Source organism: Trichoplusia ni, chromosome 3 (assembly GCF_003590095.1).
Source record: "Trichoplusia ni isolate ovarian cell line Hi5 chromosome 3, tn1, whole genome shotgun sequence".
Classification (NCBI taxonomy): Eukaryota; Metazoa; Arthropoda; class Insecta; order Lepidoptera; family Noctuidae; genus Trichoplusia; species Trichoplusia ni.
The window spans coordinates 6,858,590-6,991,687 of NC_039480.1; the positions used below are offsets into that span (position 1 = coordinate 6,858,590).

General features: G+C 34.2%; 2 protein-coding genes across 9 annotated transcripts; both read left to right on the forward strand.

The window, feature by feature from the left end:
* The first annotated feature begins 9,847 nt into the window (after positions 1 to 9,847).
* Positions 9,848 to 26,536, forward strand: LOC113491674. 2 transcript variants are annotated; one of them, XM_026868758.1, is made up of 5 exons: positions 9,848 to 11,083; positions 11,177 to 11,261; positions 14,898 to 14,930; positions 18,027 to 18,209; positions 25,196 to 26,535. In XM_026868758.1, exons 1-5 carry the CDS (start codon positions 11,073 to 11,075, stop codon positions 25,592 to 25,594), a joined length of 711 nt encoding a protein of 236 aa, XP_026724559.1. In that variant the 5' UTR covers positions 9,848 to 11,072; the 3' UTR covers positions 25,595 to 26,535. The 2 variants fall into 2 exon arrangements, with proteins under 2 accessions (XP_026724559.1, XP_026724560.1); XM_026868759.1 differs by lacking the exon at positions 14,898 to 14,930 and having other exon boundaries at positions 25,196 to 26,536.
* A 17,982-nt stretch (positions 26,537 to 44,518) lies between these two features.
* On the forward strand, positions 44,519 to 98,623 carry LOC113491675 (ras-related protein Rap-2b). Of its 7 annotated transcripts, none has more exons than XM_026868764.1 (8): positions 52,851 to 52,986; positions 54,090 to 54,216; positions 55,107 to 55,177; positions 55,343 to 55,791; positions 55,897 to 56,020; positions 56,391 to 56,533; positions 56,960 to 57,015; positions 87,847 to 88,004. In XM_026868764.1, exons 1-8 carry the CDS (start codon positions 52,901 to 52,903, stop codon positions 87,910 to 87,912), a joined length of 1,122 nt encoding a protein of 373 aa, XP_026724565.1. In that variant the 5' UTR covers positions 52,851 to 52,900; the 3' UTR covers positions 87,913 to 88,004. The 7 variants fall into 7 exon arrangements, with proteins under 7 accessions (XP_026724566.1, XP_026724565.1, XP_026724564.1 ...); XM_026868763.1 differs by having other exon boundaries at positions 55,343 to 55,560; positions 55,633 to 56,020; XM_026868765.1 differs by lacking the exon at positions 52,851 to 52,986 and adding an exon at positions 44,519 to 44,665 and having other exon boundaries at positions 55,343 to 56,020.
* The last annotated feature ends 34,475 nt before the right edge of the window (positions 98,624 to 133,098 follow it).

Below are 133,098 nucleotides of genomic sequence, written 5' to 3' on the forward strand. Positions count from 1 at the left end.
TAAATTGATCCAGTATCTAACAGTGAGTGGAACTTGTTCGTGACATCACAATTGTGTATTTTTACGAAATCATTATGTCATAAGCTCTCCTTATCTTTGTCAATTTTTGTTGCTCATAAAAAGGAAAAAATACGTGTCTATTATTTTTATAGTAACTATCGTGAGGCTGATTCTTTATTAATGATGCAACGGTTTACTCACGCCTATTTATCGGAACAGCCTGACTAGTTTAGTTAGTAGACTACTTAGTTTCGGACCCAACCGGAGTCCCGAATCATGAGCTGACCGGCAGGGTCGCGAGCCGAACTGACGGACGGCAGATGATAAACCGTTGCATTATTTAATAGTGTCTAATATATTTTAGTTTTCTATCTAACAGAATAAGTAGATTTGTTCTTTTTATGCCCAGTTATCATTTCTATTCAACCTATATAAAATTTGAACCTACATTCAGACGGTATTATTGTCTTCCAATTTAAACTTACGAACAGAATTCGGAGTGACTTTGATAGCTCTTTACTAAGATTCATAACAGGCTTTAAATAATTTAAGTAAATAAATTGTTTTCGCCGGTATAATAGTCTCGTGGGCAAAACCCTTTTCCTAAACGCTTTGAACTTTGGGTCGGCACGGGCGTTTTGTTTGAGATAATAGGTAAGTCTTGGAGACGCTGAACGATTTATTGCGATTCCAGTTAAGATATTTAATTGGTGTTAAAGGCTTTTAGAAGTAAACATGACTTGTTAAATTAATTGTTGTTGTGAAATATTTTTGTCATTGTGAAGTTTTAAATGTTGCAATATGTGAGATACTTCATCAGCATAACATTCTATTTTTACAATAATTTACGATAACGATAATTAGATAGTTCACACATATTATGGTCACTATGTTAATGGTTCCTTTTGTCGGATAAGATATTCATAGCTACCAATATTACCCATGACTATTTATAGAGGCTGTGTCTTGTATGAATCTATAACTATACTAATATATAAAGTTTGTTTGTTTGAACGCGCTTATCTCAGGAACTACTGGTCAAAATTGAATAATTCTTTTTGTGTTGAATAGACCATTCATCTAGGAAGGCTTTAGGCTAAACCATCACGCTGCGACTAATAGGAGCGAAGATACAATGGAAAATGTGAAAAAAAAACAGGGCAGGTATAAATCATAACTTATAATATATCTTCTACCCACGGGGACGAAGACGCGGGCAACAGCTAGTTATATATATAAAACTTCATTCGCCGTCGTTTAAAATTAAAAAAAAAAACAGAAAAGTGGATAAACTCGACAAACCATGTCTGCTATATGAAGCGTGGGACCGCCTCCGATGCCTGATTTAAAAAAAAATATATAGCGGCAACGGAAATGCATCATACATAGGTACAGGTAAAGCATGTTCGTTGCCTCCTTTTTGACATAAAAAAAACTGAACAACATTTTACAAAATTCAATGTATTTTCGACTTAATTACCAATCTTACGTTTGTTACGAATATTGAAGGTCCTTACACAACCTGTATTCAGGTCACGAACGCATTAAAAACTTTTGTGAACAACTCATAAAGTTCCCTAAACAATATAAGCTATTTTATTGGCCATTAAAAGTACACTGTATGAAACATTGCATTCAAATGATTATTTCTGAAACAGTTATGATCATCCATGAACTTGTAACGAGTAACGTATAATTTATGTTAATTTAATATTTATTTAAGTGTTGGTACACTACTGCTCAGTACGTAATTCTGTATACTGCATTTGTTTAGGTACTTAATAATATTGTTATTGCAACAAAAACATACAACAGACTTCAAATAAAAACTACTAAGTTATGAATTAAAAACATTAAAAAACACAGACAAATTGATAACCTCGTCCTTTTCGAAGTCGGTTAAAAAGATAAACTATATTTTTGTAAATGTTTATATCCCTACTAATATTATAAAAGCGAAAGTAACTCTGTCTGTCTGTCTGTTACGCTTTCACGTCTATACCACTGAACTGATTTTAATGAAATTCGGTACAGATATAGAGTTGACCTTGAGAAAGAACATGGATAGTTTTTATCCCGGACTTTTGAAGAGTTGTCTTGGAAACGCGTTATAACCGACCTCGACGCGGGCGAAGCCGCGGGCGGAAAGCTAGTTTTAAATATATATTGGTCTGCTACTCCGTTACTAAATCACACGCGATTAAAATTCAATGTGAAACAACATTAAGGCTACCTAATAAAACATAATACAACTGTAATATTTCAGTCGTTTATTTATTTTACATGGTGTTTATTTGTATAAATGTTGTATACCTTTTTTAAACAAACATTTCCCAGAATAAAATAACGATCCATCTCAAAGTTACAACACGACTCATAAATCCTAGTGGGAAGTTTAAAGTTAATCAATTTCCGATGGATTCCTTCACAGGAGTTGTTCTAGTTGTATGTGCGGTGCCATTGAACCGTGGCACTTTGCCCGCGCGTAGTGCAGTGCTTGCCAACACCGTGGCACCATAACTGCGAAGCGCGTGCCAACTGCACACGACTGCACCCCGGGATGGTGGCAGTATAAAAAGAAAAATCTATTAGTCCGTTAGTGAAAGAGTAAAGATGTTAGGACATGTATTTTTTGTTGCTGCGACGCAAATATCTACAGTACATAATTAGTCGGTTTTTTTAAACAGACATAATTAAGGATGTTCTCTACCCAGTTGTAAAAACGGAGACCAATACCCAATTGTTCCTATTACAAAGGCACCGCTGTCGTTCCATCGGTCCGTCCGTCTGCCACCAGGCTGAGTCTCAAAATTAATAAACCATGATAGCTAGTAAATGCATGTGGGAAAAAGAAATACAAGATTAAGTTAAACAGCGATTGTTACAGTCTTATTACTGGTCAAGATTAATCAAAACAAGGCGCGACTAGGAGGTATCTGGGCGACAATGCAACGGAAGCCCATTACGGCAATATGGCGCGGCGTCACGTTTCGGTACCGTCCATTTGTACCATTTTCTTTTTACACGCACCCTTTTTTAGTACTCTTTGCTCAGTATCGAGCAAAAGAAAACTATAAAAGAAAAAGCGCCATTTTTAATCGCCTTCGTCTCTATATTAAAAAATAATATCTATTTCAAATCTCGCACTACAATGATGCCAACCCTGTTTTAGCCAGAAATTTAATTTCGAGCTTGCAGTTAGAAATACAAAATGTAAAACAGAATGTGCAATATCACAAAACCTTTCTTTATTGTGGCTTCAGTGACTTTCGTTTGGTTCATTTAAGCGATAGTGGCTTTGTTTTATTCTGCTCTGGACTTATTTTAGCGTATCAAAGATTTAATTAAATCTAGATGGTACTTATGCAGTTACGTAAACTGAAACTAAAAGTATCGCTGTGTTAGTAAAATGAAATATGAGTTGGATGTATTAGATGTATTTATCAGAAAATATTTATTTTGTGGATATTTTTAGGCGTATAGCTAACTGTTCAGCTATCAGTTGCGGCTACTACAGATGGTAGCTTATTGAGCGAGCAAGTCATCAAACCTGATGATGTTCTAAATTAAAATTCGAATTAGTTTTTCCCCTATCTAAGGAAGCTGTTGTTAATAATGCCAGATTAGCTGAGGAGCGCTTTGGAGCGTGTCGTTGATTATAACAATAATGGGAATAAAATGCAATATATTAGAAGTGAATTACCCAGTGAAGCCGAGGATAACTGTGGCAGACCGAAAAAAACGCTTTCTTCATTGAAAGTGCGAGGTGCTATTATTCACATCTAACTCAAACTACAATGAGTAAGTCAAAAAAATTAAGCAGTCAGCTTTGATAATATACCTTACATTTTCTTTTAACTTCTTACACTCAAAGAGTAAACTGTGATATATTAATTAAAGTTTCTAAAAGGCACATATAACACGATATACTTCCTTTGCATCGAGATTGCAGAGCCCCGATTGAGGACACTGAACTTAATTAACGTTTGCATGATAATATGCTTCTGTAATTAGTGCTTCAATAGAGATAATTTACTACAGAGAGCCTACTACCATCTCAGTAATATTACTGTACTAGGTATGACCCGCGGGTTCGCCGACTACAAGTCAAATACAAAAATGATACAAACTATCCTATGTGGTAATCCTGGTTATAAATTGCCTGTGTAGGTACAAAGTATCGTCTAAATTCGTTCAGTGATTTTTGCGTGAAAGAGGAACAAACATCCACTTATAATATTAGCAAGATATATATAATGCTGTAGTAGAGAGATGCCGTTCTACACCATGTAATAAGTTGTCACGCTTTCATTTACAATTATACAATTACAATTATATTATTTTAAAAGATGGTGGTAGCCCTCCAAATATTCTATCACCACTAGTAGTGTCAAGCTACGGACAGGATACATATTGCCAACATTTAGGCTAAAGTAAATTAATTTGTGTGTATAATTGAATGGTTAATTGATGGAAGATAGTGTCTATAACGGATATAGCATCTAGATTTTATATCCTTATGAGATATATAATATCTACATACCCACAAAGAATCGTTAAACAAACCAAAATTCAAACATTATAATAGACGCTTACGACTGGAACAAATGTTGCTAAACCACTATTTTTTTTGTAGTAGATGCAATGCGTAATTTGTGAAAAATAACAAATTTCTAGCTTTTCCATTTCATGAGATATAGCCTGATCAGAGATTGACAGATAGACCAACTACAGAGCATTGGTTTTTTACACTTTGGGTAGGGAAAACTAAAAAAAAACATTATTTTGAAACAAAAAACTTGATTATCCCATTAATCCGCTGACCAGAATTTCCATTACATCAACTAGAGACTGGTAACTACCAAAGTGGCACGAACATTTTATAACATAAGTCCGACTAAACTTATAACCATTTATAAGCTAGGTATTACATTCATATACCCTTTGTTTACGCTCATATAACTTAGAAAGGCTTTGCGTCAGCTTGCAGTCATTGAAACACGATTCACGCGAATTAGAGTTTTACAATTACAATCTCTGTATTCCTAGTTTTGAAAGTCATAGGTTTAGTATATGTGGGTAACTGGGTGTTTTAGATATTCTATGTTACGAGTATTTTACATAAAGAAAACAGAAACCCTGTCTAGGTAAGAAGAATAATTAGGTAACTTATCTTTACTTATATTTATAAATATAAAGCTGAAGAGTTTGTTTGAACGCGCTAATCTCAGGAACTACTGGTCCAATTTGAAAAATTCTTTTTGTGTTGTATAGACCATTAATCGAGGAAGGCTTTAGTTAGGGTATAAACCATCACGCTGCGACTAATAGGAGCGAAGATACAAAGGAAAATGTGAAAAAAATAGGGCAGGTATAAATCATAACTTATACCCACGGGGACGAACTCGCGGGCAACAGCTATTAAATGATACAACGGTTTACTCACTTACGCATTTGAAATCTATCTTTAATTATATTTGCCAAAAATATCCTTTTAATACTTTCCAACGGGTTCCAACAATGGATAAAGCTTAATATTTCGTAAACACTTCAAACACAAGCAGCGGCGTGTTATTGCATTAGCTTTCAGACGTTTTGCCCTTTGGCTATATCCAAACCGCAAAACCTTAGCACACAATGCAATACGGCTTAAATAACGTTAGATTCTACTTTGACGTGTGTTAAACAAATCCTGTGTGTGTGCTTTTGTAACTAAAAGCATTATAAAGGAGAATTTTATTTTGTTTATATTTTATTTGCATTTTTTTTGTTTTCGTATTTTCGCTGATTCACTCAATCTAGACGAACTTATTACCTATCCATGGAGTTGTATGAAAGACTTGAGACGTTAAGACGTACGTAGACATTATATTTAAAAACTAGTCATAAACTTAACTTTTTCAGTCGAATTCATCTGTGTTTATTAGTCAATTAATGTAGCTGTAGCTCAAACAGATTAAGGATTTCAGTATCGTTCAAAATACGCGTGAGTAAACCGTTAGTTTTCATGATTAGTGAAAATTACTCCAAGTTTTCCCTTATTCTGTTTGCAACAAAGGTTCGCATGTATTATAAATAAATCAATAATAGTTGTTCCGTACAACGTTATGTACTCACAGCTTATGATGTAAATTGATACAGCATAATAATTCAATGACATGACGCATCTCGCACGCAGCCGTGCTGACATAGATTCGTTGTATGCCAACGCGTTATAATTACTATCACTGTTGTATAAATACATATCTAATTTCACAACAAACGCATCGTAGAAGTGATTACAGGATAGCGCTTTAGCTAAATAGAAGACTTCATGTGGTTACATCAGTACATCACTTTATGCACGAAGTGGAAATCCATGGAACCTGACGGCTTTTGACTACTTAAAAACGTCATAAGCCCTTGTCCTAGAGGCGATAGGTGTGGTACTTTAATTTTCTTAAGGTTGACGACAGTCATACATGATGTACCTTATGAAAAAGTTTTAACTCTTAAAAAACTCTCATGTTTCCCATTCGTCACCGTTTTAAGCATTTACATGGTTATGGACGTCGTCATTTCTAATACGCACGTGAATGCGAAAATCCATTTCTGCGTGCCTAGACCTTTGCCCTGATTGGGCCGACGGTCAGCATAATTTATACGTAACTGCTTTAAAGTTGACGGTAATGGGAATTTCTATTGTCCTTAGGTACTTAGTATTCCTTCCGGGCAGTTTGGTTATGGAAACGTGGGAACACTTTTCGTGTCCAATAGCAGATAAAAAAAAACCGACAAATAAATCTTACTGTAAAGGCTTTAGGGTGCAAAGGGTAGAAAAAGCTTAACCAAAAATTTTTATTTATATAGACTTAAAAAATATATATTTAGATTTTTAATTAACTTCTTTCTCAGCTTTTAAAGTAAAAATAAAAGTTTAAATCTCACCAGAGCATTTTCTCGCTTGGACATAACAAAATTTTACGATGTATGGCATACGGTGCTTAAAAACCAGAGAGCATACCTATGCTTTTAGTCTCCATTTTCAGAAGCAAAAAATATCCTGATATTATGCGATATCTGTTCCGAATTTCAGCCATGTTTGAAAATAGTTGAAAAAGTTTGACATGAAATGTGCATTTTGGCGTGCTTCGGGCATAGTTCCAAATTATTGTTTTTGTTTATTGACTAAGACTTGTTTGAGAATGATAAGTATAATATTCGGGTAATTTTTTGATCGTCTTCTATTTTTTTTGTTTCTGGACTTTTGTTCTAAATCCAAACAATGAAATCTACTGGAGAGGTTACCTATGTTTTATCAAACCAAGTGCTGTATTTCTTCAATACATTGACTTAAAGGTAGAATTAACTTGATTATGTTTTCCTTCACTAAATTGCTACCAAGATTCAAATTACTCCTTGCTATTACTTACAAAAGAACGTTTATAAATAATAGCTAACAATTAGTTTTCAATGACGGTGTTTCAGACATTAATGACTGAATATTCCAACGGTTATATTTTACTCCACCATTGTGGCTCATGTTGTCTCTTTCACTTTGCAGTAAAAGAGAAAGATAGGAATTTATTGACATCTTAAAATTAAATATAGGGCAGTTGACTTTAAGATACTCGTATTACTAATAACGAGTCCGTCTGTGGGGGGCAAAGAGAAATAGCTGCAAAATTCACCCTTTTACGGACGAAATAACAATAATAAAATAGTTTAGAGGACCAACCAGCACCTCCATTAGAGTTTTGGAGAAGAGAGGTCGCTGTCAATAAACTACTTCAATAATATAATTTCAAGAAGTGGCAGTAGGCTCCATAGTTTTCTTTTTAGATATAAAACAAAAAAGTTTCTGATATTCTAAATATGGATATTCAAATATTCGTTCCGAGTCAGGGTCCGACTGTGAATTAATAACGTATGCCATTGCACCGAGCTATCAAATTTCATGAATATGTTATATACGTATGAATTGCGAGAGACGTGTAAGTGACTTTGACAGGTGCTTCCAATATTTGTGCGTCTTATATTCAGAATCAATAGATATACTCGTACATAGAACTGGCTCGTGTCAAAAACAGCGAGGAATTTCCAAACTTATAGAAAACTGTCGTCGAAACGAAGTGATTATAGGTACTCCTTGCTATCCGCCATCTTTAAACGGTATTAAGTTTGAAAATCGAATTCATTGAACCATTATACGAAACATTTCGGCGCGACGTCAAGTCCTTTACATTTACGTAAATTCCAAATTCAAATTCATCTTTTTTAATTTCTCTGGGATTATTTGAAACCTAAATCATTTCTTTTTGCGAAGTTTTATTTTGATTTCCAAAGGAGGTTTAATATATCTTAGCATAGAAATAAACGTGGCATTAATTGAGGCCTTTAAAAGAACAATAGTAACGTTTACGACTTTAATGGTTGGAAGCTGATGCTACGATGAAACGTCTGGATTCTGTTTAATATAAAACCCAGTAACCTATATTTTCGTATAGTTTGTTCATTGAAATTGTTACAACATTATGTATTACAAAGAAATACCTACAGCCTTTGACTCGTTTCTACGTAACGTAAGTAGGTTATTATGTGCTCTTGTTTTGTATCGAAAGGGGTAATATGTTTGTATAACTTCACAAGAAGGAGAATTTAACAAGAATGAATATTGTATCCGCTGAACAATGGGTTCGTATTTTCTGCTAGAACTGTATGCTTGTGGTAGAACTGTAAATAAACGTCATTGTAAAAATAAAATAAAATAAATTAATTAACTACATCATTTTTCGTTGTTAAAACATAAGATTACCACCACGCACCATCTTCTGGTATAACCTGGACCTCGATTCTGTTATTTACAATGTCCAATGAATAAATGGCAATTGGATTAAATCGGCACTATTCGCATTATTCTAACCATTTTTCCAACACAATAATTGGTCAATACAGTGAATTTACAATTATTGTATTGGTGAAATGCTATAGAGAAAAGGAGTAATTTCAAATTAAATTAAATTGTTATTCATTCATCGACATTACAATGGCCGATCAATGATTGAAAATTGGCTTTAAACGACACTTTTTGTATTCTCATAATCATTTCTCCAAAATTGAACCGTTTAACAAATTGTTATTAAACGGAAACTAAGACGAAATACCGTGGTACAGTCAGGTATAGTTTAATAAAGCTAGAAAACAAGTGCCATACCTACGGAATACAGCCATGACATTTGCATCGACACTTTTGTACTCAAGCATACCTAGCTATATAAGATTATAATGGAAACTTTTTCAACGCTTGACTCTTGCTCAACGGCTTGTTTCTGTTTCAAGTCATTGACTTTAATAGCATTGTGAGAATTTCATTACAGAATTACGTACATGTAATACTTATGTAGAGTTTGTTGTTGAGCTTTTAATTGGTATCACTACTTACATATCAACATGTCTCGTTAATATCGTTGCGATAGGGTAACTACATAGGGATTTGGGTATCCACAAAAACATACGTCTAGTCCGTCAGACCCATTTCCAAAAAAATGTTAATGCATATTTTCTATTTTATTTCGTAAACAAAAACTTTAGTCTTGTGTGACGTCACTTACAAGTACGCTATTTACTAGTAAGTAATGTTTATAGCCCCTCTTCAATACGTAAGTGCTGTTTATCTTCCTTAATTACGAGATGTAGAGCTTTCTCTCTCTTCCACAACTGCAATCATATTCTTTGGTACGATAGGATCACAACCTTTCTCCATTTTAATATTACATTTAATGTAGTTAGTTGTTTGTTGGCAACGTTTCAGCTCTCGCTGTTTCAGTTAACTATGATAATAGTTTAATGGACAAGCTGAAAGTGTCTTTTTGTCTGTCATAACTTTGGAGTATTTATGTGTAGTCTTGTTTATATAAATTGAACAACTTTATACTTACGGTATAGAAAGATACGTGAAGATTCAGAAGTAGTGGGAATGGATACCTACTCTAAACATGAAGATAGATTAAAGATATGCAATGAAATAATAAGATTGACAGTACGGGTAGCCAAGTGGTATAGGTTACTAGGTTAAATCCATGGAACGCGATTAAGACGTGTCGCGGGTTCGATCCCCGTAAGACTTTGTGTGATTCACGAATTTTTGTTTTGAGTCTAGGTATTTTTGTGTTAAATGTTTGGGAGGCCGACGACACAATTATTAAACTGCTTAGTCTTTTTATTTAAATAAATAAGCTAAGATCGCTATAACGGGGATAAAAAAAAATCTAGCATTTGAAAACAGTGTTGGGTGTGTGAATCAGAGATTTCACTTCTACGTGTAACCAGTTGCACTTCAAAACCTACTCCCTAGTGGTCTACATTTTGAACAAAACAACGTTTAATTTTATTAATCTTAAATTGTAACCTCATTATTTCGATGAAGGCATCCATTTTCTACTATATCTATCACTTTAACACCTGTAATGCGATAAAGCGCCATTAATATCTGTTAACAGTCATTCGAAATTAATAGAGCCCAATAGTTCAAACGTTCTCAACGCATAATTATTATTAATCAACTAAGTGCGTGGCTTCCATAATGGAAATGGTTGATACTAATACTATATTAACCTTTCATGTCTGAAGTAATAACTTAAGCTCAACTACAAGTGCCGTAAACCGCGTTTTCAGTACTCCCGTCTATTATTTTTTGAAGGTATCTAAGATATTTTTAACAGAGAACAAACTCGCAAATACCTCGTTTTTAGCAAAATTCTTTTATAGTCAGCGTGTGGTTTGTACAACCATAAAATTGAGATCTGGAATGTATCAGCTGTTGATATACGGGCGCCAAATGATTAATCGCATCATTGTTACTGCGGCACGTCGATATACGTACCTATAGTTAGGTGTCTGATGGACTGCTTAGAGGGATAAACTCGTTTTTTACGGGCGAAGCAAACAAAGCGTATGATTATGCAGCGGCTTTAATCTCGTCTGCAGTGTAGTCGCGCCAACGTGCCGGATAAAACGCGCACACGCACTCCGCGCTTTCTTCCCGATCTGTCTTAGTGCACAGCGGCATTACTACCGCAAATTTCTCAGTGTTTATGAGTGACAGGTGTGTGGTTGCTATGGTAACGCGTAAACAATCTTTGATAAAAAAAAACACTCAAAGAGAAGAAAATAATTTTTATATATTTCTGTGTTTTAGTACCGAAGACACGATGAACCTTAAGCTGAATAACGATGTCAAAGGTTCGATAAAAGCTGAGAAATCGTCGGAATCACTCGTGAAGGTAAAGTAATTAGTTCGGTAATAAAATGTTTACGATACGAGCGGTTCAAGAATTGGCTGAAATGCTTTAATTGGCCCTTAATCATAAAAATACCCGTAACGATATTCAGGTCAAGAGCATGCGTATTGGAGATCTTATTATTGGCAAACCGCGATATGATTGTACTCTGATGTTTTATATTGACATTTGTATCACGTGTTTTAACAAGTTCCACTTCACGATATTTCCCTTATATATTCCCTATATATTTCGAGAATAGTATCCATCCATAAATATTATGTTTACTTGAGTACAAAACGACATTCTGGGAAGTGAGATATTTTGTTCCGAATTTTGACCATAGACACTAATTTTGATTGTTATTTTTATACCAGTTCTGAATTTGAATTAAACCAGGAGGTCACTTGGTTTACTGAACTTGGTTTTGTAACCTACGTAACATAACCTACGTTTCCTATTTAGTATTCCTTAAACTCTAATTACGAGCTGATAAGTCTTTCTATTCATTAACAAATTTGTATATTACTCATTGTAGGTGATTTTCCACGATACTATAAAAAAAATCTTCCGACGGTAAAAACTAAAATGGCTTCGACCGATTTTTATCAAATATGTCTAGGAACACTCAAACATAAATCGTCTTTAATACAAAACAAACTAAATTGAAACTGGTCAACCCGTTCAGCAGCTATGATGCTATTTACCTACAGAGACACAAACACGTCAAACTTATAACCCTTATATTTTACTTATACGTATTTTATAACTAAACAATATACTACGTTACCTAAATAACTTTATTATTAGTGTTAGGAATACCAGGAATACAATAAGGCACTATTACGGTGCGAGAATTAAACGCTTCCCAATAGATTAATGGTTAAACCTATTGTCCTACGATATCACTTTAAAATAACGTCGTGGCCCAGAAATATTTCAATTCCTAATTACAATATAATTGTTTTAAACAGGAGTGATCACTTTTAATTAAAGGCTAAATTTCACTTTAATTTAGCGACAACGTTTGTTTCTATTGCCCACTGTTACAGGCGAAAATATTTTTAACCGACTTCCAGAAAGAGAAGCTTCTCAAATCATATTTTTGTCTTTTTCGTTTAATGTGTAGTAGTTGTGCTGTAAACTTTATAATTCTTTTGAGATCAAATGATTCAAAAGTTTTATAAAGTGTGTCACATATCAACAAACAGTAATTTATAATCCGGCCGCTCAAGCAATCGTCTGCGTCACAGAGTATGAATTCATTAAGTAAAAATAAAAGTAAGTTCAAGAAATAAGAACATTTGTTTAAAAAAAAAAACTCAAAGGTTTTTTGCAATAATTGCAACGATTTTTGCCACCATGTAGGTCGTAGGTAGTTAACCTTCTATAACTATATCTACATTAGTATGTATACCTTCCTTGCATTCAATACGAACGTTTCAGAATGTAAACTGTGACGTAGGTATATAATATATTGGAAACGTTACAACCTATCCGTCTCGACCGCAATCTTCACAAAATATGATATCCGTTCAAAATATCAAAGAAAAGCGAAATATTTACACTAGCTGGTTTGTATTACGTTCGCGCCTCTGCACATAAAATCTCTAAAATTGTTTCGATAAAGATACTTTTTCGCTGTCCAGATTATTGTTCCCAATATTCGTTGAAATAATTTCTTACTTAATATGAAAATGAGTTTATGCGTATCCCGATCATATTTTAAATACACTGAAGAGAAAAAAAAGTGGATTAACTGAAAAAAATGTATTTTCCGTGTAAACATTGAAACCATTTTCGGCACTACAACACTACGCTCGTCCACTTTTGGGAAAAAAACATTAGATCCTCCCAAGAACAGAATGACATCCCTTAGAACTGAGAATGATATTATTCACATATCATTTCAACTCCCAATAAGTTATGAAATGTTAAAACGTTCTCAAATTCCTTGCTGTATATAATTGTGTATTTCCAAACCTAAAAGATTATACCCGTAGCATAGTTGCTAAATATGAAAAACATTTTAAAGCTCGAAGAATTTAATTTGGTTCATCTTTTTTCATAGTTAAAGGGTTTTGATTTTCATATACCCGAAAAACAACGAAAAGTGTCAATCAGTTTATGTCAGGTTTTTAAGATAATCTATAGGTAAAAACTAGTCGGGCGATGTCGATACGGCTCATTCGAGAAATGACCACTTCTCAAAATTACTACAGGTGGCAAAATGTCCCTTTCGCACAATGTCCCTTTCCTCAAACGTCAAGAGCCCGTAGTAATAACATGCGCGTGAGTAAACAGGTCTTAGAAAATTACAAACCCACCTTACAAAAGTTATTAAAATAATGTGTTAACGCACTATAATACATAATTAACCCGTAATAAAAACTACAACAGTTTATAATCTTAAAATTATTTTGATATACAATACATTAGGTCGAAGTAAAAAAAGCGAAACATTAGTTGCCAACTACAAGCTACACTCAAACAACGGTTTTATGAATTAGATTTAAAATTTTAATGGCTTTCGCGTCAAGTCGTTCGTTAATCTTTACTGCATTTCATACAAAAGACAGTTACTTTTCATGAGTTCCTAGTAAATGCGGAGAACCGTCTCAGTAAACGTCGTCTTATAAGAAGAATGTTTGTTTTCCTAGGAGAGTTACGTCAAAGGTTCGTTTTGTGGGTATCAAACTACGTGGGTGAAATTAATACGTGAGATACTACTGGATCCAAATATGAGGAAACACCCACTGGTATCGGTTTTCCACTTTGAATCCATGTTAGAAGCTACTAATCACAAAAGCCAAGAAGTGTGTAGTTCGTGTCTATTCGTTACTATTCCTTCGTGTTAGTAAATACAGTATCTACAGCCTAGTCTATATCTATATCTAAATATACTTCTATACTAATATATAAAGCTGAAGAGTTTGTTTGTTTGTTTGAACGCGCTAATCTCAGGAACTACTGGTCCAAATTGAAAAAATATATCTTCTACCCACGGGGACGAAGTCGCGGGCAACAGCTAGTAGTGAAATAAACGCTGACAGGGATAACGTACGGACCCTTCGGTTACGAAACCCCGGTTCAAGAAAATGGGTGCTAAACACGAAATAAAGGATAATAAAGTAAATTAAGATGTCATTAACTTCGTTCTCCGAAACTGGAATACCAATTGTTTTTCTTGAAGCTGTAATAAATCTTCCTCAACTGATTTTTATTCTCCCTTACGGACGGGACTTGGGAGTATAAAATCTTATGTTTGAAGTAACCAACAATTACAAATATAAACCACCGAATTCTTGCCGTTTCTTTACATTTGACATTCGTTCGTGTCGTGAAAGTATTTACTGAAATAGAGTAGTCGCGTACATGTACGGTTTCGCGAAATTTTGTAGTCAATTCTGAAGACGGAGACAAAGATAAATCATTGGACTTTAAAGTTAGTGGCTGTTCCTAGGGGATTTCTTGTTTGTCTTTCACAGTGATATCTGGCGGACACGAAGACTAAAGTCAGGTTGAGAGCCGGACAGCCTTCAACCTCCTTTGTAGCCAGTCCGTTTCATAACCTACAAACGAAACGTCAAAATAAACCGAGGAAGCATCTAAATGTATCGTTTCGCTCTTGTTTTTCAGGATGAGCAGAGCATCAAGCGGTCCCAACGAGAGGTACGTTCGTACCACCGAATAACGATGCTTATATAATTATTAATGCTATTGTAGTGTTCAATGTTAACAACATAATAAAACTTACAATAGCTTAATAAATTCACAAATGTTTCGTAAACACGTTTTTTGTCTTATAATCGAGTGGTTTTCCTGACTCTAACTGATTCGTGTCTCACTCAATTTATCAAGCTTTCCTAAGGGCTGTTCTAAATTCTAATTCACTTACGGTGTATTAATCATTTTTGCACAACGATCAAATTCAGCCCCCACTTCCATTTATACCGCACTTCTCGGAAAAAAAGCTTTTCCAAGGAAAGCTTTGTCAAACGCACGTGCACGCGATTTATCTGACTCTGAAGCAATTTGTTCAAGGTTTTAATCATTTGTAATACTAACAGATAACCTTTTTGATTAGGTATCTTTAATTTAAAAGTTTGATTTTGTACTTAAACCCAATTGTGTTTTGTGATATTTTTTGCATTACCCAATATTTCCCTATGGAATATTAAGATTAAAGACCAAGGTACACACGCTAAGAAACTGTACCCCGATTGTCTCAACAAAAAACAGAACCTTCTTACACTAGCAAGACCCTCATAAACGAAAAAACGGTAGTCAATTGCTATCCATTCGATATCATATTACTACGGTCTACAGATAACACAGAAATGCTTTGTCTCATAGCGCTGATTGAATCAAGGCTGTTGATTGATAGCTGACGCGGTCTGCCCGGGTTCCACAGGTGCCCGGGGACAGATAATCTAATGACAGCCCTAATACTCTTACGGCCCATATCCGCCTTGTTCCTTATGACACAGATTACAATTATCGACGCCTAAAAATAGATGCTATATTGTTGTGCGTTAGTATTATTTTTGGCGGAAACAGGGGTGATGTTTTTGAGGTTTATGTTGGTTGTCATTCAGTCTATATGTTAGCGTTTTTTAATATCTTAATAGGTTTTGATATATCGGGTTTTTTTAGCATCCTTACGAGTGACAAAGTGGTACCGGCTATAAGAAGTAAAAAGAATATGTCTGCCAAGCAAAACATTTTTACTATACCCCTACTACTATTTTAGAAGTTACTTATTAAGTACTTCCTATAGTTTTACTTACTTGATGTCATCTTAAATCTTTTTTAAAGCATTTCAAAAAACACTTGTCGATATAGTTTATGACTGTAGCGATCAAATTGTATTTTTTCTCTAGATAAAAATCTTAGCTTTTATATTAACTATCGTAAGACTGATTCTTTATTAAATGATGTAACGGTTTACTCACGCGTATTTATCGGGGGAGCCCGACTAGTTATTCGAGTTCGACTCGCGATCCCGCCGCGTCAGCTCATGATTAAGAACTCCGGTTTTGTCCGAAACTAGTCGGGGGAACCCCTGATAAATACGCGTGAGTAACCCGTTACATCATTAAAAAAATATCTTAGCATTTACCAGAATACATATTTTGAAATACCTTGAAAGCTATAAGATAAAGGTTTTATAAACAGAGAATAGTAGAATACTATAACTAAAGATTGATTTACTCTGACATTAATTTTAGAGAGTTGCTTTACATTATTTGAACTGCCTTAGAGCAATATTTAGTTAACTGATTAATTACATTTATGTTAGACGTGTCAGCTGTAAGGTTACTGTGAATAAATATAATTTAATAATTGATTATTAAAGCATTTTATTTGATTTAAATTCTCTTGTTCGCTGTTAAAACGTGTGGCTTATTTATGTAAAGGAATCTCGTTTACAAGAATTACCAGGGCTGTTAGGCATATGATATACAATTATCGAATAAAAAAAAAGAATAGCTATGTAAAAGCGAAAGTTTGTGGTTATGTTGGATGTATTTGTTATTATTTTACGAAAATTACTGAATGGATTTTCTTGAAATTTAATATAGAGATTAATTAGCCTGGAATTACACTTAGGGTCCTGTTTATTCGACTTTAAAACTGGATTATCCTTTACAGCCATAGCGAAATCCTGACGGCTGGAGTCTTATACAACTGCTAGTTTGCTAGACTTGATAAATTCAAACTCATATCGGACATTCAAAATGTTTACACGTCTTTGTGTACTTTTTCAGTTTTTCAGTATCTATAACCAGCGCTGAGTCATCGTAAATCCATCAAAAAATCACTTTTGTTGATATTTCACATCATTTTACCGGATGATAAAGCGAAACAATATTTGCTACTATTTTAAAATCAATTTGTATTGGTAAAGTGACGTCAAAGGGACGTGGAAAACATCCGCATTTATCATCAAAAGCTACCATTTATAAAGCATATCTCATAGCAATCAATTTTACCGTTTTTATTGTTCGTGGAATATTGATGGATTTTTTTGTGCACTTGGAGCGATATGTTTTGTCCTGCTGATACCTACTTGTATGTCGAAAACATATTCCTTGTTTGTTATTTTAAATAGCAACTGTGTGAATTGCTTATTTAATTTTTAAATAGTAAATTATTAAGTTAGTTTTATTTTTAATTTTTTTTTGTGACAAATGCCGCTCACAGTTCCCGAAAACAATTTAGCGATAAGATTATTTTTCCATTGACAGGCGACGAAATAAAAATATGCTACTTAACAAAATGTCACACATATACGAACATAAAAATAATGTTACTTTCATAATCGTATTTAAAATAAGTAACATAACCGTTCTGTGTCAATCAGCGGTGTGAAAATTCTCATACAGACAGATTGACCTCATCGTGTTTTCTTGGAAATCAATTTTTAGTACATTACATGCATAAGCATTCCATAAGTATTGTATTGTCCTGCTTTCTGTCTCTCCCGATTTCCAAGCACTCAAACTGTTGAATCAAGTTCCAGTTTATAAGTGGTTAATTTCATTGTATTGTTAACTTTTCACAAGTATTTAGAACACAATGTTTTTTTGTTATCGAATAAAGCATTATTATAGGTCCGGCTGGTTCCATGGGGACCGAACTCAGGAGTTGCCTTCTTCCAAGCAGTGGGGCTAGATAAACAATAACGTATCAATTTTAATCCTCAAAAAGCCTTGCAAGCAACATTATAAACCATTTCACATACATAAACTCCTTGTTTCACAGGAGGAGCGACGTCGGACAGGCCGCTACATGGCCATACTGGTCGGCATTTGTCTGTTCATCCTCGCGATATACCACGCGTGGGTTCGCCGCATCCCCATCGTGGCGAGCCTGGTGGTGCCAGCCCTGATCATGTTTGTCTACGTCGGCTGGATACTGTACACGGCCTCTAGAGAGAAGCACAGGGTAATTATTAATGTTTTTACTAAGAATAGATGCATAGTGTGAGATGCTCTAGGGCTTTTCAAGGTGATCGTTGCAAGGTTGCTGTAATTGCATACGTAACTTGATGTAAGAGTTTTTATTTATTTCAGGTATTTTTTTTAAGTTTTTTATTGATTTTGATGCCCGGTTTTAACTTAAAGTCAGTTAGTCATTGAAAGTCCCGTGAAAATAAGCTACGGAAAAATAAAACCGTACCAATATTTGCTTACCTCCATTTTAAGTTGTTATAGCATCAACAGAAATACATGATCAGTTAAAATTTTAACTATCTAGCTATAATACTTCCTGAGATGCAGCCTGGTAGCAGACAAACACAGCCTTTGTAACAGGGTTCTGATTTTACCCTTCAAATATAGAACCCTAAAACGGCCTTTTAGTTTAATAAATACCAAGCTAGAATTCACTTCTACAGTGTTATAAGGTAACCTAATATCATAGTCCAATAAATACGCTACAGCGAGATTGTTTCTCAAAATTCATCCAATTTACTCAGCTGCCTCAGCTTCAGTAACTTACTAGTCTATGTAAACCTATCTGTACCTTGTTATATCGAAGGCCAATATCTTACAATTCTGTAGCGACTGCCATTTAACCGCAACCCAATTAGTATTGAGAACAGGTTGCCCATAAAGGGTCCCGGATAACTGACGTTGTCGTAACTAGCTTTTGTAGGCAGGCAACCATTTGTTCTGATGCGTGAAGAATGGTCAACCGCTAGTTCGTTAACTGAGGTATTCCAAACGTTAATTAGTTAAAGGGATGCTGTTAGCAATTGCTCTTATTATTCGGGTGTGAAATGTGTCTGCAGTGTTATAAGTAAAATCAACAGCGAATTTATAGTTGTGAATAATTTCGAATCGACATAGTTTTGATGCGAAGTCCATTCATATGTATTCGATTTCTGATTTAGATTACCTATCTATATTCGCGGTTATACCTGGTAAATTTTATGAAATTAGTGAAAAAAGAAAGTTGATAGATAACAACTTAAAATATTTTGTGAATATGGAAGATAGCAGAATGATTCAGAACACAGTATTGTACCTTTATACCTATTTATAATTCTGACATCTTTTATTCACAATTCCGACAATGTTTGTAGAAGAAATAAATCTAGCTTTCAAGCCCTTGCTCGACTAGCTAAGCGGGTAAGTTAACAAACCCTCGGGATAAGAAGTTGTCAAAATTCCGACATGATTTATATAACGATTCATCATGTTAAGAGTTACGTATGTTACAACTGTCTGTTATCTTTTGAATGAAGTATAACGTAAACTTCTGACAAGTGCCGGATGCGATGTTTTACGATGCAGTATTTTTGCGTGAAGATCATAAATTATGCCGAACCGCATCATCGAGGTATGCGCATTGTTGCGCATGATGCTGGGGACTCTGGTTGTTTATAATATCGTGTTATAGGGATTAAAATATACTGTATATTTTGATAGAGAATTGGTTTAACTAAGCCGCAACTGTCAAGATCGGGTTCAATTCGTTGAATTGCAAATTCATATCAAAATCATTCGAATAATTACATAGATTATTTTAAACATCAACATTGTTTAATTAATTTAAAAAAGATGTACTAAAACATTCGTGTCTTTAACTTCCTGATTTTAAGTACCACCGACAAAAAAAAATCTAATGATACCTAAGTTCATTTCGAGAGAATGACGTCACTAGCATTTCGGTATAAAGAAAACAACATCAAAGTAGTACTAGTAAGGCGGGAGTTAGCCGGCAGTTAACATTGTCTGAATCACCGGCCGATCATTTACATGAGCGCAAACATCTGCGATGGCTGGCTCCCGATTGATGCTGCTTTGACAGCGTGTTTACAAAATTACGTGCGAACGATTATAATGTGAACTAACCAAAGTCAAGAACGCAGTTCATGGTGTTGATGTGTATCATACACACTTCATAAATAAAGTGATTATCGATCAGTAGACGTATTACTCGCGCTACCGGCATTCAGTGTATGTTTTCTCCCATTTTCTCGTTCAATTTTAGACTTGTAAGATTTTTTATAAAATTTTTATGACGCGCCTGTGATTGCTTTTGGTAATTTCTATAAAGGTCTGCTCTCAGGTTTTCCTGTTAGCTTTCGTTTAATAAGGTATTCGCAATCTAGTTTTCTGAGTGGTCTGCCTCCTTTGATCTTTCAATTTCACATTTTCCTAAATTACTTGCGCTAGATATCAACGTTTCATGTTAGAATTTATACATTCATTATTTTTTAAATTAACATAAAATGCTCGTTGCCTAAAATCGGCAAATAAGTAAAGGTTGTGTCGTTCATTTACATTTTGGAAGAAGGACGTTTAATAAAATTCATTGAACCCTTACAAAGTTGTGAAATTTCGGCACCTGTTTACAATTTCCGTATTAAAATCCCGGGATTATATTTTCCGGTATTGGAAATGACAAAATTTCAGGAAGGCTTTAAAATAAGGAACTTTATTTTTGAGTTTATTTTGTTCACCTTGGTGGTACGTTGATATTTCCTGTTTAAAAAAGAAATATTATTTCGTAAAGCTCATTTCACATCACAACTTAAATTTTCAGCTTGTTTACGTTCCATTGTTTTGTAATTAACAAAAAACACATTACAAATACATCACAGTTTCTTCAAGAGAAACGTAGCCCCATTTCTCTCTTACAATACAATCCAACACAATTTTGTGTTTGGGTGCAGCCTTAGGCGATCCAACTAGAATTATTAACCGGGTTTAATAACTTAACGCAACCAACCGTCTTAGACAGTGGCACATTAATTATGGTTGCCGCCTCTCGTCTACCGATTACTCCACCTAAATAATATAACCATGTAGTTTGAACGTGGTTGCGGCAAAGCAAAGAGGAAAATGATAGATGAAAATGTCCAGGTTGATGTATCAGGATACTAGGAAACGGACGTCACTAAATATTAATGAAAATCATTGCCTCTTTGATAATGGACAAAATTTTATTTAGATTTTTGAGACAAGGTACGCTGTGATCAGCTTTTAAATTCATAGCCTGTTAGTTGCCAAAAGTAGTTTTAGTTTATACTAGCTGTTGCCCGCGACTTCGTCTCCGTGGTTAGAAGATATAAGTTAAGATTTATACCTACCCTGTTTTTTCACATTTTTCATTATATCTTCGCTCCTATTAGTCGCAGCGTGATGGTTGATAGCCTAAAGCCTTCCTCGATGAATGGACTATTCAACACAAATAAAGATTTTTCAATTTGGACCAGTAGTTTCTGAGATTAGCGCGTTCAAACAAACAAACAAACAAACTCTTCAGCTTTATATATTAGTATAGATAGATGAGGGACTTCCTAAAAAAATGTCGTCCCCGCCCGGTCATATAATCGAAGCAACAAATAGTTTTAATACACAGTTACTATAATGAGTTTCTACCAATTTTCATAATATGACAATATTTAAAATCTTTTAACCAATTATGCGTCATGTGCGTTATATTCGATATTTATTCTAAGCGAAGCTACAAATAATAATTAAGAGCATCAAATTTAGTTTAAACAACCTATAACCGCGGGTATCCTGTTCACTTTAATTTTGTTGAACAATTAATGTAGAAACGATCTAAAATGTCCACGATGAAAGTAAACATCACGCTTGAAATAATTTGAAGGCTTCCGAAGTTCAGTGTGTTTAGTCTGCAACCAAAAATAACAATGCGGTCAGATTTGTGATGTAAAACGTGTTCCGATTCATTCATTCATGGTGTGTTTCCTATGCGTTGATTCAGTTAGACGTTGATGAGATTCAGCTGAACAGCCGAGATTCTCGTTGACAAGAAAATGAAATATAATATTCTTATGATATGTTGATCCCTTGAAAATAAAACCTTTTTGCATGCATGTTCTTGATATAGTTGAAGTGAAACCCTTTATAATGACAATGATTAATAAGTTACGGCAACTGGTCTGATAAAACCGTTTGCAGTTTATTTTTGTCTCTGTGAGTATGTCGGTATAACTAATTGAAAATAAATAGAGCCAGCAGAACCACAAAGAATCATAACTTTAATTTATCAACAAATATTCTTTATTCAGCCATGCATCAGACTCCAGACCAGCATATAACTCAAACAAAATGGCGTTTAAATTAAAAAGAGATATTGAAAGTAGATAAACATCTGTTCTTTAAAAGACGTGCAAATATTAATGGTTTACGTTAAAATTGTTTCACGGTTCGCTGTTATTATTACTTCGTCATGACCACTCAATATGCTGACGTTTTGACAGCGATAGCCAAAGTTTGTTTACCTTCTCTCCGTACATATATACACTTTGTAAACTTATATACATGTTGTCGAAACTTAAATTATAATAACTCGTCAAGGTTATGACGGCAAAGCCAAGTCTTACGGAAAATTGGACGTTTTGTTGAATTAATTTGTTATATATTTTGATTTGACGTTTAACATTTCAGACGTGTGAAATTAACGGGTCCACAGGGATTAATGAAAGACGTAATAATCAAGAACGTTTGTATTAATCATTGGAAATATATTCTTAATTGAATAAAGACGAATTGAATTAAGTAAATAAATGATACAATTGGTTAAGCTTATTATAAAACATTGCCCGTCGACTGAACCGTTCCACGATCAAAATACCTTATTAGGAAATTTCAAATTCCTTAAAACGATTTTCTGTAATACAAAGAGTATTGTTATAAATTAACCAGAGAGAACGAAATTGGTTGGTCGAATTACTGAGAAATAAATAAGAAAACATTATTTTGGGCAAGGTAAGGAATTGGTACGGCGAACGTTAAACGGCCATATTATTTTACTCTCGTAGATGGAACCGGTAGAGTCGAATTTGCGACAGTGAGGGTTCCGTAATAAATGGTTAAAGAAAAACAAAAAGAAATCTCTATGAATATTGAAATATTACGAACTTTGGTAAAATCGATTTTTATTTTGTTTTTACTAGTTGTGGAGGAACATAAAATTGAGAAACAACTATCCTATGTGTCCCGGTTATAAACAATCTGTGTATCAAGTTTCGTCTAAGTCCGTTCAGTGGTTTTTTCGTGAAAGAGGAACTAACATCCATTCATACAAACTCTCACGTTTAATATAGTAGTAGATTTGTATTTTGAAAAATTTTAAACACAAATTCATAATTAATCAAAATGTCAACTGTCTAACTATCGCAGTTCATGAACCTTTTGTCAAACGTACAAACAACGAAGCTATAGTAATGGGATGTCGTTCTACTCTTTGGGTACTGAATCCCAAAAAGGGGTGGGTTTATAAGGTAACGAATTCGCTTATAAATCATTGGAGCAAAGAAAGCCCTCGGGTTTATTATAAACGTGAGGGGGGCCTCAAGTGGGCCTCGTATGTCACTGATAATATTGGCTTGCGTCCAGCTAGTGCTGCTAATCGTTTCCGGGATCGTTTGTGACTGAAATGCCAGTTCATGAATCTTGTATTGCATTCTGATACGTTTAAGATAAGTCTTGTAGGCTGATTGAGATGTCTGCGTTCTAGATAGGTTGAGGATATGTAAATTGTAGCTGCGTGTAGTGTTTTATGTGTAATCTACTCTCTAAGATAAACTTATAGGTATGCTAAAGTCGTGGTGACTTTAACCACTCGGCTGTCCGTGCAGCGAATTCTCTTTCGCTCGTTTTGCTAACAATTGCTTAAAACTATTTTTTCATGTAATTTATAACTTCAACCCCTATTTATTTTAAAAACTTTTCTAAGATTTTACTTTTTTAATAAAATCCATACGTCTCAAAGGTAATGTTGCGTATGAAAGCATTATACATAGGTAGCTACTAACTGTATTATTTTTTCCACAAAAAGTATTTCTTATTCCTTTATTTCAAATACGTAAAAGTTTTCGCTTCATTAGTGGCCGTGTATTTCGGTAGTTCGCGTTAATCGCGCCGATACACCGGCACTCATGGGATTCGCTCGCAAAACGGTTTTACGGCGTCTTTGTGGCTTCCAACACTCACATGCGTACACATATACTAATATACATACATATGTAGGTACACTCGACACTGTTGTTACGATAAAAGTGAGGTTTAGATGAAATTTAAAGATTAGTGGTTTGATTAGCCAGTTGGTCTAGTGTTTAATGACCCTGACTGCTATTCTGCAGGTCGTGGGTTCGATTCCCAACCAGGACAAATGTTTTTGTCATGAGCACGATTATTTGTTCTGTGTCTGGGTGTAGTTTATCTATATTGTGTATGTATTTAGAAATATATAATTAAGTTCATTAGTTATCTCGTACAAAATAGAAGCTTTGCTTAGTTTGAAACTAGAGGGCGTTGTGTGAAAGTTGTGGAATACTACATTACTATTTTCGTTCGAAAAAACCTCGAGATATTTTTGAAAACATTACTATCCGTCATCATTGGACTGTACTTGTATATTTACGTCTTCAAAGTTCTCCGTACATTAGAACACATTACGACAAAAGATTTGTTCCATAGAAATTACAAAACAGTGTTACTCTTGTACTCTAAATATAAGCTGTAATGAATTCTCATTACAATTTGTGCAGCGTTTTGTTTCCCATTTACCATTTTATAGTAAATATTTGTTTGCTTTACCAAATGTATGTAAAGTGGTTTAAAACTGCGTCGTAAATTGAATGGACGTTTTTGTTGGGTTCGATTTTCGGGTTAGAAAATATCGGATTCTGATTTATTCGTCATAAAATCGGGTCTGAATAATATAGAGTAATCTAAAATAATTCTACAAGATTTTATTTGAAATAAGATAGTCTTATATATTCTTGACCTCAATTTTTTGAAAATTATTTTGTCATCGCTGTAACAAATGATTAATTTATTTATTTTGAGAAACATAGGAATGCTGTATTTAATTTTCAAGGTCATTATTCAAAAGCAATATTAAGCAACGACGTTTAACTAACTCGAAATATTTTCCCCTTCCAGTTCCGACTATTCGACCTGGAGATGGGTCAGCGCGGGGCCGAGGGTGACGTCACAGAGAACGAAGTCTCCATAACCGAACTCACGCAAAACAACGTCGAGATTGCCGTAGTGTCCAACAAGGATACAACCAACACAAACTCCCCGGACGAACCAAACTGGAATGAAATAACCACGGTATTAATGAAAGGGGAGAAAAACGTAGCACATATCGAACACAACCGCCTACCCATAATACTAGTCAATGATAAACCGCCTGAAGACCTAGACCAGAAATGGCTGAACGTCATTTCATCCAACAATGATAAATTGAAGATATTCCATACGAGACGGAAGTATAAGAGGAAATATTGTAGAAGCAAGCGACACGCGGCTTTTAAGAGATCGTATTCAATCGGTTGATTTGTGCGGAGACAAGTTTTTTTATCTCGTAGTTATTCACTGTGATTTTGTATAAGTAATTAATTTTAATGTTTGACGCCTTATCTGAAACCAGAACAAGATTGAATGCACGTCGACCAATAGTATAAGGGTATTTTTTTACGAAGGAGCAGTGCCCGGTAGGTTAAAAACTACGACTAATTTTGAATTTGAATAACATTCGTAAAAAGATCACAGTCATTTGTAGACAAAGGAAGGCTTCTTTCGTGTTCTATCATTTTTTTTCTGGTCTGTGTGTGTTACATGATGATTCGAAAAGATGTGTATTTTGTTTATTTAAAGGTATTTTGCAGTTTTAGGGGAGTGTGTCTTGGTTTAATTTTAGAATTACCTTTCTGCCCCTCTAACTAAGTGACGATCGTTAACATCAATAAAACATCTGACCGAGTTGACTTCGACAAGTCGCTCTATACGAGCGTTTTCTATTGGCGTTAATTTTGAAGATCTTTCACTTGGCTAGAGGAGCTGCTTGTTTTAAATACTATGATTGAACTCTATTTACCCCATATACATCTGTTTATCCCAAAGCTTTGAGACTTTCGTTATACTGTATTGTCATGAAATGTGTGAGAATATGAAAGTTCAACTCCCTATTATAAGTTTTACCTAGTGATATGTTACAATACATAAGTAAGATATCAAGTATACAATGTCTTGAATATTATTTAAGTGTACTTTATGTAAGTTATAAGATTGTAGAAATAACAATATATTATCTTCATGCGTTAATTTGTTTTACTTAGCACCGTCGCGTAATCTGTCTCCAAAACTGAACTTCCAATGCAAAAGGAGTTCTAAGATTTCAAAATATACAAAAATAAAGCAAAATTGCAACAAATAGAAAACATCAAAAAACCACTGGGCCCCAATTCTGCTATTTTATAAAGGCCGATGAATTTACAATTATTCCTATTCTCTCAAATATTATGCCAACACAATAATTGAAAATTCATTGTCCTTGAGTGTACCGTCCTATACTAAATTTCCAATTAAAGTGTAGGAAAAATGCCCAATAGAATACGAAAAGTGTCGTCTTGAGCCAATTTTCATTCATTCATCGGCCATTGTGAATAGTAGAATTGGAGCCCTGGACGCTGGTGGAAGGACGTCGTGATCGAGTAAGTCCCTTGAGAAGGTGGACTTAGGTGGTGTGACGTTCTTGACAGATATGCTTCGCCTACGTGTCCAGGAATTGCAAACTACCGCACACTATGACTTGGAAGGAGAATCGGGAGATCTTTGTCCAGATATGGGATCTTCGATCTTAAAAGCAGGTCATTAAAACGCAGAAACCAGTCTGCAAGTTGTCCAATAATGTAATATGTACTATAGAATTATAGTATAAAGGTGAGAAAATGAATTATTCTGTGACAAATTACATTGAAATAAGTTTAATAGCAAAACAATAACAATTAATTTTAATGTTTGCCAAGCAAGAGGTAAATTTACATACCAGCGTGATAGACAAATTTTACTTAGTGAATTAATAGCGTGGCTGCGTAGGTGCTAGTCGAGGCTTTACATATCTTGTAGTTAATTCTCATATATATAATATTCTCTGTGTTTAAATGATCCATAAAATCTTAAATTATTGAAGCTACAAAATGATCCTACGTTATCTTAAATGAGTATGATTTATATTTTCTATATAAGTATAGAAATTTGTCTTCGGTAGCCTTTTGAATAAATTACATAAATGTCTTGTTAACAATTATTCGATGTTCAACTCTTTAAATTGAAGTGGAGACAATTCGATTAATGCTTACTCTGCTAATTTATCTTAGAGGCAATATTATTAGAATCTATTTCTTGTATTCAAATAAAAAGTGCCTTTAAGCCAAAACGTAAGTTAGTTCAAAAAATAATCTTAAAAACGTATTCCAAAAAAATGAATGATCTATAAGTAAGAAAGTTAAATTTATTCTAACATTACAGATTTATTGCTGAAGTTATTTTAAGGTAGATTTATATTGAGCCCGTATTAAAACGCTACGTTTACTTCAAGTATTTGAATAAGGACGCCATTAGAAAGAATTTTCTTAAAACTTTATAAGAAACGTAAGATTTAATTTATGTTCTAAAATTATCTACGTGGCTATTACGTAAATTAGCTGGTAAGTGATACTATGTTCACAACTGTTTTAGATTGTTTATCAAAAAACTTTGATCGATTGTTCAATAAAGAATTAAAAATTGAAAAAGCCTTTTGAAATATGTAGCGTAGGATCCCAAGAAATCACTCATTCATTTCATCATCTTGTTAACAGACGATTCAATGTTAGATTGAGTAATTTCATCGACTTTTAGGTAACAATCAATTGTCCGCAGCTCCTGCATCGTGGACCACAGAGAATAGTCGGATGGTCGTTAGATCGCCAATTAAACCCTGTAAGGTATACATCGTCCGCCCCGAGAGACACGCTTTGAACTTGCTAACCCACGCAGTTAATAAAGCATTGTATTTGTAGACTAATGACTGGTACCTGGAATAGGTCTCTATCTAAGGTATTTTAAAGGGATATGGGAACGTACCTGATGTCTTAGATATATTTTTTAATTGTAATAAAGGTATATACATACATACAAGAACGCGGGACTCCTTTGTCAAAGGTATTGAGTTTAATCCCAAGGCACACAACGACTTTTAGAATGTTGTGTGCATTTTGGAAATATATAGCACAGATCCGTGTTTCGGAAAACACTTAAAAATTTGGGTTTTGCTTGATCTGTCCGTTTGTGAAGCACGCAAATTTTGGTGCTAACTTAAAGAATGCAGTAGGAAAAGAAAAAGCCATTGTGTCTTGATGCCTTGAAGCTAATGAAGTTTGGCTAATAACTGGGTATTAAAATTAAATATATTGAATCCTTCAGTTCCACAAATTACAAAGGTACCAACATTTTACCTGACCTCTTTCTGAACAACAAAAATGTACCAAGGAAAATTTAGAAGACGCCTGTGATGTAACTATTGCGTAAAATTTTATACACAACCGTGACATCGTCTTGAAGACAAAAGAAAAAAAAACCTACACATTATTATGCTTTAAACTAGAGACCAATACTGTAAATGTCATGATCCCTATTCATGGAAAATTCAGACTATGTCTGTATTTTAGTAATTCGCAGTGACAAAAATAGAAAATAAATAATAAGTTCCAGTGATAAGCTGAATCCTATTTTCTAGGAATATTCATTTGTACAGTTAACTAAACTTCGTTGGTATAAACGCAATATGAAACTGGACTTTACGATGTTGATATAAGGATACTGTTTTGGTTGAATTATTGCTATTGAAATGTCACCGATGTTATTATGACATTGAACTTTAGCGATTCCTGCAATAGTTTATAAATAGCTGCGCATAAAATTACGCTTTAATTTTCGAATTCCATGAAATGTTAGTTATGAAATATTTGTTGAATTACTATTAATAGAAATAATTACGGGTCATCTTCTAAAATATAAAATTCCCGTGTCACGATGTTAGTTACCATACTCCTCCGAAACGGCTTAACCGATTTTTACCTAATTTTATATGCGTAGTCAGTAGGTCTGAGAATCGACTAACATCTATTTTTCATACCCCTAAGTGATAAGGGTTGCTCACACAAAAAAAAAATATTTTATTTTTGGGACGAAATTTTTTGTTTTTATTTTTTTATAATGTGGTATTTAAAATGCATTAAATTCAACTAGAAATAATTTATTACACAAAACAACGCTTGCTGGGTCAGCTAGTTTTTCTATATTTTAATTAAGCTTACTAAATACTTTGTCAAATTAAGAGAAATTAAAGAAAATATTAATACTGAAAAAAAGTTCGTAAAAGTACATCGAAATAAATCTCTGCGCTTTAATTACGAAGCAAAGTTTGCAAATTGTTGGTCGTTGTTTAAAGTGTACGTAGCCATGTAAAACAGTTGTTTGTAAAGTATTTTGAACCCTGGACGTCTCCCAAAGGAATCTGCGAGCAAAGGCGCGCCGTACCCACGACTCTCCCGCTAGTTTTAAAGTTAAATTATAAAACAAAGCTAGTTGCTACTGAGAATTTACGCGGATTAAGTCTTTATCGTTTTAGTATGGAACTACATTTAATTAACAATTGCATTTTTTTTGTAAGTACCTCATAAGTGCAAATTATGTACCTATTCAAATATAAATCTAATAAAAAAAAATATTCCTAAAAAAGGTTGAATTCTTGTTTAAAATAAGTCTCCGGTATTTTTTGGAAATCTAGGCAAGCATGCAATTGTGGCGTTGTGGTGTACTCATTTTAAATTACTTTATTTTTTTGGTTAGACGAGGGAATTCTCATGGAAATTAATTTCAAGTTCTCCTATTTTTAATATCTTCAACAATATTGACTTGCTTTCGGAGACTACCTTCACAATTTCAAAGCCGTGTCTCAGAATAATTAACATCATACTATACTTCGAAAAAAAAAACGAAACGAACATTTGCATGGCAATACAGGGAGACTAACAGTCGGTAACAAACACGAGGACTAACAAACGAACGATCATGATTTGGCCAATCAGCGCGCGTGGATGATCCGGAGAGCTGTTTGATGCGTGGATGCCGATGTGTGTCAAAGGTCTTCGTTACTGCTTGTTGGAGAATGAACTATACAGGTTGATGCTTGGAGGGTTTATAAATAAGGAGGTTTTTTGACGATTTTTAAGTAAGGTAAGATTTCCGGTGGTTGAAATTGGAATATATTTAAAGCTTAATAGTAAAGAATACATTTATACTTTAAGATCGAGAATTCTGATCTTTTGAAGAATAGTATTTTACGTATTTTACCAAGGCAAAACTCTCTTTTAAGTTAAAAGCATTTTTTATTTAATTACGATACAATTTTAGTTCAATAATTATTTCCTAAATACAGGTAGGTACTAAGATAAAATACGTGTCTCTATATGAAATACGAAAGAAATTCACTTTATAGGCAAAATGAACGTACGTTACAAATCTATTCGAGTTAAATATAAATCGATTCGTTCCCTATTGAGGTTACTGTTAACGTGTATTGCCTCATTCACGAGGCTAAATTGGAAAATTTCCGTTTTGAGCTTTCATTTAGCTGGTTCGATTCAAATTTATTTGACTGTGATTTGTACCTGCGTATTTACCGCCACACCTGTTTAAGATAAAGGTACTTTATATTCGAAATTAGATTTCGTTAATTGATTTTGCGTTCGATTTATAAAGCCATAATATTTTGGTCCACAGGATGAATGATTGTGAGTACCCCACTTCTGGGCAGAAGCCTCCGTCCATACACAGACTTGCTTACTTGTGTGTTGGGTAATGTGCATTATCTTCTTCAATCAGTTGCCTATCGAGGCCCCTAGTAGGCCTCTCTTACCATCTTATATTTATATGTTAAATTAATGATAAATTGACGATTTTTACACTCACAATTTGGACGTGTTTTGCTTTTATAATACCAGTATTTAGAGGAGCTCGTGGCTAAGCTATAACCGCATAAGTGATTCGATAACAGGTTAAGCTATGCTTGACGCGGTTGGTCCTCCGTGTTTCGGAAGGCACGCTAAATTGTGGGTCCCGGCTGTTATTCCTACATCTTTGACAGTCGTTACAGGTAGTCAAAAGCTTGAAAAGTCTGACAACCAGTCTAACCAAGGGGTATCGTGTTGCCCAGGTAACTGGGTTGAGCTAAGTCACTTAGCTGAAACCGGTTGGACTGGTAGCCGACCCCAAAATAGTTGGGAAAAGGCTAGGCCGATGAATACCAATGTTTAGATTATTTAAATTAATACTAAAACATGTTGTTACCTACCTGAAAATAGCAATACCATTGACAGTATCTATTAATATAACTCTGAAAAGTGAAAGGTCACATTCTGTTCATAATATTAATTTAGGTTTGCTTGACAACAATTAGGCGTCGTTATATTGATTAGTGTGTCAATTGCTATTCATAGATATAATTATACAAAACCCCTCCTTGATTATGCATTCACATCGCTGAACGGTTGTTAAACATCTTAAGGTCGTCTAATTTGCATGAAATTGTTTTCAATATTACTTTCAGTTTGTGTTCGGTAGCTGTTATTATTTAAGAACTATTTTGTTATGGGAAACATGGGGTTAATGTAGGAAGATGTTTATATAATCTTTTCTAGAACAGGCCTATGCAGTTGGCCTGAGTGAAAATGTTGACTGCCTCTCTAGACCATGCTAGGTTAGCAAACGATTGCATATATGAAATACGTGTTAAATCACCTCAATTGTTTTAAAATTTTGTTTTTGTTATAAACAGTTATTAAAAAAGAATTCAAATTTCATTTTTACCAATTGACCATGTTACCATGTTTTAGCATTTTTTTAATGTTAAAACATGGTTAATTAATAACTGAGTTTACAATTCGCAGTACACTGAACGGAATTGTTTATACGTATTCAGTTTTTTTTGTATTGATACATTTGTTTTATTTTATGTTCACACAAAACAGTAGAGACGGAAAATAAATGAATGTATGTATTTATTATGTTTATGTATTTCACATTTGATTCGTTCTAACAACGTCATACAAATGAATCCGATTACACCTGTCTCAACGCATTTGTTGCTATTGAAATATTATTGACATGAATTAAGTTTATCAATTTATATTAGTTCCTCGATACGTCATTTCAATTGAAACCTAATTTAGTGATTGGATGCGGAACGTGTAATTAGCATCAATTATATCCGCATTATTCAAATGATTTTGAATTAAATTAATCGTATTTATATGTATGCAAATTGACATTAAAATTTGAAGAACATTGGAAAATGTTTGTTCCTCCGTAATACGAGCATTTTTCTTCATTCCTTAAGGATCTCCTATGTTACAAATAATATAACTTTCGATAAATATATCAGATTTTAATTGAAATTATAAAATAAAACTAGCTGTTGCCCGCGACTTCGTCCCCGTGGGTAGAAGATATAAGTTATGATTTATACCTGCCCTGTTTTTTTTTCACATTTTCCATTGTATTTTCGCTCCTATTAGTCGCAGCGTGATGGTTTATAGCCTAAAGCCTTCCTCGATGAATGGTCTATTCCCCACAAAAAGAATTTTTCAATTTGGACCAATAGTTCCTGAGATTAGCGCGATCAAACAAACAAACAAACAAATTCTTCAGCTTTATATATTAGTATAGAAGTATAGATAAGGCATTTCTATCGCTATATTTTGTTTTTTTTTTCTATACAACTCCCTCATTAGGGAGTTCAATCACAAGCACAAAGATACCAGAACTCAGAATAAGCCTTCGTGGATCAATCAAATTCTTGTTCAAAGCGAGGGTCGAACCCACGACTTGTCGCACACAATGAGTTTGGCGTGGTGATCCATACCACTTGTATATTCATCGTGTCAATGTTATGATAAAAGTGTATTTCTGGAACGAAAACACGTTGTTCTTTTAATCCTATCACAACGATACTAAACTAATATTTTGTATAAACTCGAAACTCCAAGTTGAATAAAAATTATTACTGTCAGTATTTAATATGATGAAATAGGATCTATTATGAATTCTACGAATTTATAGGATTGGCCTGTTGGTCTAGTGACAAATGTTTGTGTGATGCACTATCATTTGTTCTGTGTCTAGGTGTAATTTATCTTTAATATGACGTATATATTTAGAAATATATACGTATGTTTATCAGTTGTCTAGTACTTATACAAATTTTGAAATTAGATGGCGTGGTGTGAACGTTATGGAATACATTATATATTATTATAATACAGCATCTTCGTCTTTTTGGAAGCAAGGCAGCGTACAACAGACGGTAACAGCGTTTCGCTCTTTCTCGTAGAACAGTATGCGCATTTTATACGTAGTTTTTTAGGGGTCCCTTATACAAAGTTTAAAAAGAGAAATCTATATGACAAAAGTTTCCTGTTAAGTTTAGCTAGACAATTCAACTCTTCGAAGATAATGTTTTTCTGTTGCCACGATAACGATAAAAGAAGTTACAGATTTCATGGGTGTCCAATATTTGTAACCCGATCTTTGTACTGAACTCTTAATGTCGGGAGTGCGATACGCACTTGACTAGTCTACATAATTAAATGTTTTCGTTAAATTCATGTTTCGAAATAGGTGGTATTTATTTTAATTGGTATCGGCCAGTGAAATGCAATGAATGTCGGTTCATGATAAAATAAAATGCGAAGGGAAAATTTTAATTTCCAGCAATTTCATCACGTCGTTCTTAACATATAGTTTCTGCAGAATAATAAACCATTGAGCATTTTATACGATGACATTAGCAAATACTTTTTGATATTTAATTGTAATTAAATGTTATTTAGATCAATATATCGGTTGGTTGGTAATAGAATAGAATAGAATAGAATAGAATATTCTTTATTGTACACCATGGAATTACAGCTGTGATTCTTAATACATACAATGTTAGGGTACAATGGCGGTCTTATCGCTAAAAGCGATATCTTCCAGACAACCTTTGGATGGACAGGAAAATTATCAGTATGTACAGAGGTAGGTGGTGCACTATTGTTAAAAACATGTAAAGGTATACATAACACAGAAATAAGAAATAAAATGAATACATACAATAATCAGATAATCAGTGTTTGAGACCTTATTATAGATTTGGTATTAATAGGTTTGTGAAATACTTGTTCTGAAAAAAGAAGGGATATATCTACCAGGGGGGATATCTGAGGCATTCACTCTCCATTGTAATTTTCATTAACAAGGAGTACAAATAAACAAAAATATGATTTTTGAATGACTAAGTCGATAACTGCATTAATACAAAAAAAGAATCTCTCGATCAAATATCACGTTAATTTAGCAAAGGGGTTCTTTTGAAAATCGATGTTACTGAATTATTTATTTCAAATTAAAATTTTAACAACGAAAATTCTAAGTTACACAAATACCTCACACCTACTAATACATATATCTATATTATAAGGATTTTCATATCTTGTCAAACAAATACGCATAGATTTATCAAGCTATAACGCGTGTTACAGCGGGCGGGCGAGGTGTTAGCCTCAGACTAAATATTCATTAAATTCTCAAATACTTAAGCCGTAATTAACCTACGCAAATTAAGCAAATACACTTACTTGGTATGTCTTTGTAGTCGTTTATAGTTATAAAATGTTTTTCGTGTATCGACGTTTATTGCTAACCGATTTTTGTTTTACGCTCATGTATACTCATACGTACATAGTTAAAAGGTATTTTATGAAGCTGTTGAGGTATAAAAGATTTCAGTTCTGAAAGTTTTCTATAATTAGTCTTGGTAGTGTATAGAATCGACTTTTAAAAATAAGCTGATTCATTTTAAAGCACTTTTACATTTCAGCACTTTTTCCTTGTATAATGCAAGTTCATTATGAACGGTCTTCTACACGAAATTTTCAACCGCATTTAAAAATATTTAAGAGTAAACGAAATAATTATTACTACGAGAGAGTCGTAGCTAACACCTACAAGCACGTCATTAGTGAATTCGCTACGAAAGGTCTCAACGAACCGTTTGTCATTGTCGCTCGGCTACGAAACGCTACGGCGTAGCTTAAACACGTCAAATTATATTCCACTTAGCGATAAATGGAATTCAGCGCCTAATTAGAGAAGACTTGGAAATATCAGAATTATGCTTCAAAAAGGGTTATATTATGTAATTTAATTTGTATATTTAATTAAACTTGCTACGATAACAACAAGCAACTTGAGGTAATATCTGTTTTTTCTAAATTTATTACGTAGCAATTTCTAGCAATTTGCCAAGATTGCATAGTGGGAGTAAATAAAAATAATTTTGTAGCGAAGTGAAACTCGGTAGGTAAGTTAATTTACAGTTAGCTAGTGAAATATCACGGAGTTAAATAATTGTATTTTAGCTTCATCCCGGTGCTGCTTCAAGGTACCAAGTAAAACAAATTACTAATTACTTCATAAAAAAATAATAAATTGAATTTGATACGACCATTCTTTTCATTCGATATCTACATTTCTTTAATATTTTTTTAGTTTTCAAATATTAAGACTAATTTGGCAATAACAATTATAACCAGGCTTAATTATTCGAAAAACGTACAAGAAGAAAGAAGTTTTTTTTCTAAGCAAGATCCAAAAACAGAAAGATAAAAAAAAGTATCTTATTCATCTCTGATCACTGCACGTATTCTATATTTAAAAAAGACTCAGATTCTCAAACGTCATTTTACTTAGAGACCTTCTACTATAAATCTACCACTCTCATCCCACCAATAACTACAAAAACATCATAACATTTAATGGCGATTAAAACCTTATTCCTACCATCACTTCTTAAAGTAAAGCTACTGGTTGTAAAAGAGAGACACCGCTCTACAATATATAGCGTGCTATCCCACTTCCACAATTACATGACGTCGACATTTCAGTAGTCAGTTTGATTTACATGAAAAGTATTACCATGATGTCGGTGTGAGCAAAGAGCGCATACTTCCTGACTGGCATGTTCATTAAGAGCCTCCCCTATCCACAGCTCATTACGAAGCCTTTACAAACAACGGGAAACCCCCAGACACTTGTATCTTTTAATATCACTCTTTCATACTGATGTACAAGATGAAGCAATCAAATATATTTCTTTCGTTGTGTTTACGGCTGTTATGTTGTGTATAGAGTACCTATATGTTAAGTATATGTGTAAACATTCAGTGTTTCCTCAGGGGTTGTTGGCTTTGGTTATGGGTTTAGGTTTGAAATTAATTTCGGTGACTCGAAGAAGAATATCTGCTTTATCTGCTGGAATATCTGCTATAAAATAGTAAACAGCTGAACATATAAAGTTCTTTCTGTTTTGAAGTCGGTCAAAATGTTGCGAGTATTCTGAAACATTGATTAGTTTTTTGGGTTAATGCTAAAAACTAAACTCTGTTATTAAGGATAGTTTAGTGAGTTAGTTTAGTTACTGTCTTTCCGTTTTGCTGCCAGCGGCTTTATCTCAAAATCGAGGTTCAATAACAGTTCTTACTTTCATAGCTTCAACAAGTGACCATTTTATTTGAAAAGTTTTCGCCTTTCACGACTTTTAAATGGAATCTTTACTTAACCAGTTTTAACTCATACATCATGTTAACAGATGTATTGACATCATTTACTATTGGTTAAAGAAGTACTTTCAATACAAAAAATATTTCTAAGTGTCTCAAAGCTAGATGAATTACTTTAAGACGTCAAAGTGAGATTACCGGTCCAGTATTGAGTAGTCCTTATAATACCATCCATAGGACGTCTCATCATATCTATGTAATCCTCGAAAGCCTATAATCTGTTGCGGCATGAATGAGTTACATCTAAGCGTCCAATTTCGAACGTACAGTTACCAACAGTCCTTCAAACCGAGTGACATTTCTATAACTAAGAAAACTTTTAAATGTATGGAAAATTTGCTAAAGCTTCATAAATTTGAGTTTCTATAAAAAAAAGCCATTAGACGTGGTGGTAGTCTGATCGTATTTTTAAAAGCCATGAGAGATCAACTCAGGTGTATTAAATAAGAAAGTCCATATTATGACTTTGACAGGCATTGGTAGGTATTTTTGCTGCGTTGGAGTAGAACTTGTATCGCAATAGTTTCTTATCTAAGACACCACAGACCAACGGTGAAAGTGATGAAACCTAGGACCCAAATATTGGAATATGCTATCACCAACCCGCAGCTGGCATGGCGTGGTGATCAACGCTAAAACCTGCCCTTGTAAGAGCTTGGGTTCAAAGGTGGTACATTTACAGGCTGGTAACTGGTGTCAGGTGCCCAGCCTAATTTACCCAATAGCAACAGCTAACTCTTAAATTTGATTTGTACAGCTATTTTAAAATTCTTATTTCGTTAAACGACTTTTGTTGCCGATCATACAAAAGTCTCACGATTTTCGCAAACAAATTGTGTGGCTAAGCGAATTTATGAATGGTTCAAAAAGGTTTGGGCTCTTAATCTGTTTGGCTACAGAAAACCTCTGGCAAACGGTTTAATGATCCTTTACATATTGGAGACCCTTAGGAGTTGAATTTGCGGTGCTTTGAAAAGACGCACGTGACTTTTTCCTAAACATTTATCTGGTGTTCAAATACGCTTGAAGTTATTTGATTGCGGGCTTTTGTTTATCAATTCTGTCTTATATAGCCTGTTTAACTCAAGGAAAAAGTATGCTTGCGAACTGTTGGTGTTTAGAAATGTCATTATAATAACTTATGTGAGGCAGTGCGTAATATCTAATAAGTCAGTGAGATAAATTTACAAAATAAATGGAAAACGTATTCTTCTTTGAAGGCGCGTATGACGTCACTTATCCCTTCTGTTTTTACAGAAGTGACGTTTACATTTCACTTCTTTACATTTCAGCATCATCATGCGTTTTATGTTCGTTTTTTTTTTGTATTGATGTCATAAAAGGAAAACATGAATATGTTTTTATATCAAATACTCTATTATTTAATAACTGTTTACTCGCGTTTCATGTCAGCCAATATTCAATTTAACAGTACACGTAACAAAAGCTCTGAATTACACAATTGAATATTTAACCAAAAAACAAACATACAATTTAACATTAACGAGATTCAGCATTTTAGATTACATAACACGTGCAAACTGTACTAGTTTTGACAAAACGTGGTTCATTACCGCTGCGTCAGTCGCCACATATTGGCTTGTTAACGAAGTCATCAGACAAACCAACAGTAACACAGACATGAGCCGAAACCTCTAAATTAAATGTTAATTTAATTAAACTTTAAAATGAGATGTTGGAAATTGTTTACATAATTTTCTATACGTGTACATATTAATTAGAACGATAATTTTGTTCACTTTAGAAGTTTTCTGAATATTCGCGTCTTGTTTTACAAAATATAATTGAAAGGTCAGGACCAGAAGTTTTCTAAGGATATATGTTATAAACAAGAGAAGTATGTAGAATTTACTCAAAAGTATTTTCCGTACAACTTGAATAGCAAGTTATACTTTATTTTAGTTACAAAAGACGTTCTTGTCATTTCGTGGAACATTAAAATTAACTAAATTGTATATTATACATTGTTCTGAGCAACGTTTTTCTGAACGACGTCAGCGAGGTAGACTGGGCTCTGAGGCTCATGAGAGAAACGATTGGAAGATGAGTGGGGAGGCCTTTGCCCAGCTTTGGGACATTCCAGCTTAGTTATAAGTAGTTAATTTGATGAGTAAATGTCAGGTTAAGTGTATTTATATTGAGTATGAAAAGAGAAAGTTATGATACACGTAGGCATACACTTAAATATTTTCTATAGGCATAATCTTTTAAGCTTGCATAGAAACTGTTATAACGTGAGCCTTCGATGTCATATTTTGTCTAAAGCGAACGAGATCTATTCTTTTATATTCGATCTGTCAACATGGCAGTAGTGAAATATAAGAAACATAATAAAAAAAAGATCAAGAGCTAGTTATAGTCATAATAGAGTTGTTTGTCAAGTGAAAACATTTATTCTGTTGCTTTGCAGGATTGTTGAAGGTCACTTTATATCAATATATAAATAACTACAAGTAGCTCGGATCATGAGACGAGAAGATAATTTCATTAACTTGTATGAAGTTTAAAAACTGGCAATTAACGAACAAAACCGGTAAGTGCGAGTCGGACACGCGACACTGAGGACTCCGTACGAAATGGCTGAATGAGCGGATATCGTTCCGGATGTTTTTTTTTCTGGCTTCAAACAATTTATAACCGTCGCGACCTTTGTCCGAATCTGAACCCCGATCTTTGTTGTTACGGAAGCAACAGAATCACCTGTGATAATCTCGACTGTCGAGTTGTCACGGTTCATGGGATGCAGCCTAGTGATAGACAGTAATACGGATTGATTTTTAACCTTTGAGTGCGGAACTCTTAAACAATTTTATTAATTTCTGCGTAAATATTTCACAAACGAAACCAAAACAGAAAATACACTGAAAAATTGAGAATAATATGTCAACTCATAAAAACGATAAATAACGAGAGATCATTTATGTATCGATTAAAACAAATGTTTATATTTGCAACACTGACAGCTATTTATACTTGCCTAGTATTTCGTTCATCACATAAAAATCTTTTCAGCTGTAACACTCGACGACAATTTACAATGATTAATACTCGAGTACGACAGCCGTGACAGGTTATCTTTTAAAGAAATATTTACGCAAGCAACAATGACACTTAGCTGTATACAATATGACATAAAATGGCTTGAGAAGGGTTGAGTTTGAGCGATGAAAAGTTGACGTATGTAGGCATTAGCGTATGCGTTGTATGTATTGGTACGCAGCTAATGGATGGTGTGCTAACACTGTCTTGTTGAACTTTTCATGAAACAAACAAGTCTTTAGAGTAAAGGCTGTATGGGATACGCGTATGAAGATATTACAGTTGATAAGCATCTTAAGCATTTGTTTTTTTTTTACTCATGAGTATGGTAGGGAATTCCAGGAATGAAATTGGAACAGATAAATACGCATACTCTTGGTTAATTTACATACATATAACACGATTTATTTTTAAATATTTACAAAAAAAAGTGAGTGCAAAGGTAACTGCGCGCAGTACTGACAGCCTCAGAAGGCATTGCTTCACAGTGTTCTGTACGTGGAAATTGTACACCCGGCTGGTTTTCGTCGTTTTCGATACTGAACAAATATTGAAGGAGTCTGCATGAGATACTAGCTGAAAGATAAGTAAATAGTCATCTTAAAACTAAGAGTCTTAAGATGGTAACTTAATACTTGACAGCAGAAGTACAGTGTTTATAAATAAAGATGTGGAGTAATTCAGAGTTTATATTTTAACAGTCAAATTTCCTGATATTGTTGAAGATAAAAGACCGCTATTATCGCCAAAAAAATGTATTCCAGCAAGATGACTTTAACTTCTGCAAAATTATATGTTATTAAACATTACAATGTAAAATAATAATAAGGTACTAGGAAATCGAGATTATTAGCAGTAGCTAAGGATCCATTTAAAATAAAAAAACTCTAAAGTTGGGTTCATTACATCTGTGTCCGCCTTCACCAGTCATTTGTAGCTATAATCTATAATTTATTAGCCAGACAATCACGTTGTAAATAATACTCTAAACGTAAACAGTTACAATTCGTATTAAATTAACATTTAATAAGATACACATGCTCCACTTAACAATCTGTCATTTTCAGAAAGAAATAATTTTAAAAAGCGCTATTTCTTATTATACTTATTACTGAACTCTAATCCATGTGTAACGTCGCGTTGCGGTGAACGAAAAGCAATTTAAATATTCCTTTTAAGCGAAAAACTCGCGTTCATAATGCCAAGAGTCAGAAGGAAATCAGAGCCTTGTATTATGAACTTTTGTACAACTGTTGCCGGGTGAGAGCGGGATAGCGCTATACAATGCGCGTATCGCCGTCTCTTTTTGACAACAGACAGAATCTCTCTTGTAAAACTCGATGTAGGAGGGTTGTTCAGTATTACTTTTTTGCTTTTTCTATAGCTTTTTTTCGCAACGAGTCAAGTGAAAATGTTGAGTGGTTATACGCGTTATCTGGGACCAAAAGGTTGCCTATTGTATGTACAAAGGGTACTGTATAAGAATGATATCAACTCGGGCGGTTAGGCCTTCGAGTTAATTTACTAATGCGAGTATAGAGTCTGAGGTATTCGTACTACAATAGACGATTATGTTACCTCTCGTCGCACCTAACCTTAATAAAGCAAATTAATGAGGTTATTATATCAAACAAAGCGACTATGATAAATGGATAACATTTGTTTTTTTTTTAACTTTGTTGCTAAGAGCTTTTTTTAGAAAAAAAAATTATACTACTGGGCGCAAAAAAGTTTGCATATCATGGAGTTTCAAATTAAAAAAAGTCCAAGCTTATATTTGCATGTTGTTTTTTTTTTCATATTAAATAAACTTGTGCAATCGAATTCATCATGTCATATCCTCTTTATGTCCTGTTTAAAATAACTACTTCCTTATCTTTCGTGCTTGCCTATTAGTCATTCAGCATAATCATAAACAGTGTTTGCAATAATAATATGAAGTGAATTTCACCACCCGAGTTCTTAACTTGAACAAAAACAAAAAAATAATAAATAAAAAAAAATCCCGACAAAAATTTTAAGTTCCTTTTAAAAAGTAAAAAATTATAAAAAACATCAATCTGAAAGTACCTAAGAATGTATTCATAATTCTTAGATTCTAACTTAATATCACTATTTGTATGAGGAAAGGTGTTCTAAATTATAAAAGCCATAATGATTTTTTATAACGTCAGCAATACCTTGACGAGAGCGACAGCGTAACTACGTCTATAGAAACTGTGTCAGTGTGAAACAAACAAAATAGGCACATGCGATCATAAATCAAACTTCAATTTAATCCTATTACAGGGCCCAAACTAGTTAACAATTCAGTTGCATTAATAATACCAATGTTGTAAGTTTCTAATTGGCATTTTGATTACATAATCTATCTTGAGTTAACTTTTGGTAAGTTGATCCTTGTTCAAGTCCGACCTTTGACCTTCGGGGATTCAGGCAAAGCATGAATCATGTTTAAACTCAATGCTCTTATCCTATTCCAATATTTCTTCATGTAAACTTTAAAGGGCATCGACATTTGCGTCGCCATTATAATTTAGTAAACTAGCTGTTGCCCCCGACTTCGTCCGCGTGGTTAGAAGATATAAGTTAGGAATTGTTGAACGGAAGTCCTCGAAGATGAATATTTTGCCCCGTTTTTTTCCACATTTTCCATTGTATCTTCGCTCCTTTTAGTTGCAGTGTGATGGTATATAGCCTACAACCTTCGTCGATGAATGGTCTATTCAACCAAAAATATTTTTTATTTTTTCAAGAGATTATTAGCTCGTTCAAACAAACAAACTCTTCAGCTTTATATATTAGTATAGTATAAGTATAGATTTAAATCAATATATTTTAAATATTTGATATTAAAACTGTAGACTACATTGGTTTTAGCTTAAAGGAAAATTATGTAGAAGTAATGTAAATACAATTCTTAGAAATCTTTTCTTTTAACACAATTACGTACCTTGTTCAGAATTTTGTTGTTGTTAGGGATTCCTAGATATCTATTGAAATAAATATAAGTATTTGAATAAAAAGATTGCTGATGGTGAGTTTAATAACCTAAATATAAAGAATTAAATTTTAGTTTTTCTAATAGCACGGTTGATGTACAACTTGTTCAGAGTTAACGGTTGTAGGCGGTTGACGTGACTTTGTACAACTTAAACAGTTTTCAGCGTTATGCAAGTGATAATTACTTCATAATATGTTAGTTAATGGGATAAAGTAAGTTAGCAAACAACCATGCAAATTTATAACACAACTAGCTGTTGCCCGCGACTTCATCCCCGTGGTTAGAAGATATAAGCTATGATTTTTATCTACCCTGTATTTCCACATTTTCCATTGTATCTTCGCTCTTATTAGTCGCAAGTGATGGTTTATAGCCTAAAACCTTCGTCGATGAATGATCTATTGAACACAAAAATAATTTTTCAATTTGAACCAGTAGTTCCTGAGATAAGCACGTTCAAACAAACAAACTCTTCAGCTTCCTATATTAGTATAGATTTATAAATCATGTAATCGTTTCGCAGCGACGTACTTACCTAATGTGTTTCAGAAAGTTTACCTCGATGAAAATTTGTCGTCGAATATATTTCTCATTATAATTTGTAAGCGGGTGGGTGGAGTTCCTGCTAATATCCACGTATACAGTACACACTCAGCTGTAACTTATCTCCCACTGTGCAACTACACTCTGAAGAAAATCGACTCGCTCACTAAAACAATTACAGCGTTATTACGTCATTAACTTAATAACTTTAGTGAGGCATTCTCGGATTTAACATTCGATGGCTATCGTATATTACGGTTACAATAACAATAACTTTGATAAATATGGATTGATATTGAATAGGACGTGGTGTTAGCTAAAAGAATACGAAAAAAAAATTCTACTATAAGTGTCAAAAAAAAATTAGATAAAGAACACGGATGTCCAATACCTATGCTTTGAAATAGGCTAATAATTGATGTTCATAACTATTCTTATTTAGCAGATTTATTTCATCGTTTTGTACAATTTTATACTTCTCTCTAACGTATTACTTTTGGTTGGTTTGTCGGAATCATTGGACCCACTTTGTCCTCCATACTTAGCCTTGAGGTGATGTATCAATAAAAAGCAACGAAGTCTTCGCAAGTTTTAACTGTAAATTAGCAGATCTGGCAAACGTTTTGCCATAGTAATTGATTCTAGATAATCTTTCATGTAGAAAAAAATATTGCAGACTAATAAAAAAAATGCAAAGGGTTTAAAATCACTTAAGGTTATGCAAAATAATTAGCAGCTTCGAAAATCGGCAAGCCCATGGTAACTAGCATTGTGACACGAGAATTTTATATGATAATACCTGTGATAATACTCTCAATACAGCTCACGTACTTACTTACATTGTATTAGATATTAAGGTTACCATTATAAATCAAACAAAATCACGTCAACAAATAAACAAGCATTACTCTGAATAACATCGTGACGTCATAATGCATTGTCCCCGTGCCATCACGTTGTCTTCCCTTTGACTGGCCATTAACTCGGCGACAGTTTGTGAGAGCCCTATTTATTGTGCGAGCATTCATTATAGACTGGCCCGTGCACTGCTTTAAAGGTTAGTGTTGCCGCATACCAGCCGCGGAGCGACAGACTTTAGCCGTCATAAGATAGGGTAATGTGGAAATCAGTGCAGTTTGTTTAGTATTATAAAATCTGTTGTAAGTGGCAATAAAGATTATTAGTAGGTAATGTAAAATGTTGCAAGATACCAACGGGCTTCACACGAGTGTGCACAATCACCATAAACTCGCATAATGCGCAATAACCATGAGATCGGGTGATACCACCGGAAACAAAAAGTAACATATAAATGTAAAAATGACATGACTCTCATTACTTGTCATTTAAATTTTTTATTGCTTATAATGCATTATATTGCTTGCTTAACAGTGATTTTTATTTATACTAGCGGCTACCGAGAACAATCTTCAGTGAAAAAATATTTTTTTTTGTGTGAGCAACCCTTATCACTTAGGGGTATGAAAAATAGCTGTTGCTCTATTCTCAAACCTACCCAATATGTATACAAAATTTCATAAAAATCGGTCGAACCGTTTCGGAGGAATACGGTAACTAGCATCGTAACACGGGAATTTGATATATTAGAAGATTTTAAGAACGTTAACGTTACTGCACTGTGTAATCACAGTAGCGAGTGTGCGCCGGGCACTATTCGTGTAACATCGACGTCAATGCGAGTCACCGATGCCATTATCCAAGTCTCAGGTAACGTATCTGTCGGGATATACATTACACGCCTTTCGTATTTACTTCTTGAAACTACTGAGTAAATACAACATTTTATCTTGAGATAAAATGTTAGAGTTTTCTAGTGTAGTTGTATATTTACGTATATTGTTTTACTTACCTTTTAGAGGAGTTCGGAAATTAGTAGTTGTTGGTAAGTTACATGTGTGAGGAAATATAGACAGTGTAACGTGCCAGACTGTTAATGTTATGCCAATTTTATGAAATCATGTATTTTTTTTAATTTTCTTAAATAGCCTGCGGCTTACTTAGCTATTAAAAAAAAAATGATTTTAACCTAGTTTAAAAGTACCTATTATTCTTATTTCGAATTATTTGAAGTTGACACAAATATCGGCGCATATGAGCGAGTGCTAGTACCAAGGGAAAGAAAAAAAAAGAAAAATACTAATAAAATAAAAAATACGTGTCCCAAGTCCATAGAAATTAAAGCTGCATCATCGAAGAAAGAAATAAACTAGTAAATCGGATCTGAAATCTCCTCCTAATCGGTGTACACACATAAAAGCAACGTCACTGCAAAGTCCTCCAATTTCAAAGTCGGTCAAAAAGCTAATACGCATTATACATAAAATAAACCTGAATAAATCCAGAATGGTGTTTCCACTAATCTCTAATATTCAGCGAACGAATGTAGGTGGATTTGATTAAAGGATTTTATTGTGCTCGCATTGAATACTAAAACGGTTTCCAAGTTATTTTAGACGAAGAAATTGCTTTCGTTTGTATTTAAAATTTCCAATCGATAAATCTAATTACCGGTTCAAGCTCAAAATGAAGCGGTCTCGATATAGCAAACTGTTTTGGTCTCATAAATCTTTTGATCGGGTTCCAAAGAGTTTTTTCAACAAATTGATTAAATCCTCCAAGGCGTTCGATCTCCGGCCTACAAAGATATTGGCGTGAAACCTTAGCAAACCGTTTATCTTTTAAAGCATTTTCCCTTATGTTGGGGGACGTTGACAGTGGGAGATAAACGTCTCCTACAGGATACGATTATAGATTGCCGACATCCGTTACTGTTCGGAAAGTAATTACGTGGTAAACCGCTCAACCATTTTGACGAAATCGGTGTCTGTACTGTTTATTTCCCTGGCTTGAATTTCAATATTATAGATAACTTTTTGCCACAACATCGCATGAATAGCAGCGTGGTTAAGGTCATCATACCTAACGGAAGAGCGAGACGTGTCGCAGGTTCAATCCCCGCATGGGACAAGCATTTGTATGATCCACGAATGTTTGTCCCGAGTCTGGGTGTCTTTTTACATGTGAATTGAATATTTGTGAAACATCCCACGACGCAAATATTGAATTATTTAAAAAATACTCTGATTAATACGGATAAAACCGCGAGAAAAACCTAGTTATTCATTAGGTATCTAAAAACATCTAATCCCGTTTTCGAAAACAATGTTTAAACATTTTCTGAAGCTACAAAATAGATTTACGTCGGCGAACATTTTTACAGTCTGAATAAAGGACTCTAGAAACTCATTACATGGAGGGAAATATGAAAAGGCAGGTAACAAGAAAAGTTTGTGAAGATTGCATTGAATGTCGACGCCTGAGCTTGAACTGAATACAACAATGTACTAGCTTAAAGACCGTTCACAACTTACTCTAAATGTTTTGGAATTTACACTTAACTCTTAAATATTGTAAACGGTGTTATTTTGAATCTTAGATGGTACACATAGAAGCTACGGTTCTCCTAAATACAGCACCGTGTTTCAACGCCTGCCTGATCGTATCAATCAAAAATTGAGCACTGCTTGCACAAGTTCTTGTTTCCAAAACGTACATTGCATTATACACAAGATTAATCCGGCGCTGAGTATACAGGTATGGTTTTTGACAGTACTTTTAAACGAACTTCAACTTTACCTACTGTCTTTAAGGTACAAAACAACTCAATCATATAATAATTAAAAATGTCAATAAAACTAAAGTCAGGATGAGTTACAAATATCATTGATTACAAGCAATCGTATAAAGGGCAAAACCCAACGTCACTAAAGCAGAGAGGAAACGCGCAAGTAATCGCATCGGCTAAAATACGTATGAATCACTGACGGTCCTATTATGAACGAGGGAAATTCAATGCTTTTATCTGAACATTGTTGCAAATATAATCAATACGTTCGCACCGCCTCAGAGGCTCATCTGTAAAGATTTATGCGGTTTCAGTTCCGTGCTAGCGCCATTTCTTACCGTGCATATAAACTGCCAGGAAAATTGTTTACCTCCTATCTTACTGCTGTTTGGTGATGCGTTTTTGTTTTTGTTTCTATCAGCTGTTATATATGTTGCTAATGATATAGAATTTAATTGCTGATATGATGTTGAGTTTAATTTATTTTCATTCTTAACATTTTCCTTTAAAATAATTAGATAGTCAATATTAATTAACCCGAAAACGAATGGTATATTATCAAAACGATACTTTGCTCCAAAAGAGAATACACTTCTTGGAAACCAGGTAATTTATAAGATAACTTTCCAAATTAACATATTTCCACGAAGGTTTGACTGTAATCCTTTCAGTTATTCCCTCAACCAGCCTTAACCTTTCGGACACGTGTACGTGATGGACCAATTTTCGATATGTGCATATAGAGGTGATGGAATTGTTCGTGCGGCGACCGGAACCCTACCACCCTTCCTTGAAGTATTTCTGATGCAGTTGTGTGAGCGTGACAGCGCATCACTCGTAAAGCACCGTCTCTCTTCCGCAAGTGCTATAATGTTACTTATCTCGTGGTAGTAGGGCCTCAGACGATGTGTCTCGAGGCTCCGGACAACTTGTAATTGTGTTGTCTCCACTTCGGCAGACCAACGTCAGTATCTTCACTTCATTATAGGACTAACGTGCTTATCAAGCATGTGTATTTCTTTGAATTACTCGAGGTAAGGTGCTGTTTAAAGAATGTAGAAATACAGGAGTGATTTTAATAAAGGAAAGATTTTGTTTCACATGATACAAATTAGGCTTGCGTAATAATTTCGACTATACTGTTTTATATGATGCAATCCAAAAAAACAAAGTATCATTACTTATTCCTTCTATAATTTGTATAGTACGGACTAGTTCTCTACATACTGCACAAGGACTGCATAATATTATCTAACCAATTTAGACAGTATATAGTAGGTACGGTCGGCATAAAAACCTATTTATTCAAGACCTTTATTTAAAACATGTAGCTCTAACTACAAGGTCGCATTTTTGTCCCATCAAGATTTATTCGTAACCACATATTTAAAACCTGATAACTCGTCCGAAATCAAATTGACTCAAATCTTTCAGCACTTAGACCAACGTCGGTTAACAACTTAAGTAACTTATCGGATTAGCCGGAAACCTTGAACTAGAGAGCCTCCTACCGCTTAAATTAATATCATTGCGGGCGTGCAAAAGGGACGACGCTCTACGCAATACAATGCGTTGTCTCTTTTCCACAATTGAAATATAATCGCTTTGAGGGATCAGTTCCCACAGTTGCTAAGGTTACTCCTAAAGTTCACCGATATTAATTAGTACTGTTGAACCGCTCAACTTTCTTGTTTTAATCGGTGCAAGTCGAGAACTTGTAACGAGCAGTATTCGTTCAGTTAAAACTAAATGCGTACTTTATAATCGTCTTTATTAAATTAAATTGTTCGAGAAATGGTCTATTTCGTTTTAAAGGTTAGATTTAGAGATTTTGTTCCTTTTTCACTGGTAGCTTTTGATTGCTACGCGAATAACTTTATTTACGCATTATATTGTATCTTTTTATATCCATAATTCTCAACTACTAAGTATCAAACGTTAATATTTCTTGTAAATGTTTTCTATGGAAACTTTACCATAAGTTAATAAGCCGTTACAATTTAATTGTTCAAGTTTAATACGAGTCAATGAACTTATTTGAAAATGTCGGACCGCGAAATATATCATTAAAGCGAGCGACAGTGGCGTAATTAATCATTGCTAATTAATCATAGCAGGGCGATTAACAAATTCGGGAATAAGCAATTTGAGTTAAAGTAAGGATGTACTACTGTACGTAATTTACTCATTTATTGTTGATCTGTATCGCTTACAGTGGAATGAGTATTTTACTCTTTCAATATTACAATACTAAAAATATTTGTAATGTCAGATCATGTTAATTTTAATAAATCGACTGTAGAGTTCGGAACCCTTTTGTAAACGGGCATCACTGTCTATCCCTTCCTCCGACTTTTCGTCATCTGGCTTTAGGTAATTCGTAAACTGTGAACGATATATTTTTGTTGCTATTAAAATTCTATACCAGAAAATGATGGACTTTAACCGTTGTGACGATGATAAATATGTCGCTACCAAAGGCCATTGTTCTTTATTTATCGCCAATTTTTTTTGTTTGTATAGGTCCCTCTTGCACCGTTTTTTTTAGAATCTGCTCCCTTACATATATACCTACGTATCTTACGTAGCGCCTTGACAAGAGACCACTAGTCAAAAAAATGCTTTTCATTACGCCGGCTCTATCATAAAGACGATGGTTCATTATTCAAACTTTTTGTACTTAGGTACCTATTCTGAAGTAATCCTTATTCTCTTCTTATTTAATCTGCCTGAAAGTTTTCATGTACTTAGCTAAATCATCGTTCGACACGGAGTTAAAGGACCCATCGTAAGGGTGCGGACTCTTAATAACTTTTCTTAATTCCTCTTTTCTTTTCCTTTTTGTGTCGGTACAACGTTTCCCAACTTTTAATCTTATATTAAGTCCTTAGTTACGTTAGTTTCTTTTGTTCGGTCTGATTGTTATTCGTGGACGTTTACTAAAATAAATGTGTTATATACGTGTTTATAATATTGCCAATGTAGTACAAAACTGAAACTAATTCGTTGCAATATTTTCTACATAACTCGGATTAAAAAAACAAAGGTGTTCTAAAAAAAATATGGACAGCTTTCAACACAAAAACTCATACTGAACTTCAAGAAGCGATAAAAAAAATATAATTAACAATAAGTTATCAATAACGTTCATATATTATAAGTTTAAAAGTTAGACTATACAAAACCTCAAATTATAATAATCTATTAGAGTTTCTATTGACAATGACGGGTCTCAAACATAAGATATATTTTAATTGGAAGATCTCAAGTACAAGACGGGGAAAGTTTCGGGGAAGCGATTTTCGCCATAATTATAAAGTGAAGCGATTCGTCACGTCGACTGCTGGGCCCGACTTCCGCCTGGGAGCTACTGGCTTGAGTAATCGTACAAAATTAATAATTTAGAGACAGGAATGGCGATGTTGGGAAAACTTACAGATATGAAGCTCCGTTTTAACGCTGTGATGAAGTATAAAGATAATATTCTTTAACAACAAAAACGTAGATTACCTGCCATTCGGTCCCATATGAATTTCGCAAAGTTTCGCCCAGAAGATTTTTATTTGAAGACGATTATATGTTTTTTTTTACAAAAAACATATAAAGATATTATTGTATTATTGAAGGAGCGGAAAATAAAAAAGAACCTCTACTATCATCGGCATTTCTTTTCCACAATAATAAGTGTATGAAGGGGCGCTCCCTATGTGTCTATGCATCCACTGACCTGAGAAAGATATTTAAGTTTATCAAGTATTTGCATTTACCATGCAAGAGGAAAATATCGTTATCATTTCCTTCATTATCGCAGGATATATGAGACTTGGGAATTTTATGTTTCAACTAAATATAAATGACTTACTATCCGACATTAGTAGTTTAACCTACATACATCCCTATTTGTACATGTAGATATCGATCGTCACAATAAACACCTCTCATCATCACAAAAGATGTTTAAAATCGGGAAAAACTATGTTTTGTCTTAATCCTGGTTATAAACTATCTGTGTACCAAGTTTCGTCTAAATCCGTTCAGTGGTTTTTGCGTGAAAGGGGAACAAACACGAAAACGCGAAAGTTTGTATATAATCTTTGGCCTTTATATGTATTGGTTTTATTATATATAAGTAGGATGCCCCGTTTATGTGTGTATTCAATTTATGTGAAAACCCAATATATCCAATTAGTTAGTCAATGCGGGATTTATATGTAATTTGGTATTTTCGAAGTTCTTCAATACGATCGAAAACGTGAATAATTTATTTGATAGCCTGCTTAAGATTGAATTGCTAGGCAATCCGGACAAAAACGTTTTCCATGTCTTAATGCATATAATTATCAGCGGTGTTTTCGTTACCCGTTGTATGATAGAACTGAATTGAATAACAGACTCAGATAGAATACTTTTAAAATAAAAACATATCAGTACTATGTCCATGGGTATTGGGTGGTTATATCTAACGTTTGTTGGGACTAAATCAACTGGTGAATGAAAATTGGTGATCTTAAGTAAGAACTTTTACAGTCTTGAAAGATTTGCTTTAACACAGTGATGCTGTTGAAATGAAACTACTTTTACGGATTTTATTGCGGATTTGATTTTTGATTTTAGTTCCCGACGTTTCGACACCTTTGCAGGTATCATGGTCACGGGCAGACTGCACCTGTCGCAGTGATGCTGGCTTATATTCCCACACTAACGAAATAAGTTCTTTAAAACGGGTATTTGAAATCTGTTTTTATGTAGAAATATTTAAGTATGTATATTATATGTATCAGTTATAGATATTATATATATATTAGACTCATAATACAAGCTTTGCTTAGCTTGAGAGAGGAGGGCGTTGTATGAAAGTTGTGGAATATTTATTTATGTATTTAAAAAATGTCACAGTCATGGAAAACACAAACTAACAATAAATCTTTGTCCATCTGTATACAAATAAACATATAAATATTTGTAATGTTTTGTAATGTCAATGCCAATTGAGCGATAATAAAGCGGATGTGTGAGATTGGACTGAAATAAGCTAGTTATCCATTGAATAAAACGAGTCGAAATGTTAACAGTTCTTAATTTGAAGACATTGCAAAATTGACTATCAATCGATGAATATAAAGTACATATTTGTTTAATTAGGAACTTGAACGTATACTACTTTGTCTAACAGTATGACGCATGCCGTTGTAAGAAAGAGATACCGCTCTACACTGCGTAGCGCTCTGTCTTTGTCACACACACTTTATTTTTTACTGCATTAGACATTGTTAACTTACACATGCTGTTTTTCTTAGCACCATTGCGTGAAATTGTGTACAGTTATCGCATTTTAATTATTATATCAGTATTAAAATTAACATAATATAATAATCCTTTATTATTTGGAGAAGTCAGTTTTACTTTCAGCGTAGGCTTAGATCGTTTTACAACGACTTACCTAAGAAGTAAAAGTTTCAGTCATAACTATCCATTTTTTATTATTAAATGATGTAACGGTTTACTCACGCGTATTTATCGGGGTAGCCCGACTAGTTTCGGACCCAACCGGAGTCCTTAATCATGAGCTGACGCGGCGGGACTCGCGATCCCGCCGCGTCGATCATTCTCATGACAGTTACTATCAAAATATCAATTTTTTTTATAATGAGAAAAATAGACTGCGGTTCTTTACACTCTTATTAAACTTTGGTATAAATACTTTTTTGACAGCATACGACAACTTTAATCACTGGACGTTTTACAATAACGTGGGCTGATGTGACTTATAATCAGCCTTAGTTTGTAGTGCCTAAACATTTATCTCTAACATACTATACTTGAGTCACTAAAACTGTAAACTGAAACATTCGCTCGCTGCTGTTTAGTAGTGATTTGACCTCAGGAGCGAATGGTCAGTGAAAATGATTAAAAATATTGTAATATTTTACGTTGTGGTCGTGTGTCTGTTTGCAGAAATACACGCTAAAGATTGCCCCTTTTACTCTATGTAAGTACTTTGCTTTTTATGTATAGTTTTTTAATCGTTATTTAAAATCAGTTCTTTATGTAAAACAGTATTCAATGTTGTTCTTTCCTAAATATATAAACACATGTTATACATAAATATTTCAAATAAATATTTTGTTTGGATATAATTGGATCGATTACTTAATCACATATTAAATTCTGTCAGCGTGTTTGAATCATCACAAGTTTTCATTGAAATATAACGTCATGCTTTTTTAAACCTGTACCTGCAGCTGCGCAAATATTTAATGACGTGAAAATGTAAGAAAAAATGACAGTTATTTCCTTTGTCTTTCAGTAGTGAAGTTAATCAATAAACTTAACTTTTTTTTTTTAATTATTAAAATAAATAGGTTCTCTATTATGTTAGATTATGTTAGTCTAAAAGTTAGAAGATTGTTTTCTCCATCGCGATTAAACAAACTTACAGAATCTCTAATCCTGAGACCAATTTTTCATAAAATTAAAACGCCATATCTAAAACTAGCTGTTGCCCGCGACTTCGTCCCCGTGGGTAGAAGATATAAGTTATGATTTATACCTGCCCTGTTATTTTTTACATTTTCCATTGTATCTTCTCTCCTATTAGTCGCAGCGTGATGGTGTATAGCCTAAAGCCTTCCTCGATGAATGGTCTATTCAACACAAAAATATTTTTTCAATTTGGACCAGTAGTTCCTGAGACTAGCGCGTTCAAACAAACAAACAAACTGCAGCTTTATATATTAGTATAGATTAGTATATACATAGATGTATCGAAATTAACCAAAACCGCACGTTTTTACAATCAAACGAAACTGTAACTAAAATATTTACAAAACAGTTATTTAAAAAAACAACTCCCACACCTAGGTATGTAATCTTTGTGCCGCGGGGTCTTAAAACATTTAAGTCACATGCACTAAGACACCCACTTAGGGTAAGCATTCGTGGATAACACAAACGCTTGGCTTACGCAGGGATCGAACCCACGACGCGTCGCGCACAGTGGGTCTGGCGTAATAACCTCAACCATTCCCCTATACACTTAAGATGAATAATGTACATAATATGAAAAAAACAATAATTCAATAAATTTTTCAGAAAATTGGTAAACGTGACGAAAAGCTATACGACTTCCTACCTGGTGACGTACTACGGAGATTGTCACTTTGGCAGCCACTGTCTTCTTTCACGATGGGAAACAAGAGTAATGAACAGAACAATAGAGGTGAGATACATCTCTCTCAAGTAATTTGCAAACTGTTTCTAATATACTCGCTGTTGCCCGCGACTTCGTTCGCGTGTTTATGAAGATTTAAGGCATGAGACTCATCATGAAATGGAAGTTAAATGATCGCAATTTATCGTACTAAGCCAATTGGCCTTTACAACTATCGGGAACATGATTGCTGAGCCCTCCTCTTACGAGTCGACAACCTCGTAACGTAATTCCGAATATTCTATTTGTTTTTCTGCTGTCACGAGGTTCTCGTCATGGGAGAGGCGATATCAACAATAATTATCCAATGCCCCAATCGATCTATCATCAATGTTTCAGTCTGATTTGCAACAATTGTCCTGTCAGTGATGATGGATCGATCCCAATACAGTGTGATGTGGCCACTTTCGAGAACTGGGTTGGAAACATACCTATAATACGGATCCTCGGATTTCACAAGTTTGTACTTCAAAGCAAGCTGACATTTCGACTTTTTTCCATCATTCTAACAAGTCAATCATATTGAATAACTAGTTATTTCGGGGAATGTCGTGACGCCTAACCGCCTATGACAGCGAAGACAAAAATACAAAAAATGATACTTGCACAATTGCTTTGAATATTCTAAGACTAAAATTAGTTGAATCGGTTCAGCCATTGTCGACTTGTCAAGTATCGGCAGGAGCAGCAGGAGTCAATTTATACATTATAAATTTACGAAATTTGCTTCAACAAGATTATGAAGAGAATAATTCCTTCCATATAGAGAAAAGACAACATAGCAGACAATGACGCTCTAAAAATGTATAATGGTACTACTGAAACTGTGTAGTTATTATTACATTTTACACAAGATTTCTTCCTTGGTTTTCATTTAAGAATTTGCAAATTATTTCCAGAAACCATCCTTAGTAAGGAATCCTAAATGCTGTGAGCGGCCGGGCGGTAAGGATGACCAGGCAAGAGACAGGTAAACAATAAATATATATTTTGAAAATTATCTTCAAACCATTCACTTTTTACTCTAGATGCATCCAAGTGGGGTTTGGTCACTATTAAAAAATATCATTATTTCCTTCCTGCCTTGATTTCCTCGTTTATTTTGTAAATATTAATATTAACGTTATTTTCTCAGGGAGTGCATGCCACATGGCATAGGTGCAATTCTGTTGACAGATACAACAACAAAACTAGGTGACCCGTGGCTCGAAACAACATCAACGGAAGAACCCCAAAATACAAAAAACGATTCCGTAGATTACGATATAGGAAGCGTTATGACAACAGAGGTAAATAATGGCACCGCACCATCTTACCGAAGTAATACGTCCTCTGCAGAAATAAACAATAATGGTGCGATATCTTCCACGACACGACTCTATAATTACTCGAAAGCAGTTTATCCTAGATATAAAACCTTTACAGAACGAAGCTACAACAGCTCGCTCCCCGATTATCCTACATACAGACTTACTACCAGAAAACATTATAATGGCTCGATAGCAGATTACTTTAGGAGAACATATGGAAGGCCTAGTGTCCTTCGGAGTGAGCATTACCCAAGGTCCAGAACCACAACTGAAGGTACTGATATGAATAAAACGGTCCCTAATGATGTTTATGAAAGGAATGATACAAAAATAAAAGAAGACTTCTCAAATTTAACGCACTCATTTGAGTCGCTTCCAGATCTAAATCCACCTTATAATTGGAATCATGGACTGCATAGAAGGACGCACGTTTATGGTAAAGTTTCATTGACAACTTCCTCAACAGACACTACTACTAGAAGGATATCAACCGAAACAATGACGTAAGTAGTGTTAGAATAAACTATCCTATCGATAAATATTTTATGGAACAATATTCTGACAGAATCGATTCTGTTTCAATTGAATTGAGATGAAGTTAGTACTCCAGAACCAAACACAAGAGCTAATTCGAACAGTGCTGTTGCCGTTATAACAGTAAACACTAAATATGAAGGCTAAGCTTTTTAGGGTCATTAATTTGTAAGTCGGTACAAATGAAAAGAGGTTGTATTCCTAAAAAAAGATTTATCACCCAACCGATTTTTTTTTCTTTAGCCTATTTATAAGGAACCGGTAGATTCGCGAGCCTGATGCAAACTTGACCATAATTTTTAGCTTCATATCTAACTTCGTGTTCATTTTTCTTTTCAGCCTTAAAGAACGTCGGATATGGATAGTGATAACAATAATACTAGCTTTTACTGCTCTATGTTTGACTTTACTGGTGATCCGGTGTATATTATTTAAAAAACATGAAAATAAAAGTCGTCTTAATAAGGAAGAAGATACTCAAGGTACGTTACTTATTCTGTTATTTATTCTAACATTAGCTCACCAGATGTCGCTCACTTAGTCTGTAAAGTGGCTAGCGCGTATAGCCAGGACTCGCAGCCTCGAGACCTGGCTATGTGCCTATGTTAAAATTTTTCATGGTACTTAATTATAAAAAATATCCAACTCGCAGCGCATTCAACGCATCAAAAATAATTAAAATAGTCAAATGATGCCTATGGTTAGGGTGTTAAAACGAACCTCGGCAAACAAAGAAGTCTATGTGACAAAAAAATGTTGTCCTACTTCGACTATCTTGTATGGCAAATGATGGTTTATTTTTGAAAACTTGTTTATTTTATTGCAGACAGTTCTTTCAATAAGCTTTTAGGAAAAAAAAATGAATTTTTGAAAGTTCCATTTCTGATTTTTTAAAATTTATTTTGCAGCTGCCAACAATATACCCCCAGTTGTCTACGCTACGTATGCGGGGACTGAAGCGCAGGTAGCAAACAAAAGCATTTATCCAAAAATTAGTGACTTGTAAGGTCTTGTAACGTTTATGTAAGAGTTGTTTTTAAATATTGGTATTTTGTAGCTTTATTATATTATTCATTGCTTAATTCAGAGGGTCTACTATTATTTCTTTAAGTAATACGTTTGGCGTTCTACGCCATGTAGTACTGTCACGTTTTCACAACTGCCATAACATGATATAAGACTTTTCGGTAGGGTCTGTATGATTGTGTTAGTTCACTATATACTGTTTTGTCAGCTAAAGTTATAATACAAGTAAATGACTAACCATGTGAAAGATCTGGATTTTTTGTAACCAAACGCTTTTTAAAGTTTAAGTCGTGGTTGATGAGACTGACACACTTTATGAGTCAAATTTTCGACCGCGAGCACAGTTTTTTAACTTAAATTTTTATAGTTTGTCAAGGAAAAAACCTTAGTAATCTAGCTGACAACACACACGGACGGATAGACTGATAGACAGCGGAGCCTTATAATGGGACTCCGTTGTTATCCTTTGGGTAAGGAACTCTAAAAACACTATTTGGGACGCAAAATTAATTCGATATAGCGAGTCCGACTCGCACTTGACAGGTTTTTAAAGCTAAATTCAGTTTTTTTCAGGCCAAAGTTTAGTAGCGGCTTAAATAACAACTTAGCAACAGCATACTATCCTAATGAATAAGTCAATGTTCGTTCTGAAACCGAGTCAGCTGTAGCAAATGGCCGCAATATCCCGAAACTATAAATTATATCTGCCATTCATCAAAATGTCGGCAATAAGGAAAGCTCGAATGTTATCTTAACGTTTTGCCGTTCTTTCCATGAAACAACTTATGTGATAGATGAAGAATCGTCGCGTTTTGCTTTTTAGTACAGTCAATTAGAAAAATAGTTGAAAAACGGTTTAAAATAACGTTAAGATTTTGGTGATGTTTGAAAATTGATGGTGATATTTTTTTTGTTAAGTTTGTGTATAGGTGCAAAGACTATATTTGAAATTTCACAACAAAAATAAAATAGAAACATACGTTTTAAAATGTCACCAAAATTTTAATTCAACGTCAAAAAATCTTTGCTGATTGCTATCGCATACTACTATTTTCTTTATAACAAGCCTGTGGATATTTATTTATTGAACTTACAGAGTTTTGTTGCTGACTGTACTTATGTTACTTTATCAAGAATACAGCGACAAGATACATCTTGAAGTTTTCAAAACAATTTGTTATTCTTTTGTTTTTATTAATGGCAAGAGTAAGAAGTGCTTTAACAATTCTAAAATGTATGAATTACAAACATGAGGTTTATGATATCGAGAGATATTTCTTGACTATTTTTTTTTAAACATACTACCTACCATTAAAATCCTAATTAATTCTGGTAATCATACCATCATCATCATCAGCTTTGCCTAACGCATATCTGCTTCTTTTGATGAATGCTTCGTTCTCTTCCGTCTTGCACAAATCCTATTCTAGATATCGTCTTCTCGGTATGTCATTTAAGATTAATTACAGTCAAACACATAAAAATATCTGGATGTATTTTAATTAAATGTTATATTGAATTAACTATAACTCTGGCTAAACGCAAATACAAAAAAAAAGGAATATATTATTTTCGACAAAACACCCTAAAGTGATTTGAAAAATTTAGAGTAATTTAACACGTTTGATATAATATATATCGAGCAATATAAAAATAATGTATGTCAATAACTTTATCCATAATTACTTAAATTCTACACTTTATTTAAAGCTACAAAATTTGATAAAAGTTCTCATCGGTTGTTTCTTAGGCGGGTCAATTAATAAGGGTCCTGTCGGGAAACTCCTTCCCTTTGACTAATGAGGGACGCTTGTCCTGCGCCGTTTCTAACACAAATTCAATAATTACATTTATACAGTATTCGCATACGTCACAATACAGCTCAATCACGGATTTGCGTAATTAGATTACGTTCTATTGACATTCGTTGAAGTGTATCGACCGTTTGTAACATGGATTATTAATGCATAAAGAAAAAAACATAGAACCGACTTCAAATAAAAACTACTGAGCCGAACTTGGAGATTTTTTTATGGGAGCAAATGACAACTATTTATCTTTATGAAAAAAGACTAAAAGAAATCGGTTCATTTTTTGTTTAGCTTAGCCAGCTGTATCTCCTGCTTTTTCAAGCTCCTATTGGTTTAATTATGTGAAAGGAATATTCCAAAAAGAGTTCTGAATAAAAGTGATAGCAACGAAAGTAATTTGGTAAGAAAAATCTAACAAAATCAAAAGTTTTTATTTCAAATAGACCGTTTTAAGGACTCTTTTAAAACATTACAATAATGACTAAGGGAAGTTTTAGTTTTTATTTCAAGTATAAAATAGACTATGGACATGCCCGTTCAAATACCGTCCTTCTATGATCAGCATGAAGACCAACATCAAAAGGTCTAAAAATCAAGAAATCAGTATGTTTGCAGTAACTTGCCCAAAGTGTACAACAGGTGAATACCAATACTCGGGAGGCCGCCCTTGATCCCGTCCAATCACATGTTAAAACTTCTGAAGATCTACCACTGTATTTCGCATTTGCGAGAAAGAGATGCCGCTCTACACCGTATCGCACGTTGTCTCACTTTGACAAAGGCAACAGTCTTAGTATAAATTGTCGTGGTAGGCCCCTTGAAAGAAAAGGTCAAATGTTTGCGTTCATTCGATTGATGTTGGCTCGCAATAACATGACAAGTATTTCACTTAAGTAAGGACCGCGCTGAAACATAAAATGCCTATAGGTTCCAATTGAATACTGAGTAAGAACAATAAAAAAAAGTCATAAAAGTTGATTTCAACTTTCATTTCGGATACAAATTGGAGATTTGAACTGGCTTTTAAGTAATTTCAAATGTTGGTTTCTGTTAATCACCAGAGAGTAAGTATATGAAAAGCCTTTAAGTGTTTTATTAAAAATCGTATTGAAGACGTATAGATAGATACTAGCTGTTGCCCGCGACTTCGTCCCCGTGGGTAGAAGATATAAGTTATGATTTATACCTGCCCTGTTTTTTTTCACATTTTCCATTGTATCTTCGCTCCTATTAGTCGCAGCGTGATGGTTTATAGCTTAAAGCCTTCCTCAATGAATGGTCTATTCAACAAAAAAAGAATTTTTCAATTTGGAACAGTAGTTCCTGAGATTAGCGCGTTCAAACAAACAAACTCTTCAGCTTTATATATTAGTATAGATAGATATAGGTTAGACAAGTTAAAAAAAATATTCTTTCTTTTAATACTTTATTTTGCTCATAAACACTTTTTTATGTACAAAGATTCATTGTATCACTAGGAAAAATCATAAGGTATTGTATTACGGACTAGACTGCCCTTTTGTCTCGTGGGTAATGAATGTGGGTTCCACCGCGTATTCAGAATAAAGAATATCTTTTCCTAACAATTTGTCTTCGAAACGACGTCATTTCGCTGATGTTTTTCATAAGATTAGATAGTTTAAGTGATTATTTTAAGTAGTATGATAATGGGGTACTTAGGTCGGCGATTATTTGCAGGTTTTGTCTGAGGACCTAGAGGCCTACCAATACATCCTAAACAAATGTTATCGTTTTTGGGAAAGCGTGACAGCACGCTACAAAGCATAGAGCGGTGTCTCTTTCACAACTGCCTAAATATAACTTTAAGAAGTGGTAGCTGGTCCTCAGAGCGCTTTATGCCGTAATTAATTTAGGTTATATCATGGCCGATAACCCCCATTTATTACTGAATTTGTTCAGGAGAGAGATATTAAGTTATTAGACGCAGGACTCAGGAGGCAGGCTGTTATTCTTACATCTTTGACAGTCGTTACAGGTAGTCAGAAGCTTGAAAAGTCTGACAATCAGTCTAACCAGGGGGTATCGTGTCGTCCAGGTAACTGGGTTGAGGAGGTCAGATAGGCAGTCGCTCCTTGTAAAACACTGGACTTAGCTGAAACCGGTTAGACTGGTAGCCGACCCCAACATAGTTGGGAAAAGGCTAGGCCAATGATAGAGGCAGGATTCAGTAATATTCCTGTGCCCTGCCAGGGCAGTGGGATTGTCCGAAAGGGTTCCCGTGGCCCCGGTACCCGAAGGGCAAAGGAAGGAACATGGGTAGGTTCCGGTTAACCCAGAGCGGAAGGAGTCATTTGATGATTTCCCATCCGAAAAAAGGGAGTATTCCTGTGTAAAAAAAGTATATGTGCAATAATAAGGTTAGATCATAGTTACTTGAAGGGACGTGTCTGTGGGGATAGAGTCAGTCAAGCGTAACACTAGTCACACACAATTGTCCTTCATAGCTTATGTCATTGAAACGCGAATATAAAGAGATGGTATAACATTACCTGCGTAAATTTCATTGTAAAGATATCCTATGATATTACATTGGTAAAACAATACAACCTCTTTTACAGGTTTTAGAATTCACGTTGTTTCCACAAGACACTTTCTTCTTCAGTTACTTTCAATATATTTTTTAAGAGATTAGCGATTAGTCAGAATATTTTCTTCATAACACAAATACAATACAAATACAGAGTTAGTATTACGATGAAATGAAGACACAACAGAATTTGTAATTTTTTAATAAATCTGCTACGATTTATTTCAATGAAAAGACTTTAGTACCTCAATCTAGCTTTACCAATAAATTTAATTAAAATCTGTCGTTCAGATCTAACCCGAAACCGATAACAAAAACACAATAGCAAAGCTAGAAAGTAAAATCAATATTTCGTAGAAATTTATAACAAGTCGTTCGTCAGTTACAATAGATTAGAATATTTATCGTCCAATAATTTGGGACGATTGTGCCCCGGCGGCGATTACGGGTTGTCAGCTCAACCCTCGGTTGCCTCGGCTTAGCTATCTGCCATTCAATTACGCCGAAAGACAAACTGTTTGCATAAAGTTCCCTGATCATAAAGAGCTCTGGTACTCTGTTAAGTTGTCATGGCATGCAGTGGTTTGGTTTTTTTTTGTGTATTCTGAAAGTATTTAGGTAAAATTATACGGCATTATATAATATTGATTTCGTTCCTTTTTTGGGTTGACGTTACTAAAATATTGCCTATTCATAACGAAGGCGTAAAGCAAATGCAATCGTAAAACTTCTGAATCCAAGATATTAAAGGACTAGCTGTTGCCCGCGGGCCCGCCCTCTACAAATCGGAAATGATCCCACAGGAGCATAAAATCTATCTTATGTGTTAATCCTGGTTGTAAACTATCTGTGTAAAAAGTTTTGTCTAAACCCGTTCAGTGGTTTTTGTGTGAAGGAGCAACAAACATCCATAAATATACACTTTCGTGTTTATTATATTAGTAGGGATAATGACTTTTTCTATTGTAGACCCTTATTAAAGTATTGGCTATCAGTAATAAATTGAGCACAGTTCTATAACCTTTTTTGTTAAATGTGTCTGAAAATATATTAACAATAAATTCAATAAAATTTTAAAGACAGCTTCGAAAACTGTTACTATTCTGGTAGCGAGAGAGAGTACATTAGAAACTTCGCCAGTACATCACGCCTTGGAAAACTTTTCCCTTTCGGTACCAATAATATTTATAGCAACACGCGTCGTGCTTATCATCCTGGGAGCATAAATCTCTTAGTCCCCCTTGGTTTGTGATTTAACGCTTCAAATGTGTGGTTTCGGAAACCATCTCCCATCATTCGTCCCGTTCCTGAACTTATTCTGATTAAACATGAACGTTTTCGAACGCGACAAAGTTTTATGTCAAATGATTATCATTTTTTTTTTGTTTCCTAAATGACAAAAGTAAACCTCATAGGGTTTCGAAAACCTTTACGATAATAAACATGATTTGTTTTTTTGTTCCTGGAAATTATTTTGAAGCGTATTTTTTTGGGAAATCCTATAAACACAAAAGTTTTTTAATTACAAAAACTCAAATGAGTTTTGGGAATGTTATGAGAAAAATATAAAGCGATGACTACGAATTACTTCGGATGATATAAATCTGGGTTCACCAGAATCCCAGTTCTGTCACTTGTAATTTATTTGAGCCTACATGCCTTTTTGTCTTGCTTACCTTCATATATTTTCCTTTTTTTGTCCCGATTTCTGGCCTTCCCTTTGTGCGGTTTCAGTTTCAGTCAAGGTAACCACACTTCTGCACTGCGACTTTTTAACAGAGTTAGAATATAGCGTTTTTACTGATGCAATAAGCAATAACTCAAAGGGGGGTGTGGAATTCCAATATAAACAAAAATCTTTATCTTTAATAGCTTTCTGCATAAATTAGATTTTTATCAGTAAATTTAAATGATCTATAGGACTTGATTAGCATCTTAAACTTACATTAAATCAAAAGTATGTTACTAGTATCAATAACCTCAAAATATCAAAAGGTCATACAACAATCTGTATTGACCCACAATTTTACAACTTTTTACAATACAAAATCGAAAAAATAATCAATGTTGGTAATAGCAGGCGATAAACAACAGTACTTTGTTTAATTAGTTTATTTTGTGAGTACATAATTTTGTTTAATTACCATTCTTGTGAACTAAGTTTGGCACTTTGGCTCGTCATGGTGCGGTGTAACGAGCGAAATAGCTTACTAACTGCAATACTGCATCTGAGATTTATTGCAATTAACTTCATTAAAGTATCGATGAGGAAATCGAATATTTAAAATCGTGAAAATATTGCGGTTTTCGATAAAAACAGTTACCCCATTCAAAATATTTGACAAGGGATTAGTTTTGTGTTTTAAAAAGTCTTTTTTAGTTTTTAAACACATCCTGTGCTACAAGTCTCTTATAGCAAAGTAGCTTAAACCGGTAGGCTTGCTTTCGACATAATCGAGAGAGATAACACTGGACAACTAAATATTATAAAAAATAAATAATGCAACAGTTTAGTGATTCTTATTTGTCGGTATAGCCCGACTAGTTGCGAACTTAACGAAGTCCTTAATAGTCCGTTTAGTTAAACGTTCTATAATTTAACATTAAGAAAAATTGTATAGTCCTAGAAAACAGAATTCGATAAACCATTTAGATTCAGGGAACCAAATTGGACTGATCGTCTAAGAATGATTTAAGGACTAGTTTAACATCGTGTAGCTAATCAATTCAATTCATCCATTCAAAAATCACATGTAAATTTTATCAAAATACGAGCGATATCTAACGTTCATATCCGAAATAGCAACAATCTCAAGGCTATACTTTTTATATTAACGTTAAATTTCAAATATTAGTATACTTACACTCAAATGACACACAACACTCACTCCGTAACTGTACCCTTTAGTCAGGTAACTATAGTTCGTAACCGAGCACTTGTTGAGCTCTATTTTTCTCACCCCCTACCTTTCCCGGCCTCCTAATTTGCAATTCCCGGGCCTCCGTTCCCATCCCTTACTCCGTATAGAATCACTTGTAGGAAAACTCCTTAATTCACTTGTTTCATCAAGTTTTGTTTGACGACACCTTACACGGCTGTTTGTATAGGTTCGGACTCTACTCTGATCTGTCGGAAAAGTATTTTAATTACGTGTCTCAGGATTGAAATCTGTAGTACAGTACATAGTTAAGTTGTATATACATTAATCGTGTGTCTATAACTATATGGAGAAAAAAAAACATTTTGTATGCGAGAAACTGCATAAGTTATATACTCCTTTAAAAATAAAATATAAACAGAAGAAAATATACATTATTATTTTGTGCGCAAAATAGTAAAATGGTAAAAATATGATAAAACCTATCATGGAAGAGGAAAAAAACAAATCAAGTATTATAAATCAGCTATTTAAAAACACATGACTTAAATTAGTTTAAGCTGAGTGAACCAATTCTAATTTAGAACACATTAAGTACTTTTTTAAATTGTTATTTTCTGCAATGAATTTTTAATTTGGTATAATATGCCTTGTCATATCACGACGACCACCAAAATATACATATTTCATTCTTCATAACCCTCAAATGATTGCATTGTTTGTGAATTCCGTGTATACTGTCTTTCCCAATAAAACCTCGATTTCAACATGTAATGATATTCCTATAAATATTTTATTGTAGGTATAACAAATATGACGAAATACATTTGGCAAGCATCCGCGAATTTTACGTGGGATTGTTTATTTCCACAGGAATTCCTGGAAATGTGTTAAATAGTAGTCAGGTTAAAATAACCTTTGAACTATAAAATATGAAATTGTTCATTAAAGTGAAAAACGCTCTTTACCAAATTTTTCTTGGATGCAACACAGAGGTTTGATACATTTCGAAAGCAGTGGCACATAAAAGTATTCGTAAAAACATGAAACAAAATCTTATATATACTTCTAAGTATTAATTTTTGTAACAACGTTTGTGTTCTCAACATTTTTCTGTAATATAATGTTGAAATCATCAATCAAATCAAATCTCGAGAATTTTCCGCTGACAGAGCAATTTCCAAGGTACTTTTGGCAGCATTCTTACATTACGTATTTTCATCACGCGCTCTCCTACTCGTAGAAAATTTATTTCTTTTCTATTATGATTCCTGTACGTTTGGAACTTTGCAATAAAAATCCCATTTACTGATGACAATAAGATTCAAGGCTGTATGTAATATATTCGGCAACACGTTCCATTGCGAAGTTATCGTAGACTGAATCGGTGTACTACGCACTCGTTTTGAACTTGGAGTCATTCTCGGAGAAAATTTAAGAAAACATGGCGAACACTTTATCCACTTAGCGTGGAGGCAGCGGACCGGGGCAGCAACAGGCGCGCCTATAGCCAGCGCCTCTACAGGTATCCCTTATCTTATATAGACTTTCCTTTGTACCAAAGCGTTGAACGAAACGATGACTTTATTTACCCTTTTTGTGTTCTGAAACGAGTGGTAAAATGGTTATCAGATTATTCACAAAAACTACGAGAGCGTAAAATTTTCGAATGCAATCAAACAGAGACCGATGTCCTTTTATCATTGTATCGCGCGCTGCTCCGCTGTTTTGTTTATTATGTATTGATTGGTTTATTGCTTTCGTTCAAAATCGATAGTGGGAGTTGATTGCAATAGATTTCAAGTTCGTAACGACATTCAAATGATCACCTCACTTACGCGTTAGTTGCTATTTGAATTATAAATTTTAAAAAAATAATGTTATTGTCGACATGATTTTTTAAACTCATGCATAACAGAAATAAGATTTCCATTTAACTCTAGCTGAATGAAGCTAATAAATAAACAGTAGTAGGTGTATTGGCGGTGTATTGGCGGTGTCGGGTTGCGGGCAGGCGGCTCGCGGGCCGCGGCGGCCGGGCGCGCTCGGCGGCACTCGTCCTGCGACCGCCCCGAGCCGCGCACGTCGCGACGCCCTCACCACCCGACAGTACGCGCTTATCGCCACACGCACTCAACACTGCGTTGTGAAATCGAACTATACCTAGTATGTGCTAAGTGAATTAACGATTGCCAATATGAAGGGACGCCACCAGTTCCGACGCAGATTCAGTCTGCAACCGTCTTTTATGAAAGAGGATCATGAGGAGGAGAGGAGACCTCACAGGTGATGACTTATTTTGATCAAAGATTTAATTATTATTTATTTGTAAGTATAAGTGATGAAATAAAAATTAAAAAAATGAATAATCTTATCTAAACTGAGTCCGTAGCAACGTCTACGACGATCGGCCCGTCACGTAGCGCTACGAAGATGTTTTGTTTGGGTTGCCTACGTGAACAGACAAAATATTAATATTGGACGATATTTTGCCGAGATTGGCGGCTACACTGTTATTATTTTTTATAGACGTGGCTACGGCCTGGTTTTTATGCTGTGGTTTATTTACATTCGCTAAAGCTTTCCAGTGTTTGTCACAGTTTGTTTAAGATAATCTAATGTGCGTGTTTGCTCTTTACATCGCTGATAAAATATTAAAATAAACGGCGTGTTTGCGTAGCACATTAATAATTTCATATCATTTATCGTTCGCAAAGTGCGTTAAGCTCACACGACAAGCCCCATTTTCACAGGAACTCGTTATCTAAGAAAGGGAAGGCAATTTTCTGTAATTTACCTGCATCCCTACTTCACGTTTACAATGAGAATTTGGATAAGATCGCGGTGGAAAAATTGATATTCTCGATTTAATCTTTCTGAAGGTACTTTGGTATTAGCTTAGTATCTTAAGGTGTTAAAATCGTGATTGGTTCTGTACTTGGGCACTTATTTTCTTTTTTGGACAAGGCGGATGGTTTTGTGTTGGATTTTAGTTTGGTGTTTAGTTTAATTAAATTAAACCGATTTCGAAACAGTTTGGTTTATGTTTTGTTTTTGTAAACATTCATGAAAAACATATTACTATTTACATTTATGGTAGGTTTTTAAATATCTTTTTATATTTGTATTTGTTAAATCCTTTTGATATAAATCTATGGAAAATCGCTACAACAGTAGATTATCTGCCCGAAAATAGGTTATTTAATTATTAAAATAACATGAAAACGTAATTTTAATGCATAGGAGGTTTAAAATACCACTTTTATTTTGAAAATCTAATTTTGTTTGGTTAAAGTAAGATCTTGTTTTATATGTTAGAAGAAAATAAAGTCCGAGTAAAGCTGCTAGGATATATTTTTAAGTTTAGAACATGCCCGATGAAAATATTTAACCTAGACGAGAATAGACGACCGTTCTAGACCTCAGGATGTCTTGAAATCAACATTACTATCTCATATAATACAGAAAACTTAATACGTAGCTTAAATACTAAAAAGTTTATTGCATTTCATAAAAGCCACAAATATCTTAAAAACCTTTATGGACCTTCGCTTGAATATTGACAACCCAACTTTAGGAAATCTAATAATATTTTTTTCATATTGACAATTTAATAAAATGGGTATGTACAGGTTAAAACATTATAAACTATAAAAAAAATACAGCTGCCAAAAAAAATATCCATAAAATTGCTTTCGCAATAGAAAAAGAATTCTGCTTAAGGATTTAAAGAACAAATTCTATATTATTATAACTTTCGTGGACCGGATTCATAATTATTTATTTAAAAACGGATTACTCACATGTATTTATCGGTATCGCCTCTAGTCTCAGACTCCACCGGGGTCCTTCAGCATGAGCTGACGCGGCGGCGGGGCCGCCGATAGATATGCTTGACTATATTAAAATTTACTCTATTAACCTCAAAGTATAATCAAAATATTCAATTAAGGCTTAACTTAATAGAACAGTAGCGTTTCAGATGTGGAAGCGTACATTACAAGGAGTTTCTCTTTCAAAACTGCAATAATATATTACAATCAACGGTTTTTCTTCCGAAAATACAGTAATATAATTTAAGATGGTCTCCTGTCCTTAAGAATATGATTTCAGATATAGGTTTTTTTACAATAAAAATAAAATGAATAAGCTTCCTCTCTTCTAAAACAACTTATGTGCTGTGCCCAAGGGTCCATGTTATGATGTTTTTATAAGTAATACCTAAAAATACATATGGAATGCAATAAAAGTATTGAGTATTGAGTTTTAAGTTATCTGTCTACATATTTATATTAATAAAAACAGTCAGTCTCCACCCTATCTCGCCTAACAAGATTCCTATCAATTTATCCAGATTCTGCCGTATTTGAGAGTTGCGAAGCGACTGTCAATGACGTGACCTTTTCTTCTACAGGAAAGTTTCATTAAAAACATTGTTTATTTTTTTATCTTCTCTAAGATTTCTTGATATTGCTATAGTTATGAAAAGTTGCGATTTTCGGATTTCCCTTTTGTAGTTAATCGTTTTGGAAAAACAATGTTTTAAAAACAATTAGCCCTTTGAGGAATACCCTTAATAATTATCACAACATAAATAATTAAAAAAAAATGATTGTTTTAATTCACCAACTCAAAAATCTGAAATATTTACTAGTTGTCTTCGAACAATCGAATATTTATTAGACATATTCATAGAAAGAGAAAAACAAGACCAAACAAATAAAACGAGAAAAAATGTGGAGGAAAAAAATGAAAATACTCTCTTAAACTGTTTTGTCCAATGGTACTATTTTTCGTACTTAATGGCCCGAACGGCAACCAAGGAGAATCTGCTTGAAAGGATACTGGTTCACATGTTTAAGATAACTAGCACTAGCAAGACTGAATTTGAGATAGTTTTTTTGCTTTTTTTGCTCCCAGGGTCATGAAAAACCTTCAAACCCCAGTCTAACAAACACTATCAGTTTTTACCTTAATCACATTTTTAGAACACGTATTTATAAGACATAACTTTTAATAAGCATTAAATACCACTATAAAACTCCTAACAAGCGACTGAAACTAGTATAAAACCGTGGCGTACATGACTTTTAAGAAATGACGTCGTAGCAATAAACACTTGAAGCATTTCTTTTATGACTGCGAAGTCGAATGACCCGGAGCTATACAATAGACGATGTGTCAGCAAAAAATACTATTATACGGAGAACTGCTCGATTTATGTGAATAGAGGCGGGGTTCTTTTGAGGGGACTTGACACTACCTCATTGAAGCGAAATTAACACATATTTGTGATTCACATCCCTGCTCTATCTTTATAAAATATCAGTAGGTTTTCTGATTTGACTCAGAGTCATATTTCGTGGAAATGTGTGGCAATGTTCTTTTTTTATTTTAGAGTATATTTAACAATATACTAGAAAGCTTTTATGTTTTGTCTCTATCTATGTTTTCCATCAGTTTACGATAAGAGCTAACAAGAAATACTGTTAATTATTCTGCGCATACACATAACCCACGCTTATTAAATACTTGGCAGCTCTATTTTCGCTTATCGAGCATTTCGATCTTAATTTACAGCTATTTTCAAGCAGCAGCTATAGGTTCTAAGCATTAAAACCTTCCTATATCATTTGCGAGGTTGGTTGGAAAAATAAACGGCAATACGCACCAGATTTCATAACCGATAGCTCTACACTCACGTTTATCGTCTATCGACCGCCATAAAATTACCATTTATAAAAATAAGTAATTGTGCCATGTTTTAGGTTATTGCTTGTTGAGAGGTGTGGCGAGCAATGTACCCCATAAACTATGAATATTATACCCATTAGCTGCCAGGTTTGTTTAAATAGAGTTCGAAAATAAGGAAAATTGTAGAGTTCGCTTTATTATAAGGTGTAGGGTTTTTTCCATGTTTCTGTGTTATGTACTCAGGTATAATAGGTCTTTTTGTCGTGAATGTCATGTATGATTAATGGATTATATATTCTTATGTTCAGAAAATATCGGGTCTGCGAAGGTGAAGGCCTGAAATAATTCAACATTCTGTTAGAAATATGTATTGAGCAGAATTTTGTTCATTTTTATCAATTTTGACCAAAGTCTTTTTTAAATTTATTAATCTTTACAATAAACATATGGCTTAGATCGCTCGACCATGTTTTTTCATTTCTGTATGTTAATTATGCATTTTCCACTTTTGCTACAAAAGTAAAAGTCATCAACCTTCAATTTAGACACATATACGTACGACTGGTAGAGAATCCCTACGACATTAAGTCCACCTCTGTACAACTTGTGCATAAAGAAAAAAAATAAAATAAATAAATACGTATAGATTTGACTAAACATTCATCTAAATAAAGCGAAACTTTCAGGTTATATTGAGTGGCCACTGAACGATTCGGGCTCTTATCGTTCACGCTATCTTGGACACAAGATAACAGTGATAAAAGTACGCAATCGTGCAGCCAGTGTGTTATATATACAGCTATACCTATACGTGTTTGTGAATCACCTGAATAGTTGGACTTATTTCAAAACTACAGCTTTCAGCGTAACATGAAAACGTTGATAATAATTTTAGTTTTGTATTCAGGTGTATGTTTTTGTTTTCTACTTTATTTAGGTGTATACTTTTGAAGATTTAAGAATATTATGTTGATTAGTATTTTAAAACATTGCGTCATTAGCATACATGAATTTGTTTTAATGTTTGTAATTTTCAAATAGATTCCTGCTGAATGAATCTACTTATCGGCAATAAGAATATTTTAAAGTATTAAAATTAAAGGTCAGTTATTCAACTTAGGCAACTTTTTTATTACCATGTTTTGAACGTAAAAATAAAAACACAAATTGCGCTGTGTAGAGTAGAATTGGCACCTTACAACACAGCAAGCTGTCCAAGTCATGAAATATATGATAATTTTCATTTATTTGTTTTTTTCTAACAAAATAAAAACAGTAAGTCTAATATTTTCTGATCCTTAATTACAAGCCGCTACTTGTAAGTAAATATATAACACCATTCTTGAAGTATTAATCAAACTCATTTATCACATAGCATACGTAACACACATTTAAAAAGTCAACTTTGTCCAGTAATACTTGGCGTCTCCATGTCTCTATTGCGCTGGGACTCAATACGTATTTGTTTTAGATTAGTTTAGCACAATACCACCTCTAAAAGAAGAGCGAAAGAGATGCCGCGCTACGAAGTGTATCGTTGCATCTCCCTTCCACATTGGAAGCAGTACTACCGTAGTGCCCTGAACTAATTTTAACATTGAGCTTTGTTTTTTCTCGTTGTTTATGTGCCAATAGTTTTTAAATAACATCCGTGTTTGCTCTAAAACAAGTTCAAAATTTGAGATTAGGGGTCTGAGTATCGTAGATGAAGCTATTGTAATAGATTCTTTTAGTTCTTTTGTTTGATTTCAATAATAGATTCTGATGCATTTTATTGTATTTATCTTTTTTTGGCTTGCCAATTATTGACTGTCGTAAATAGGTTTTTCTGACTTAGCAAAGAATTCTTTATTCTATAATTAGCAAGATATTTGATTTTTTTTTAGAAAAAATGAAGCTATTCATCGCTTTTGAACTAAAAAATTATCTTCTGCAAACCAGACACAAAAATACTTCGGCATTGTAACTCAAAAATAAAATTCAGTTCTTTTAACTAAAAAGCTAAATAAACACCGCTACGCATGCTGCATGGTCGTACTGAATTCACAATATGTAAAAGCCTTTCTATTTGACATATTGTTTGGGCCCACCACCACTTCAAGAGAGTGCGATGCCTACAAATGGAAAGAGACAGCGCTCTACAAACCGTAGTGGCATCTCCCTTCCACGTTTGCATTAATGTTACTGTACAATCACTGTTCTAGTTTCGACGGGACTGTCGGTCGCAGCCCTTAGTTACACCAAATTGCCACAAGTGCTCACAAAGGGGAGCTTTTAAGTCCAAAGTCAGAGGTGAAATACAATTTTTGAAATGTGAAAGCTGAAAATATTTTGCGTACTTTTATGCCAAGTGCCTTTAACAGGATTCCTTTAAAACCTGGCGCAGAGAAATGTTAAAAAGAATATGATAAGTTCTATAGTTGATATTACTTTAACCATAATTTGCCCAGATTTGTACACTGGGAGCCTTTATTAGTGATCATATTTTATTGAAGAAATTTTTTAAGCAATATGTATGTGGACCGATAAAGTTAAATTGCTATCGTCAAAAGGACAAGAAAAAAGGAGTTATCATCATTTCATATCGTCTCAAATTAACAATTAGTAAAACATGTTTTTTAAATTAAAAACTTTTTGCGAATAAGAAATGAAGCTAGTTTTAACTTGATCATGAAATGCATAATTAGTTTGTGCAATGAACAGAAGTTTCCTTCACGGCATAAACTTGAAACAGTGATCGATTATCTAAGCAGCTCAAATAAATATAATTAGTTAACTTTTGCAGTAAACATATTAACTGTATACTTACTACTGGTTACTAATTACTTATACTCTGTGTGTAAGTGTTGTTTACGGTCTTTAGATCCTAAAATGTATTTTTTTTGCTGTCTAATTGGCTTGTCATTGAAGCAAAAGAAATCAATGCAAGCACCGAGTTTTTTTGCATGTAGGTATATCTAAAATAATAAATTCTACATTGTCTCGGGTCTGGGTGTTTGTGGTACCTTCGTTGTATCTGAATTCCATAACACAAGTGCTTTAGCAACTTACTTTGGGATCAGAACAATGCATGTGATGTTGTCCGCATTATTTATTATTATTAAAAAAAATAAAATTTAATTTTTTAGCGAAACAATACTACAAGTCACTAAATAAAAAGTAAAAACTATTTTTATGGTTTATTTCCTACAAGTTTATCTACGTAAAATAAATCACTGACTTCTTTGCAAGTCTCTAAAGTGCTGCGCTGTCAGCATTATGTGTCACGGGTTTCAAGAGGAAATAAAAACAAATGAAGATCAAATACCAACTCGGAACACTTTACACGTCAAACTAATTATCAAATAAACATTGTAAAAGAAAACCTCTTTGGAAAGGCAAGGAGGTTGACAAGGTGCAAAGAAAGAAAAAAAAACGAACGCAATGAAAAAAGGCAAAAGGAATAGAAACAATTGAAGGTCTGGCATTGAAAAGACAACAATGAGTAACATCTACAAGTACTTGGCGTGTTAATGAGGCCTCCTTTTATCGCTTTTCCTTTCCTTTTGAATGTTGAATGGCCAAGCAACACATTGACTGTTCACTATACGTACATTGTATGAGTATGTGAGACGGAAACTATTGATACGAGTTTAGACCTTCATTCAGCTGTTTTGTCAAGGTCTAATTAATTGTGCAATATATTCTTGTTTTTTCTAACAGCTACGGCTTTAAGTCTGGTGTCTTTCAAACCTTTTATCATTAAAATTTCCGCATTTCTAACTTTAACATTGAAAAATTATAAAGTGCAACACGGGTCTTCACTTCGAACTTAATTCTTCTAAATGTTCTTTTTTAAGGAAAGAAAGAGCTTTTATTTAAAAATCCTTTGTATGTAACTTTGTTCCGACTCTAGGGGGTTATGTTGTGGCGAATCAGTGCTCCTGTAAGCATTTTCCATCTTCGGCATAGCAGTTTTTAGTCATGCGTGCAAAATTTCAGTTCTTATAAATTTCGGTGGCTAAATTTCATGACAGCTAAAAAAAGGTGAAAGTAAATAATAGCTTATAATTAGAGCTTGTGATAATTAAACACAGTACAATACTATTTAGCAGACCACTTACTGAAATAAAAACTTCACAAACTGCTTTGTTAATCTATCATTTGACCCAAAAACCTTTAATATATTCCATGTTAACTCCACTACGAGACATGTTCGTGACAACTGCTGTAGTTTTACGCTTGAGATCGGGAGCTTAAATACCACCTCTGGAAGTACGACTAGTGTGGAAGAGAGACGCCAATCTACGCCTTGTAGAGTGCTGTCCCGCTTCCACAACTCAATAGTATTAGTGAGACGTGGTGGTAGGCCAAAGGAACTAATTATACTGTTTGACACACAGACATTTGACCGGGCAAACCGTACATAAACCTAGATCTACACGAAAGCCAGGAATTTGTAGAAAGATTAACTGGTTCCCAACATAAATCTTAAAAGCAAGTAAACAGATGTAGAGGATATATCTTACTTGTCAAGTTGATTTGTAGGATATAGATGTTTTAGTGATAAAAAATTAAAATACGAATGACTTTACCGGTATTACGACAGTTTTTGCCGTTGCTTTGCCAGCGTGGATTTCGATTAGTTCTGGATACAAACAGAAACATCTCCCATTAATCTCTCTCTGACGCAGTTAGATATTATGTGGTAATTCAGAGTATCAGCTAATTTTAAACCAAATTTCTTCAAAATACGTAAAATCGTTTGAAATAGAAAGCCTCAATTCAGCCTCAATACATCAATATACAGATTCATATATTTTTCAAACGGTCCTGTTTTTCTGATTACTGGGATAAAGTAAGGCAGGGATATTTAGAGATAATTTGGTTAGGAAAGTTCTCAACAAATCAGCTTTTCAAAATCTCGCTTACCGATATCGATTTTTCTTATAACACCAACATATAAATTATTCACATAACAGTACAGCGTTCAAAACTTCTGAATCTCTCGATAAAACATTCCGAGCGATTGTTTTGGGCCGGCATTCCGCAGCAAATCTCTTAAATAATAACGCTCCGAGATGAGCGAAATGAATGATCTGTGAACCAAATGAACGTTGGCCTCCGGAGACGTGACAGGAAAGAATTTGAGAACAACCGTGCGTATTTAAACCTCCTTTTTGGAAACTTTTTCGTACAATCATGAAAATAAATGTAGATGAATATGACTAGGTGGTTGAAGGTTCTTATTTTGATGGAATATATTTCTAAAGGCGGAGATTATTTGTGATGTCCTGAAGTATGATAGTTTCACAGTTTCATGACTGTAGAGGCTAGATAATTTTATCTCTTCATTATAAGAACGGGTTCTATTATGTATTGTGATTTAAGGTTTGCATAGCTGGCCAAAAATGTGAAGTTTGAGTTTAAACTGCTGTATCTTGTAACTTGTTAAACCTAAGTCCTACATATTATTAAGTGATAATTGCGACTCTGTTATTAATTAAATATATGAGTTGAAATAATTAAGAAAAAAACATTATAAAAACACGTAGTCTTGAATAAATGGATTTGTAAATCAAATCGTCTTGTAGAGAAAGAAATTGTCCCCAAGAGTGAAATAACAAGTGATTAAAACTGTGCGCTGAAGACGAACTCGATTGCTCTAAATTGTACTGCGAGGACCAGTTTTCCAAAGACTAGAATAATCTGAACCTGACGGGATAGTTAAACTTGTATAATATGAAAAAGTAATTTAAAAAAAATACTCCCACGCCAAGGAATTTAATCCGGTGTCAGTCACTCCGACACAGATCAAACTGTACTTTTCCTACGCGAAACTGGGTTGTTTGTGTATAGTTTTTACAGCATATTTTTGCCTAAGAGACAATGTAAATTGTTGACAGATGTAATTTGGAAACCGTGTTTGTAATAGACTAGCTACGCCCCGCGCATTCATTCACGTTTATCACTTAAAACTAAACATAACGTTTTACAAAAAATTTAATATCCAACAGGGCAATATGTTTCGAAATAGACCCGAGTAGTTTCTGTGTTTTTCACGTTAAACCAAACAAACAAACTCTTCAGCTGTTTAAAGTATATTTATTGGTATAGACTAAGAACAGGTCAGACATTCTCTTAATATATTTACCGGATCATAAAATCAAAACCGTCTTTTACTTAACCAAGAACAATAATACTAAGTTATTGCAAGTACCAATTAAAACGCATATAAAAATAACGTCACATTCAGTTCAATACGTTATAAACTAGTAATACAGATTCTTGGAAATCTCATAAACTACCGAATATCTCCGTACAGGCTTACAGGAATATACGCTGCCCGGAATCCGGTCAGAGGCGAAACCTTAATAACCGAACTGTATCTAGATCCGATCCATCACGCTTCTGCACCTAAATCTGAACGAGACCTCCCCATGACCTGTGTCGACGTGACTGTTAATTAACAAGAAGAAATATAGCTTCTGTATTCTCAGAATATTTTATTTTTATTATGTGCTTTAACTATATAGATATAGAGCTGTTTTCTTACTGTACAGATGTAATACGAAAGTATCTGGGCATGGTGGTTGTAGAAAACTATGGAAGTAGACGTCATCATCATTATTGATAAAGATATTGATATTAATTCAGGGAAATTTCTTAGTGGTATTCTCGAAAAAGTTCATTTTTATGTAATTCGTAACAATGATTAATATCATTGTTACGAATTGACCGGTTGATCTGTCACTATCACTTGATCGGTTTCTGTGTTTACAATAAAAAAATAATTTCTTTTGTGCCAATGAACTTTAGTCGAAAGCCTTAAATCGGTGCAAGTCCTACATAAACGAAGTTCTCAGTCAAAATGAGATACTAAAGGAGTAACGGCATTACTAAAATGAAGACTGACGACCGCGTTATGAATCTTTAGATATCCAAATTTCTGTAAAGTAAAATCTGCAGAGGATCATAAAATCGCGTGAATAACTTAATTAGTAAATTCTGAATTCATTAAATGCGGTTAATATCAGTTCCAGTATTTAGCAAGAAATGGAATAACTGATTTTCAGAACAGATTTAATTTCATTTGCTTACCGAAATTTTTTAAAGGTAATATTTAGCTACTGCCAAATTCCCTCGCTTCGATTTCCAAAATGCTTTTAATTCCCTTCATTTTATATTTAATTTAATTTCTCGTACGGGCATTGACCGCAGAACATTTTAAAGCAAAGCTTATAGATAAAGTTCAAAAACTGGCAAAAGTTCAAACGTTGAATACAATTTATTTCATGTCTGCATGGCTTTGTACTTCCTAGCCAAAAGTTTAAGTACTTACAATTTTATAATTCCTCGCTTGGCAATATTTTTGTGTAAAAGTTGTTCAGCAGCTTAATGCTTTAATACAAACAATAAAACTTTACCCTTTTTAAATTGTAAAAACAAAATTGTGGTTTACGAACCTAGCAATTTTAAGTAAAAATTCCATGGCTTACTTTTAAAAATATTTGTATATTCTTTTTTAAGTAGATTAGATAAAAACACAACTCGCATGCTATTCAGTAAAAACAAAAACTCCTTTGTCTTAAAAAACAACGATAACATTTAAATATTGGACAACAATTTTGACCTTATACGTAAAACAAAAGAATTTTTCCGTACGTGTTCACAATTGCAGATAAAATTCCTATCTTTAAAGCGTCGGCGCCGGGAAATGCGGCACCCTTTCATGTAGCGGGGATAATCATCGGATGAAATCGTTAGGCACTGGTTACGAGCTGAAATAAGGCCCCAATCTGTTTGTAAACAGGAATATATTAAGAACGATAAATATGTCTATGTTTTTATCATTTTACCGAGCTTGTTCGATAAGTGGGTTTTGTTTTTTCGCTGTTTATATTTGGATGTATAGTATACCTTTATACAAAATATATCACTATACTACATTTTATTGCCTTTCTAATCCCTACAGGGACTGCACGGTTAGCAGAGTAGTTAAGGTCACCTCGCTGTACCTCGTTTACCACCGCATAGGACAAGCATTTGTGTGATCCACGAATGCTTGTCCCGAGTCAGGGTGTCTTTGTGCATGTGATTCTTGGTGAAGCGCGACAGAAGGATTAAATAACTTAAAGCGGGAGTCGTTTTTTCTTAAAGAAAAACCTTCCTAAAGTAAATAACAGTACAAACTGGTAGTAAGCTTTTGCGATGAGTGTTCCTAAAGCCCTAAAAAGCGAGAACGGTAGGTAAATATTTAAAACGATAATGAGCTATCAATCTTATAGAATTATTATGAACTCAGAAAAGCTTCGGAGGATTATGATAAAGTACATTTTCTAAAAAATATTTGAGTTATAAAACTCGAGAACCTCTGACAGGTTGATCTTGACTCGTCATTAGTGATCCCTGCATTTTCCTAATTTACTTGTAGATATAATTAGTGTTAAACATACCAACAGGGTAATTAGAATCTTGGAATTTCTAATAGAGGTGACACAACAACCATCTACATATGTTTAGTTATATAAGAGCGTTTCTAAGATTCTCTGAGATTTTCGTATAATTTTACAAGTTAAATATTTAAGAGCACGATGTGAATTGCGTAGGCTAATTATTGAAATACTTTATAATTTATGTTATGGTGAAGTTAAGTCATTTTTTTATAATGCTGCGTCCTTGTGTAAAACTTTATTCAACATGCTATTATATTTTAGCCTAGACTGGTTTTCTTGTCATTCGATCTTGATCTTGATCTTGTTTTATTCGATCGGGGTGACAATGTACAATGAACTGAAAAGGGACAAATACTTGTTAGATAATCTTCAGACGCTTTGCAAATATGGGCTGATGATTTTTGTAGTCAAGTCTGTGGCAAGCAATGGGTTACATGAAGCTAAAGATAGCAGAATAGCTATATATTTATTTTTAAATTCCTACCTACATTTTTACCTTTTCTTGCTCCTTGAAATAGTCCATCCCATATAATTGCGCATGTACCGTGTAATTTCTACACCAGGCAAAGTTTTAGCTCCAACTTATACCAATAATCCATGATACCGCGCAAGTGGTTTTAAGTCTCAAATCATCTCAAAATTACATTTCATGTACCAAAAAGGTGTGGCATCGGTTTATAACTTAGTCACTAAATTATAGCACGTGTCAGTTCCAGCTTCACCTAGCAAATACACTTTGCGAACGAATCTAGATCACTCCAGCTGTTTAACGAAAAGTTCATGATCTATTGACGTTCTAAAAAAATGAAATTACGAATTTATGAAAAAGATATGTGGCTTTAATTATTATTACCGAGCCCTTATCAAAATCATTACAGTCCTTATCTTCTCAATGCTGGGCATAGACTTTTATTTTTTCATCCAGAGTCGACGGAACCCTCAGTATCGCTAATCTGACTCACACTTATCGGTTATTTACAGATCGAAATTTACATTTCGTAATCAAGATATTTTCATATAAAGAATTCACAAATACACTATCTCATTACACAACAATACCGGCCTACGTTTCACATTATTCTCAGATATGAATATTTAAATATTATCAACTTCAAAATTAGGTCGAAAGTCTCTTAAAATGTAGAAAACAGCATAAATACCAAGCCATCCTACGCTTCATCTCAATTACTTTATGTCGCTACATCTAGTACACCTGAACGAAGATATCCCTGAGAGCAATCAGCTTGTTTTTAAAGCAACCCACGTCCATTCGTTTCATGAGATTCGACATTATCCCAGCGCGCATTCCACGCAGGATTAGCAGGCTTGTGTACGCACAAGGGTTCAATTACGCTAATAAGGTTATCAGAATCGTAATTGTAGAACATCTTTTATAAGGTGTATTTATCTCGTAATTATATAATTCTATGGGATATTATGCGTATATTTGTTTACTGTTTCAAAAATGTTTTGTGGAAATTATTTAATTGTGTACCCGTGTTTAATTGTGTGTGTGTATACATTATTGTATACCAATAAATATTTATAATGAAATGATGAAATTATGAACACAAATACGGAAAACTATAAATTCCTATATTCTTGTTTTATCTGCGTGTCTAAGTCTCACAATTTTATGGCTAAATAGTATGTCTACCTTATTATTCAGAAATAAAAAGCGTCCCATATTGTTTTCTTTCTTGCAGGTCGTTGACCGCCAGGCAAATCTGACCCTGATGTAGGCATAAAATTAATTGCCTAAAGTGCTATAAAACCTTTTATTTCACTCGCAAAAATTCTGCTACCACCACCACTTATTTCTCCTTAATTTTTACTACCTGCGAACATTTTCGGGCGTTTAAAAAGTAACTTTAAAAAATATTGCGGTTCCCTCGGTATTTTGCAAAACGCGTCGCTCGAAATTCTGTAGAAATAAGTTAAATGAGTCCCTCGTACACTTAAAGTTGCCAAAAAAACGTATAAATATTTAGTATTTCGTACATTATTTTCCTGGTAAAAACGTTGTTCTTAAGTACTGTCGAAAAGTGGAAAAAAGCAATATCTTTCGTTAAAAAAGATTATACATTTCTAAACAACAACTAAGTAAGTATACCCTTAACTTTGGAAGTCGCAAACTTCCCGTTAAGTATGAAAAGTTCGTTGTTTTTCTGTAGAGGGCGCTGATCGTTAGAGTCCATTATAAATGTAAAACAATACTGGGAACGGTGGAACTCTCCTCTGCGACATTCGCCTCTCGTTACGATAAGATGGCCCAATAAAATTAATATGCCGCCCGCTGCTAAATAAAGCGTTACGATCGTAAACTGCCAATAAGCACATCTAATGCCGTGCTCAAGGTGTTTTATAGCACTTAATCTACAAAGGCGAAGTCAGACTGATCATCTATAAGCTGTATTGTCATGAGACTTCGAGTATGATCTCGTTTTAACAATTGTTTGTAATTTTGATTAAGTTAAGCTGAATTCGTAGTCAAACATTTACAGGTAAAACATGGTCTCATAATCTCAGTGTATCTCATATGGATAAGAAAGCTCCATTTTTGAAAACCTGTTTTTCATCACTGATTGTCAACGTAATCTTAAAGCAATTACGAAAATACAAAAAATTACCTTAAAATTCAAAACTATTCAGGTAACTTCAAAACTTAAAATTCCCTAACTTGTACCACACAACCAAACGCTAACCCATATTGACATAAGATTATGTTAAACACTAACCTACATGATATAAAGTTAATGCGACCAACGTCTCATAAATTCCGTTCCACTAAAAGCTCTAATATATTCATAGACCAAGAATAGCAAAACAGATATCGTTTATAACATCTACACACGAAATAGGGCCGAACAAAGCACCCGGCAACAGGTAAAATCCCTCATAGACGGAGGAGGAATGGCTAGTTTAATACTTGGAACGAATTAGGTAGATTGGTCTTCATGAGCAACCTAGAAACGTAAGCAGTTCTCAGATCGCTTGGGAATTAGCATGAATTTCCAAATTATTTCTCGTGCCTATCCTGTCGGGTGGTTTGATAACCAGGCCAGCGAAACGTTTCCAGGCTTTCGGGTGTATTAAATCTTCTTGATTTAGGTTGAGTACAGGAACAAGATGTGCTAAACGAAAGAGGTTGGTTATTTTGCCTTCTTCCTTATCTATATGTTGTGTTTGGCTGTAAATCTTCAAAACGCTGTTTCCTGTTTTTGTATGATTTTAAGCTTGTCTGGCGATTGTTTCGTTGTGGTATTATTAGCCTAATTTAAATTAATTTCTTGTTTTCTATTCTATTCTCTATCTATTAAATTGAAAATTCAATGACAAAATCCTTTAAATGTATGAACCTGAATTTATTTTCTACTGCTTATTTAAAAAGGGTCTAGAAGTAAACGAGTATAATAAAGCATGATTTAAATTTGTATGTGATTTGGAAGCTTAAACAATTACCAACAAAATGGTTAGAGAGAATTATAATAGAGTACCAGTATTTGTTTTATTTAATTAATAAAAAAAATACACACTAATAAGGCGCAGAGCCTGACAAGTATGGAAATGGAGCTAATAACGTCACTTGTCGGTTAAAAGTATACTAATGATGAAAGGTGATCTTCATTATTCTTACCCAGTTTTTGCCAATCTATCTTTATACCTGACTTTGTAACGTTTGGAGCTCCCCTCTCGTTTCTTTGTTTTTCTTTATTTATTTCTGGTGCAACAGCTGCTGGTTGTTTACGTGAAGTTGTCACAGATTTGTCATATTCTCTTAAAGCAAATTAAAAGTCGTGGGCGCACGGCAGAATTTAAAAAAGTGCGCCCACGTCGCAATATTGCCGAGTGCATGACTCCCACACTCAACTAGAACCCATACAGAAATAACTGAGGAAAATTTACTGGTCGGATTAATCTCATATTTTGAAATAACGTCTCTAATTAGTGGATTAATGAATAGATATTTCAGTTCAATTCTATTAAAGCTGCAGATCTGACTAGCTGGCTAATTACAGACAGTTTTCCTTGCATTCCATTTGTAGCAATGTGGGTGTCTCAGTGCCTTGCTTGGAATATCATATACTTGACATCGCATTATATAGTATTATTGTCTAAATATACGAAAGTATTCTTGTATACAATTTGGATTGTAATTCTTATGATAAATAAAGATATTACAAACCTTATAATATGCTACTTTTGCCGACTACGATTTACTAATAATAGGATTGAAAAATTTCAAACAATGAAGGGTTTAAGTTTGTCGTAAGGTTGTTAGCTTTTGTTCTTGTTTTATCATGGAATGAAAGCGTCATCGTTTTGTTACATGAAAGGAAAATGAACGGAGTATATATTTCGTTTTTTTGCAGTAAAAAGAAAGATATTTCCGTTGCTGAAAACATCCCACAGGAAGCCAAGCCATTTATGCCTTTTATTTAAATACAAATACATTTTTTGTTTAGGTATTACTGTAAAAAATGTCTCAATATTATAATAGAATACTATACCTTCTTTATTATACGTTACCATATGTGGCTGTGACAATAAATGTATGCTGATCTATCGTACAACATGACTCTCAAAACATATTTAGTTATCCATCGATGAAAATGATCAGGTCATTTATTTTTGCAAGGTTTTAACCTCAGCTAGTCAACCGGCATGCCTAGTCTAAAAAGCGGCACGCCCATTCTGCGAATGACAAACCCTAATGTTAATAATGAGGCCAAGTTTGGATTGGACTCTTTTAAAATTCTGCACAATAATGTGTAAGTAGGTTTACACCAGGGAGTTGATTTAAAACAATTTAATTAGTAAGTCAGATTGAATTGCATAAAATATCGGAAACATTTCTTTTCCATTTTCGCTTAGTTCAAAAATGAATACGATATGGTAAGTTAAAGTTTACTTACTTTCTTTTATATATTTCACTATATTTGATTCGTTTAATCTCAGTATTTTTTATTGAATTTATACATCTAAATTCGCATCCAATATATTTAAGAAATTAACTTAACAGATTAATTAGATATTAAAAAAAAACACCTTTGTCTTTCTATGTGATGTGCAGTCCTCTAAAGGATTGGAAAACGAACGAACACATTCAAAACATAGAAAGAGAAAATATTCCAAAAGAGTTTATTTTCCCCTGGTGTATATTCATAATGTGAAATAACATACCAAAATTACCTAGCAACCACGATAAATTTACCAACAACAGGTATTTTGTTGATGGAATTACAAATGTCCACTTACGCAATATTATCTAAATTGGTTGAATGTAGATTGTTAGTAAAAGCCGAAAGGGTATTAATATTGTTGCTACGGATCTAAAAAATTGGGCCGTAGTAATGTGATCGATTGGTAATGTACCCATTTCCAAATTTGTGAGTATATTATTCGTACTTAACTATGGTAGGAGTATGGAGTTTCTTGCTGGTTTTTCTCCATAGGAATGATATTTTGGGACCGCGCAATTAGAGCCATTATATGCAATTTAACGTTTCTAGCGCCATTTAAAGTCAACTAGAAGTACAAACAGTTTTATTATGAAGGGGACAAAAAAGGACTTAAAAAATCGCGTTGGGTTTGGGGTTCTATGTACGAATTTTTATGCACAAGCTTGCAGAATCTATTAAGAAAGCAGTCAAATTTCAGTGTAACTTGGCGTAAATTATATTAACCTTCTAAATTATTTTATGATACTACTGACAATCGGTGAAAACACTTTGAGAGAACCAGGAGTTTAAATTTGGGAATCTATAATCACCAACCCACAACGAGAATGACTCCTATATGGAGACGAAGGTGTCCGGCAATAGTATTTTTCTACGTAAGAAGGACTCCCGTAGTAAGGAATTTAATCCTCAATCAAGATGACGTAAATGCTTCGTCGACGCGGGGATCGAACAGGGATCGAATGTGGTGCGGTGACACCACTTGGTTACCCCTGAAGTTATAGGCTGGTGATTTTATTATGTTATACATACAAACTAATTGCCTCAAAGTTCGTTATTGCATTTATTTATAATTCTGGAAAATGTTCGCTGGCTTTAAATTGTGGGTAGCGAAATCCACTATCCATGTTTAACACTAAAACATCGGACCAAATTAAATATTCTTAGAACTCGGGTACCGTTCTAGTCAGGCGAATACTGGCTCTTAACAACCAAGTCTGGGAAACTGGTGAGATAATATATTTAAAGAAAAAATTGCTTTGTCTATTAACATCTAAACTAATCATTAGTAGTTTTTTTTTATTGAGTATATTCTCTTCAGTACCTTACAGTTATGTGTGAACCAATAGAAGTCTCTCAGATCTACATACAAAGAAATAGAGGTACGTGTTACTCGTTATTGCCTAAAGCAGTCGCTGTGGTCTCTTGTATAAGGTTGCGTTTCCACCAGCAATGTGCGATGGAAATGTGTCGAGCGAGGATGTCCACTGAGATATTTCCACCACAGCTGTGCTAACCGAGGCGAGGTAAATGAAGCGATTCTATTGGTTCTTTACAAATATGTATTTGTAAAGAGCTAGCTACGCATCCTCACTCATCTCAGCGTAAGTCTGTATGATTAACAAAAAGTTTCAGGTCAAACTTTTCACCTACTCAGATTAATATTATTTTAGGATAACATAACCCAATCTTGTTAGTAACGGCCTATTAGTTGAGTGAACATTAGAGCTAACGTTACCCCAATCTTCTCATCCATTTGTAAGCTTTCAAATACAAACTACATTTTAATAAATAAACAGTTATTTAAACGGAATAATTTTATTCAGGAATTATGGATAAGATCTTTAAGCGGTAATTTAAAAAGAAATTATTATTTTTGTTTTTTTTCCATTATTATGAAACAGGCATTAACGTCAACAGAAAATACTCGCATGTATGAAGACGTCAGAACGTGGCCACGAGATTTAACGAAAGATTTGTTAAATATATTTGAGCATCAAAACATAATTTCGGCTTTTTTTTTGTCTAAGTACCTATAAAGTTATAGACACAATCGGTAAAGAAGGTAGTTGCCCGTTTAGCGCTGTGCCTTATCTCCCTTTCTGGTTGTCACAAGTTGTTTAAGATAATATGGAGTGAGTACGGTAAAAGTGTCCGAAGTAAGTATCTCAGGCAGGGATTGGAGAAGGAGAGCTGAAGATCGAGATTAGTGGAGGCCATGGGAGAGGCCTATGTTCAGCAGTGGACTGAGACGAGCTCATGATACTGATGATCCGGAGTTAGCAAAATGTTCGCGTTGTCTTTAGGTACGACTACATTCATTACAGTCGTTTAAAACCTAAAGTTATTTTAAATATAATGTTTAATTAGTCTAATAACTCTAGTTAAGTCTTACCTGCGTGCTTTCAATACTACAGGATTAGATTGCTCCCTTTCCATAATTATTTTCTCAAATCAATATACTATTCAAGATCCCTTTGGTCACGTTTAATTACCATCAAACAGTAAAATACAGTATTGTATTATTGTTTTTATTTTAATATATCATATATTTAAGTAATAACAATAATACACATATTATATATATTTTCCCAATATAGTTAGGCACATGTAAAGTGCCTGTAAATAAGGGCAAGCATCGCTTGACCTTAAGATATAAATATTAAACCTCATTATTAATGACCTGTTCAAATGTATTTCTTTACCTCAGCATCAATATATAAAATAGGCATGAAAAATACAAAAGGAATTAAATATAATAATAATATGACTCCACAGATACGATATTTCTATAAATAAATATTAAAATGTTTACAATTTGAAAAAGATTACCAGTGATGACAAAGATTCCGGCTTTCGAACTCTTCATTTTTTTCATAAATAGGTAGAATCTTAATCTCAATACCTAATACTTATTTCAAAAAATAAAACCTATAAATCTCTGCCAATTTTGTTCACAACCAATTCAACATTCTGAGTTCACAAACTCACAGCCTTAATATTAAAATATTCGAAATACTATACATATACGGTATAGACCTCGGCGACCACAATCCAATGTTTAGTTGTCGTCCACACAATAGTGCAATCACGATGAACGGAAACATTTTGCAGATAATATTGTAGGCTTTAACAGTTCGCAACGGGATCGGGACAAAGGAAATCACTGAACATGGTCCCATTGAAGATTTCAAGTCTTAACTCAATGGTGATGGGCGTCTTTTTGTACAGGCGTCTTGTTTAATATTTGTAGAAAAGGTTGTTTCTATGGAGGTTTAACTTCGGTGTGTTTTTGACTTAGGATGTGTTTAGTGAATGTGGAGAGGTATTGGACGTTGGAATTTGAGATTGAGATGGAATATATGGGGATTGAAGGCACAGGAGAATCTAAAAAGAAACGCTGAGTCTCGGAATAATTTGGTTCTAGTGACGATTGACACGACTACATTCGTGTATAGTGAAATATGTTTTAAATAATAGGCGTTATTTACAAAGCTAATAAAATAATGCTGTAAAAAATAAAATAAGTGGAAGAGTCGTGGGCTGCGACTGATCCGCTTATTTGCAAATAAAAGTATGTGCGCTCTCACTAGGTTCAAAAAAGTAATTCAACTGTAATTTCTGGACAGTATTTAGTCATGACTTTTTACTAAATGTTTTTGTCTGCTCTGTCTGCGGTTTCAAAATCTGCAGCAGACGGGTGGCTGAACAATTTTTTCATGTACAAAAAGTCTGATAGCGTTTACACTTTGTCGGGAATGAGTAGTGCCGGGAGGTATACTTTTTATATGTCTATTTTTGTGTGTTTATAGTTCCCCAAATAACAATATTTTCTTTAATGGAAATGTTGTTGGCAACCACATTTTTATTCATTTATTAATAATCTTAATAGGCCCAATTATCGATCGATAGTCATAGAAAAGACGCGTATCATTATAACTTTTATTGAGATGAGCAAAACAGAATTTTCCATGGATGTATTATAAATGTATTGCTCCAGCACTTAACTAATTACTAACGATTACCCGATCTGTTTGTCAATTAGCTGCGCCATGCGCGGCCAAGTTCCGTTGATAAGGAGAGTAGTGCCCTTGCCATTATCCACCCACGTGAATACATTAACCAGACCGTCAATATTCGCAAGGCTAGTCACTCTTCTATGTAACCCATACATCGTAAGCCTCAAGTTGATTTGCATGATTATCGCTCTGTTTGCAAAATGCGTCCCTCGCAACGCCATTAAATTTACGACCCGATTTATTCCACCAGTTAAATTAGATCTAAATTTAGTGGTATGTATTCATGTAGGTAATAACTTTCACTTGTGTTATATAAGATAAAAGCACCCGTATAAACCGCTCACGAAATTGGGTTTACATCAAATCTTATTTTCGCATATCTGTAGATATTCGGCGATATTTATTGGTTTTATTTTTTTCAGGACCGAACGAACGGAGGATACCGTGTCGAGCAGTGGGAACCTAACCAACAATGCAGTGCGGCATAAAATTGTAGTTTTAGGGGCTGCGAAAGTTGGCAAGTCCTCGCTCATATCTCAATTCCTATATAACACCTTCTCACCTAAGTACAAGAGGACGATAGAGGAGATGCACCACGGAGACTTCAACGTGTCTGGCGTGCGGCTCACACTTGACATCTTGGATACGTCGGGTGCCTACGAGTTCCCCGCCATGAGAGCCCTGTCTATGCAATCCGCCGACGCCTTCATCTTAGTCTACGATATAACCGACGCAGACAGCTTTACCGAAGTGAGAACACTAAGAGACCAAATCCACGAAACCAAAGAGAGCACGGCCGTCCCAATTGTCGTCGTCGGTAATAAGGTGGACTTGGCTGAAACCGGCGCTAGGCAGGTAAGCGAACCTTTTCTTCTTTTACAAATACGAATCGTAATAACTGAGATACGGTTTTATCTTACCTCACAAGATTTTCTCGCTTTATTGATATCCATTCGTGTGTACGAATAGCGAGGGTTTTTGCCTTTTTTACGTCTTTCGTTCAACATGCGCAATTGTTTGTTAGCTGTACGCTACATAGTTTATTGTGATGAAGGTTGGCTAACAAAGTGTCGAGAGAAGCGGATCAAGTGGGTGTCACGTATAGTACATGCCCGAGGGATTTGTTCAAATATTCAAAGAAATCTATTGGCTGTACAGAATAAAAACATTATACATTGTAAAAAAGGGATTTATTGGTACATACATATCTATGTCTAGGTGCAATAATCCTTAACATCTGCAGATTTTTATTAGTATTTTTTTATTCCCCTGCTGGACAAAGGCTACTCTTCTTACACCTGTAACTCTCACGAGCCGCGAGAGACCAGGTCGGTAAGAACGAATCCAGGTCATCCCACCGTTTCTAACGTTAACTTCGCTAATGAAATATAAAACACAAAATAAGTATAACTGCAGGTATACACGAGCTTCAAATCCTGAATTCAATAAGAAATCTATAGGTAGTAAGCCGTCATATATATGAAAACCTTAATAATTAAATCACAAATGTATTTAAAGCGTTATCGACTATTTCCCGTCGCATTTATTATGAAGTCGTCGTTTCAACGTGTTGTGAGTTAAATTGAATTTCCGCGATGTCAGAGCTTGCTGTGTGGAGAAAGGTCGCAGCAAAATGTTACACAAGGCGTCTAGCTGGAACTAGACAAGGAAGCTTCGTAGGTGAAATCGAATTACAGCTATTTCTGTAGTTTGAGTTCCACAATCTTATGAACTAAAATAACTCTTCTTTTGGTTCATGACATTTATTTATTCATCTTATTTGACAAAATCTTTAGTAGACCTTACGTGAATAATTGTCATTTCATGTTTCTTTAGGTGTTTTTTTTAGCCTTTAACCAGATTTAATGCGTTTTTTTAATGAATTAGAAAGAATGCATATTAGTTTTTAAGAAAAACTGTTTTATGAGTTACGTTGTGAAATTTAGGTGGGCTTAAAAATAAATTGAATGAAAAATCTTGTATTCGAATGATTGAACTAGAAAATATTAATCAATTATCCTTAGTAAGTGAAATGGAAAGAGACTGTTATAAAATCCACTGACCGTGTAAGTGCTTGCTTTTTAACCCCAAAGCAAAATAAAGGGATGTTTAAAGTTGTACTGCTTCGTGTATGTCTTTCTGTGGCACCATACCTTTTAAACGGGTAAACTTTTTGACTCCATTTGGATGTCATCATCATTGGCCTAGCCTTTTCCCAACTATGTTGGGGTCGGCTACCAGTCCAACCGGTTTCAGCTACGTACCAGTGTTTTACAAGGAGCAACTGCCTATCTGACCACCCCAACCCAGTTATATGGGCAACACGATACCCCTTGGTTAAACTGGCTGTCAGACTTTTCAAGCTTCTGACTATCTGTAACGACTGTCAAAGATGTAGGAATAAGGTCCATTTGGATGTAGTTTTGTTTAAAGAAAGTCTTCCCGAGGCGGTACTTAGGCATGTTCAATCGGTCCAGCCGTTTCAAACGTATGTTCTTTTCCAAAAGCCCTTATAAATGTGACCGCTATGTTTGTCTACATGTGGTTCCGTTATTCCTAACGGGTGAACCGATGTGCTAAAGCTATAAATTCGTCTAGCAAGTACAGGTGAGAAAAGTATAATAATAAACCTCTTTCGAAGCAAATGGAAAAAGTAATGACGCATAAAAAAAGGTGAACAAAAGAGTGAGTGAATGAAGTGGATAAAGAGTGAATGAATTTTAAAATTTGAAGATATTGTTACCTGATCCTATCCCCAAAGTTAATCATGGATATAACTATCCATTGTGGCGAAACTATACAAAGTCTTTAACGGCCTATTTATTTCTTTTCGGTTTCCCGACTTTTACTTTCACACGTAACTAGGAAAGTTTTTTCTACTTAATTGAAGTTTCGGGAGACCTAACAACAGGCCTCCAGTCGATACGCCCAGCCCTAAAACAAATATATATGTAGGTTGGATAAATACTTTCTCAATCAATCCCAATGGAACCTGGTTAGAGATTGACTTTAAATGAAAAAAGAAAGGGTAGTTGTTATATTTGTAACTTCGATCTAATTTCCTATAGGGATATAGAAAAGACTGATTTTTGTGACAGTGTAATTTTAGTAGTAATTATTGCCTTTTTACACGCTTTTTTAATAAAAAGCGTAAGCGCTCATCATACAGCTAATGCTTCACCTGTATGATTGTTTGTATGTTTGTAACCGACTTCTTTGGGCGAGATTTTGGCCCACTTTAAACGGCCAGATTTCGTTCAAACTTTGTAGATTTTTTACTATATTTTTTACGGTATCTACTGAACTAATCCATACAATCAAATAAAAAAACATCCAAAGAAAATGACTTCAATTAAAGAAACAATTTGGGAAAATACACTATCTTTATAAATAAGTAGGTATAATTTATATTGCTAAACAATATCTCAGATAGAAATTCCTTTTATAAAAGCTTATTACAGCGACTGAATTTTGCTCCTCTCCAAATACAACGCTAATTAAAAAATTACGCATTGTGTGCAGCGTCCACAATTCCAAAGAAATATTTTGCTACTAATCTCTGCAGCAAATAAAATGTGCAAGATTTTTACAGTTCAAGAATTCCATTTTCTTTTGTCCACTTCGACTAGTCAGAAAAATGAAATAAAAATTTTATAGTAAAAGAAATTACAATTTCATGTCCAATTTACGACCCAAGCTATGACAAAAGGACAAAAGCTGATTAACGCTAGATGCAAGACAGTAAACTGTCAAGTTATCAATTAATTCGGTCCTTAACGACTTTGACAATGGCTGTTAACATTTACGCAATAATAAACCTTATTGGCTATATAATATACATGACGATATACTACAAGAGTAAAAGTTAGTTAAGGGTCAATTTGGAATAAATTTGGCGACCCTCCTTAGATCCCTTCCCGATCCCATAAATAAGATTACGATTTGTATTCGTACTCCTTGTCTGTTCGTGGAGTTGGGTTGTGGAATATGTTGTCTCGTGACATGCATAATAATAACATAACTATATCATGGGATGGGAGATTTTTGATGAATTGATATACGTTTTTGTTTTATTCACTACGGATTTGAACCGTATATTCTGCATTTTGTGTAATAGTTTGTTTTATTAGTTTGATTTGTGTTATCAATCCAATATTTGCACCTATTTCAAGAAGGTTTTCGTCAGATTCGGTAGGATGCCTGCGACAAGTTTGTATCTTCGCCATTAAATTCAAGTGTTCAGCACTTAAACATGTCGGTGTAGCATTTTCTATTTTCATCAATGCGTCAACATTTCTTTTGCTGCCCTAGATATCGCCTTTGATATCAAAGATTGGTTTCATAAACCTCATGCGGGCGCGTGACTGATGCCAACCTCAGGACTAAAGTACTCAGGATTTGTACGTATGTCTTTTTCTTCCTTTCCTAGCCTCCATTTGAAAGCAAGTGTTGTGATTTATAGCATCAAAGTTATATGTTATCTATAAACATATAAAAGGATGACCTATATAACTATCTAAACAAATAATATGCAAATTAATGTTATATGTTGTACACAATAGTTCAACACTGACCCATATTAATATCAACATGTATATTTCATAAGCTGTACCGAGAAACTGGCTTAATTTGATTATGTAGTGGCTGTATGCATACCGATCTCTCGCTCAGGACAACGGAGCTGGTATTAAACACTTTACGAACAACGCAAACTATGTGACGATCGAGAGAGATTGGGAGATATTACGTATCTTGAAACGGCAAAATGATAGCAATTGGGATAAACCACTTGAAAAATCGGCCTACTTAATACAAAAACGAAATTATAAAATTATTAATTTTAAACTAAATATAGTGGTTCTTTTTTAAATTTTGAAGTTTATGCGATAGGTACCATAATAGTTTGTCAGATTTTGATAGGATATTGCTTTCCGTAGATACTTAATACTGTCCGGATTATCTCGAACCAGTTAACTCTGAAACCAAATATTAGGTTTTCTGCAATGGCTACACACGTACAACTTTATAGTACAAGTCTGTCGGCGACATAAGCTCTCTGCGGCTCTCGATATCCCAAATCGGCTTAACTTTAGATTCACTCACTAATTCTATTTTACACACTCGTGGTCTAAAGTTACGCTATGATATTATTTCCACATGGATATGGGTCTTTATAAATTATGCAAGATGCCTATGCGTTAAATTGAAATAATTTGAAAAGAGAGTGACATTTTCATAAAAAGTCACATTTGTTCAGGCTGATATTTTGGATTTAGGCTAATTACTTTATCGCCTAGTTTTCCATATTAAGTCAAATATAACTATTTAGATCTTCACGGTTTCTATAAATCATCATCAACAATACTTAATTAACAGATATTAGTAGAAAATATCGATATATATTGTGTAAAATACTAGGGTGATATCAATAAATACTAGTAACTGAAATACGCGAACCTAGTACCTACACGACCTACAGGTATTCAATAAGACAAGAAAGCTATTTTAATTGGGACTCTAAAGTTGAAAGGAGCTGACAATATGAGATTGTTAAAGCTATACGCCAGTGAGTCGAGATTCGAAATGGAACTTCACAAGTTATGTTTCGGTGTTAGTTCCAGAAATGTCAGGTGTGAAGGCAAGTTTGGAAAGGTTACGCGATATTCAATTAAACGTTTCAGAGAATACACGACTTCATTTCATGTTGCTAGTACGAAAATAAAATTTAATTTGGTTTGTCATTTACAAAGCTATGTTGAAGTTGCTTTTTGTGTTACTGTATTTGACTAAATACTGAATAGTTTAGTTACCTTATTATAAAGTACGTTCTCGGACTCTATCTTTTGGTCTCCGGAATAATCCTATGTCACTTCAGTTTTTTTTTTAATTTTCGACATGCGTTTAAGAGTGTTGGCCTGGGTCAAGTTTAAAGACAAAATAATCAACTTTCATTTTATTTTTACTTTTTTGTAAAGCCCACTGTCTTACTGCTGGGCAAAAGCCGCCCCCAAATCCTTACACGGTTCTCGATTCTGGGTCGTATGGAAGCGTTAAGATAGTCTTTTTTAGGAAGTTTTATATTAAAATTAATGGCATACAATTTAACATAACTTAAATATCCATATGCCGAGCGTAGGCAGTGTCACAAGCCTAGTATAGCTAAGCAGAGCGTGGCGAAGTCGTCTCGTCCGGAGCGTGTACCTGCGATAGTAGCCGGGGTGGCGCGTACAATAGTCCGCATCCGTCGACTCGCCAATATCCGCTCCACTGCACCATAACCTTGTTTTATACAAGAGAAAAACTTTAGCTTTAATGGAAACTCACTGAGTATATACACGTCGCATTTGCATCCTTTTAGCTCACGTTTAATTTTCCGCCAGTACATGAAACGGAAAGAAAAGATTTGCCGAGACCGAAAATTTATACATTTATGCAAGTTCGAATTTATACTTGTAATTCAATTTTCATGAACTAAAAAGACTAGTTGTAAGAAAGACGTAAAATTGTGTATAGCCACTTAATATGAAACACTATCATTTATTTGACCATAAATACGTCGAAACTTCGCACAATAAAGGGGCGGCAAGAAAATTCAATATTGAGTTGCAAATTTGTGTACAGGAATAAAATTATGTAAATTTATGTTTTCAAAATCCCTTCCCAGAAGTGAGAAAATATAGAATTTCACTTAAATCGTCAACACAGCCTAAAATATCCTTTGTACTCTCAACTCTGAACCAAGTAACACTTCATTTAACTAAATTCAAGTACTCTTACATAAGACATTCTTAAGTTTCATTAGAAGTACGCGAGATAGGATATCAACTAGCGCATAGTTCCCCCACACATATTTGGAGAATACTTAAAACTTAGCCCATAAAACAAAACTTAGCTCAATAAATCTGCTCGAAACTCATTTAGGTTAACTAAAACAAGAGTCGATTTCCTAACAGATATTGTGCTAATCACCATCTACTTAGTTCTCGCAACTTTACTCTTGATCAAACAAAATACGTAAACGTGATCCTCATTAAAGTTCGTAACGAATTTCAGAAACAATTCTCTTTCGTTCAGGACTTGTTTGAACCTACTTCATTATCTTCAAATCAGATGCAAGAGAAACTTGTTACGAATTTTTATAACACAATTACGTTGCAAATTAATGTTTTTCTCATTTCGAATACTTTGGATCTTGTTATAATAAGAACGAAAAGTAAAACGTTTGAAAATATTTTTACGAATTCGCGTTTTTGTTGGAATCATTCGCGAACTGGGATTGTAGGCAAAAGAGTCTTTGAGAATGTTGACGCAGCGATACGATGTCTCCAATATTTGCCGCGTCATATGTCTCTGAAAGGTTCACGATAAATACCGACGGCGGACGAATCTACCGCATTTTTTCTTCCTTCGGATTCTTAAGCCAACATTTTCTAAAATAAAACATTCCTTATATCAACAGGTGTACGATTTTTGTTATAACTTACCCGTTTCTGGTACGAAGCTTTCTTGCTTCTAACCGTCTTTTTTGTTTACAGGTAGAATTCCACACAACCGAATCCGTGGTGACAGTCGACTGGGAAAATGGGTTCGTCGAAGCTTCAGCTAAGGACAACATGAACGTGTCTCAGATATTTAAGGAGTTGTTGGTGCAGGCGAAGGTAAAGTACAACTTGTCGCCGGCGCTGCGGCGGCGGCGGCGCCAGTCCCTGCCGACGGGTCCGCAGGGCGCGCCCGGGTCCAGCCCGACGCCGCCCGCCAACCAGCCGCACGTGCCCTCCCCGGCGCAGCTCGCCCATCTCCAACAAATCCGCGAACGCCACAGCAGCAAACGCAACTCATGCGTCATCTCTTAGACACAAACACCACCCATACCACCCATATAACGAAACCTAGCCAAGTGGCATTTCCTCCATTACCAGCACAATTGCTATTGTACAAAAAGTCCTCAGAATCAGTCAAGTGATACACATTTTCGTGTTTTCTATCGTCATTTATGATTGTAGAAATGTTACTTGGCTGGATCTCAAAGTTTTACTAAAGCTAGCTAAGGATCAGTAATTTTAAATTTCTATACGTACCGATACAAGTAATTTCTATTTATAAATAACTATAAAAGTGGATTGTATTCAATGTTTGTGAACTGTCGCATTTCTTGTTTAGACTCAATAATACAAACGTTTTTTGACATATAGAGCATTCTAATAAATCGTGATTTTACTCTTTCTGTAGCTTTTAGATGAATGTGTCAATTTCATCTAGAGATGTATCCTGGTTTTATGAAGAATATTTCGTTTAGAATTTCTCCTGAACGTTCTATTCCACTTGGCAGGTAACTGTCATGACATATTTTGCAAGGCACATCACACCTCGTCACCGCTCAGTTCAACATACCTACTTACCAGTAATATTCGATTACGTTAGGCAATAAAAACATTTCTTACGTGATATAGTTACATAGATCCATTAAGATTTGTCCATTCCTTACGTGATGTTTTGACTTTATATTTTATAGATAGTAGTGAAAATAACGCCAAGATACAAATGTAATACCTTTAGAATAAGCTTTTAGTGTATTACAGAGTGACAATGTAGGGAAAAGTGATAATATACAAGTGACGGGTATTCGTGACTGGTATAAACTGTAGGGTTATGATAACGTTATTCTAACTAATATGTAAGGTTTAAGGATGTAGAGTGTACAGGCGCTGACATATTCGCTCGATTGTGGTAATCGAATCGAAATCAATCGATGAGCTTTCGAAATATATCGATAGTACGAAAACATGACCAATGACGTCATCATTGGGTATAATCGGGTGAATATGTGAGTGTCTATGGGAGGAGCCCCAAAATGACTGAGTGTTCCAAAATATATCAAAACAAACAAATGATAATAAGTGTTGGTATTGGATCGGTCTTACTTAATATGTATAAGGTGAAGGAGAAACACAGGAACATCTCGTTCCACAAATTACTTCGTAAAAGAATAACGTCTTAATGAGGGTGTAACCGTGACTGGTTGCAAGGGCTCTCCGACAACTTGGTAGCTATAAGATCGTCTATATATTCAATACATTCCGATTGCCAAACCAGTATTATAAAGAATTCATTACATAAAATCAGATACGGAAGAAACTTTTATCAAATTGTATTAAGTATAACATGACTTTCAAAAGTATATTAATTAATCAAATCAATTAAACGTTTCTTTTCGGTGTAAAAGTAACTACATAGCAATATCAAAATAAAAATAAATACACATAAAATTAGCAATTCATTTTTAAATAAATACATCTATCAAATAAGTAGATATATAAAGTCTATATTAAATTACACATACCTTATCTCCTGACAAGATTTAATTAAATTGACATTTATATAATAATTAATCAAACCAAGGAAAACAAAACATTTTTTTCAAAGAAAGTACATGTTACGAACATGTTAAAGGATTTGTGATCCAAATGTTGGTTTAAACAACAGTTACAAGTTGCAAATTAATTAATTTTAACTTAACTATAATTGTAAAACTATCCCTTGGGAATTTAAATATCATTTAACTACATTTGTTGCTACACAACTAGGGCTGACAAATTTAACATTTAATTTAGTTTTAATTACGATGAGTCTTAACGTCCTTTACCAATTATAATTACAGAGTTATCAATAAAACGTTATAAAACAAGTAATTTATAAAAAGACACAAATTATTGACTGCGTGAAAGAACGTTATTTTAAATTATTTTTTTTAACAAAAAAACGTGACCTATACTAACAACTTCTCTTAAGCTAAACACTAGCATTAAAGAAACATAAATACATGCTTAAATAAATACATTCAAACACTTAACTCCCACGTTGCAGCCATGGGTTAGGTATAAAAGCCCTCCCCGCTAGATAAGTGACATTTCTACGTTCACGCCAATAGAAAACGCTCAATGTATTAAAATGACATTTCGGTTGGATAAGTCATGTCAGGTCAAACCTGTCATCTTCATACATTCCGACAAACTTTTCACGTTAACGATTGTAGAAATTACACTTAACTAAAAAATCAGAACATAATTAAACATTCTCTTTTTACTTATCTAGGTACAGCCCTAACGTTACCGTAATCCGTTGGGAAAAGTAATTAATTATTTAGGTACCACTTAATTCGTTTACTGTAACCGTTTAGAGTTCTAATTGTGGTCTTTACTATGCTTTTATTTTCGTGCCAAATTACGAAGGCTTTATATTTGCACATTTTATATTAGTTTGTATAATTCCGTTCCAATTAAATAGGATTCTGCTCGCGTTTGTTCCATTAACACAGTTTATATTATAATTTATTATTTAAATTGTATGGATGTGCCTTTTTTAAAAGTATAGTATTCTTAGTTAATTAAAATGTACATTTATTTAACGTATTAAAATGCCTCTGTATTTTGTGAACCCGCTTGAAATGTTTAGTTTTTGCTTCCCTTTGTAATGTTTCCGATGTGTGCGTAGTTTAATGTTAGTTTATTAGAAAAAGTTAGATAAAATCTATATTTACTATTGAATTTAAATAACTTAGTGATAACCTTTGAAAAATATGTGGTCTATCAATGTTTGTACTTTGACGTACTTTTAGCAGTGATCTGCGCACATTTACTTATGAAAAGTAAAAAAAAATATTATATTTAAGATTTTTTATGATCCTCTGTATGTATAACGGAGTTGTTCGTGAAACTTAGCACAGAAGGATTTGACATGTGTAGTATGTGTATAAATGGTAATTTTTTCACTCAATTTAATAGTCGCGTATATAAATCATATGGTAAATTATTTTTAATGTTTATATACGTTTCAAATGCAGGTATTTACTTCAATATTTATACCAGTGTAATGAAATTCTCTAAATAAAATAAACTAACTTCTGAAAGCTTGTTTGTATTACCGAGCACATAAAGCTAATGACAAATGACAGTCGCGCCACTCCTTAAACTAGAAGGGAGGTGGAAACACTGGGAACTTGAGAGTTATACATTGCTCGTTGTATTTTAAAGCATCGTGGTGGTTCTCTCAGTGCACGTGCAGTGTAACGAGCTGGTGCGGCGAGCGTGCGTGCGGTGTGTCCGCGGCACGCAGCGACCACGCCGCGGCACTTGTTGCGCAGCGCGCGATCGATCCGCGCCCCCTCCCGACCCCACCCCCCACTCCCGCCACACCCTCGCATCGCCTGCCTCTACCCTACACACAGACACTTTCCATTCAGCGCCAAAACCTCACACCCTTTTGAAGCAACTGAATAAACTTTACCTCCAATCCATACTAATGCTTTAAATGTAACTGTCGTCGCGAAGCGTAGATGCGCCTGTTACTCCATGATGGTTAAACCTTATAAGATATATTGATGTAATTGGATACGAAGGTAGCTTAATCTTCAAGACAGGATATGAGCTATATTTTCTACGATAACTGATATTCACGCGAAGGAAGCCGCTGGGCGAAATCTAGTGCAATAAATCTGGATAAGAATTTTCTTTTTAACTTTTCTTGAAGATTGACATCATTGAGTACTTTTAAGTGGCATTGTCAGGATTATAGTCTTCACAAAATCAGCCTCGACGGAGGTTCTCGTCGAGGAGTTTTCACTTCACACTAATGAATAAAGAAGAGAATTTATTGGATTCGTTAAGACTTGAGCACGAAGAATCCCGATATCAACAGGTTACCCTTTATTGATTAATTTTGATGTGCAGTAGGTACCTTTTTTATTCATTTTACTTACTTTTATTCATCGCACGTCAACAGTTTATCTGGTTAAAATGAAATCATACTGCTACAATTAAATTTTTTTCAAGCCAACGGGAGACCGTCGTATACCGTTCTTAGATACATCAAGTTTCCCAATATCACACACTGTTTACAAGTAACTTTCCATACATTTAACACAGCTACACATACACATAATATAAAGGGATAATACAGTGATTTTCATACACATCCGTGCATTAATCGTCTCATTACGAAACTCCGCACGAACTGCGGTTCGCGCGTAATACGCGAACACATGCTACAGGCGATTAGCGCTTAAATCCGTTCGTAGTCGTAGGCTCGGCACAATGCCGCGTTCCCAGTTATTAAAGCCGACTGTTCGATACAATATCCGATACGTAAGTATATACAGGATACAGCTGACAGCTGGTAATTCTTTCATTTTGAAACTGAATTAAAAGGGAAAGAAAGATATGAAGACGTAGATGAAACTGAAGGGAAAGAAATGAAATTGAAGGATGTATTCCATCTTTTGCTTTAGAAGAAATTAGCAGGAAAGTAGGATTTAGTCAGCTGTGGGGTATTTTTATAATATGACGATAGTAATGTAATATTTCGTAATTTGTAAAGGCTCCGACAATAGTCAATGAATTTAACTTATAAATACAAACGAATTTAATTAGCAGAATCTTACTTATAAATGTATAAGCCCAGACTGAAAATGACATAGAAGTATTAGTCACATTAGATATGAGTATTGAACTTTTCATCAAGTTTAAAGAAGATTTTTTCACGTTTATGGAAATATGAAAATATAATAATATTCCGTACGATCTTCATATAAACGAAGTACATTTTATGACGTGGTTGTATAACTCGCGTCTTTGCCGGGACTTCAAACTATGCATAATAAAAATCTTGCTTTGTGGTCGACAATAACGTGTCTACAAGACTTGCCTTATTTATTTTACATGGCGTACACAAGTACAAAAGCTATTCATATTTAAATCCCGACTACAAAAAGAGGGGTGTTATAAGTTTGACATGTCTTGTAGCTCCCGTAGCTCCCGAACGCATAATGCGATTTCAATTTAGTTTGTTTGTGTTAAATGTGAATTATGTGATATTCTTAGGAATGTTTGAAAAAAACGTTCGAACCATTAAAAAGCTGACGATGGTTAAAGCTTTTTCTGCTTTTTTACTTGTTCCTGTGAACCTTTTACTAGAAAACGACAACTAAATAACCTTAGGTAAGGAATTAAATAAAAATTTAAAGGTTTTATTAAATTTTAAATATTTTCCTTACCCCCTTTACAGATTGCCAGTACCAACTTCTTCTTCTATTGCTGTTCTGCTGGCAGAGATTTACTATCAAATAGACAGCACTCTTTTTACGTTTATGTGTGTTAAAAACTATAAAATAAATACATAAGCCACATCATAGAAGTGAAACGTTATACGACGTTATCAGTTTGAGTTTACAAAAGCCACAAATCAAACATTTACAATCAATCAACAAATTTGTGTAACATTCGAATGTAAACATAAAACTTTCCTTTGCATTCAAACAAAACCTTATTAAAAGGTCGTTAAGACTGTTTACAATTCATAATTAACAAAAATGTTGATTGAACAAAACTCCTCAAAGTATTAAACAAAGATCCTAAAGTTTCGATATTGCCAACGAACGTCGATATTGAACTGAGTACCACTAGTACCAGTTCCACGTTTGTGGTACTTATTAAGTTACTTTTTAATTAAATGACCCTTGTCAGCGGGGTCTCGAGAACTTTTCGCTTTCCCATCGACTGACACAATAGTGAAAGAGCGTAAACAAAGCCAGAGGTTTCAATTAATGTTGCCATCAATTCTACTGACATTTATAACGGCTTTTTTATTAGAAATTCGCGGGTTTATGGGAAAGCGTAATCTTTCATAAAAAAATCGGTTTATTAACGCTTAAATAAATAATAAGGTACTGTGCTATTTTAATATGGTGATAGAAATAAATTTTCTTGGGAAATTAAACAATAAATACCTATCATCTCACACACATTTATTTAGGTTAAATAACCACTTACAATAAAAAACACATTCGCTTGTCAGATTGAAACGACCTCATTAAATAATTTCGAGGAAAATAATTTATTCAGATACTTCAAAACAATATGTGGAAACGTAATTGAGAACAAAACAATATTTGTTGGATATTGTTGTTACGAACAAAATGTTTTGTCTAATTTTCATTGACTCGGCATTCACAAATTAAATAAAGTTGTTCGACGAATGTTCTTCAAACTTTGCTTCTATTGTGTCCTGTCTGGGTATTAACATTTAGAAAACAATTGTGTTTTTATTCTTCTTTGATGTATGAAAATATAATTAGCCTGTTTCTTTCTTGTGATTTATGGCTGTATAAAAGCACTTTGAAGACCGATACATTGCCTACGGGAATTATTACGATTTTTATAGCCAAGCACATAATTAATCTTCAATATTTAATAGAATTCTCAAACCAAGACTTGATGATTTCCTAGAATAAAGTAAGAATACAAATCTATAATACATTGTTACCTACTTATACAACCTCCTTTTTGATTAATTATCAAGACTAATACGCAGAATTTCAGCACAAAAATGACGCTGAAACGTACAAATTACACAAAGATATACCATCAAAATGTCTTAATTTTTTAAATAAAGAATTGCTCTTTTATTCAGAGGGGTCGAAAACCGGCCATTAAGGTACAACCTCGAAAGATTTACTTTAAACAAGGGAGATAAATCTTTATTATTCGTTCCCTTACAATTAATTTAAAATGCAAAATAGCAATAAGGCGAAAAGTTTTGTCTTAATGAAACATTCTAGACCCGTAGTGTTCATATTCATGAGACTATTAATGACCTTGGTTTTGTTTTTTAATTTTTTGAATGAATAAACTTGGTATACCTACTTTTTAATTAAATGTCTCAGTTTCTCTATTTAATAGTTTATTTGCATAAATATTTAAGTGTACTGTCCTTATTTAAATATGAATTCAAAACTCTGGAAGAAGAATTAAGTTAATGTGCACTTACTATTTAAGTAAACATTAATAACTCTGAAAGAAGAATTCAAAGTTAATGTCGTACGTAAAAAGTCATTCAATATTACTTAAGTAGATTAACACTATTTTATTGGAGACTAGAGCCGGTCAAGTGCGAGTCGGACTAGCGACAAAGAGATTTCCAGGCTAAAGAAAAACAAATTAGTTAGGTGACAAATGAAGGTAGGAAAACAAATTTTTGACACCCAACAAATTTATGACCGTTTACAACAACTGGAAACTGGAAAACATCCGTGAAAATTTTAACTGCCCAGTTATCAGGTTAATAGAGTGCCGTCGGTATGTATTGAATCCTAATTATATTAACTTCAATATATTTTTATGTCTGTCTGTCGATGTGTACTTCAAAGTAATACTCGTAGAAAGCATAATAATTAACACCGGCTTTTGAAAACTTTTATTATTCGATAATTAAGCACATAAAATAGTTCATAGTATCTCATCATAATTCCATTTAAGTTCATTAACCAATTTATCTGAGTAAGGTGCAAAAATGCTGATAATTATGTGGTAAGTACCTGGAAATCCCTTTAAACGAGGTAATAATTACCCTTAATTAATTTAGTTTATATAAAATGAATTAAATTCCAAGTCTACTGCAAGTGTTATTTTAAACTGCAGATAATTAAAATGAAGTTTATCTATGCGGGTGTTGCCATGTTAATGAAACTGTTTAATAAAATATAATGTATAATATAATAAAAATTAATGCTATTACTTTTTCAAAAGAGTTCATTAAATTATTATTTTTTATCTTTGCAACTGCAATAATTTATTTACATTTTAGGAATAACTTAACCGAAAAAGAATTATTTTAGCGTGAATTGCTCGCAGAATCAGCACGCTGAAGTGGAAATGGGCCGGCCATGTCTGCAGACGGACAGACGGTCGTTGGAGCAGACACGTGTTGGAGTGGAGACCACGTTTAGGCAAACGTAGTGCAGGGCGCCCTGCGGCACGATGGACCGATGATTTGAAGAAGGTGGCTGGCAGCGGATGGATGCGGGCTGCCCAGGACCGGGATGGTTGGCGCTCTTTTGGGGAGGCCTACGTTCAGCAGTATACAGAGATAGGCTGAGATGATGATGATGATGAGCTCCACATATTTTCCTCTGATAAACAGTCAGTAAAATTATTGTTGAATAGAGAGTTACGTTATTTACATTACTATAATACTATACTTTTATCAAAACCTTTTTTGCATTTTTGTGCATTTGTGTGATCTACGAATGCCTGTTTTGAGTCTGGGTGTCTTCGTGCATGTGACTTAAATTTTAGTGAAATTCCTGTGATTAAAATCCCAATTGCGGATGCGTTATAAAAAAAAAGACAAAAAAGAAGCTTAGTAACGGACAGGCAGAGAGCGGATCCTCAATAATAGGCTCTCAGCTTTTGGCATCTAAGTACGGTAGCCAAAAAAACTAAAAACGTAGTTCCCTCAAAACTGCAGACCTGATAGTGATACGGATATGTCCTTATATTCCATGAATACCAAAATGTTACCCTTTGGAAAAGAATCACACATATTTCGATCCCACGAAAACCACGCAGGGGAAACTCACACGACAACTGACATCGCACTACCATCCACCCATAGGAGGGCCTACCACTAACTCTTAAAGAATTATCATTGCATTTGTGGGAAAGAGCTGCTCTCTACACCGTGTAGCGCTGTCATGCTTTCACATCTGAATAATATTACTGGAGATAGTCCTCTGACTTGTACACATTTTGTTTTACGAATATTACGAACAGCTTTTTCTGCGTAAATTGGTCTCATTTATATTTAGGTAAATGGCCGCGTGTCATAACAGCTGGTTTACGTCATGAAGGATATTTAAGGCTGGTTATTTGTCATAATAAAACAGGAGGCGTAACAAATATGAAGCGAATAATTGTCCTTTTAGAATTGTATCCGTAAAATATATAAAAAAACATTACATTTCCTGTGTAATATCGGAATGGTTAGGTGTCTGATTAGTCATTGTAAAGCCGGTTAATTTATCTTACTAGTGAACAGTGAATATAAATTAATACAGCTGTCTTGTCTGTTCAAAGCTAAGCAAGATGATATAAAGTCATTTTATATAAAGGATCATATTAAATTGCAGACGACTTTTTAATACCCGGATAATTGAAACTAGTATTTCATTTCTACAAAGAAGGTTTTAAGCCATGCACAACCTTAACAATTAATGTTGTTCTTTTTATTTTGTATCAAATCGCATAAAAAATAACCACGAACAAAAAAAAGTTTGTAGTCGGACATCTTTTAAAATTTAAGATTTTTTTCTTAATTTTAGAGCTGTAGATATCTCAAATGAGGTTGTATACCAGGGTTGCCGGTCCTTTCCCATAAAACGCACCGCTTGCCACCACCTGCAGCCTCCCCGATATTAAATTCTGATAACAAGCTCTTCCGCTTCACTTTGCCCCCCTAGCGACTTTTGCTTGGTAGGAAATATGCAAAATCTTTCGACTACCGACACTTCTTAATAAGTTTAGTTTGGATTCTCCGGTGTCTTATTATGTCGATACTTGGCAAAAGGGTGACACAGCATTTAATGTACATGTGTGATTCGGGTGTGGTTTCCATGCTTACCATTCACAATAGGCTAGTTGCCACTATTTTTATTATTTGATAGAACGGTTCATTACGATTATATAACACCATAAAAAAAATATTAAATTTTTCTGAAGCACCTATCCTAATATATTTTGAATTTTAAAATTTATTTTCGCTATGCTGACAAAAACGCCGTCCGCCATGATGGTCTATTAATTATCTGTGCCGTGAAGTGACAATTCTTGTAAACACTACACGTGACTGTCAAAACCTTTTTATCGGAATTCAAAAGCATATCTTCTTGAATTAAAAGTTATTTTTATAAATGGTGACATGAGGCAACTAGCCTATTTAGGTTTTTGCTACTTTTACAATTTTTAAACCATCATTTTCTTCCTTTTGTAACAGAAGGAAGAAAATGATGGTTTAACTTTAATACATAAGTACGTATATACCTTCAAAGCTTTAGTATTCGTTATTATCAAAGAATTTACATAATCTCTAATATATAAAAATCCCGTGTCCGACTTAACCGATTTTTACCAAATTTTATATGCGTATTCAGTAGGTCTGAGAATCGACTAACATCTATTTTTCATACCCACAAAAAATACTATTTTTTGGGCGAATTTTTTTGTTTTTATTTTTTTATAAAGTGACATTAAAAATACATACACCTAGAAATAATTTATTCGGCAAAACAACGTTTGCTGGGTCAGCTAGTTCTTTTATAAAAATGAATGTTATACGCCCAAAGTCTGGGATGTATCCATAATTCCGAGCCAAAAAATAATAACAATAACACATCGACGTTTGATGGATGTCTGTAGTAAGCTTATTTATTATTGATTAAATTAGTGAAGGCGTATGGATTACCTACACGCTGCGTCTGAAGTTCAAGGTAGAGCATAAGTACTAGACTTATCACGGATCGAATAATACCTACTGTCTACGTAATTATAGGTCAACGGAATCATAGCGCGATCAAAGGGAATATAAAACGTAAAAGTTTACACGATACCTCGATAGATGGCGTTGGCATCGATTTAGATCGCGCTATGGTTTCGTTACACGGGATATTATAAATGTCGGAGAATTAATTTTTTTGTTGTGAGCAGCAAGCACTGTGGTTTACTATATTATACGCGCTTAATATTAGTTTCCAAGTGTTTTAATTATCCACCCTCTCCAAGTCGACCTTCGTTCACCTACCTAGCTGTTGCCGCCAGTTCTACCCGCTACAAATCGAAAAGGATATAATTCCCATAGATTGTTTATACATTATTTATACATATAAGGTATAAACTATTTGTATGCCGAATAGCGTCCAAATCCGTTCAGTAGTTTTTGCGTGCAAGAGGAACAAACATCCATTAATTACAAACATTACACTAGTTTTATGAGTACATACATAGGTATATAGTTCAGATTCACAGAAAAGTCATTTGTCTGCAAACAACTGTATGTTAGACTATTACGAAACCTATTAAGACCCTTTGTTCAATTCGTATTTTATCTCAACAACCACGTACAATTCATTTAACTTCTAAACAAAAACAAATAGTTCGCGGCTTTACTGAAAACACATTAACCCGAAACCAGCTTAATCTAAAAAAATACGATTCGTGTTCACGAAATACGGCTATTGTTCGCAATGAAAGGTCGAATTGATTGGCCGTGTATTACTCGAGAAATCGTGCTCTACACAAACGCCGAATTCGTTCGCAAAAAGTTTTTCGCCTCACAAGATAAGATGAAACAAAGTATATTAGGTCAATTTATTGTTGTCCTTTGCTCTTTGGTGTAGAAATATAAGATGGTAGCGTCAAAGTGTTTGCATTTACGCACGATGTATTGGCGGAGCTCGTAGGCTTGGCGTAGCGTGTCGTAGCGGTGACAATGCGCTTTGTTCGAGACTTGGAACTGTCGCAAGTGTGCGCTACGCTTTCAAACTTCGCTACGAAGCGCTACGCTGCCTAACACTTGCAGTCTAGTTTTAGTGATGAAATATAGAGAGTGAGAACTGGAGTTTAGTAGTCAAGTTTTTTTTCTGTCTAGGATCCGTATTTTTAACTTTTAATAGAAATAACAATACCATGAAGGTAGTCATTAAGGTATAGAGCTGTATGCCGCATAAGATATAAATTGGTCTTTAAAGAAAAACCTACTTAGTCTGAAGATTAATTATCGAAACATTACTGAAGTGGCATTGAAGCTAGCCTGGTGAGCACTCTCAAAGCCAGCAGTGATGATGATGGATTTTATGATGCCCTATTATTTTATGTTAAGTGTACCTATAATAATTTGTAATTGTAAAGCGAATGTTAAACCAAAATAATGTACTGTAATTTATTTGATGTTTACTAAAGAAATTTAAAGTATTTATTATCTTGAAAATAATACACTCAGCTAAACCAGCATAAATTCAGTTTTAAATATACTAGTTTATTTGTAAACTGTGAATCCTATGTGTGAGTACTGCGAGTTCCAGACATTCATCAAGTATTAACCTGGCTTTTAGCTCTATACGTGAAGACTAAGACATACCCCACTTTAACAGCTTTAGTTACGTGGAAGGAAACAGGACGCAATCTCTTAATGGACTGAACTAATTTGTAAAAGAAGTGCAATAAAAAATACTAAAGAAATCACAATTAGAAAATTATAAGACAATACGTTCATTATGTTGGGAAAAAGATCACAATCGATGCTAACAGCCGAAGATAGATCTCGATGGCATAAAATTGGGGAGGATTATGTCCAGTAGTGGACGAATATGGGATGATAATAAATGTATAATGATATCCTACTAATATTATTAGTGCGAAAATTTGTTTGATGTTTGTTCCTCTTTCACGCAAAACCACTGAACGGATTTAGATGAAACTTGGGACCCATATAGTTTATAACAAAGATGAGAATCATGTCTTTGATTGGTACCAAATTTTAGAATTCGAAGACTATTAACAGGACAAAAACTGTCTATCTTTCAAATGGCTTGGTAATATTTGTTCGACAATTGATTTTTTTGCATCTTTTGTATAAATTAGCATAATGCAGCATATTTCAGCAGCTGTATGTAATTTAATCAATAAATAAAAATGAACATAATTTTAATTCGCAATTTACAATTTACTAATCTAGATTAAGGGATAACTTTAAAGTGTCTTAATTATTTTTCAAAGCTTAAAATAAAATGAAAACCTATTAAACAACAATAATTCGCCCAGAGCACGAAGTGACCTTTATCTGACCTTTATTGTCTTAAAAATATATTTTATAAGTTTCAGAACCTAGCGTGTTATGATATTATCAGTTTTCTTTCAAGACAGGCACTAAATGATTGATTATCTTTTTTAAGCGAATTTTTCATTTATTTTTGAAAGAGTAACTTATGGAGTTTCTTGCCGGTTCTTTTCCATAAGAATGACACTTTGGAACTGCGCAGCTAGAGCCATTATGTAACGTTTTGAAGGAGCCTGTTAAACGGCCTACTTGAAATAAAAAAACTTTTGATTTGTTTTTGATTTTGAGGTTTTGTGGATACAGGTTTCCTTGTCTGTGCATGCTAAAAGTAGTTTACTGGACTGACCATCTCCTAAAACCATTCTACGCACAATGGGTCATTTTGGAGCCTACACAAGGAAAACAATCCCACCACCACAACCCAGATTTTGTTATTTTATTAGGCAATTAAATATTTTTTTTTATATTGATAATAAGGAACCATTTTTTTACCCTGAGTCGAAAATATACCCAAATATAATATAACGGCTTGCTACTAGATATGTTTTAATTATAACCAGAAAACTGTTTTGAATCAAGTTAACATTTTTTTTGTTTTAGTAAAGAATACGGCCATAAACAATATGCGAAAAAACAAAATAGCAAAATAATCTGGTTATCATATTTGCAAGCTTTTATAAAGTCCAATAAATCCAGATACTCCAAATATCCTAATTAGAACTCTATTCCAATATAAATAGCAATCATTTTCCCTAACACGACAGAAGAAGAATGTGAATAAATAAATCAACTTCAGTACCGTAATTATTTTTTCCTTTGTTATCGGGTTTATCGCGTGTCGCATGCTATGAGGGTGTTAAAAGTCGCCGGTCGTTGGCACTCTGCACGGTACATGCCTACGTCATGCAATTACTAGATATGTCTTAATTAGGTGCAAAATGACGTGGAAATAAATTGCTAAGAAACTTGATGGAAAATTGTGTAATGTAGTAATTGTGTAGTGTAATGTGTGGCTTTTGTTCTCAAAATAATATGATCTATTAAAGAAGCGAAACAGTCATATACGAGTTATTTCTTGTCTCTTAATAGAAGAGTTATATTTTTATAACTCACTATAAATGGGGCCCAACATGGGGCTAAATATTTGCTGAGATTTTTCTTAATGAGGCTACATTTATTATTTAAATAAACTTGGGTATGTCGTCCATATGTTAGGAAGTCGCACTATTCATTGAGCAGGCCAAAATGGAAGCTAGGCTATTAGTGATTGTTTTAATTTGGAGTATTTTTAAGCGGTCATGTTACGAAGAAGTAATTATTTCCTAGTTGAGGCTCAGTCGCTTTCTGATTTTGAGTCATAGATATTACTCCATAATTCAAGACTTATTAATTTAACTTAATTTATCCTACAAGACAAAATTATTCCAACACGCAACCGAAATTAATCCACCTTTGACGATAAAAGCTACATCAAAATACTGATAAAATGATTCAAATGGAAGAGGAAGTCACTCAATAATAAAGTCACGTAACTTACGAATAACCGTGCGTGCACGCACAGCATTCATAATCTGTATCCGTAGATTATATGAATTAGTTTCTGAACGATGGATCGTAATCTGTTAATCTCACCTTAGACCTGCGCAAATCGTCACGACGAACAAACGTACAAGATGTCGCATCTTAGGCGGACTTTTCAGTTACAGTTTTTCTATGCATTCAGACAACAGACCAAAGTTTTGGCTCATATGAATATGCTCCGGAGCGTCGGCAAGTTGAACTGAAATTGAAATCTGAAATGGGCAACCAGTGAGCTAGCGTGGTGATCAATGCTCAACCCTGCCCTATACGGGAAGAGGCTTGTGCCCAGTAGGACGTATATAGACTGGTATTAAGAAGACCAGACCAGTATATTTTAATTACACTTTTTGAGGTCAAGAGGATAGTAAACGATATATTACAGCACAAAACTTATTATATGGTTTTTTGATATGGTATTAGAGGAAAAGGTAGCAAGGTAGTCTATAAAATAGCTAGGAAGAGCAATATTTTTTTTTTATACAAAAACTCCTTTAAATATTTCTCTAAACAACAAATTGTGTGGAAATTAATGAGCATGATACAATTTAAAATAAGAACTATTTTGCTTCATACTCTAAGCATTACTTTACACATTTGCAAAGGCAGGATTTTCTTTCAGACTGTTTTTCCTTTAACAAGCTTTTCACATGTTTAATTAAAATAACATAACATTTCCCGTTTGTATTAATTATTTTTGTTTCTACGGAGTAAAGTAAGCAAAAACAAAGTCGTCGACCGTATTAGCCTAGCGTATTCACTTGCGGGGTACATTTTCCACGCAATATTTAAACAGAAAGAAAACTTGAGAAATACATTTCTTGGTTTCATAGGGTTTATGAATAGTATTTTTATGATTTTTTTTTTTTTAATTCCCTGGGGAGTAATTATAATTAATACTTTTTAGACCTGAAGTCGAGAGGCTAAAACATTCGAATGCATTCCCTTGCTTTCGCAAAGACCTTACTAGTCATCTCTCGTTTTAATCCTAGTGTTTCAATTTAGTTAATAGTTTCAAAATTTTAATGTTGATTTTATATAATGTGAGCCCAAAAGATGCACCTAGAATTATTTTTCTTTATCTAATCCTGTAATTATGTGGTTTACAATAAAGAATAGGTAGATACATAAAAAAACCCCAGGGAAGCTTTCTGATTCCTATTTTATGAATTCTTATAGGTATTTGCTCATTCATAATGAAGCAAGACAATATATACGGCAGCTGTTTAATACAAGTACAATAACTCAACGAGGCCTGAAATTTTAAGAATCTCGGAACTGGAAGGTAATCTAATATTAAACCAATAAATAACACGAGATTACAAAATCACGCAGAGGCAGCCTATAATATTTTTAATCTTCGACCGTTATGGGAGGGTTGACCTTTACTCTACATATACCTATGTATAATAAATAGGTATATAGTGCGTAGCTTTAAATAGAGGAGATAGATGGACGAGATTATGGACGCAAAAGAAAAATGAATAGTGTTTTCGGACATTGTTATGAATATGTGAGACTTTCTTCCTACTGAAATTAGACGCTACCGAGAGCTCTTATTTTTAATGATGTGATAACTGTAGATTTTTTGAGAAACAAACTAATAAGAGTTAAGTAAATGGAATTGTTGAGTAACAAAACTTTCTCTTAAATTATTGTTTCGGACTAAACCGGAATAATGTCGGATTGAATAGGCAGGCAATTCGAAAAAAATACGCGTGAGTAAACCGTTTCATCATTTAATAATAAAAAATGATCTCGAAAGTTACTATAAACTATACTATAAACTATAAACATATTGTTATCAAAAAGTTTTGTATCAGTTTCTTTTCATTCATATAAAACAAAAACATACGCATGTCTTTAGATTCGAGAGATTCACGTGAATGTCTTCTTCAATCTTTTTCTCGTTCCGAAATATCGATACGTATAAGTAAAGTTCACGAATAGTAGAGATTTCCCTCACTTGTTGAGCCCAACCCGCCACAATCGATATAAGCCCTGTCACACGCCCGCCGATTGCGGTTAGCCATATTAAATCTCGTTCGCATGCGACACGTCATCGGTGTTTCGATTTAATTTAAATTCATCCTGCGATAATGAAGTGGTCGCGTTTACATTTTGGCCAATTATTTGTCAAATCTGCGAAAATTTACTGTGGTTGGTTGGCCAAAAGACTAACAACCAATTATATGCACTGGAAGCGAATATAAACAGGTTATATTATTTTGAACCTATATGAAGCGATTTTATTGATGCTTTTATATTTTACGTGAGATACCTATCATTTGGTTACGTAAAAGTCGTCAAGTTTGAATCAGTACTTATCATTATGAGGTATTGTGTAGATTTTGTGTTGCAGCTATTCAAAAATCGAGGGTATAAAAAACAATGAATTTTATAGTAAAATTGTTGTTGTGATGGAGGGTCACCGATGTAGTGTGCCGTCCTGCTTTAATGACTGCACAGTCATAGGCAAATTTCTCTAATAAGGATAACGAACACGGTAATAAAAAACCTTATCTTAAATCTTAATATATGTGACTGTACGGATAGCCGGGTGATTGAAGTCACTCCGCAAAAACAAAAGGAAGAAAACAAGTCTAACACTTTTAACATGATATGACACATATTAAAATCAATACACATTGTAAAATTACTTTAAACTTAACATATAAGTACCTAAAGTAAGCGTTAAAGTTGTGACATAACCCTAGCAAGGATATTTGTTACCTAATCACATCGTACCACGAACGGGGAAATAAAATTTCGCAGAGATTAGCATATAGATGGATACTAAGAACTCAATACGCGGTATGGGCTCCTGGTACGTTCACCCGGTTTTACTCGAAGTTATAAAAACTCTTTAATGTTCTCAGTATTTTTGTCACATAACCATCAAATTTATACTAATGACACTTTTATTTGTCTTACAAGTCAGTACCTATGTAGGTAGATGTTATATTTTTACAAAGTGGAAATTGAACCTTATTACTGAGGCTCTGTTTTTTGTCCGTCCATCAGTCCGTCCGTCAGACAATCACCAGACTAGAAGACTATTGACATTTTGGCAGATAATGTATGACACTCTCACAAAAACATACAAAAGAAGATCGTAGTAAAGTGTATGTCAAATAGATGGGTGGTTACACATTCATTTGTCACCCAACTACGAACCTTAATGCGGCGGCTTACATGACTCGCACTTGACCGGTTTCATTTTGTGCTTATATTTTGAACGTAAATTTGAAACCACATAATAGGTTAAATGATATAATTATACTGCAACACAGAGACCTTAATCGTGAGCTGTCGTGGGGCAGGTCGCGAGTCTATAGAATAAAAAGAAACGGCTCTTCAATCCATAATGGCGCATACACGGATTCCCCTTACCTACAACACCCGCTGATTTTGCATCGAGGGTTAAAAATAAACATATGCAGCATCACAATATCTTAACTAGCCTTCAGTAGTATATAAATGCTCCATAATTATCACTAAATCTGCACGTAACACATTAGACCGGGTTTCCTCACATCGCCATAATAACTGTACGTGAGGGATCATTGATATAATCGCTGTGCTTGGCGAACCAATTGGTTGCACGGTCTTGTAAGATGCTGGGGAAATAACAACTGTACTGCATTGACTTAGAGATGTTTTTCCCGTGGAAGGTATGGGAACGAAGGAAGCTCTTTTATCAATAATTGAATTTGTCAAATGGATATTGTTACACTAACTTTAAGATGACGATAGTTATCATAGATCGCTAATACAATACATTTGGATATATGAAGGTAGTTCTATGGACTTAAGCTTCGATATTTAAGGTGTTATAGAATTATTAATATCTAAGATATAAGTATATTCATTACACTATGCACACTGCCCAGGACCGGGATGGTTGGCGCTCTTTGGGGGAGGCCTACGTTCAACAGTGGACGGCGATAGGCTGAGATGATGATGATGATGATTACACTATGAACGAAATGCCAGCGTGTTGTGGCTAATTGAGATGAAGCCTATGTGTAGTACTGAACCGTGCAAGGCTAAGATGATTGATGTTTTTTTAAACGTCTTCCACATTAATCAAAGTAACTCCCATCGAGGGTATATCACAGAAAAAAAGTCACAAAGATGAGGGTCACAAATACCCTCAGACCCAGAACAAGCATTTGGCAATCACAGAAATCGGACCTTCATCTATAAATCAATCTGCTATCCGTGCACTCTTGCTTTACTTATCTGGTCTACTTTCCAGGTATTCATCTACACCAGAGCATGAACATCAAAAACATATCAAAGAACCACTTAAAACTTAAATTATAAATTCTGCAGAATATCTGCAATGAAAGTCGGTAAATTCGCCACGTCCGAATAGTTTATTGGTGGCAATAAACAGCGAAACTCATAGTCTAGATCAAAACTGTCGGTGGGACACGACGCGCGCTCGTAAAACACCGAAACAGTAAAACGGTACGTAAAACAACAATCGGTCGGTTCATAACACTTGCTGATGCTCCACACTCACACTGATATATTATTTTCCATTATTTCTTGCAATAAAAAACTTATACTCTCACCTACTCCTCACTCCGGTAGACATGAGGTGAAATGCAGAAGATGTGAAAATAAATGCGTAGTTTGTTTCATAACTTTATACTTGTTTTTGAGTAATAATAATATTTTTATGCGTCTCCCTGCTGAGCACTGGCTTTTCCCGTTCAGGAAAGGGACCACGCTAACTCACTGCAAGTTGGCGATTTTTGATTCCAATATTAGGAATCTAGGTTTCCTCACCATATTTTCCTCTACCATTTTTCAGCAGTATCTTAGAATAAAAAAGAAAGCTTATTGAAAAACTCTCATTTCAGCAGTGCCTTTGGTACATTGAAATCCATGCATGGTACATTAGAACCCCAAGGCCACCACATTCTCATTTTCTTCGTAAAAGAAGATGGTGTATGTTTTAAAATTTGTGTTCAGAAAAACATAGTTCAAACCTTTGAAATAATTATTTCTCATAGTTTTGTTACAGGTCTGGAGAAAGCAAGCAGTGAAACTATGAGGTAATTCACCTTTCAAATAAGAAAAGAAGAACCAGATCTGGGCAATCCGTTTGAGGGTAATGATGGCAGACATACACACAAATATGTCAAACCAATACAAACATTTTGCATCATGGTTGAAAATGGACAGTTATCAAAAATATACAAATCAGTCTACCTACACATAGAACTTGCACTCAAGCTGAGAAAATACTCACTTGAGAGAAAATACTAACTTGGACATTGGAAAATACTAACCGACAGTTATTACCATAAGTATAATGAAGTACCATAGCTATAAGTGATGAGCGCAATATGGGTATTTCATAAATAACGTCGGATGTCTCAAGTGCTCTTGTTACTGTAAAGCTACGTCAAACTATTTGGAAGTTTCCACTACGTTCTCATTACGCTAAGTAACGATATTTTAGATAACACGCACTTGACAAGAACAAAAGCGAAACCAATTAAAATAATTGGAATATAAATGTACTATGAATCCAGTTTCCATATGAATGTGTAGCAAATAAGTTTAAGTTTCATTTAAATATATTATACTTATATATCAAAACTGTGAACAATTTATTTTAACTGAGATACTTTTAAACCAAGGGCAATTCAAATAAAATTAATTTATCCAAGATAGGTGTCAATATCAAACAGTCATCAAGCTGTGGAGAAGAAACGGTGCAACAAACCAAACTTCATTTGTTTTACAATATAAGTAAATAGGAGAAAGTCTCTTTACTAGCCTTAAGTAAAATCAATCCTTACTAATATTAAAAATGTGACTTAAAGTTTGTTTGTAACGCTTTAACGTTAAAAATCCATAATCAATCATCATAAAACTTTGTACACGTGATCTAACATGGATTGCAAGGAACATTTAATTTACCCGACTACAAAATAACAGGATTGTACTTTGTAGACATATTCCAAGCAGGCGAAGTCGCAGATGACGGCTAGTATATTTACATTTAACTCGATCTTATATCCTTGCTCTTACAACGGAAATTTACAAATCTATATATAACAACTACATAGCTCTAGAATAGCTCGAATAACGTCTATTTGAGGGTTTGGTTTCCTATTGTAATTAATCAGAGTGAATCTCAACAGCACACGTGTTGACACCTAACGCCAGTGTCCTCCGCTACTGCATTACTGAGGACAGGACAAACACATTTGTGAACTGTCAGATACAACCAGCTTGGAGCTTCATTTCATGACGGGAATAGGATACTGATTGAGGTTCTAGTTTGGTTATAATGAAGACGAAAGATACGGGGATTTGGTTCAATGTTTTTTTCATAAATAATGTAATTCTACGGATTTAGCACGTCATAAATTTATGGGCAATATTTTCACTCTGTCTTGACTTTTTTTATCTCATTCGAAACACCCAAAACAAATGAACATATTTCGATAAATCATTTTAATTCAGCACCGATCCGACATCTGCTTAAATTAGGTTACGGAGATTTCATTCCTGATTTCGAAGTTCGACTCGATAATGCTGTGTTCGTGTTCGTACGTGAAAATAACAGGAATAAACTCACAATTTACGTAGAACGCGACGATACCAACATTACGAACAGGTTTTCCCACCGCAAACAATTTGCGGTTACCTCGTAGACACCACAATTATGGAGGTAGTTACGATCTAAGTAGGCAGTTTCAGAGTGTTGGCAGTACTTTATAAGCTACTAACAATCTTGGTTAGAACCTCATTTTATAAGCTGTGTCAATTAAGGAAAGGTGTGGCTGGATGATGTCTTTGGGCAATTAAGGCAAACCTTGTCTTTTTTTTATTTATTTTTTCATAAATGAAACATATTGTACCTTCTTTCACAAGTGCTTTTTTGTATCTATATGAGTTTCAAACTTATATTTCGAATCTAAATGCAAATGTCATTTGACACACCCAAAGCTGACAATAGCTACCACCCTTTTTGATGAGCTTTTCTACACCATGATGCGCATTAAAATACAAATGAGGCCATTGACTCACCATGATACGACGAAAATAAAACATTATGCTTAGCGTGTGTAAATAAATTTAACGACAAACTATGCAGTGGCAAAGAATTAACAACAAGATTTCATCTAGTTAAAGTTTCACGTACTAAACCAAATTTAATTCGAGAGTTGGTATGGGCTCACCAGACTTAAACATAAACATTATCTCGCAACCGCGGGTAAGAACCACCTCATTTGATTCATAAACGTAAACTCTAGCAAAGGCTTTATTTAAGAACTTGTGGAGAATTAAATTCGAGGGTTTTTCGCACCTAAAACAACATTTATCTTTAAATGTTTGAGCCCTTCGTAGAAACTTTTGTAAATATATTCAGTTGCGTTTCGCAAGCGAGGAGGAATTAAGGTTTCGACAAAGTTGTGAGACAGTTTTCCCACGTGATTAGAACATGTGTACCAACAATGTTTCAAGCAAGTGGGGTAACTTGGGTTTAATTTATTTTACCGCACTCCAAGTGTATGTGCACTTAGGTATGCATACTATATACGCGAGCAAATTGTTGTAATTTTTCGCGTGTGATGTATAAAGATTTTGAAGAGAATTTTACAGTGAAGCACTGTTTAAAAGTAATCGAATTTATGTAATTATTTTTTTATTACTTTCAGAACCAACCGGAGTCCCTAATCATGAACTGACGATGGCAAAGTCTCAATTCGACTCCGAAACTAGTATCTATTTTTATATACTTAGGTATTAAATAAATAAGTAATTATGAATCCGCTTCACGTAAGTTTAAAATATATTTAGTAGCTGCAATAAATCCATATCAACCAACGATTCCTATTCAATATTTCAACGTAGTGTCTATTAATAAATCCGGATCACGGAAGCACAAAACAAAATGAGCTTCAAAATATAAAAACGTAATCCATAGAGCAGAAAAATCGTTCCACGTGGCCATTATCAGCCTTCGAATGTTTTGTTCGATTCCATTTCGATTTTAACCCTAAATAACGAATGTCAATCGGACGCGTTTAAATAAATACTGCGAAAAAATTGTGACGTTCGGGTGAAATAATGAAAACGTGTCGAGTATTCGACCATCGATTACCTACATACGATGCAAACACTTTTCACAAATAATGATTTATTACCGTGGAGGCTGGAAACGCCAACGTCGCGTCGGTTAAGTTACAGGTCATTAGTCAAAGTGTTATGATGTAATATTTTCACACACATTTACCGTCAGCTGTAGTCGTGTATCGAGGACGCTTGCTTGCTCTCCACACTGACACTCGATTAACTATTTCACTAACGAGATGCGATAGACGTTACCCGACGCATCTAATAAAAAAACAAGCTTTATTTTCCTCGCATGAAAATGTCGTAAGTTCAGAAAAATGTGAGGGGAATATGGAATGTAATAAGTTACTATTATGATTGTTTTTTATTTCTATTCTATCTCTCTTACATGTCAAACAAAAAATATCACACCCGCTATCCACAATAATAACACAACCAACTTTTAGTTATTTAAAGTTAGCTGCTTCAATTCCCGGAACAATATGGTAACACACTCTCAATAGCTGTAGGTTATCGCGAAAAACAGTGAACACGTTGAAAAGTAAATAAAAAGTCCATCTGAATGCATAAAGCTCGCTAACTCACACGTTGGGCACAGACGCGTAGACTGAACGGTAACGACAACAAAGGGATTTGAGCTCAAAATGTTACTTTTCAAGTTACTGGCTGTTGGCATAAAAACTAAGATGAAAATATAAAGCGCTTCTCGTGTGATTCAAAAGAGGTTTTAATACCACGAAGTACTTTCTATCTATGTATTTATGTCGTGTGATAGTGCCGTGTTATAAGCTCATTATTAGAAACTATTCGGGCATCTCAAGTAATTTAGACTGAGTTAAAGTTGTTTAAAAGCGCAAAGGATTACAAAGGACGTTGTCACTTGAAGTTGATAGTAATAATATTACAACAAGGTTTTAATTCAGAAATACTTCATATAAGACTGCACTGAAAGCCGCGTAGGTAGTATAAGTCAATACTCCAAATCCACTGTCCGGGACATGAGGTTTCGATCCCTGCGATCACACGAAATGCTTAAACTAACAAGCATATTGTGTGATCCTCTAACACTTGTTCTGAGTGCCTTTGTGCATGTGTCTTGAATTTTTGTGAAACCTTCCGTGACAGATGAGTTAAGTTCCTAATTACGTGAGTTTTTTTTTAACTGTCCAATTGTTTTAAATTTAATAATGTTGACGAACATAAAAGCACATTAGAAAAAAATACTATACCTCCTAAAACACTAAGTAAATTGCTCATTTTAGTCATAAGCAGAGATTTAAAATTTAAATACAAAAATCGTCTCGGACCGACCCAAGCTAAGCCTTTTTGTAAACATGTAATTTGTCACATGTCTAGTTCCAAAAACAAAACTGGAAAACAACGAATCTCAGTCATTTGTTTCTTTAACTTCAGATGATTAACAATACGGCTTTGTTTTATCTGAACATTTCACATTTAATGTTCCATGTAATGTCAGTGTGGGTAGTAAAATTGAAGCGCACACATTTCTGAATTTAAAGCGAATATTATCGCGAAGCACGCACTAAATTATTCTTTTTATATTAATGAAATGGTTTTATTGTACTCGTATTCTGAAATTCTGCTTGACAGTACATCGTGTTGTTTTTTTTTGATAAGACTTTATAACGCGGGAAATTTTCTTTTGAGTAGGTATATTTAGTATTATCTTATAGTTGTTCTTTGCTTTTTAATAATAAGATATGATGATAATAAGATTTTAAGTTATAAATAGTAAAATGATAAAAACCTATGTATATTTTCCCTTTTTTGTTTTCACAGCTCCATATTGTGCAACCACAGAATGGGCACTATTATATTTATAGTTTCTGAAGAGCAAATGAAAACATACACCAATACGTAAATAAATATAATTCTCAACAGTAATCAGAAACGTGTTCAATCTGAACTTGAATCTTAAACGGCTATTCGCCGATCACTGCTGTACCTGAAGATCCAACCATGCAATGGGGACCATGACTAAAACCTAAACTATGATACTAACAAAACAACAAAAATTAGGAAAATAAATAGGACAGGGGCTTGTGACGTAACAATTTTGTAAACGCGTTACACGCGTCACTCCCAGTCACTGTAATTTGACCAAACTATGTTTACCGGACATAAAAAATACAAGTAAGACTACAAACCGATCACTTAAACATTCTTCATCACCATTAAACAGTTACATATTGTAACCAAAACATTCATTAATAGCAAAACCAATAAGTCAAGTATCCATTAATTGTCAGCGGCCATTTAATGGCGTGTGACCTTTAATCTTCTTTGTACTGTCTTAAGGCGATGATAAGGGAAAACAAATTGTTATTTTTTCTTTCCGGATTATCTAAGATTACTTAGACCCACCTCGGTAGAAAGTCCTTAAGAATAATCCACTCGAAAGCCTAATGACTTTGGTGAAATTCTGAGAGGATGATTAATTATCATGTGCTGAGAAAACGGTCAAATAAAATATGTATATTTTTTTTTTGACATTGACATATAATATAGGTATTAATGAATGTTAAATAATATAAATGTTTATTTTCATGTACCTACATGCACCAATAATCGTTTGAATTTCTGTATGAGACTGTAAGTTTTTAAGCCCAGATCACAGACTCTCGTTCAATACAACTTATTTTTCACAACATTTATCCGACGACAACTCAAATATATTTTCAACGATGCGTCAAATGCATAAACTCTTTCCATTTTACGTTTAAATATAGAAAAATCGTAACATTTGCATTTTTATTTGTGAAATTCTGTACAAATGAATATAATTTAAAGATTAAATATTATTTTAATGATAAAATACAAAGCAACGTGCCTCATTCAACTTTATCGGGCGTGATATTATTGTTTGTACAGTCGACCCAATGTTATTGTATCATTTATTAGCGAGTTTACTTCTCGTTTTCGCGTTATTGAATTACAAACTTGTGTCAGAGATTTAAAACCGTATGCTTTTTACGTGATTGACACACCGGTGAAAAAATCTTAGGTGTGACTTAAAAATATATAGATGCGTGCAGGATTTAAAGCAATCTTTTACTTTTATTGTACATTTTCACGTATTTCGGTAAAGGAAGGTCCACAATATTAATTGGGGATTATCTACTTAAGAAATTAAATAACGTATTATTGATAAATCCAAAAAAACTCCTAATTCAAGAAAAGTACTGCATAACCTCAGCATTCTCTACAGTCAACCAAAGGCATTCTTTATCATACATACATTTGTCTGAAGAACAAATCATAAAAAACTGTTATATGAATAAGTAATTAGTTTAAATCCTTATAAAACACAAAACCACAAACGCATGTAGTTTTCTTTTCATCTTTAAAAACATTTTAATGTAAAACTTGTGTATTTAATAAACCGTAAAATGTATTTATCCGACCCTCCTACGAGTACACACAGCCGCTGAGGTCTGTGGGCGCAGCCGTGCCGACTGAAGGTCACCTAATTTATCTTTTATACACCCCCTTGCCCCTCCCCACTTTTAAAAGGCTCATTTACGTTCGCACTTGATTGAACGGACACCTATTTGTATTTTGTTTTATGTGAGATAACTTTTAATAACATATTATATTTACGGTTTAATAAATATGCCACATACGATTGATGATCGAAAGTCATAAGTGATAACGCTTTTGACTACTAGTGACCTGTCACAACCTTCTAAGGTTTCTGATCCAGTGTTTCAGTTATGGTAAAGACAGTGCACTATATAACGCGGAGTGGTTTCTTTTTGGTCACATAAGGATGAAAATAATATTATATAAACATGTTTTTAAGAGATATTTCCACCAAATTGAAGTACTTCATGTATTTCACCGAAAACAGTTATCGTTGATTTATATTATTTTTACTCGTCGTTCAATTCGTAGATTCCTCGTAATTTAACTCCAATATTATACGGTTAATTACCGAGAGAAGTTTCAACTTTGAACTCGGCACGACATCAAAATATCTGAAGAATTTTTCAAGTATTTATGAAAAGAGTTTTTAATACTCACTAATTAAATATCTATCCTTATATTACGGTAAGTAGTAGCATTGATTATATTGTGTGTTGAACTTTTTTACTTTAAATACAAATGAAGGGAAGGTGAGTAAATATAGTAATACCAGCCTCTATATAAGTCCCACCGTTAGCTACAAAATCATATGTGTGAATTCAAGACTTCTTCGGAATCGCCACACCAGGGTTTCCTGTAATCAGAACCCAAGAGGTTATTTGCGTCTTACTACGAATTCCGTCATAAATTAACAAATGAGTCTTGTTACTTGTAATAAATGATAAATAAAGTAATAAAAACAGATCGAAATTTAATAAATATCAAATTATTACTAAGAATATCTGCTTTAGAGTAACTAAAACCACCATTTCGAGGAAATCTACTTTTATTATCATTTAATAACTTCATCTGCGGCGGACACTGTTTGTTACTCTAATATGATTCACTTTTGACTTCCAAAGGGCTAAAATCTTTCGTGGAACAAATGCCTATCATAAATAAAGCTTCAGCCGGATATAAGAAGATGTAATACGTCAAAGTCGGGAAATTGGGAAGCTAACATGGTTTGAATCTATTCAGACTTACATAACAAGATACACTGAGGTAAAAGTAAAAAGTATTTATAATAATATATTTTGATTCTTTACTAATAAACTGCGCATAACCAGAGAAATGAAACATGTTTAAATAGAGACAAAAAATGTGCTAGTACTGGCCGTATTTTTGAAACATAACATTGAACGCCATTTTTTGAAGAATAATTCTATTTCTTCTTTCAATGTCCAATTGCGTTCTAATTTCAACTTTTACCACCGGCCAGATTATACATTTAAATACATAACGAAGGAGGTCGCGCTTAATGGTAAGTTAATTAATCCTCTTTCGTTTATGGTACAGTAACAGTCGCTTTGTAAAGCGTTTTTTGCAAAGCCGACAGTGGGGTCTTTAGATTAAAAGTCAGTCGGCGAGCTATGCGATAGAGCGTGCTATGCCGAGTTACAAAAGAAAAGGAAAGCGACTTATTATCCGGGGAAGAAGTCGACATAGCTTGGTGAGTCAGCATTTTTTGAGTGGCTGCAATTGGCCATTCTTTTCGTAAGTATGACAGCCATTTCTCGAGTGTCTTGACAAGTTGTTGTAGAGTGCTGCCTCTTAAGAGATGAAATGAAGCTTCTCACCCCATAAATATAAATTTATCTTTTCGGTTTTGGAAAGGAAAGGAATCAGAGTTTAGGTATAATCTCTTGATTTTTTTTGGACCATTATAAATTCCTAAAATGTGGTACGTTTTGTGAGTTACCATTAAATATTAAGATTGTATTATTATACTATTACTCCTATTTTCTAAAAAAAAACATAGTAAAACGCCTTCCGTCGTTTACCCGAAGACCAAAACATTGAATCATGTGCAAGTCAAAATTAATTGCTTTCAAATAAGAAACCACAACTTTTAATAACTGAATTCTGCTACAATACCTCCTAGTATAAGACATAAGGTTCATAACAAAGATATTGGGTTCACGAGAACGTCGCGCAACATTTCTAGAACATTATCCAGGTTTCGTGTCACGTCGAGACGTTATCCAGCCTAGGAAAACTTATTAAAATATTAATCCATTTAGCTCTCGTTGTCAAAATTTTAATAACTAAAATTATTGCCTCGATAGCGATTGTTTTTGTTTCGTTTTTTTTTTCAAATAAACAAATTTCAAATAAATATACACTTTGAAATTGATAAATGTTGTTAAAATATCAGACCTTTAATATACAGTGTTAAAACATAAATAACGAAGAATCATTATGTCCGGAAAAGGAATGACTTTTATTTGTAAATATCAAGCAAAAATACTCTTTCCTTCTAAGATCACATTGATATATAAGACCAATTGTAATATGCGATATCCAATAACATATACCTACCTAATCACAAAAGGCCCGGAGAAAGGTGCGGACTTTGCAGGTTAGAAATCATAACCAATATTTTGATAAAACGTACCCAAGAGCGCTAAAATGTTTTTCTTGCAGAATCGTAATATGATTCTTGCATGATATTCGTGCAGCGGTTTACTCACGCGTATTTATAGGGACCGCTCGACTTATCATCTTAGCAAGTTAAATCTTTACGGATATGTTTTACAACAAACCACAAAATTAAAAACCTGTGACCAGTGGTTCGATCCCCGCGTAGGACAAACATTAGTGTGAAACACGAATGCTTGTCCTGAGTCTCTGTGTGTTTGGGCATGTGACTTAAATGTTTGTGTTACCCCTCGCGATACAAGGATTAAATTCCTTAATGAGACGTTTATAACAGAATAATATTCAACATTTTACCGATGAAGTAGCCAATGCTAATTTCTATAGCATGCTAATTACTATACAAATAATAGTAATACAGCAATCTCATAATATGATGCCGAAACCACCATCTTAGCACCGTGATATATCAACAATAAATTCTGCTCAGCGACCCTTCTTTTGTTCAGGAAATCTATATTCATTATTCGCAATAACTTCTTTTGTTTCACAATACAATCATCTCGACCGTTATTCTGATTCTGCTGGAATCTAATTCATGAACCTTTTAGGAAGTCTCAAATATAGTTGTGATTTCTCCGTTTTTTTAGCTGACTTTGAATTGTAGCTTCGGTCTCGTAGATCTGGATTTTTTAATATTTCTTCAAAGCTTTTAAACGTGGAGAAGTTATAACTTTGACTAGCATTTTAATTAAAATGCAATATGAAGTTTTAATTACATGTTAAACTTCAAATTTCATTTTTGTTATAAATTATTTAATTTTTGGCTTCGTTATTGTTTTTTAGGCGCGCATGTATTTTTTTTAATACGTACGTATTCAATGCTCCGGTCTCACTTTATTCCGATTTAATATGTACAGATTGTGTTACAATAACTCACATAAAGCTACGTCCCAAACATCTTAATAACCAACTTGGCAGCATGACAAGCCAAGCAATATGCAACACTATGACCTATATTCGCAAACTGTTCATCCAAACAAAATAGGTCAGAATATTGACGAAACAAGCGTGCAGCGCTAGAGGCAGTATTTTTATTTGAGCTATCATTACTCAAGAGAAACAAGGAGCAATCATTTATGCCACGGATCATTGGATAAAAAGTGGCTATAAAGGCAAAGCAATGGCCCAGATTATCTTCATCTATGTAAAAAACAGTTCTAGTACAATATGTCCTACTATATATAACATAAGGTTCATTATAACGTGATCTAAAACAAGGCAAAATAAAGAACAAGAGTATTCAATATTCACGTTATATTTTATTCTCTAAATAAAAGGAGATTTTTCCTACAGTCGCCATTTTTGTCTATAGTACACAAATAATTATGTTTAGAGAAAATAACTTTCAACAAAATCGTATCTTTGGCATATAATATTTTTGCCAGTGATTAAACTTATCAACTGTTTTTGTCCATCACTTTAGATCTTTATTATTCATGTCTAATCTAATTTTAAACATAAACTCTCATTTACAATTTACAAAAATAATTTCTATTGGAAAGATCTTCTTAAAAAAAAAAATATTATTCAGTAAAAATTCTGTCGTGGAAATTAAATATTTGTTTTTATGCATTGCTCTTGTCAGAACACCCTTTCAACAGCATTTCAAAAGGTTATTAAAGTGCAATAAATGTAATTGCAAATATACATAAACTTTTCAACGAAACTTCAAAGTGAATATCCATTAAGACACAATTTTCTACTCAACAATACCGATATACCATTTAAATAAAAACACCGCGTGCAATAAAACAACTTCAAAAACGGGAAAACCGAAGTTTGCAGTACAGTCAGCACAATGGCAGCTAACGATGACGGCCACTCGAAATGTGCCCGTCGGGTTTGATCCACGGCTCGCCGCACCTCACATGATGATTCGTTACTCATGTTCCTTTGTTTACCACGTTTCAGATACACATTTTAGTTGTGCACGTATTTTTACTAATTGCCAAACGTGCATGCTTTGAATGGCATATGTAAAAGGCTGTAGAAAACGTGCAATATTTTTTTATCGCTGCTTTAGCATTTTTACGGGTTTTTATCTGTTTTTTTTTTTGTTACCACAAGAGTATCGCAATTATATACCTTAGTTTAACATGTAGCAAACCTTTGATTTCACGAAATGAGATGTCACAATTACATCCATTGAATCATTATTTTTTAGGTCTGGCAGACGCTACATCACTGCTCAACTTAGGTACTCGTAGTAACTGCTTTGTACTTACGTATTTTTATGTTTTCGAATAACACTTTATAAAAATCTATCAATTGTTTTAAACTGGCTACATTCAGATACATAAAAGAGCCTAATTGAAACGGCATAGGATTCAATTTACACTAAACAAAAAGTGTTACTGCTAAATGAAAACAATTTTTAGCTATCACGTACATTCCACAGGAGGGCTAGAATCTCGACGGTTACATCCATTTTTATGTTACAACATGTCCGCGGGGCTGAAATAAACTGTAATCAAATTTATTAACAGGGTACAGGACTGGCCGACAAGCCGTGATCTAATTAAAACGCAAAACGACAAAGAACAAGCTAATATAATTTTAACAAACGTTTAGTCCTATTTTGTATTTATTTTGCTCGTTGTTTTGTTTTGTGAACTGTTTTTTGGCTTTGGACTGAAATAACATAAAAATTAGATGCAATTAGTCAACATTTACCATTAAAATATCTCAGTTTTCTAATAAATTTCCAATGGTATTGGTTTGATGTTTTTTTTTTATTGTCAATTACCTCTTTTCGTTTTTTGGCTAAAAAAATCTCTATATAAAATGAACATCGCAACTTTAACAGTACTTATATTATTTTTGGAGTTACTATATCTGAGTTCCAAAAACGGTCTATTACCTACTCTTGTTCTATATACACATATATAGTGCGCGAGAGAAATATAGGTATTTAGGTCAGCCTCCAATTCAATTGTTCAAATTCGTATCGACTAAGCACCGCACATATCCATTGATACCTTATTCTAAACTCCCTGAATACAATTTACTTGATATTTTGTTCTAAGTTAAGCTAATCCTTACCTTCGTTTTGCCTTTGGTATAAGATCTCTTTTGTCTAGCCTTAAACAGCCTAATCCCGGACTTTGTTAGACAGTCTTACTGAATACAAGCAAAGGTAAGTATTTTTAAGGAGCGTTTGTTTATATCAACGACTAGCTGTTGCCCGCGTCTTCGTCCCCGTAGGTAGAAGATATAAGTTATGATTTATACCTGCCCTGTTTATTCACATTTTCCATTGTATCTTCGCTCCTTAGTCGCAGCGTGATGGTTTATAGCCTAAAGCCTTCCTAGATGAATGGTCTATTCAACACAAAAAAAAATCAATTTGGACCAGTAGTACCTGAGATTAGCGCTTTCAAACAAACAAACTCTTCAGCTTTATATATTAGTATAGATATAGATATCTAATGATATTCTTTGCAATATCCTACTAATATTATTAAAGCGAAAGTTTGTAAGTAAAGATGTTTGTTTAAATTTTACGCAAAAACCAATGAACGAATTTAAACGAAACTTGGTACACAGATAGTTTATAACCAAGATTAACACATATTTTATATTCCCGTGGGTTCATTTTTGGTTCGTATTCTCGCGAAACATTTTATATTAACAGAAATTACGTAATGTTATTTTAAATTGTCTTTACTGGTAAGGTTTCGAGTTTTGAAGGCTCTTAATATGATGTCGAAGATATAGTCGGGGCCCATGCAATCCTTGAGCGCGCAGACATCAGATATCTATCTATCTTTGAGGGATCTCCAAAATGTCGAGTCTGAATTAAAATATCTATCCTAAATCTTATCTGAGTTCCTGAAAATTAACATTAATACTTGGCCTAGTATTTTTGTACATTTATTAAAACATGATTTCTTATTTAATTAAATTTATAGAAATTTTTACATCTATTTTATTTTAAGCTTGCGTAATCATTTTAAATTCCTTAATTTAATAAGTTATTCATTTCGATGTTAATACAAAAATATTTTAGAAGCCAACTTAATGTAACACAAAAAAAAAATTACATTAAAAGCGCTTTAAAATGCTTAAAAATTAGAAAATATATACTAGAGAACACCCAAATAGTAGAATGGATGGTCGTTTTAACTAATTAAAAAAGTTTTAAACTTTTCCTTCGCGCAATTGTTTCTACAGCTCAATTACCAGAGCGCAAAGTAATTATATTTCAAAACCATCGCTTGTTTAAGAGAATGTATTATTATTGTTGTACATATATTATGGTAACAACTTCTGTACAATAATGGCAAAGGGGAGCTATGTTTGTCCTTACGATTGTTTTATTAAAATCAGTTCAGCGGTTCAGAAGAAAATTGTCTCAAACATATCAAAATTTCGTCGTTGGAATTTTCTCCAGCCTATAAGTAGGTGATTACTGTTATCTTTATTTATCTATTTTTCTTATATCATATTATATTAAGTATAACCTGTAACAAAATACTAGTCGTTACAAAAACAATTCTGATGTTTATGATAAGCGTCCAATATTTGGTGGTCAATAAAGAACCCATATTTTTACATTACCAAGAGTTGATTTCCAAAAAGTAAACAGATATCAATGAATAATTCAAACAACCGGCGTTGGATATAAAACAAATCAAGGAAAATATTTGGTGTAATCAATATATTATGTTGCACAAAAATAACGCTATATTATTTATGTCCAAATATCGTTTGCGAAAAACAAACAAAAATGTATTTATGTTTTTTCAGTTGTTATTATTCCGTGGCTTACAATTCCACCCAATGATGTATAACGTATGTCATCATCCTAGCCTTTTCCCAACTGTTAGGGTCAGCTTCCAGTCTAACTGGATGCAGCTAAGTACGTTAGCGTTTTATAAAAAGTGACTGCCTATCTGAGCTTCTCAATCCAGCCAAATAGCCAACACGTTACCCTTTAGTCGACAACACGGAAAACACGGAGGAACTCGTTATGACATTTATACATATGATAAGACATAGAAGGTTTCTCATCCTCGGACCGCATGAATCAATCCAACCTATCAAATACATTATCTGTGTTATGACTCATTGCTGAAAACTGTATGATCTCTAACACAGACAAGCATATTTGATACGACTTTTTTCGGAACACTGTAACAGATTATATGCAGTAGATCGATAGTCCCTATAATTCGAGCATAACACTGTTTAAGACCACTTTACTTAATATATAATAGGTAAATGATATATTAACAACCCAAAACGTGTGTGAAAGAAAAACAGAATATTATCCAATTAACAACGTTGGGAAGGGTCGCAGATTCGTGAAAAGGTCACACAAGAAACCCCTTGAGCAACGAAAATTACTAAAATGATGTTATTCTGTAAAAGGTTTCAGATCAGTATACGAGACTCCATTCAAATGGTTGTAATTCCCAAGCGGTTGGAAAGAGTCTTTTCTATATCATTGCCACTAAATCGCTAAGCGGATCCCAGGGTTTTATAATACACCTAAATGCCATTTGCGAACAAATTAGTGTTCCTAAACTCACGTAATTCACCCGCTGCGGGAAACCAGGTAGCCTAAATCAATCTAATTATCTGGTTATGAGGCTCAGAATTTGCTTTGGGACATTCAAAAGATTTTGCTTGGACATTAATAGGGATATTTAAGGATTAAAATTTAGATACGCGCCTTTTAAATGTTAACTTTTTGAGTTATGCTATTATGTTCTCTCTGTGTTACATAAAGTACGTAAACGAACATATTATCGTAATAAAACCGGTACTTAAAGTTTTTAAATGACCAGAAGAATTTCAAGTGAGATGGTTAATGGACTGTGTCTTAATGTAGATGAGAATAACCATTTTTCACCACAAACTTTGCATATGTTTATCTAGAGTTTTTTTTTAGTAATGACCAAAACTTTGAGATGAATTAATTGAAGCGTACTCTCACTTTACAATAGGATTTCCATATCCCATTTATCCCACCACCAATTTTCTCATCAAACGAAGCCAAGAACTCTCTTGATTAAGTCATCAATACTCTATTTTAGTGCGGTTTCATTTGAGTCTTCACTCTTGCATATTTATAGACATTCGATTATTCTTCCCCGCTGTCACCCCTCACCGATTTTTATCAAACATGTCTAAGAACACTCGCTCAGGTTTCACCATTAATATCCAACAAACAAAATTGAAATCGCTTAATCTATTCGGGGGTCGTCACAGACAGACACGAAAAGATTATAGTTATAAGTTGGACGCGTCTCCAACTTATAACTATAATCTTTTCGCGTCGAGATTTAAAATAAACCTGAATTAAAAAAAAAGCTTAAAATGTAAATAAACTCCTACGTGTAGGTCTTTTTCCCTTGTGACACCTGATTCATAAGCGCATAGATCTCGATAACATACGGCAACGCCTACATAACACCATTGATTTACAAACGTAGGCGTCCCACATTGTATTGCACTTCACACCCAGGTACAATTGTACACCCACTGTTATTTTTACCAGAGCATTTGTGTTCGGTTTCGGTTAACCGGATTCTTTTGAAGAATTATTTTATTTTCTGTATTTGCAATGACGAGTATTTTAAATAAAGATCCGAGTAGAAATCAAATCGAAATCTAGAATTCGTGTCTTTTTTGCAAACGAAATGTACTGGCACTGTACAGTCCTTGGCGGTGATCACAAAGTCTTATTTCGGCTTAAACGGTCACATGTGAATATTTGGATAGGCATTCACTTTTCTAGCCTTTACCAGCACTGATTGTACATCAGGCAATTTGGACAGGAATAGTTGAAGGTGTCATGTTGCACTCCCACGTGCCTAAAGGTTACTTGCCATAAAGGTTAACTTTCAACGTATTGTGTTCCATTAGGCACATAACACAATAGTTAAACGTACCTTCCATAAATATCATGTTTGTTTACAATAGTTAAGTAACACATTCCTGGTTAGTTCATCTGAGTTAAGGTTAACTAAGTCTCTGTACTCTCAAATTTGCGATCAAAACAAAAACATTTTTTCCTAATCCGACTCCCAGAGCGATATTGGTGTAATACTGTAATTGAATTAAATGAGATAGCAACAAATTCCAAGAAAACAGGCATCTATCAATCAACGTTCCCAAAATCACCTTATTGCATTAGACGGTTTCATCGAAGATCGAATTTCGTCTCCATGGCAACGATGCCACACCGTATGCTACATATGCGACAAATATACTCCCCAGCTTCCTCGGTAGACCACTTTCATATGGAATTCATGTAGTTACAACTAGATAATATAACGCTTGATACAAAGCCACTGTACTGCATTATATTGTGTTGTGTGATACCGCAAAGCAACGCATGTCGCAAAAAAAAAGTTATGATCCTGTAATAAGGGACCTACTGCTACGTCTTAGAAATATTATTCCTCGTATAGAAGAGAGATGGCGCTTTAAGCCGTGTATAGCTCTGTCACGCTCACACAACCATAATAGCGTGACGTTCAACCGTGTTGGTCGACTCTCTGATATAAAAAGTATTCCAAGAAAGCAAACTTTTTACGAGGAAAACTATAAAAGTGTTGTTTAGTTTAAGTCTATAAGTTAGAAATCTTCTTTGTATACCTAATAAATGCTCACTTTGTCTTCAGCCCACTCAGTCATTTTGAAGAATTGGTAATGTCTTTGTCTAAGAATACATAGCTTTACCGTAAGATCTGAAACTTATTTATTTAACAAAGTACGCGGAATGTTTTGTATTAAAAAAAATCTTTATCTTGAATGTTTCACGATCCATAGGGTTTTCTTCGTATTCTGTAACTTTTGACATTTCCCAAAACTATGACCTTTCCTGCTGGGTCCGAAAGGGATCCTCTGATCTTCGCAAAATAAGGGTAACTTTAAGGGAAAACATCAAAAAGTAGCTACCCCATACGTACCGTACGTATTTAGTCATTTAAGTACTCAAACAGTAGGTATAGGCTATACGAAGATATAGGATCTATACGTCGAAAATTTTCTCTAAAAACACAGACTTCAAAAATAACTTTCCTCTTATAATCGCTAGATACTCACAAGTCTCCACCTTAATCTTTTTTCTCCACAAAATTCGATAATAATCCGCACTACATTATACTCCGGATGTGGAAACGTGACGGCATAATACACTGCGTATAGCGGCATCTCTCTTCAACACTATTCTTATGAGTTGGTAGTAGACCCCCAGTTTATACATAATTATAGTGAGGTAAACAGGTCCCGTATCACTGCATCCTAGATCCGGTGGTTTACAGCTGAGCGAGCACGGCGCGAGACGAGCTCCGAGCTAAACCATCAAAGACTCCCACTCCTATTGACCTTTATGGGCTTCCAAGTAAATGCCCTTAAGAAATTACTTGAAACTCCGATAAACAGTTTTTGTTTCATTTTAAGTAACTGTTGTAAACTGGTTTTATGTATTGTCTAAAATTACGCTTGGATTTATCTTGTTTGTTAATATGAAAATGAATTTAATGAGGGAAGTCAATTTTCTCGTACTTTTCGGTTAAATTACGTTGAGTGATTTTTTTTTTCATTTTCCTATATTGGCAGCGGGATCGCCCGAAAGAGTTGCCGGGGCCCCGGTACACCAAAGGGCAAAGGAAGGAACATGGGTGCGTTTCAGTCAGAAGAAGTCTGACACTCCCTTCCTCTCAACCCAAAGCGGAAAGAGTCACTGAATTATTTCCCATCCGAAAAAAAGGCATTTATTTAAGGTTGACTCGTATTTCGTAATCATTCTTTCAATCTTCTGGTTTTAAAAAACATCCTTTTACACTGAGAATGACCTAGAATAATTAACTTTTGCTCACAGCAGTATGTAAAAGAATTTAAAACAGACTTCAAAAGTCCACGTCTATTTCGTCCGAGTTCGTCGAACAGAATGAATTCAAAAATAGAAAAATCGGAAGAATTGAGTAACAAGCTCGCACCTGTACTGTAGCCTTCAAATATATTCGCTTTATTTCTTTTGAAACTGCAGCAGTACGTTGGGCAACAAAACTCAATTTACAAGTGTCTCGTATAAAAGTGAGGTGCCAAGCAACGAAAGATTTTGCAATAAAGGTCGCTATTGTTCACAAACGCACAGGAAATATACTATGAAGTTCTAAAGCAGAATCATTGCCTACGTGAGACTGAGACGGTACACTCTACGTCTCATAGCGGTGTCTCGCTTCCTTAAGAGCAAACGTCCTCTTTTCGAAGCTAAAGTAGTA

Excerpts from the sequence above, each read along its gene's own strand:
- LOC113491674 (XM_026868758.1), top strand. Across the intron at positions 11,262-14,897 it reads CGTCGGAATCACTCGTGAAG|GATGAGCAGAGCATCAAGCG; the intron begins GTAAAGTAATTA and ends CTTGTTTTTCAG. Across the intron at positions 18,210-25,195 it reads CCTCTAGAGAGAAGCACAGG|TTCCGACTATTCGACCTGGA; the intron begins GTAATTATTAAT and ends TTCCCCTTCCAG.
- LOC113491675 (XM_026868761.1), top strand. The coding sequence starts at position 52,901 with ATGATTAAAAATATTGTAATATTTTACGTTGTGGTCGTGTGTCTGTTT. Across the intron at positions 54,217-55,106 it reads TAATGAACAGAACAATAGAG|AAACCATCCTTAGTAAGGAA; the intron begins GTGAGATACATC and ends AATTATTTCCAG. Across the intron at positions 57,016-87,846 it reads ATGCGGGGACTGAAGCGCAG|GACCGAACGAACGGAGGATA; the intron begins GTAGCAAACAAA and ends TATTTTTTTCAG.